Here is a 124345-nt window from a genome sequence, read left to right as displayed (position 1 = left end):
TGTTAATTAGAGGTTTAAAAAAAAAAAGTCTGTTTCACTATTAAAAGAAAATCTAAAAGACAACATTTTTAAAAGCAATCACTATCCAAACTATTTTATCTTCCACAACTCACTATAACAACACATTATATTTGACCATGAAGAAAAGTTTTTACCTATTGTGTCAAAATTAACCCTTAAATCCATAAAGTACTCCATGAAAATGACGTTTCCTCTAGTATGGACAACGGCAGAAGAACTTGAAAAGATGGATCACAACACCCATATCAGTGACTGGTCATGTAAATATAATTAAGATCACTATACTACCCAAAATGTCTGCATCTCTCTCTAACTCACATTCACCGCCATTACCATACCATCAAGATAAGCACTACTTTAAACATTTTCAACGAAGCCCTTTCATAACATCAAAGCGCAACAAAGTAATGTCTGAACGTTCACACTTAAAAGGAAGAGGACGAACATCATTTTTTACGACACTATGGTGTTCAACTGATTGACTAGAGAGATGGATATTAGACATGCAATACGAAACATGTATGTTTACATAAATGCTTGGTAAAAGTAACACATTCATTGAGGAAAACAATTTAACTCCAAGCCCCTGACCTCAAATAACCGCCCAGAAATTGAATTCAACAAAATCTATTTCCGCGTGGCTTACCTTTAATGTGACATCACAGAGCTCCCCTACTTCGTAGAAGTGCCGGAGGGAGTTGTGAAAGTCCTTCCACGCCTCGTGGGCCTCGAAGATGAACGAGCCATCGGGCTCACAATCTCCCTTTGAGGCCCGGGTCCCGCTACGCTTCTCCTTGGACTTCAGCTGCTTGACATGCTCTGGCACCACGTCCCCTGGTGCCATAATTGTCTACATGAACAGAGGCCTGGAAAAGAGGAGACGGTGATAGAGGAATGTAACACTACTGATGGAATACAGCGTGCACATTCTTTACCGTCATCCTCTTGCGAAAGGCACTTGAACAGTCAATGCGCGGAGATCTGTGCCGACGACGAGCTCAACTCTTTCACAGGGGAATTGGTGACTTCAGAAGGGGGATACGGCTTCACAGTTGAACGATTTTGGCCGGTATTCCACCCCCGAGTGTCACTTCCCTTTTCCCTCTCCCTCTCTCAGCACTGAATGTCAGAGAAATTAGGTCAGGCTCTCTCTCTCCAGCCACTGTCGCCCACTGCTAAACGAATGCGAAAACCCAAAAAAGATCCATTCTACCTACGCGCCAGTCGGACGGAGTCTCTCTTGCCGTTGAAACGTCTCTTCTGGAGAGCTGGGGACCACGCGGCGAGACGGCGCTAGAGGCCAAAAGCTCCACCCGAGCCTAAGACGATGCCTCTCGGCTGCGCCTAAATAGACACTGTGTCTCACCCCCTCATCGTGAGTCCAGTCAGACCCCATCACATACACGCTGGTGTTCAAAAGCTCTTTCATTGCGTTGCCCTTGCCAATTTATCAGCTTAAGGACTCATCTTTACCTTTAGAAGCCATTTTGGGATGCAAGATGAAAGCATCTCATACGATGCACTTCCATCAGAATCGTTTAAGATAATGACACAACCCTTTAATTTTAACAAAACTGTTGTTGAGATAATCTCTATAATAATAATAATAATAATAATAATAATAATAAAGGTGAGTGGGTATACATGATAAAGGCACTGCTGTGCACTCAACTGAGAGAAGTCAAAAGCTACAGTAAAATTTACTGAAATTCAGGCAAACGCAGGCAAATGGCGAGAAACAACTTGCCAATGTGTGGCTGTGTGTCACTGCTCGCCAACCATAGACTGAGGAATTCCACCAAGTCAGCAGCACAGCACATTACAGAGATTGGGCACACAGGCACTGCAACATACTATTGTTGTCATACTCATGTTTAATTACTCGTCTAAATGGTTTAGCTTTTATTTTATATAAAACACAATGACAGAATTAGTCCCCAGATTTTGGAGAGCAATCCTGGTGGCTTTTGAGACCACAATATTGAGGTAATGAAAGAAATGATCAGCTTAACCAGCCCAATGAATAATTGAAAACAACAGGGAACTTATTGTATTTGCTCGGATTTTTATTGTTTTTCGTGGCATCTTTCGGGCTAAGAGCGTATGGGAACGCGACGGCCGCTGAACTCACGGACATGGTTGAGGTCTCGTTAGAACCGGGAAGTTTATCGATCTACATTTGGAGCATGAATTAGTGAAAAAAATATATATATATTACCGGAAGTAGCAGAGATTCTACAACTTCAGGTCGGGTAGCGGAGCGAGACGAGTTTGTGGAGAGGGGCGCTTTGCGACATCATTATCCAATTTGCTATATATGAGCAGGTTACGGCTGGGGGGGGCATTCTCATTGTGCGAGATGCGTGGTGCAGACATCAGTCTAATGGTCATTTCGGCAGTATAGATTTCAATGCTACTTAAAAATGCCTGAGCTGTCGATTGAAAAATATGCCCTCAAATTGTAATTTCATCATCATCGTGATATGAACATGTGTGATAAACACATCGCAAAAGTCATTAAAAAAAATTATTTGAAGAATTCCTTTTGTATATCAAGAAAAATCTTTTTATTTACACTCACCGTGCATAGAACACTGCAGGAATTTTAAGGCTGACAGTCTTTACTCATCCCCGAGTCAGCCAGAACATATTCTGCGTTTGTATTCACACATGGAGTTTGCTTGCAGCTCCAGAGCAACGGGTCTGGATCGTGTCCGCTTTATTTTAGTCCTAAAGGTTTAAAATGTTGATGTCTCTGAGGGACATGCGGTGTTTTGTGTGTTGAGTGTAATTCTGCGTGTTGGGATGCACAAAGCCACTTTTAGACTTTTAGATATCCGAAACAACCACATTTAGTGTGCAAAACACTAGCCAAGCACGGTCACTTTTGAAATTAAATTGTATTTTGCATTATTTTAATCCCCACTACCAATCTTTGGTAAAGGAACTACTGTCAAGCCCATGTTATTAGATGAGGGTGAATGGTGTCCGCCTAAATTGATCGGTGAATCCAACAATCAGCACTGGTTAAATCAGGTAACATGCAGGCTGCCAAAAGAAAAGCCCACGCCTTGCTGCGGCTCTTCGTTTTAACTGCTGCTTCAGTGAGGTGTCGGTGCACTTACCAGTTCTCATTTTTTAACACTCATATCCCTTAGTACGCGACATCTTTGTCGCACCACGTCGGCTTGTCATTTACAGCAGCATTTGAAGAAACAACGTCTGTGACCCTTAGAGCTGATTTTGTTTACAAGTATTTGCAGGTAGAATTGTGACTTTTGGGAAAGGGTCCATGGAGAAAACGCAATGAGCATTGTCTCCCATGTATACATGCTCCATTTACATGTATGGCAAGTCATTTCCGCGAAACAGATGTTCAGGGGGATGAATAAAGCACTAGTATGTCATCTAACATTTTATAATCGATATGAAACTAGATGTAGAGAGTCTGAAATTGGGTGGGGAGCATCAGTGGAAACACCACGAGCAACAGCCGAGTCAACCACCACCCTGGGGCCCGGCCTTTGAACGACTGCTGTGTACAACACACAAGCGTCCGTCTCGGGCACTGTCATTTGAAAATGAGCTTTAAAAAGGTTTCGAATGTTGAGGTCTGCGCTTCCAGCAGCAGCCAGCTGGCAGCGTTAGCTTCCTGCGCTAAAGCTATCGTTAGCATGTACTTCCCACAAGGACTTCCACACAGAGAGAGAGAAAAGAAAAGAAAAGAAAAGAACACACGCAAATGCCCTGGAAAAGCTATTTCCAGCGGGATGGGAGCACTCGGACAGACAGGGCGCCGTTGGCGGAATTACCTCATGTCGCAGCGGGGGATATAAGGTCTGAAATTCATTCATATGGACCGGGGCAGACGGCAGCGGCGGCGGTGCTACGCCTGCTGTTATTTCGCAAGGCTTGTGGGTGTTGTAGTTCAGATATTAGCACCCTGGCCAATTTAAGGCGCAAACCCGCTAGTATGTTTACAAAGTTACGCACACATATAAATGTGTGTATATATAAACATTATACAAACATATATGTATATATATATTTTTTTAACAGCCGTCCAATGTATTTCCATTATGATTAAATAGAATTTGAAAAAAAGTCAAGGATTGAATGAACCGCTCGAGTATTTACAGATAGGACGCTGCTTTTTTTTATTATTATTATTATTATATTTTTTTAAATAGGATCAGTTGATGGAAACAAAATATTTGTCAGGAGGAACTACTTGTGTTTTAAATAATGGGGTTTTCTTTTTTTAACGGCCCGATATTAAATTATTTGAATTATTACAACTTATGGATTGGTACAATTTCTTGGTGATTGTAGACAAACGTTCAAAACTTTTATTTATTTGTTTGTTTATGTATTTATTTTCGAACTTTAAAATCGTCATTGCTCTCGGGACAACTTGTTCCGACAGTCCCGACAGGCTCATCAGAAATGACTCAAACATGGGATTAAACATCGTAGCTCAGCAGCGAGGATCAGCAAATTCTTGGCGCCCTCCGAAAATCCAACGACAAAGAAAGCATCCACAAAATATTCAGACAACGAAAGATAATGTGATTTAAAAAAATAAAAAATAAATAAAGAGTGAAATATAAAAATAATAGATTGCGTTTGAGCCACCTTGACCTCTCTGAAGTAACCTACTGTCCAAATCAGAGAAACCACAATACATCCAATTAAAACATATTTATTTAGAAGAGTTCCTCAACTAAGGTTCATGAGTCAATATTTTTGAATCGGTCGAAGAGCAAGTTGTACTCAGAATATTAAAGATTTCCAAATATATTTACGTTTACCAAATGAGCAGCTTCTATTTCGTGGGCCATTATTCAGTTTGAAGCAATGATATGATTCACACAGCAGGACGAGGAAAGTTGATAAAAACGTTCAGTGGTGTGTGTGTGTGTGTGATCAGCGTCCATGATGAAGGGTCACTGGGATGCAAAGTGGACGGATGCGGCGCAGAAAGCTGCAACCGGTGCGGCTTTATAATGACGTGAAGCTGTTTGGATATTGGGACAACGGCATCTTTTATTGAACTTTCACATCGGTGAGCAAAATGCAATCCAAATCTCTCGGTAAATGTAAATAAATAATATTTGGTCCAATGTCAAATGTTTGGTGCAGGAACACTAAAATAACTACTCAGATTTTTTTTCCCTTATTTCAATAACAGTATATAATAATAATAAGAATAAGAATAAGAATAAGAATAGTATAATAATAAGTAACTCACCTGGAACTACACATTTGGATGGCAACACAGGCACATTTTTCATCCAAATGCAATATCCACAGAATGCCAATGAGGTGAGTGCATTTATTCCACTCATGTGAGGTAAAAAAGTAAGTCGAAATCTAAGGAGAATGCACAAAGCAGAATATTACAATGGGTCAATTATCACACCTTTCCCGCCAAAGATATTCTAACGCAAATGGCTCGATGGCGTACACATACTGACTGTATTTATGACTTGCTGGAATCCAAGTGCGGGCCTTATCAAACTGCTTGCTCCTTAAAAAGGAAGTGTCCTTCTTCCAGGAGTTGTTTATGTATAAGATGGTGGTGTACGTGCATCCATAGAACAGTCCTGCAAGAAGTGCAAGTGAGCAGCCCCTTCCACCAAGAGTGGTGCACAGTTATGCATCATGGGCATCGTCAATGTAGTGAAAGGCATTCAAATTTCACTTTCCGGAGCACGCATCAGTGGGAGGCATCGACTTTTGTCAAGTCCCATAATGCAGTTTTAACGCGTGCTGCCATTGTCGGGCTTTGCTAAATTGTGTGAACATCTGATCACGCTCCATGCTGTCATGGATGGGGTGATCCCGCTGAAGAGAGATAGTACGGTCATGTATTATTATGTTGTTGTTGTTATTATTGTACCGCAGAACCTGAACCTGAACCTGTGAAACTGCTGTTGTTAATGTATAATAATATGATAAGCACCAAATCGTTAAAAATAATGGATAATATGAGACCAGGGCACAGTTGGAGCCTTGTTATAGATCAACCAAATATGGAAAGAATATTGAAATAAATCCCACCACATGTGAGGCCTCGCTGTGCCTCTCAAGAAGCCGCTTCCTCTGCTCCTCCATCTCCTCTTGTTTTATTACTTCCTCATCCTCTGTCTTTAGGGAGAATAACATCAAAGCACTACAGAAATAAGAGGAAAAATAAAATAAAAAATCAGTGCAACTTTATTTGATGACACTTTCACACAATTTCCAAGGCTTCATCTAAAATTATCGGAATACTCTACAAATTTATAAAGGAAGGAAATGTCTTAATACATAACCTCATTGCTGTGAGTGCGGTTACAATGTAATTGAGCGTCGGACTTGGCGCTTCTTGCTCATCGAGTCCAAACAAGCCAAATCTAGTGTGAGCAGAAGCTCAATGTGTCAGCAAGTTCCTCTCGGCGCAAAACAACACAGTATGGTTGCACACCTGGCGCTGGCCCAGGCCAACGGCAGAGAGGAAATGGACCGGATGAGGAATCCCATCCCGAGACCGATAGCTTCAGTGATTGGAACGGAGGTGAAATTCCCTGTTCAAAGAAATCAAAAGATTGAATTATAGTGACCTTTTAAACACAACACGACCATGCTGACACTCATGTGTTCGGTACCCAAGGCAAGGAGGAGGCCTCCCGCCAGGCTCGAGGCCCAGATGTCGGGGCATCCCCGGATCAGATCCAGAGCCAAGGCGCTGTGCAACACACAAACTGGAAGAACATTCCTGCGGGGGAGCGCCACACCTTCACACCTTTACCGCTTAGGGATACTGGAGACAGAGGGTTCGTTTTGATGAGCGATGCCTTATTCAGCCGGACATAGAAATATATGAAAATAACCGTGCGATTGTGATTTCTTTTTTTTTTACGATCAGTTTACCATCTCCGGTGTCCAGGCTTTTGACGGGGACGAGGGCGGAGCCGTATTACCACGACGAACAAGCCGGGGCAGCAGCAGAACCCCTCGAGGGGGATCCCCCACTGGGAGGTGTTGTTCTGGGATGCGGAGCGGTTGGAAGCCCCCAGCTCCCACCACCCGACGCTTACCACCGGGTAGTGGTAAGCACCATAACTTTATTATTGAAGGACAAGACGATGACTTGTAGTCACAAAAAAATCAAGTTCATATTAATACCAGTAAATATGTTAGATTTGTTTTTTGTAGGTCAGACAATCTGAGCGAGGGAGTGAGTCTGACTCGAAAACTGAAAACAATCATTGAGGATTCAATTAAAGTCAAAGGCAGGAAAAAAAGGGTACAGGCATTGAGGCTGGTTGACTCTTTGCGTTCCACCGGAACAAGTAATTTTGACAGAATTAAATGATAACCGTGAGAATTCCATTCACAACTCAGAGCCGATCGACCCTTCATCGACTCTAGTTCATGGTTCAGGAAGTCCTCCCTCGCTCACCGAGTGCTCATCAACCGGACGGACGAAACGAACCAGGACTCATCGAGAATCGGATCTTAAAAAAAGAGCCAGAACATTTCATCAATGTGTGGCAGGCTTACTGGTTATTGTAAACTAATTTCAAATCAATACTCCGTCTCAAGATAACATTTTATCATTTCATAGGTAGCCGTGCAATAAGCAGGATAATATTGCATATGTATAATTTTACACATACGTCCCAGGATCCTCTGGCATGGTGGGAGCTCAACTCCAGTCCAGGATCCAGTCCGTGTATCCACTCCAGCCCACCCCCGGCCCCGAATTGTGACACGGATCTCCCCACGAGAACCGTGTCACAAAATAAATTTAAAAAAGAGCAAAGCGATCCACAAGCGAATCGACCCTTTGCAAACGTGCGTAAGCCTTTGAAAAGCTGTAAGTGATAAAAAAAAAAAAGAAAAGAAAAAAAAAAAAGGTTCAATACATTTAATCACATACAAATGATGCCACGTTTATTCGTAAAAGGGTTTACGTAACAAACGGAAGGCATCCTTTACGGAGAGATGAATTCAAGCGTAACAAAACGTTGACTGGAAAGGTCATGTCGTGGATTTTAAGAACATGTATTTATATATAATATTCTCAACCTGCAGTGAACCCGGCCTTCATTTCATTCCTGTTGTACGAGTTCTGCAGTTAATGAGCAGTTATCGTAAAAAAAACGGCAATAAGGCAATAAACTGGACAGAAATGTGCAGCGTAGGCCGTTAAACCAGAAGTCGGCCTGCAATTGTCATATTATGACCACAATTCAGTTCAGTATATTGTCCAATAAAATCTGTCCAAATTACACATTAACAGCACATTCATTTCCAGCTATTAAAAAAAAAAAAAGTTTATCAACGTTGTATTTGCGTTTTGTTTTTGAATCGAAGAGCACACGTTAAAATAGATAAATGTACATTAAAACAGCAGAGAAGACACTGGAGAGAGAGGAGCGTGTGGTACTCACCCTCGTCAGAGAGCGTTAGCCCTGGGGCCTCTGGAGACATTCCCTGACACTAAGACCGCAACACACAGGAGGAAACGAGGACGCGCCTCAATTTCATTATTTGGTCCGGTGGCTTTTTGTCCATGTTTGGTGTCCGGACCCGTCGGAAAGCCCGGTGCAGGGACGGAGCGGGCACGCCCACCTCTGTGAGGTCTGGGGGGGGCGGCCTCTGCACCGTTGACCTTTCGGAGGTTTGTCGCATCCAAGGCTTCCCTCGATATCAACAAACGGTAGTAGAGGGGGGTGAGCTCGTAGTGACTGGAGGACGCGGAGTATTTGAGTCAATATGAGCTGATTGGATGTTATTCATGTGTTTTTATAATTCAAGCCCAAACAATGTGCCATCGACTCATTCACAAATAAATATTTTCAATCAATTTTTATTTTTCAGTTTGTTTTTATAATTACAGAAATTAATTTAAATATATAGTATATTTTCAGTGGCGAATTACAATTTGTGACCTAATGTATACCATGGATACTACTGTACAAATAAGATAGTAAGAAAAGTATGTGTATAGTAATAGACAGAACACATTAAATGTATATAGATAGCTGTCCAGGAGGAATCATACATAGATATATGTAGATATACTGTACATGCATATATCTATATAAATATTCGGTATACAGTATATATACACACACACATTATATATGTGCATATATAGTATATATATACTGTATACAGTATGTATACACAGTGTTTATATGTATAGTATATGTATATATATATTGTATACAGTATGTATATACAGTGTATATATGAATAGTATATCTATATATACATACTGTATACAGTATATATATACATATACTTTACATACACTGTATATAAATTGTATACAGTATGTATATACAGTGTATATACAGTATGTATAGTATATGTATATATACTACATATAGTATATGTATATATACTACTATATACTACTACTATACATGTATAGTATATGTATATATACTACAGTATATATACATATACTATACATATATACAGTGTATATACATATTGTATACAGTATATATATACACAGTGTATATATGTATAGTACATTGACATTTCACTGCATATATGTATGAAAGTATGTATATGTATGTGACGAATAAAACCTCTTGAATCTATAGAATATCTATATATACACAGTACATATATACAGTATAACTCACATTTATGCATGTTTCTGAAAATTTGATTTAAAGTTATTAAACAACATTGAAGATGCTATTGACAAAAAAGCTTTCACCCTCAGCCGATCCCTAGACAGCATTGTGCACCTCTATGTGCTGAAGAACAGCTTAAAAGACGCCCAAAATGGCTACTGGACTTTGGAGAAACAGAGTTCTTCTATTCCAGAGCCATGTTGGCTTGGCGCAGCCTGGACGTTGGCCGCGATCCGCGGTTGACGCGCCGACACATCGGCCGACCTCCAGAGGTGGACGTGCTTGTAAATCTGATAGGCTGGGACAAACAGAAATGAGATGGTTAATAACTGAATGAAGTACATGAGAATATGTAAGACGTTTCTTTTTGAACGTGATGCCAGACACATTAGACATCGTTTCCAACGACAGATTATCATCGTTTTTTTTTCTTCCTCTCTCACCCGCGACCAACAGGAGAGCGTTGAGCAGCTGGAAGGATCCGTAGATGAGGGGGAACGCGAACACGGCGCTCAGCTGCGCCGGCGGGAAGGAGAGCTGCAGCATGGTGGAGCAGATCTGAACGTTTTGGGCTCCCGTCTCCATGGCGATCGTTCGGCATCTGTAGCAAATCGGATGAAATATCAAAGTTATTTACGTGCGAAAAAAATAAAATAAATAAAAATCACAGGAATAAAGATGCTCTCTGCCCTGCAAGGAAAAACGTGGATTAACAATCCGACCCCCTTCACCTTTGCCAGGGCTGCCTGAGGATGACGGCGATGAGGAAGCCGGCGCCGTAGCCCACGAGGGGAAAGATGAAGCCGATGATGACGAGGGAAGAATCCGTTTGCCAGGAGCCTCCGTACAGCAGAGCACTGGCCAGACCCACCAGCAGCAGCATGAGACCCCCCACCGCGGAGCCCGCCTGGGGAAACGAACAAACAAACAAACAAACAAACAAACAAACAAACGAACAAGATGGAAGCGCTCTCACAGCACCTCATCTCTGCATCACTGTAATGGGTCACGTGCACTAGAAAGGTCAATACCCTCAGAATGCATTTCGCGGCTTTGGGCCATTTGTAGTTGACGGCCACACCGCAGGCGACGGGAATAACCAAGGCGATGAGAGCGATGCCTTCGATACAGAACACATCAGTCACACATTCGGGAAATTATGTTAAAACACAGACAATGGCAATGGCACACTGCGTCCGCGCCACCGCCCCCATTTTGTTATTTGTCGATAAAATGGCTGATTATTTATGATCCGCTACAAATCGAAGAATAAAAAATTGTTGCCCCGAAGCACGACTCAGCTTCCGTACCGATATTTAAATAAGGTATCTGGATGCGTCCCGCTTCCACCCAGACGTGAGCGTAGATGTAGACGCAGAGCGGCATCATGCCCATGCCGAGCACCGTGGAACAACTCGTCATGGTGATGCTGCGAAGGAAGGGAGAGAGCAGGGAGTAAAAAACTAAAAAATTGTCGAATATGTACAAATAGAAAACAGAAATGGTCTCACACACACATATATATATATATATACACATACACATAACCATATATATATATAAACACACACTCATACATATACATATATACATGTATAAATAGGTAAGTACTGGAGGTAAGTTGTGGTAAGTTTAATTTAGGAGAATTTAAATGTATATTTAATAAAACACAGACAATTCATTCAATTATAATTGTAGAACCGAGAATCGCAATTATGGTCGCCGCCCCTTGCGGCCGCCTGCGCGAGCACCTTGTGTCGACTACGCACATTTTAGTGTTTTTAGAGCTTATAGAGCTTATCGTGCGTAATCACCGGGTGTCATGACATTTCACTGCATATATGTATGACCCTATGTATATGCATGTGACAAATAACCTCTTGAATCTTGAACTTGAAATACCTGAGGTCCATGTCTCCATCCAGCCAGTATGTGATGATGTTGGAAATGACTCCCCCTGGACAGCTTCCCATGGTGATGATGGCCACCGCTTGGACGGGCTCGACAGCGAACCCGGACGCCAGCAGGTAAGCCGCGAGGGGCATGAGGCCAAACTGGCAGAGCAGGCCCACCAGGATGCCCCACGGCCGACGCAGGTGGCAGCACAGCCTGGGCACCTCCACCGTGCAGCCCAGGGAGAAGACCACCAGGGCCAGCATGAGGGCCAGCGACACGCTCATGACCGTGTGGAGGTCGTCCCCCAAAGCCCCCGGTACATCAGAAAGAGAACTATTCCCTACGGCGGTTACTCCGGTGGTATTGGTCGCCATCACGCATAACAGGCGTACTTATGATTTAGGAATAAAGATGTTAAGGTAAACACATTGTCCTTCACGCCTTCTTCCTCCAGCGCTGGACATTCCTCTGCCCCCACTCCCTTTTAGCACTTCACACTCTTTCTGGGTGGTTAAAAGTGGAATGCTCGTTGCCCCCGGAGACCAATCCGATTACCTCCTTCAGTATAATTATTTATTTTACTCTGGAGAAGTTTTAATAATAGGAACAACAAGCCTCGACAGGTGATGTTGGCATGTAAACCTTTATGCTCTTCTGATATTCTCGTCTGCTGATCAGCGGAAAATATGAATAAATAAAATAACCTCAACCTGGCTTGGAATCAATTTAGTCATTTGATGAGCATGTCATGAAAAAAATTCCCTGAGGAGATATTAACCCTTTAATGTAAATTTGACGAATATATTTATAAACCTTATAGGCCGTGTGGAAAAACAACTTTGTAGAAGATCATGTTCTTCAGAACTCGCACCCAACGTGGGAAAAGAAAGGACCCCTCGTGACTAAGAGAATCATCAAAATGTTTTTATTTTTATTTCAAGACAATTCCAACATCCGCAACCGAGCCAATGATAGAACGTTCAAAAATTCTACACAGGTTCACCCTTGGGGCGTGAAGGCAAATTGATACGGGCAGGATTAAAATACAACAACATCATCGCCGTCGCCAGCTGCTCACTTGTACTGCTTCTTCTTTTTCAGGAGCGAGTCTCGCAGCGCGATCTGGCGAAGAGAGGAATCACAAGGACACAAAATATGAACAAGACGCAACCCCCACGCCCTCCCACCGATGATATCTTTCAAAGCAAATTTGGGGAACTGACGGATCCGATGGCGTACCTGCTTCTCTCTGAAGGAGCGCTTGCCCTTGGTCCTGACGTTCTGACTGTGCCTCATCATCATGAAGTTCTTCTGCCTCTTCTTTTCTTTATTGCTCGTGCTGGCGTACGGGTTGAGCTTTGTCCGCTTCCTCACAAACTCCTTCCTGTCCGACCGTCCGGCCTGGTGGGAGTCAATACGCGCCATTGATCAGAGGTCGAACACTCACAATCAGAATCATTTTATCCCGCCAGGTACATTTACATTATACTCTTAATCATTATATACTTATTCTGGTGAGGTTTGGTGCGTTTCGCTGCAGACCATCAGCATTAAAAAAAGAAAGTCTGAAAAAATGTATAACTAAAAATAATAAAATTAAATATAACAAAAATTTGAAGTGAAATTAAAAAAAAATAATAATAATTGTCAAATATATACAAATAAGGAGCAAAATGAAGGGTTTACTTGCCAGTAGGGAGGGCGATAAATCAGACGTTCACGAATATACAGTAACACAGACGCAAATACCGTCCCTCTGCAAACCCAGGTTCTTACCAGGGCTGTTGCAAGTCGCGTTTCCTTGTCTGCTTTTGGTTTCTTGTGCAGTCTCTCAATATTTTTCAAACTCAATATCTCCCCGCTAAAAAACAAAACAACAAAAAAACCAACAAAAAGAAAAAACAGAGACAAGAGAGACGGGATTTATGGACCAACACACATTGCTTACCCGCATCAAGAGGTTAATATGATTGGTAATGCCGCCAGAAGATTCAAAGGCAACAATAGATATGAAATAAATGCATAACAACGCTCAGAGCTCCAGGGTCACCCGGCTCGCCCACCTGCCGGCTTCCTCGTCAATGTCCACGTTCTTCCTCTTCTGGCCCTTGCCTGGAGCAGCGCTGACCTCTTTGGACATCTGGACCAGACGGATCTTCTTGAAGTCGTCCTGCGTGAGGAGCCTGCTGGCGCTGACCACCGCGGCCTTCGCCTTCCTTTCCTCCGCCGGAATGCTCTGGAGCTTCTCCACCTACAGCACGAACCACACACACACACAACGCTTCAAGTACATACACTTAATATTTTCAATAATATTAATGCATTTGCAGATCACATCGTTCAGTTCAACAATCTCCATCCCAATGGCTCCTGTTCCCCCTGAAAAGTACCACCTCCCTAGCAGGAACTTTTTTTGGGGGGGCGGTGGGACAAGGAAATATCAGGAGCCGATATCCAAACTAAGATCCTCCTTTGGAAAAAGGCCTCAGTTCCTTGGCACCGGGATCTAAGTTCCTGGCTCTCTGTGGTAGGAAAAGGCGCTCATGCACTTTTCAGTCTCACCATTTCTCCCGTTTCTTCATCAGAGGAGTGGTGGACGTCCACCCAGTCACCATCTTCGTCATCATCACTGATACTGGCACTCTCCCAGCCATCTGAAGCAGGACAGCATAACGTCAATCTCATCTCCCCACCCCCCACCACTTCATCCATCCACTTCTCATCCATCCCAGCTCCTCACCTTCACCTTCTTCTCCCTCTCTCGCTTCTTCCTCCACCTCCAGGACCTCGGCTCCAGGAATGTAGTCTTTGGCCTCCAGCTCTCCATAGTCCCGAATCCTGGCCTCTGCAGACGCCTCTGTGGGCCTCCCCTGGACAAGAGGGATCCAGAAGTGGTTTATGGTAAAGGAACATAAATAGACAAGCTCCGAGCTGTAAGAGCACGTATTTTATTTTTTTAAATATATAGTACATTTGTTCTTCTCAAACATAAAGCCTATTGAGAATAGAATATTGCTCAATTCATTTAATTAAAAGTGGCAAAAATAAAAATAAAAAATGTATATGTGAAAATATTTGTATCACCCTACTGATATCCCAATCAAACCCATGTGCACAAGATTAAATGGTCAAGCTGGATACACCACAAAAAACAAACACGCAGATATTTAAGGAATTGAAGGTCCATGTGACACTTAGTTTGACTTCAATTTACCAATTTTACCTGCATTTAGATCTTATCAACTACATTTTTTTTTTTTCTCCCTTTAATTGAAAAGTCTGTGTTTCAGCCTCACCCGGTCTTTTTTGTGCAGCATCCGTGGACCAAGATTCCTGAACAGCTGGATCAGTCCTCTGGCAGACATCATCACATCTGCGACGAACGTGAAACAAAAACCGCGGAAACACACATTAATTCGGCCACCGAGCAGCATGGGCGGCTGCCAAAGAGAGATCACTGTTGGGAACTGACTCTTGTCCTTGTGCGTCTTGTACTGGGCCAGGTCCTGCAGCAGGTCTTCGGTGATGGCCAGGGGACAGCGGGCCGCCACCTCCTTGATGGCATTCAACCTGCAGGTCACGCACAACATTTTTACAGAGAAAAAGACGCTTTATGAGGTCCAAGATGAATCACCAAACATGTTTCTTTAAACAGTCGGTTTTAAAGCTCGTCGGCCACTTGCTCAGATGAAACAATGATTATCTCTAAAAGCAAGTAGCGCTGTGACAATTATTACATCATCGCCCCGATCAGATATTGGAGCAGATTGCAATCTTTTTGGGAAATCGGTTCCTCGAGTGTATGTTTGCGACGAAATTGAAGGGGAATTTTTAAACCAATGTTAGAAATGTCGCAATAAATAGAAAGTGAACTAGGTTACTTTCCATCAATTGAGTTGTAGAAAGTTAACAGTCTACCCAAATTGTCATTATTAATCACAATCTTCAATGCCAATAAATGGCTTGCAATAGGTAGACAGTCCAAAATATTGAAATCTCTCCAGTCATAATGTCCGGTGAAAATAATTTCCTCTAAGCACAATTTGAATTAGTGCTGGCCGATAAAATGACAATTATCGCTGTATTTCTTCCCTCTGTGTCAAAATAAAACAAGACTCGATTATTTTGGTAAAAAAATTCCCCGGATTGCAACGGAAAGCCAATCCGTTTGGACGATCTAAAGCTGACCACCCACCTCTAACCAATCAAGTTTGTCGATATAGAAATAAGCCATGCCCCCTCCCTCGTGGACTGGTTGTGCTCACTTTTTATTTATTTAGACATTATTTCCATATTTATTTTGTTTTTAATTTGATCAGATTTTTATTTTAGTGAAATGTTAATTAAAGCATCTGCACTTGTTACTTATTGATCACGAACGGAAATTATTTGATTTCAAGTAGTAATATGCGTAATATTTATTTATTTTTAAACAGCGTTTTATTTTAAACATTCAATAAAAAAAAATATTATAAAAATATTATCAATCTACATGCCTTCATGAATTTACTCCTTTTATAGCCTGCCGATCAATTGTTTTTAAGCTCAATAAATACAAATAATCTTCCGGGACAAGTGGACCGGCAGCAATTTTTTCGAAAGGAAACTCTGATGGTGGCAATTCAATTGTCTTTGTAATTGGATTACAATTAATCGTCAGCTCAAATGTAATGGTCATGACAGTCCTGTAAGCGAGTGTCTTAGGTCGGGTTGCGACCTACCCAACAGTCATCCCCTCCCCAGAGTTCCTGTCGGTCACAAAGTTGTTGGCAATGGTCATGATCACTGGTGTGATGACCTGGAAATATGAAAGGACATTAAAAACAGCCACATGGAAACACCTGTTCTTTGGCTGGCATTCGATTCTGATTGATTTGATTGTTTACTTAATACCATAGATATACCTCGGGTGGAACAAGTTGGTGGGAAGACTGGGCAGCGCAAAGGAGAATCTTGGTCACTTCTAGAAAGAGGAAGAGACGGTCAGAGGTTTTCTCAGCGCAAGAGGGGAAGACTCATCGTTGCTGAATATACCAATTTCACCTCTTTGATGCGGCTGCAGAAATCTCTGGATGAAAGGGTAGAAGTTGAACAGGAAGAGCTGTAGAGAAAAAAAGAAAGGCATATTTACTGTCTACTAGCGGAGGGATATCTATGGTTTAAAAAAACAAAACAAAAAAAAAAAAAAACAGTTTCTGCAAACTTTATTCAGATTTTCAGCCAAGGTTCCATTTCCTCGATGACCAAACCATCTATGATGATAATCTAATAATCTACAACCAACATAATATATTTATATTACAATACTATGAGTTAAATGTGGCGTGGGTAGACCACCAGATTAAATCGAAATCAGAATTTTCCACTGGAGAGAAATACCATAATTGCATTTCAGGGCAGTACTTTCTAGGGAGAGGGCTACATTTCATCATGTGCTGAAAGGAAGAGAGCACAGTCATTTTCAGTTTAGGAAGTGATTCCCTATGACCTGAGAACTGTGGGTTCTCAGAAACTATAAAAAAACGTAAGAATTTTCAGTTGATGTGGCAAAAATGAAAAGTTTGGAATTTGGCCAAAGGGTCAAATTTGAACGGTTAGCTCTACAGACCGAGTAGTGTCAAGTAAGCTAAAATCCCAAATCACTTGATATGCAGTGGTATTGCATTACCAACAACCAAACCCATTAGTAAATACAGCCCTGTGTGATTCGAGCGGAAAACGTCAGATAAAGTGTTGAATATTCTCCGCTTTGGATGTTGTAACTTACCTCATGAATTCCCACTAGTCTGGATATCAGATCCATCATCATAATCTTCACTTCGAAGCGCTCTTTCGAGTTTTCCAACTGCTTCAAGAGTTTCTCAGAGAAATCTACAGACAAAGAAAAACTCCATGTCGGTCCTAGTGAACATGGGGGCATCTTGTGTGACATCATCAGTTTGGTGGAAGGGGTTGACGGAGCATACCTTGGGGATCGTGAATGAGGTGAATTGCGGAGAAGTTGAACACCTCCACCTTTTTCTTTTTCTTGTGTTTCTGTAGATGGAGTGAATACATTTCAGGTCACTGCACTGCGGTAACAAGCGATCACTCAAGCCTGCGTGTGGTCTTTCAACGTGACTCGTGGTACCTTGAGGACTTTCATTGCCTTCTCAAGCTTTTTCTTGTTTTTGGAGGTCTTCTTGCCGGTCGAGTACCTCACCATCAGGTCTCGGGCAGACGGCCCCTCTTCCTGGAAAAATACATCAGATATAACATCCCTGACATCGCATCCCGACCCTATCTCCTCAACCCCTAATATTCAGTTCTAATAGTATCACAGCAGACTTGTCTTCACCTAATGACCCTTCACCCTGGCCTTGGTCTCTGGCCTTTTTTGGTTGGCGGGGTCTCTAAATTGTATGCAAATTCATAATCCAGAGAAACGATTTAATCCGTTTTGAAAAACCACTTATCTCAACGGCTAGTTAAGCAACTTCAAATCTTAATACAGCTCTTACAGTCTATTTTGGGGGTTTTAAGCTGCGAAAATCTTACCGATAAAACCCTTGAGGTCAGTTGAACATTTTTCCCCTCAAATAATTCTCAATACTGTACTTACCTCAGACTCTGACTCGCTCCCATTTTTCTCATCGTCATCCTTGCCCAGGAAAAACTTCAGAGCTGCCACAAGGATCTGTACAGGGACACGAACAATTTAGTCAATAAAGGCCATCGCACTTAGTAATTAAGAACAGATCCTGAGCTCCAATCCTGGAAACGCACCTTTGTCACTTTGGAGAAGCAGGCGGTTGTGATAACATTGACAGTTTTTGCATCATTCCTGTGACAGAGAAACAAAAAAAAAAAAAAAAAACCAACAACATCCAGGTCAATCGCTAGTCACCCTTTATTTATATTGATTATCAACATTACACAACAGACATGGAACTCACCATATGTTCCGTAGGTAGAGCTCCACCATCACATCCAAAGAGATCTTCGCTGCTATGGGATTACAATCTCTCAGCATGGTATACATGAAATTCTGTAAAGTCTGAAATACATACCATAATAACATATTGGTTTGGTATAACGCAATTCTTACCTTACGCGACAGTAAATTAACATTGAGTTGTGTGTCCTTGTTCACTTACTGTGTTGACCTTGTTGTTTTTATGTTTGGAGTTGATGTTTTTGATATCGGCTACAATGTGTGTGTATAGAGTCTGCAGAGAGAGACAGAAAAACAAATGCGTGTTAGGCTTTAATAAAAGGCAGATAAGGTGTTGACAATAAATGCATAATTGTTTAACGTTTTACCTTAAAAAAGTGCAAAGTTTTGCACTAGGCAACAACCTGGTTTGATATAAACTATTTAAAAATCCTCAAGGAATAGAAACCACCCATGTTGTTATTTTAGATTCAAGATTCAGGAGGTTTATTTGTCACGTACATATACACACTTCCATACATATATGCAGTGAAATGTCAACTGAATGTCAACTTTTTTCTACAACAAATTATGAATATGCATTGCACCGAGCAAGTCACAACAAACAGCAAGCAAAGGATGGATATCTACAGATATTTTAGGTGGGGTGGGTCTTCTCACCTTTCGGAGGAGTTTGTCGTGACAGCGCAGCAGCTCAAAGAAGAGCTCGAGGAGGCCGGTGGGGTCGATCAGATCCTTGTTCCTCAGAAGAATCAGCGCCTTACAGAACGTCTTACCGGAAAACACAATATCGGTTGACGTTAGTGAGTTTCAGGTTTCGTCAACCTGGACCGCAGCGTGAACAACAACCGTGATTGTGTTGTGGAAGGACGGGTTTCTCCTGACCATACGCAGGTCCGGCTCCAGGACGGTGTGATGGCCCAGGAGCAACTCTGTCAGTTCTTGAGCAAAGCCGGAGAGATGCTGCACGTAGCAGTGCCCAACCTTGGAAACGGAGAGAACCTCACTGCTTTTTGTTTTCGTCGCAGGCAAATTATAAGTGCTCAGCGGGTCGGGTGACAAGGACTCACCTGTGCAAGGAACATAACCAGGTCTGCGAGCTCTTTGTTGGCCTTGTCAGGTTGTAGTTTAAAGATTTGCACATTGGACTGGTAGTGCCGGTACTGCTGTAGGAACTGTCAGAGGGCAGATCTGGTTATTATTCACTACGATGACGGAACTTATTAGCTATTTAGTTATGACTCCGGTTAATAATAATAATATCTGCTCCGAGAAATCTTTCAGAATACGGTAAATTTGGAAAATAACGTTTGTATCATCACTTGTAATTATTATTATTATTATTATTATAATACGCTCTGTGGATAACACCGCTACCCAAATGTACATGAGCGCTAGCTTCGTGCCTTACCTCTTCTACGTACGACTCTGGGTCCCTTTTTATCAAGTTTTGCAACTGTGGTAAGTTGTTCGGCAGTTTGTTTCCTTGTCGCCCGGACATGGTTGCGTTTATTTTATTTTATTTTTTCCAACCTTATATCTGAGAAGCGAGACAGCATACACGTATTTTCTACGAGGGAAGCGTGGCGGACAGGCAGGCTGCCATGTTGTTTTGGCCAACACGGTCTACGGAAAGCGCAAAGGGACTACCTTGCACGGCCGTTTACGAACCGTCGCGCTAGAATGACGTGTAAGGTCTATACCGTTGTCCGCTGTTTTAGAACAACGTAAAAATTTTTACTTTCAATTAATTAAATACAGAATCCGAACCAAATGCCTCCACGAATCCTGAAAATGATGCCACAAATAATGACATTTTGAACAGGAGTGTCGATAAAGTTTGAACAAACACATTTAGTCTTCGTTGCCAAGTACGCGTACAAGGAATTTGTCTTGGCGTTGGGCGCATACATGGAACATAAATGTAAAACAATAATTAAAATACTGGTTAAATATATAAGCATGTGTAAACTAAGGCTGTTTTTTTTTTTTTTTTAATAAAGCTGTACAGTTTGTGCAGGAATGTGCAAATGTTCGGTATGAACGCGTGATTATTATACGTGTTATTATTATGATTAATTGCAAAAATAATAATTGTATATATATATTTTTTTGAATTACTTTTTTTTTTCCAATTCCTGCTTTACATTTCCGTTTGTTGACAGGGGTTTACTGGTTTATTTTTGGGTTATTGTTTATTCTCAATTTTATTGACATTACACAGCAAAAAATGCTCAAACACCGCTTCATTGGGGGGGAAAAAATATGGCATATATTGTTGCAAACACATGTATACTTCACTCCTTCACACTCACAAGCGTCTTTCTAGTGACGACGCTTTGAACAATAATAGTAGTAAAAATAATGTTATTTGACCGGTTATGTCAAATAGCGTTGGTGTGCAGGACACACTAGCACGGAACACACTTTGAAGTCATTGAATAGTGTTTCGTCAACCCTGTGCCGTCTCTTCGTACATGTGGGGGAATTACACACGGGAGCGGTCAGCGCTTTAAAACATATCCACAGTTTAATGTTTGTGAGATGAATATGTACACGTTTAATTTCATCAGTTACCGCAGGCAGTCAGCAATTACTGTATAATAAGATTTACAAAGCAAATACTGTCGTAGTATTCTGTCAAGGCAAATTCCAGCATCAAAATAAGATTAAAAATGCATAAAGTATAATTTTGTTCCACATAAAATATGAATTCATTCGTCGCTTTCATTATTACTTTATAATTTCCAAATATTCCGGGAAAAAAAAAAAAAAAGACATTGTGTTCTCATGTGGGGTGACAACAAAACATACAATCATCAGTTCTCACAAATGCATTGAGAAGAAAGTAGCAGCCAAGAAAAGGAGACCTCGAAGCAAACATAATAAAACATAATAAAAATATAGACTTTACTATAGGATACTCTAATTAGATTCAATGTTTGAAGGCATTTTAAAAACTTGGTGGTTTGGCAATAGTTGCCTTGTGAACAGTCCTCCATGTTTGTGTGCTGCTCTCAGGGAAGGAGTCAGGGTATGATGGGATATGCACTTTCTACTACCCTGAGATTTTCTCCTCCGCTTGAAGACATCTGAGCACGTACAGGATCACCTGATAGCAGAAAATATATTGTTCCTGCGAAGAGAGAGAGAGAGAGAGAGAGAACATGCATCAAATACCCTCACGTCTAGGTTCAGGACGCTTAATAAAATATACAAATGAATTAGAATCAAAATAAATTGTTTAAAAAATAAAAAATAAAAATCACCTCTGTTTGGACCATCCCCTGTCTTTGAAGCCTCATGTTCCTCACAACATCTGAAAGATCAAACTACATACCCACCGTTCATTAGTATTAGAGCTCAAGAGTGACTTGTGGAAAAAAATTAAAAATAAAATAAATGGCTCCCCGAGTTACACCCCGAAACGGGTGCGGCCGCACTTACGTCAGCATCCTTACTGATGAGCCCCAGGACCACGTCGATGCAAATGAGCGTTCCCGAGCGCCCGATGCCCGCGCTGCAGTGCGTGATGATGGGCCCCGACCGGTGAACGTGTCTCATGTAGGAAATGAAGGTGAGCAGCTGTTCCGGCTGCGACGGCGTCCCGTGGTCCGGCCACCCCGTGTAGTTCAGGTGAGTGACGCGCTGGGTTTCGTTCGTCTGCGGAGGGGGAAGCGACGGTTACGGTAATGGAACCCGGTTCAAACTAAAAGCGAGCCCGGGCGCGCGAAACTCACCGCGATGTCTTTGACCTCGATGAGCCGGATGACGAAGTTGTCCAGGTACTGGTCTTTGACCAGCGTGATCTGCAGCCGCTCGTCCACCATCTCCGCCGTCCTGGGGGTGTCCGGCCAGTAGCGCTGGCATTTGACTTTCCCCCCTTCTACTTCCTGCGTCATCATGGCAATCACGTTGGATTTCTGCTCCCAGACCATCTGCCAAAAGTCGGCCAGAGTGGTGGGCAGCGGTCCCTGGCAGGCGATGTAGGAGAAACTCTCGTCCTTCACCGGCATTTTGATGAAGTTGGCGTTGATGTAGCCTCCGTCCTGGCCCAGGGTCACTCTCGTCGTATCAACTGGGAAGAGGTTAGTGGGAGGATAGTAAGAAAAGAAAGTAAGAAAAAGTCATTATGATAATAATGATAATGACAATAACAATTTGTAAAAATGTTTTTTTTCCCCAGATATAATTCAACTCTTATTGTATGTATAAACTGGCTAGTTTGGTCAAATGTGACGCAACAGGCTTACAGGGAACGATGTTTTTGTAGCGATTCTTTCTCTTGTTCTCCTTTGTCTGCCCTATCAAACAGTCGTCCAGAGGCTGAAGATTTTGAAGGTTCTGTTATTCAACAGAAATACACAATTAAAAAGGTAAAAAAAAAAAGAAAAAAAAAAGACATCATATCCTTTTTTTTTTTCCCCCAATTGTTTTTATCCGGATCATAACGAGAGACACTCACCTCAAACTCCTGCAGCGGAACCTTCTGCTCCAGCAGGCCCCTCATCATGCGGACCACCGTGTTCAGCTTGTTCTCCGTGTACTGGCCGTCGGGAACCACCTTGACCAGGGGCAGGGAGGTCAACTCGTCCTCTCTGATGATGGGCCCGTCTGGCGGACGACACAACCACGTTTAAAACAAGACGTCAGATGAGTCGCAAAATATTTCAGAGGTTTAGTCAAAGCGCTGCAAAACTGCTTCTTGGCTCACTGTTTCGTACAGCGACGGGAATATGAACAATATTTCAGCAGGGATTCCCTCAAAAAATTTTTTTTTAAATAAATTCAGGCCTTCTTCGCGGACACTTTTTTGGCAGAGGGGTAGCCGCCTATTCGATAATAAAGCTCTGCCGGATCGTCTCACCATCTCTGTGTTTCATGTCCTCGATAGGAAGCTCGTCACTTCCCCATGTGATTTCATCCTCCTCTTGTTGCCCGGCACTCATTTGCAGATAGCTGTAATCCAAGGCAACATGTCGTGAACACGTGACCGCACGCGGAGCGGCAAATCTCTACGAGCGGAGCAAAGTGCGGTCCCTACTTTTCATTCATCAGGTCGTCCACCATCTCCTCCTTCCATTCCGCTTTGCGAGACGTCTGCAAACGACAGGTGGGCGGAGTCAGTTTCATCAACAACAACAACAACATGGAAGCGCACGGCAACGTCCCTTCTCAAGCACTCGCGGCATTTGCTTTCCTCGGGTATTCCGGTCGGACCCGTACCTCGGGGGAGTCCTCGGGTAACGACGAGCCGTCACAGTCCGTGTCTTCCGACAGCTCGGCGGTGGGCTCGGCCTCCCTCCCCGACTCCACGCACTCCACCTCATAGTCTGTTAGAAAGAAAAAGAAGACCGTTGCCGCGGAACCGGATTCCCCCCCCCCCTGCTTTGTCGTGTATTCTCGAATTCAGGTTTATTTTGTGGACCGGGAACGTCAAGAAAAGCGACAGTCGTTCGTCATCACAGTGACGCCCGTCAGAGTTGGTCTCCTGGGCTGGGTGTACCTATGGGTGGGATGGCCGGGAGGTTACCGGACTTGAGCCTATCGTGTGGAGCGCAGATCTTGGTCTTCACTCCACTGTCCTCACTCACGTCTAAAGAAAAAAACCCCCCAAAAAACAAAACACATTCATCAATGAATTGACCGATCAAAGGGTGGCCCAAAAGATTGATTCAGAGTAGCAACCTTCGAAGAGGCCGCGTCGGTCAGTTAGCACAGCGACGACAGCCGGTCTCTGCCTATTACCTGCGTTGCCGTTGCACTTGTCGGCGTGCACGGGCAGGTAGTGGAGGTACGTGCTGGGGGTCTGGTCTGGCGGTCTGGTCACAATGAGACGCACCAGACCTTTGGCTTTGCGGATGGTGGTGACAGCTTTGGTGTGGGACGCGCCTGCCATCACCTCTTCATTCACCTGGAGACATAAAATTATATTGAGAAGCAATGTAAACCGGGGGGAAAAAAAACAAAACAAAAACAAAACAAAACAAAAAAACGGACGATAGCCTCTCCGAACACAAATCTAGAATGCCAATGAAAAGTGGCGATAGAGGATGATCCAGAAGTCACACATGCTACACAACGAACCTTGAGCAGCCGGTCTCCCACTTGCAGTTTGCCAGAGTAGTCTGCCGCCCCCCCGGGTGTGACGGACTTGACGAAGATCCCCCTTTCCCCTCCAATGACAGAGAAACCCAGACCTCCAGCCGGGGGCTTCTCCAACTCCAGCTCAATGATCTCCTCCTGGTGATATGATACAAACAGTGAAATAAATGTCATGAAATAAAACTTAAATTCAACTTGAAACACTGCAATCGCTGCGATTTTCGCCATAAAAACTTGCAATGAAAACAGGGCTGAGGAAATTAGATTCACTTTAGATAGATATAAGTAAATATATTAAGAAGTAAGCACAGTCAATCCATTCACAATTATCACTCATTATTCCAAGGCAATAGTTATCAGAGCCGATTTCAACCAAGTTAATGTTTTGATAAGTAAGTAAATAAAGAAATAAGGTCACCATAAAATAAATTAAATTACCCAAGAACATCTACGTGATACAATGTTATTTAAATATTAGCACAGAACCTAGATTTGTATGCAAGATCATTTGTATCTAAATCTGTTTTTTTTTTATGTTGCTTTGCTTTTTATCATACTGTTTTCCGTGTCCAATTGAAATCAAATCAGAAGCCAGAATAACAATGGTTTATTGCATTCCACTCTTAGCCAGTAGGGGGAGCAAAAAAATAAATACAATAAAAAATAAAAAAAACAAGATGTGTTTAAACTAAATGGAAACCTAAACTTTGCACAGCTGAGAAGAAATGGAGCCGATCGGACTGTGTGCAAACCCCCCCCCCCCCCCCCCCAAAAAAAAGTTAATTAGATTCGCTTTAGTGTGTCTTTAAGACACCAAAAACCCCAAAGGACCCTTTACTCAAAACGTGCCGGTCATTCCAGGGGTCAGGAAATAAAAGCGAAGGAGAAAATCTGCACTGGAGGAGAACTTGATTCTGGGACGTTCTGTGTGGAGGTGTTGCTGGATTTGAGAGGATTAGGCAATGAGAAATAATCACCGGAGATCAAATTGCTCAACGATCCCTATTTGCTTTAGAGGCAGATTAAGAACAGGTTTGTCGAGATGACGTGACTCTACATTTTTAAAGACGCTGCAGCAGCAAGGCCAACTACACTTTGCGACGTTAAAAACAGCATTCATTTTTTTTTTTTTTTTTTAATTTATTTTATAGCATTTCACACACACACACACACACTGACTTAAGCTGATGTACATTTTGTTCCGACATATTATGCGACAGCTCCACAAAGATCACCTAAAGATGAAGCTGTTGAAAGATTGGTCGGATTGCCTAAGCGCACACAAATTTGCCTGGACGGAGGTCAATACTGCATTTCCAATTTAATCACGGTTGAATGGACAATAATTTGCAGGGTCATTATTTTACCATTTCGTTACACGGCGTTTAGTTACTTACCTCTGAAGGACAAAGTGTTGAAAGGCACTCGGCATCTCTTTGATCACTTCCTTTAAGGTACCCTTGAAATTAAACATACACAGTTATATATAAATGATGTTATGTAATTATGTAAATAAGTGTTAAAACTGTTAGAACAGTTAATGTGGCGCAGAAAAATGGGGCGGGGGAAAAAAAACAAAAACACTTAGCATGAGGATTAAAATATTGGAGTTCAATCAGTGTCTTTCAGAGGTGACACATACCGTTGATGCTGTTGGAGACCTTGGGGCCGACGTTGTTGTTCAGAAAGGAGACACTTTTCTCGCCGGGGGAAACAGGCTGACCATCCCTTGGATCCAGAAAATAAATAAATAAATGAATAAACAAGCAGTAAAATGACTCCGAATTCCATGCAAAACATTTTGAAGGGAAGGTGAACTCGGCGAGACGCAAACCGCGCGCGTGGCCCTTCGTGCCGCGAAGCCTTCGCACCTCGTGGCCTTGAGCGTGAGGTCGTTGAGGGACATCTCCAGCATCCTCCTGCTCTCGCTGAGCGTCAGGTCCTGCGTGGGAGCTCCGTTGATGTAGTGGACCAGGTCGAGCGGCCTCAGGCTTCCTTCCTCGGAGGCCAGAGACCCGGGCTGGATGTCTTTCACGAACAACACACCGTACGCACTATCACTGCCGCCATCTAGAAGCAGGCCTGGGAGGGTGGGGTTTGGGGGGAGAAAACCCCGTCAGTCCGACAGGTATTTTATTTTACTTAAATGAAATGGGTGACGGGATCTGTCGACATTTTCCTTTCCTTGAATTTGTGAAAAAATTATAATTAGAACACAGGACAGCAAAAATATTTTATATATATATATATATATACTTTTTTTTTTTTTGACACGATACCCTTGAGAAGTGAAACCTTAAACTCGCATAGGCATATTTCTAGAAACATCCCCACATTTTCCCATGTCGGTCTCTCGAGGTGGTGTTTGTTTACAGATAACCATCTCAGGAAAGTATGTGACAAACCGGCGATACCACTAAGAGAGAGAGAGAGACACACACACACACACACACACACACACACACACACACACACACACACACACACACACACACACACACACACACACACACACACACACACACACACACACACACACACACACACACACACACACACACTGCTTTCAGAATATTGTTCTGAAAGCAGGAACACAAGTAGTTTTCAGAAACAAAGAAAAAATGAATGTGTCCACTCTTGAAGAAGGTTGAGAAGAAGGCGATGTCTCACCCAGCATTCCTTGGTCACCCTTAAAGCAAATATCAGGTAGCAGGTGGGCTTCTATGGGGCACTTTGGGGCCTCCAAGACTCTCCCCACGACCAGATCCACTACGCGGGGAGCGGCGCGCACCAGATTGACCACCTCAGTGTGACCCATGTTGGACACATCTGTGTTGTTCACCTGGCGGTTGACAGCAGATGAAGAATTACTGAGGTTTACGATCATAATAGGATTAGACTTCTATCTTCGCCATGAGGAAATGTATCTGTTGCGGCAATAATTCATAATAGAATCCCACTACATTCAGATTACAAAACAAAAAAAAAAAATGTAGGAATAGCAGGGAATAGTAAAAAAAAAAAAAAAAAAAGGTCCAAGAACCAGCAATAAAAGCAATAGATGAGATTCAATAAGTAAAAGCAGTTAGTTTGAATAAGCCCCCAGTCTGACAGCACAAGACCAGTTTGCATTTCCGATCATAATCTATACGGAATAGATACTGTATAAATGGGCAGATACCTTATCAAAAAATAAAAAATAAAAAATAAAAATAAAAGACTCACAATAGAATCACACTACATTCCCTGTTCAGATATACATTTAAAAAAATTTAATCTGTATCCATTGGGGTGGGGGACAACAGTGAGCGGCCACTGGGAGTAACAAAAAATGATAAATCAAACAGTAAATTGATCACATAGCTATCAACTTGAATGTTGCATCAAAACAATGCCATCAAAGTAAAAGCTTCATTACACAAAACACAACTAAATTTAACGTTAACTTGTTAAGTCTATGAAATGATAAGAATACTTCCGTAAGGAAAAATATATTTGGAGATTATTTTCTTATTGTATATATTGAAATAAGATAAAAAAAAGTAGTTGTATTAACTGGGTGGGACTGAAAAGTTTGACTGACACAGTGATACTGCTATCGAGTCAAATGGAATAACTAATTTAAGGTGGTAGTTAAAGCTGCAATACATTTAAACAAGTGGTAGCAACTAAGCAACTAGAATTGCAGTTTCTTGCAATGTTTAAATAAATAAATAAATATCAAGATGATCAAATAGAACGATAAAATTATTTTTAAATAATACAATTTTACCACGAGACAATCATTTCATTTGGTTGAGGGTTTTAATTTCTTTTATTATTATTATTCTTATTATTATCATTATTATTATTATTATTATTATAATATATTTTTTCCACTTTTTAACTTATTTTATATATCTTTTCTGTCAAATGTTATCATTGATTCTACTGTTTTGATGCAACATTTAATATGATAGAACTTGATTGACTTTGATAGCTAGTTAATCAATTCAGTAATTCATTTATCTTCCCGGTACTTCCATTACTCATGGACGGGGGGGTGTACTGTATGTGCAAGGATTAGGAATAGTACCATGATCATCCTGTCTCCAGGCCTGAGTCTACCATCTCCTTCTGCTGGGTCTTGAATAATATCATGAATGTAACAGCCCTGATCATTGCCTTTGGTCAGGGTGAAGCCCAGGCTGCCTTTCTCTGACTTTATCAAAGATACTTTTAGCTCCACTTCCTAACAATCAGAAAGAGAAACGTAACAGATAAGAACATTAAAAGAGGAAAAGTGATGTCGTGGTAAGGGTTTGAGCAGATTTTGAAATGGAGGGCCACATTATCAACGTGTACTTTGATATCAAGTACACTGGAAATTGGCACGCAATGGTTGTTTTTGGAAGGCAGACATTCTAAACAGAGCCTCCTCTCCCTAATCCTTACCGGGACAAGTTCATCCATATCTTGTCCATTTCCGGACATGGTGAGGTTTAAGGGCAGGGGCAGAGGGGGAGGCAGAGGATCCGGGCTCGGTGCAGCGGGGGAGGAGACCATCGGATGTGGGGGAGACTCTCGCTCCGCTGTCAGGGGGGAGGGAAACCTATTTATAACACAAAAAAGAAGACGGAACGACCGGAATGTTATTTGTTCTCGGGAAATGTCTCAACCTTTATGTGCCAAGGTAAAAGTTGCTCATTCCTATCCTTGAGGAAAAACATTGACACCCCCCAAAGTGCACCTCCTTATGAAGGCAGTAAGCTAGACCTGGGTTTAAAACAAACAAAACTTAAAAACCCGAATAAAAAAAGTTTCCTCTTTCTTCGCCATCAACGGTAAAACACAGTAAACAAATGCTTGTATAATCAGTGGAGAAGCTTTTGTTTAATTAGTAATGAGTTTAAAGAGGATTTACCTTCTGCTGAGATCGGACCTGGTCATCGACAGGTTGGGGGAGTAGAAAGGAGAGCGAGCGGCGTCCTCCACTTGAGCTGGGCTACGGTGGCGCCCCGGCACCCCGGCGCCGGGCGTCTTGTAGATGCTCTGCTCCCAGTTCTGTCTGCTCTGCTCGAGGGCACTCGGGCTGAACGCCTCTTCCACTTCCTCGTCTCCCTCTGTGCTGTCACTGTAGCTGTTGCGGCGGCCGGGGCCCTTGAGCAGGAGCCTCTCCAGCGCCTCCTCCACAGGCCCCAGGCTCCTGTTGCCCTCACTGCTGGAAGGAGACGACGTTTTGGCCGCGCTCAAGCCGGGCTCGCTCTTGGTTGTCAGCATTTTACGGGGTGAAGGCTTAGGCGTCTTGGAAAGGAGAAATGAATCATGAAAAAGGGGGTTAACTATTATTATATATATTTTTTTTTGAACACCAACTAGTCAACGCATTAGCTGGTAGCTGGAGATTTGTACCAAGGCTGAAGTGTCCATCTCAGGTAATACATCTTTTTCAGGTCTACAGAGGAGCAAAGTCACCTCCTGGCCTGTTCCTCGCAGAGCCGATATGACCTCCTAGACGGAGAAAAGGTTCAAGCCCATAAATTGTATTGTTTATTTATTAATGTATAATTAAAAATGCAAAAAACAACAACTGTAAAACTATATCTCATGACCAGATACCGTGTGTATGTGTTCAACGACATATTCAAAATGTTTCCCACTGCACCCGCCGTGCAACAAGCGACGTACATGTTGAGAGAGCCGCTTCAGTGGGGTTTGATTGACGCGGAGGATGACATCACCAACGTTGATGCGACCGCTCTCCGCGGCCGGCTGGCCGGGGAACAGCTTTTTAACTCGCACCATGGAGCTGGAGCCAGGGGGCTCGTCGGGGATGTTCTCCTCTCGACTGAAGCTGAAACCCAATCCCGAGGAGTTCTTCAGCAGGCACACCTCAAACACATTGTCTGGAGACGGATAAACAGAAAACGTATTTTCCAATTTATGTCTTAATAGTGCCTTTGCAAATCATTTAGGGTGGACTCCCTTATTTTGGCGTCTCTCTGCCAAGAGCCCTCTGCCAACGCTGCAACTCCCACATTTCACGAGAGAAAAAAATTTAAAAAAAATTAAAAAAATACAGCCTCATCATCAGCTCCTAAAACTAATGTAAGAGCCTATTTCAAACACAATACGTCATACATTTTGCCACATTTTGTAATAACTTGTTAAAACATGTGATAATGTGGTGGTAACTACTTATTAAGAGGTTACAACTTTTTATGATATGTATGTAATAATGTATGAATATGTAATAATTTGATTCACTGTTATAAAATACAAAAAGTGCTTGATAACATTTCACTAGAAGGAACACACACACACACACACACACACACACACACACACACACACACACACACACACACACACACACACACACACACACACCTCTTAGTTTGTTTACACCACCAAGACTTGTTACCTATTGCGTTCCAAGATGTTTTACAAAATATGTCAAGTTAATACAAAGCGTTTATTTTTTAATAACATAATAAGGGTAAAATTTATGCAAGCAATCTTAGTAAGTTATTACATAATGCGTTTTTACAAGCCTTTTGACATTCTGTTTTACAGAACAGACAGTAAAGTTTGAGCTCTGTCTTGGTTACTTTCATTTGAACACAATCATTCCTATATTTAAAATGTAAAAAAAAAACAACCAACAACTTAAAAACCAATGACACCAACAGCTGAATTATCCAACACAGTGACCATCTCACCGTCTGTAACAAAGCTGTACTCTGGCTTGGCTTTTAGCTCCACAGGATTCTCTTTGTGCCTGGCCTTGTCAGGGCCAGTGCAGCTGGACACCGCCGTGCACTGGCGTGTGAGAGGAGCGTGCACGCTGTCTGCCGGCGGATGGCCCTTCTCAAGCAACAAGTGCACCGTCTGAGAGGAGCGGACAATCACGGCAAACAAGCGTCAATCTATTATTATTTCATTCAAGACACTTTTTGAATGGCGTTTGTGCTGGATGGCGCCTCTCTCACCTGTGTAGTGTCTCTGAGCGCCTCCACCGCTTGTTTGTGAGTCACTCCCTCCAAACTCTTTCCATTGACCGCAACAACACGATCACCTGGGCACAGGTGCGGTTCAGGTAAAAAACAAATCAATCGAATATAAATCAATTGTATAGAAAAGCACAGTATAGCATGACATTACATTATTTAAATAGTGAGAAAAATGTAAAGTGGTGAGAAAATGCTCATCATTATTGGTACCTTTGTGTATCCTCCCATCCAGCTCAGCAGCTCCTTTTGGTATGATTGCTTTGACATAGATGCCTCCATGTCGGACACTAGTGTTCACTCCCCCCTAGAAAGACACAAGTTCCGTTGAGGTAACCTCAGAAAAATTTAATGATGAGCTGAATCTTTTGGGGGGTAACGGCTGACTGCGATGTGTAACTGACAAGTGACTATGAGTTTTAGGTGAAACTACTGTATGAAAAAATACATATCAATTTAGTGCTTATTTGGTTGTGATTTTGTTAATAATTTGTAAATATAACTACCAAAAATCAAGTGATTACCTTATACTGTATATGGATTAATAAAAAAAAAAAATATATACATATACATAAAAGTATATGTAATCCCATGTAGGCCTCACACAAAGTGTGTTGTTATTATTATAACAAATTGAGCGTATTTGTTCCAAATGGTTAAGAGATCAAATGCCAATTCGTTTGGTTGTTAAATGTAGTTTGAGAGAACTACACTTGCGAATCACAATGGAGACATCAGCAAAGCCCAACCTACTTCATTTCTAAGTTCCTAACATTTCCCACTACAGTTTGGCATCAGAAACAGTGTGTGTTTTGAGCTCATTTGTTTTCAGAGACGCTCATCAACTGAAAAAAAACAGAACTCGTGGCATGCAAAGACAAAATGAATTTAAAGGTAGCACAGATAGAAAACAAAGACCGTAATTCCCAAGTGAAGCAGGGCTTAAAAATCAGAAAGCGCAAAGCCAAAAGCGGCAAAACATGCAAGCACACATAACAGTCATAAAATAAGAGGGGGAAAAAAGGGGGGGAAAAACAAAGAGGGTGAAAACCTTGCCGAACAGTACCGTGACACTTATGCCCAGGGTGCTGTCCTTTTTGGACAGCTCAACGTCAAATAGATCTCCTGGACGGAGACTATTGACCCCTGGGGCATTACCACTTAAATTTTCCGTGATGCATTCCTGCAACAGAAAATAGGCATTAAGTGGAATTACCACACGCTGGGACATGCAGAGTGCGAAAGAGGAGCGATTGAGTAATATAAAAAAAAAATAAAAAACAAGCACTGGGGAAATGCTACAACACGTTCAAGGGGTAACATGCAGCAAGCTGGTGATGTGCAGCCTGCAGCCTGGCATTAACATTTCAGATGCAATTACAAGGAGACGCTGCATGCAGCAGGAGGTTAGTCATGTCGAGCCACCGAAAGGGTAATTACTTGCAACATCATGATGATTTGGGGGCGGTAGAGACATAACGTCACTCGCGCCATACATTTGCGTTTTTCGACCCGTGAGATTCTCGAATGGACGACAGCAGCGTAAAGCCCGTCGCGAAGCAAAACAGCTGCGGATCATTCATTCGGAACAAAATCAATGATCCACTTTCAAAACACACCTTCTTTAGTTTGAGTTTCTCCTGACTACTAGAACCGGTGTCTTCGTCCATGTCCGAGTCTCCCCAGTCGGAGTGTTCGGTGACTTTGGACACCTCCGGGGCTTTCGCCTTCCTGGTTTTGGGGGGCAGAGCCGGCGGAGCGGCCTCGGGAGTCACATTGGGATGATAGACGACGGGCGCAGGGGGAGCCACGGCGGGGGCTTCTTCGTCCGGGTTCCGCTGGATTCCGTTCGCCGACGCTTTGGCGGTTTTGCCGGCGCCGCCCGCTCTAGAATCCTGCGAGTCGAGGCTGGAGTGCTGACGAAGCGGCGAGGAGGAGGACGGCGGGCTTTTGGCGCCGTGCCGCTGGAGGCCGGAGAGTCCCGCCGCGACCTGCTCCTCCGAGGAGGAATCAAAGTCTACTGTCTGTCTCTGATCAGAGGGAGGTACCTTGGCTGAGGGCATGGCCTTGAAAGGACCAGAGCCCAATGGAGACTCTGCCAAAAAGCACAAACCAGAACAAAAATATGAGTAACTGTATCCGTACCACATCTAATAAATATCTCCTGGAAGAAGAAAACTAAAAAAACCGAACAAACAACTTAGATTTAGTCCCCTCCTGTACCTTCATAGAGCCTCTCTTTTGGCTGCGACACCACCAGGGTGACATCATCGGGGGCGTTTTGGAGGACATCCACGGTGGTGGCGTAAGGGAGCCCCTCCAGTTGGACGTTGTTCACCCGGATCAATCGATCACCTGCACCAACGTGTCACACCGTCAAACACGCTGAAAACAACACCTCCGCAAAAGACTGGACTTCTATCGAGCGGCCGGCAAACGCAAGCCTGCATAACGGCGGATCGGGAACGACCGGTTAGAATTTGAGACTGCGGAACGCGGAGAAAGGATCTTTCTTCGGGAGCAAAAATGCACGTTTTTGTTTTTTTTAATGTGCCGTGGGTTCTTAATTACAAATACAGCTGAGATTCTTGCGGAGCCCCTGATCTAACGCTGTGAACGGCTGTCGGCGCTGGCTCACCGGGTTTGAGGCAGCCGTTGACGTCGGCCGGACCTCCCGGAGTGATTGAGCTGATGATGGTGCCGAGATCCATGCGACCAGAGTTCTCCCCTCCCACGATCTGGAACCCTACGGTGCAGACAAGTGCAGACACATTCAAACACAAAATTAAGCTTTAAAAAAAACAAACAAAAAAAACCAAAACAAAAACATGGCATTAAAAGTTGATTGAAACTGTTTGTTGACACTGTTTATTAGTGATGCACAATAACGCTGATAAGTATGAGTGCAATGTCAATACCTCAACAAAATTAAGTATTGACAATGATGAATATACCCAACGCAAAAATCCAATACCAATTTTGCATATCAAAGAAAAATTACCCTTGCGCTTTTTTATTTCCAGTTTTTTTATACCTAGCAGCAGGTCTATTGAATAAACTTATTGTCAATCATCATGTTCCATTGACCCCGAGCTTACCCCACGTCTATGCTGTTATGCGGAAGTAACACAACAAATTGGCACTCTATAGAGTACGATACTTAGTGTAAAAATTCAATCTAAATATCGTTGCCTTCATATTTGATATCTGATATAATATCAGTGCAGGTTGGGCATGCACTTACCCAGGCCATATTTAACATCCTTCTTCAGATTGACTGTTTTGATTTCTCTCTCCGGGGACGGCAGGGCAATAAGCCGCTTCTTGAGTGAGTCTGTGTGAATAAATGACAGAGGGCGTAGATAATATTTACCAAAGAACAAGCAATCATTCTCATTTCTAAAGCAGCACTGAGCAGAACACTGTCAGCTAAGCAGCCTCGAAGCGCAATTTTTCCCGACATTCCGACGAGGAATTCCCTGAAAATCCAACAAGGAATTAATTCTGAAAAGAACATAATTTTGGCACACTATCTGTCCAACACATCTGGCTTCTATAAAATAAAACCAATAAAACTCAAACTGTGACCTGGATGTGACACACCTCCTTCACTTTGAGGAATTTGAGAAAAACTTTCCTTTTTTTTTTTTTTTTTGTCGCATCAATAATAACCCAATCAACATTATTTCAATGTGGCATAGTGAGGTTGTGAACCATATGCGAGGAGGTGAAGCCTACAGAAGTTATAGCATAATTTGTATAAATATATAAAGCGAAAGCCAAAAAAATTTGCGATGAAGGAACAGAGTACCACCACATTTTCTTCCTCATCATATAATAATCCTTTTCGACACATTTCACAATGGTCAGTTCCCTCCTTTCAAGGCCATTTTGTTCGCCAACGGACCAACAGATGGTGAAAGCACAACCTCCTTGAGGGTAATTATGCACTACAACAGCCCACCCTGTATAACATGCAACGGTTAATCCCTTTCACCGGGGAAAAACCCCTGGGAACTTTAGCATAACCATATATTGCCGTCAATCAAGCGGGGGGCCAGCTTCAGTCCAAACAGAGCCCAGCAGTGTTAGCAGATAAGCCTGGACTTTAGCAGCACCGGCTAATGGATCTGGACACACAGCTTAAACTGAAATGAAAGGAAAGGTCATGAGTCCTGCGCTAAGCATGGAGCCCTTAAATGCGGCAGGGATTTAGTTTCCAGAGACAGCCATGCCGCGGTGGCTAACAGGCGGCCGATCAGGTCAAAACACAAGTTTCCTTGGTTTGCACATTGAGCTGTAGGTTATGGACAGTTTAACACCAAACTATGTCGGCTCCTGTGTTGCGCGTTCGAAAAAGGTGGCGGGGTCGCCCCGATCTCTTTGAACAACGACTTTAAGACATTTGAGGCTCTTGTTAGGCGGCCCTCAACACCACTGCCTATTTACCTAGCAGTGACCCTCCGCCCTCCTGGCCCCGACTCATGGTGATGCACGCAGATAATATATTTAATAATGAGTGAATTTAAAATCCATGTGAACTTTCCATCGGAAAAGACCTTAGCGGGGCGTTCCAGACAATAATATACACATTTGGCTTTATGCAGCTAATACATTAAGCGACCCGTAATTATGGGAGCACTATTGACCTGGTACTAAGCCGGGGTATTGATACCTCTTACGTAGTGGTTCTCCCCCTCCACCTCCGCTATGTCTGACCACTACTTCAGAAAATTACAAATCTTAATCCAGCGCCGGCGTTCCGAACATGACCAGAGCTATGGCAGCCATAAACATTAGCGCCTTAACTACGACCGCGCTTTTTGACGTTGCCCACCGCTGAGGCTTCCTTTCTATTGTTACGAAGGTCCCGTTGAAACTGATTTGACGCGGCCCTCCGTAATGCTTTAGACGCAGCGGCACCAGGAGGAATAATAAATAAATAAATAAAGAAATAAAAATGAAAACAAAAACACCTTGGTTTACGGATCAGGCCCGAGCGCTGGAGAAATCCTGCAGGAAACAACTTGCTGGAGCTGGAGGCGCTCCGTCAGGCGCAGGGCGAATGGTTTGCTGAACCACAAACGTTCTCTTTCGTGAGCCAAAACTTAAGTATTTCTCCAGGTTACTCTTGTCTTAATAAAATAATCCTAAAACTTTATTTGATACGATAGCTATGGTAACCCAACAACAGCCTATTCTCAACAGCTCCCCCTCTACAGCTAATGACTTCATGAGACTGTTGAGGCACTCGGCCTCAACCCCAATCTATTTCTTCCAATATCGAGACAGGAACAGGCACTAAAGCAGACGGTATAAATAACCTCCCACACCTTAATGCAATATCTGTAGAAATTCTATCACAGATGGTTAAGTGCAGCAAAACAGACAACTTGCTCGACCGACTCCCTGGGAAAACCTGTTCAAGAGCTGTTTCCAATTTTAGGAGCCTCTACTCTTAACGTTATTAATTCATCTCTCTCCTCTGGCGCTGTACCTGTGGCTTTTATGACAGCCGTGATTACACCCTTCATTAAAAACAACAACAACCTCGACCATGAGAGTCTTAGCAACTATAGGATAGTCTCAAATCTCCACTTCAACCCAAATTCTTGAAAAAAATTCTAAATTCTAAACTTGCCCTATGCTTCGATGGACTAAAAAGTGTTAGAAAATAGATAAGGAGATTTAATGCATGGGCATGGTATGTGAAGCGACGCAATAAACATGGAGGCACCAATGCAAGTCGTATACCTACCAATGACGGTGGAAGAGGCTGGGGTTGAGGGCTGCTCCGAGGAACCGTGCATGCTCACCCCTGGGAACACAGCAGAGCAGCTCATAAACACGTAAACACTCACTGTCCGTTTACACCCGCTGCTGTGCCGCACTGGTCTTCTACAGATAATTACTGTCAAAGTAATGCAAGTAATATGATAATAGCAATGACAACACTAATACCGCAAGAAATAATGACCCCTGCAGAGAGCAACTAAACAAATCAAAACATTTAAGCCAAACTGTTATAGAAAAGATTTTCCACCCTTATCAAATATAATGAATGAGACGAATGCGGTGAAAGTCAATAGGAATAAAAAGAACAATCTGAAACTGAGTTTCAGAACGAAGCACCCCAGGAGTCAAATATTCTGAGAAAATGTGTAAATAATGACCTTAACTTTAGTTTATGGGCATAAAAACATAGCCTGCTGTAGTTGTCAACTGCATAATCCCCTGCACTACTTAAATACTGGAAAGTATGCAAGATGGTAGATATTTGAGTCACTTCGCTTCGGGCTGGTTCCCTTCGCTAGTGGTGGGTGAGCGAAATGAACCGGGTTACTTAAAACAGGGGTCCCCAAAAGACTGCTCTGATCAGAGTGGCTTTATATAGTGTTAGGGGAGGGGTCATGAAAAGTAGGGCCACTGTGCTTCATTAAGCCCTGATTTAGGCCTGTCCGAAAAAATCCGGAACACAAAAATGATCAGGTGCAGTTTAACCGTCTAACTCCACAATTGAGTACTAGTTCACAGTCTCATAACATGTTTTCAGCAATGGTTTTCTAACATGTATAATGTGTTTAGAAACAAATCACTGAGATCACGTCACAGGGACTTTAACTGAAATTGACGTTCCTGAAGAAAACAAAACAAATCATGAATACATCAGATGAAACATTTTCTCGGCAAAAACATGCCAAAATGCACACAATATATTGCAGAGAGTGGACGAAAAAAATAAAAAGAAAGAGCAAAAAGAGCATCCTTACCTACAACGTAAGCTTGACTAGCGTCTTCTATGGAAGAAGAATCAGTTTCTCTCTTGAACCTACTGATACTCCAGGCTGGGCTGCTGTTCACCGCAGCACCAAATGCTCTGGAGAGGGGTGTCAAGAAAGAAAGTGGTTGGACTGGAACTGTAACTCAATGGAGCCTTGTTCCACTTAAATTGAATAAAAATACAAGTTGTACTGGCCTCCAGCAAATATCAAATAAGATTCTCCCACGCCTGTTTAATACCACTGTGCAGGTCTAATAGCATTCTATGCAGAGTTGCACTTAGTTTCGGGGGAGCTGGAAACAGAGGGGGTAACTGGTAAAGGCACACACACACACACACACACACACACACACACACACACACACACACACACACACACACACACACACACACACACACACACACACACACACACACACACACACACACACACCTCTCTTGAGGTCTAATTAGAATGTGCAGAGTTCTCTGGCAGCCCAGAGGGTAGTTACGGTCCTATTAATAGGCCCTTACTTAGTAACCCTTGAACACTGGTAAGAAGGCATTCTGAGTGGCACCCAACTCGTCTAATCTGACTGGTAAGAAAAGCGCTTTAAGACGCTACGTATACAATGTATGTCTGTGTTATCTTTTAGTTTTTTTTTTGTTTGTTTAAAAAGTTGTCTTTCACTCACTTATCTGGTTGGTGCGACAGCGAAAGAGAGTCTGTGTCCGAACGAGCGCGGTGATGCAGCGGATGGTGAGGCTGCATCTGGACCAGTCCACCGTGTGAGCGGCTACTGTAGGACTCCCCGATAGCCGAGGCCAGGGCTGCCCGGTGCTCAGGGGACTCCGGGACCTGGCCCAGGTTGTGGTGGGAGCGGCTCATCAGCTGGGGATTGGAGTGAACCAACGGTGCGGGTGTAAATCCTGGCAAGAACAGCTCTTCCTGGGATAGATGTCCGGATAGCGCCTTGTTGAGGGCCACCTCCGAGTAGGAAATCCTCTTCAGGTGTTCCGGGTTGGAGCGAGTCGAAGAGCTAGGGCCCAGACTGGTGGAGCTCACGGCTCTGTCTATTGACTCGTCACTGCGAGGGTCTAGAGAATACTGAAGACTGCTCAGAGGGCTGTTTTCTGTTGACCGAGAGTGAAGGAAAGAAATTATTTCCAGGCTTCTATAGGATAATACACAGAAACTAACGCTAGATTCCTTGGGCTGATACTCAGGGGGTTACACACAGAAGTCCACTCGAGCCAAACACCTTCACACATTAATAACGACCACCGGTACCATACAGGCCCGTCCACTGACTAAACCCCGGTTTCTCCTCCGCCGGGCCTCCTCAGTGGCTACCATCCCTCCTCAACTACCACTACCAGTACTGAACAGGACTGCCCAGTGGCTATTTCTACTGGCACTGTCCAATACAATGAAACCCCATTGCCACTAATATATGCCAGCACTACCCTACAATATGGAAACATTCCCTCTCAGAATTTTTCTCAAGAAAAAAAAAAAAAAATGCAGGGAACATTAGGCTACGGAGGGTGAAATCAGGCTAAAACAAGTCAAGATGTTTATAAACCATTTTGTGGTCGGTTGCCCGTCCCCTTCAGCCAAAACGTGTGAAGTCTTTGGCATATGAAACAAACCGGGTTGGTCTATTCAGCTGTACGAATAGATAGATTGAAACATATTTCATGTTTGAGCGGGCACTCGTTTCCCAGTGACTCAACAAATGCATTTCTCGCTGTGTTCTCTTCTACCGAGCTCCTGCAGCTCCTGGTTGTTCTGGCGGGCCTTCATCTGCAGGTGGAACTTGTGCTGATCGGAGCAGAGCTGCAGCAGGTACTGGCACGTCTTATTGCTGTCTGTCTGGAACAGGTGCTTGATCCCGTCTGATGTGTTCTGGAGACAAATCTTCTTTTTCTTTATAAAAAAAAAAAAAAACATAAAAAACCCCACGTCAGTTTATTTTGAAAGCAGACGGTGCTGCTGTGCACTGTGCATCAAGAAGCAGATACGCACCGTAAAGGATATCTTCTTGGTCTCCCTCCAGGGGAACCTCAGCACTGGAGTACGATTCCCGTTAAGGACCTCGAAGATATGCACCCCTTTGGAGTAGACGCCCAGCATGATGCCCGTCTGGGACCTCTTTTCAGGGAGCACGCGGTGGAAGTGGACACCGTACTCCGTCAGTCTTTGGCTCACCTTTGTGAGAAACGACACCTTGTGAGATCTTGCACTGCGAAAGGTTGTGCTGTGCTGGTTTAGAGGGCATCGGTGCATTACAACAGGACTGTTAGAGTCCGAGGTGAAGGGTCTAAGAAGGCTGCAGTATTAGTTGAGACTTGTGAGAATATGTACTAACATCGGAACTACTGCATTGAGCCTTTGCTAAATCAAGGAATCTGAATCAATTTCTTATAGTCTTTCTAAATGGCCACAGACAAAAATGAAGATGTGCACGTATAGATGCCTTGGTGGTAGACAGGGGTCTGCATAGGCACTGACCGGTCTGCGGCTACACAGCCCATACACAGCAAACTGTGATGCATTGTGTGTTCTGACACCTTTCTATCATAGCAGCATTAACTTTTCAGCAATTTGTGCTACAGTAGCTCTTCTGTGGGATCGAACCAGACGGGCTAAACTTCCCCACGTGCATCAATGAACCTTGGGCGTCCATGACCCTGTCGCTGGTTCACCGGTTGTGCTTCCTTGGACCACTTTTGGTAGGTACTAACCACCGCATACCGGGAACACCGCACAAGACCTGCTGTTTTGGAGATGCTCTGACCCAGTCGTCTCGCCATCACAATTTGCCCCTTGTCAAAGTCCCTCAGATCCTTACGCTTGACCATTTTTCCTGCTTCCAACACATAAACTTCAAGAACTGACCTGTGCTGCCTACAATATCCCACCCCTTGGCAGATGCCATTGGAACTAGAAGATCAATGTTATTCACTTCACCTGTCAGTGGTTTTAATGCTGTGGCTGATAGGTGAATATACCTTCCACACACTAATGCTGCCATATTGGTCACACTGTTAATTTAGTTCACATCTCATCTCAAGACACATTGATTAAATAAATAGTTTATCAATTCACACAAAAACAACAATTTGTTGAGCTAGCACTGAAGTGCTTCAAGTCTATTGAAGCACTGCAGCGTGATCTAACCATGCAGAGTCTCAACGAGGCCTAACTGACCTTGAGGAACTCCAACTCCGCCTCCGCCTCGGTGATGCCATAGTAGTTACTGTGGAGTTTGGGCAGCTTCTCCTTGATGGTCGACTGTTCCAGTTTATCCAGGACAGACACGGGCAGATAGTGCTCCAATCTGAAGTACGTCTTCCCGTGAAGCTGAAGCACAAACATCATGCCGAAGATTAATTGAAATACTTGTCAAGGCAAAGGTTCCTGCAGGCCGGTTGTACGGGTTCACTTAATTGTAACCAATGAGTCTTGCGAGGACCACATACCTCGGCTTGGTAATCGCTGAATTCAGCCTGCAGCGCCAGAGAAGCCAGGACCATCGCATTCTCTGTGTCGCAACGCACGCGCTCCTCCAAGATGTCTTTCCTCAGCTGTAGGTAGTACTGGTGTTTGGTCATGGCATGCCTTTTTGTCAGCAAAAAACAAAACACGTGCCATCTATTACAACAGGAGAACGCTGCCATTCAACGAACTGCGTTAAAAATGCACTGCACATGAATGTAAACCACTCTTCTAGGGCCCACACAACACCCACACTTATGTAGCTTATTGAAACCTGAGGAATAATAGTAAATTACAGCTACTGTCAAGCCATGCTACGCTACGGTTTGGTTAATTATAACCTATAGTCCTTACTGTATAAAGTTGACATCATCCAGGAAGAACTTGATGCGTAAGAACAAGTTGAAGGAAACATCTGCTTTCTTCTTCTTGGGATCCTCCTTCCATCCTTCTGGTGCCACTTTGGACAGTTTGGCGTCAGGATCGACGAAGAAAAACTCATTATCTGCGGAGGGCGGGTTAATTGGGGTGAGACGGGAGGCAAAGAAGCAGGGGGAATGGACTTGTTCAACTCAATGTCACATAAGTCGCTTCGCTGTGCTTTGAGGAGGATTGGCATTCCTCGATGCAATCAACAAAAACATTGATGCTATATAATAACTATATCAATACCAATAACTCTATGCTTGATTTGGTTTCTTAATGAGCTGCGAGGTGGTTTTGTCATTATTTATTTCAAATCTAAGCTTGCAAATCAATACCACAATGGCAAAAACCTTCTTTTCCTTAAATTACAAAATTAAAATGAAATTTGCAATATATAGTACAAGTATTGTATGTACTGTATGTTTTACCCTAACCCGTAAATAAAATGCTTATATGATTGATGATTTGTTTGATTTAATTCCTTGTTAGTAACACAAACATGGATAGTATCAGTAACTAAAGAAATCATTCAAGAGAGCTCATAACAAACGTAAACATAATGACGGTTAACCAAGCATAATAAAAACACCAGATGTAAATCCGGACACACACACACACACACACACACACACACACACACACACACACACACACACACACACACACACACACACACACACACACACACACACACACACACACACACACACACACACACACACACACACACCTTTGAGAAACGCCAGGCCGAAGAGATGGTGCTCCACCAGTCCGACGTGGGCCACCACCATGTCCAGAACATCTTTGCACACAGCCTTGATGTCACAGCTGACCTCCAGTCTTTGGCCGTTCAGTAGCACCACTCCCACCTTCCTCTGCACATCATCTTTGCCACGTTTCTTGAAGAGAGAAAGGGAGGAAGACAGAAGGGTACAAAATAAAAAAAAATTAAAAATTAAAATAAAAAAAAGCTAAATACAGGTAGCAATTTCCTGATTTTTTTTTCACTTCATGTTTAATAAGTATGATATAAAAATGATTAGTAGTTCATGGTTGTGGGCTTTGCAAATCCAAGAGTCCAAGAGACTCAAGATTGTAGGGACACTTTTGAATCTTTTACTCAATCAGTTTTATCTGTATGTGTACTAACATCATCATCAACATCATTAATAAATTAATTTCATTTCACACTCCCAATGCCCTGACTTCTCTTGCATTTTAAACCTTTATTAAAACGAATTAATGAGAATTATTCAGAGACGGGGCTTTTATAATTTTTTTATTATTTTATTATTTCATCTGATAATACAATCAATACACTATAAGTCACAATGACACCAGATAATTATTTGGGGTACTATATTTATACAGGCTAACTCTTCAACAAACACCTAACAATGAGTAGTGCGGGGTAGTTTACTTCAGCAAAATGCCTATTGCCTAATACTCACCATTATAGAAGAGGGGACAGCTAATGGAACACAGGACTCACTCGTCATCTTCACAAATTCAGGACCGTAGAAGGGCTGGTGATTTGAGAAGAGTGGAGAAATTATTACAACAGAAAAGAAAAGTGCTCTTCTTACTTGTTTTTTTTTTTTTGTTTGTTTTTCCCCAGTGACATAAAATCAACCTCACTCATCACTTCTCCCACGATTTTAAAGTTCGCAAGACACACGGCCTCATCTCACCTTGGGCTTGCGCTGTGGAAGCGGCAGCACGGCGTTGCTGAAGGGGTCCTGGGGGTCGACGAAGGAGGCGCGCGACGGCGGAGACGGCTCGTCGGCGGTGTAGAGGTTGGCCCTGGACAGCCTGTTGGCCAGGTGGGCCTGCAGGCGCTGGACCTCCTCCTCCTGCCTCTGCAGGAGGAGCTCGGCTCCGACCAGACCGTCGTCCGACGCCCCGTCGTACAGCCTGACGAGAACGGGGGAGAGGAGAGGGCTTACAGACACGGGACGTACTCATTTTATGGAAGCATAAATGTGTCAGTGATTTTTGGTCGGCCCGTTTTTGTGCATCATCATTTTGTGCATCTAACAGTCGATAGCTCCTGCCTGGAAACATGTTTTGTAATACAGCTTCGACACACAAAGAAACCTAATTGTTTCCTTGTTTTGACTTCAAGGGAAAATATTTCTCTGCGCTTTTTTCCTGTCACATCAGTAGGGCATATGGACTGAAAAAAAAGAGAAGGAAGACAGAGATTGATGAGTATGGTTTTTTAAACATTGGAACGGGCGCCTCGGGACTTTCTGCGGCTTGGCTCTGCGGCGTACAACCCAATCGCCACAAAGGGACACACAACACGCGCAATTAATCAATGGCAATGACGGATGGGGTTGCAGAGCCGCACCGGGAATTCAGGTGGATGCTCCCGACCCGCAGAGGTGCCCCGCGGCAACTTTTGTTAACTTACAAGGTCACAACAGAGGCTAAAGTACAAATTGAACCCCCGCCAAAAGGGGGTGCTGGAGTGCTACTTACCCCCCCCCCCAAAACACACAGAGAGAGAGAGAGAGAGAGAGAGAGAGAGAATATTAACAAGTGAGAAAGACAGGAGAAGATGTTTGAACTGTGCTTGTAGAAAATACATGGGTCTCTTGGGAGTCTCTGACATGGCTAAGAGGATAGGAATGTGCTTACACTATCCTACTGACGGTTGCGAGCAGGCCGCCTGGGCTGGACGTGTACCGCCGGGCAGATTTCGGCGATACAAAGTTTGCTTCTTTTTCCAGGGCTTCGCGACGGGAGGGCCCATCGGAACGTTTCGGCACATCGTCGGGGAGGGAATCGCGGTCCGGCGATGTTTTTCAAAACCCTAACGGGGCTTAATCGACTAATTCTAGAGTCGGCTCAGTCCTCTGATCTGAACCCAGTACAGTTAGCTGTATGCGGGATGAGCGTGCGCTGTGATCCCAATGGGAGTCAACTGGTTGAATCCACACCATGAGGATTTAGGCTATTCTAGGTTAAAAAAAAGAGTGGTCTTAGCTGGCTTATAATGAATTATAATAAATTTGCAGCATATAGTGTGTGTGTGTGTGTGTCTTACCTGTGCCTGTATGCATTGTGGCTGGTCATTGACAAGGCATCATGTTCCGATGAAAGGGCCACTTGGGAGCTATACCTTCTCGCCCCCTCTTCTGGTTTCTTAGCTGAGGGAGACATGAGGCACGTCATGTTATTTAATCACACACACACACACACACACACACACACACACACACACACACACACACACACACACACACACACACACACACACACACACACACACACACACACACACACACACACACACGTAAAAGTGGAAATAAAATCCACAACGACATAATGAGTACAGTTAGACAGTAAGAGCTAGTGGAGTAACATTGACAATTCTCCAAGGAGTCAGCAGTTACGGCCTAACTTCACTTTGCGTCGACATTATCCTAAAAATCGTACCCTCGCCGTACAGCAGCGTATCTAGGACGTGACAGGACTCGTGGTTGAAAAAGCATTCTGATTTTACTGACAGATACAAGATAATGGCCTTTCATGGAACATTTATCACGTTTTTCAACCACTAGTGCACGCCCGTTCAAAAATGAAAGACTTTCTAAGACATTTTAATGACCACGTTTTAAGAAAACGTTGACGATTGGGTCCTGTGAAGCTGCCGTTTAAAGGCATGCACTCTTTGTGACTCAGTCACGGAGCCCTGAAGCCCCTGCCAGCTCGCCGTGTATTGAACGTTTATTAATATTACATGTGTCACGTGACCAAATTGCACCAAATTTGACGCTGCACATCCTTGCGTCCCTGGCAATCCACCCTCCAAGTGTGATGTGTGGTCATTGGATGACCGGTTGTCAAGATAATCAAAGGACATGCATACATACATAAAGACATACAGAGATTATTATTATTATTATTATTATAATTATCATTTATATTAGATTAAAGATGAAATTGTGACCATGCCGAGCAAAGTTCCTGACCTCAGCAATTGTGTTGGTAGGTATTGTATTTTCTTGCTGATGTTATGAACTACAACACCGACTGTAAAAAACTACAGAAAATGTCTAAATTATGTGAAAGGATTTCTCAATTTATGATATTTTCTCTTGCGTATGGTCTTCTAAGCCTCATTACAAGCAATTATAAATGGCCAGTAAAGTCTCATTTACCAAATAGAACAAATACTAGTCACTATTTTTTTATTTTTTTTATATATGTATAAAAAGGTGTAGTAGTCACTACTTATTGGTGTTAATGCTTAAAGGGCCAAACAAGTTCGTAAGATTTGCACAATCTTTAATTACTCAAGTCTTTTAAATCTATATCCTCCATAACTGCATTATACAGTATGTCCCAGTTTGGTTTGGAATCAAATTTAGGGTTTTTAACCTACCGAACGTTTGTTTGTATTCTGCTTGTGAACAAAATAGAAAAAGTAGAGCAGAGATCAGAGTTTCTTTTGTTTAATCTTGATATATGGATTTATTTTCAAGTTCACTATTGTAGGTAGTCAGAGAATTTGTTTCAGAGGAGGTTGCGGTCCCTGCCGAATAAATCAAATCTATAAATCTATGTCTCGCCAGCGTTCTGCTTCAAACCTCAAAAATATAATACTGCTGTAACCTGCGTTTAGATGGTGACGCGCCATTCCAACACCATCCTATCAACAGACAACAACTGAGACACTCCCATGTGGAGCATTCATTTAGAATATATTTTAAGCACGTCGAGGAGATGAAACTGGAAAGGAAGCCTCTTTAGAGTCGAAAAAACGCAAGCATATAATTCGAGAGTCAACTTAAGTTTAGTTAGATATGAATCCCATATTTTAATTTTGGCGAGGTTATATGTGTGGTAGCATTTTTTGGGGGGTGGGCTGGGGTCAGCTTTTTATAAAAAGGAGGAGGGGAGGCTCCAAGGAAAAAACGCTGGGAACGTATACATTTCAGCTGATTAAAAAGCAATGAGCAAACAAGAAATGCAGAAAATGTGACAAATGTCATCACATGAGCAGACAGAATGCGTGTGCCTATCGAATGTGAGTTGATAAGATGGGAAACCATCATGAAATGCATTTCTTGGCAGCAGTTTACCTTGCCTGTAGTCGGGGTCTGAGGAGGTGACCGACGGACTCTCACTGGATGAGCTGTAATCACTGTGGTACCTCTGGTGAGTGTGGAGAGGATCTGCAGGAAAAAAATAAAATAAATAAATAAAAATCATACATGGACAGTTATGAAATAGTCAATGGAGGAAAATGAAGGAGAGACGTGTATCAATGAAGATCCTCATGCACCAGTTTCATCCTAAGATTTATTGCACATTCCGATTCATAATTAGAATTCTTTCTTTGCCATTGTTGTCTTGCGATTGGGCCATGGCTTGTCCAGGGGTTCCTAAACAGCTAAGTATGCTTTATTTGAGTGGCTTTGGGCCAGCCAACATGAATTTTACGACAATAATTGAAGAAAGAAACGCATTAACCATGGTGAAAGGCTTCTACCTCTCCATGTTTAACTTTGTTTTGAAACATTACTGAACCCAGAAGACCAAGCTTGACCAGTCAATCATTAAGCCATATCGTAAGCTCAATATCAAACGCTATTTGTTATGTCCATTTCTCTGTGAGTTCACTTTTAACTTTAACTCATGTTTAGGAAGGCGAACGGAATGGCACGGCACAACTCTACCGTGAGACAAGGCCGCGGCGTTAACATTTGTCTGAAGCGAGTTCAGAGACCGCTCTTCTCTAGTTTTTGCGAAACTCTCCCTTGTCGAAGAACTTGAAAGTCCTGCTTCTGGGTTTCAACCACCTAACTCCAGCTCGTACTCTCGACATTCCTCGGAGCTTAATAGAATCGGAAACATTCTGTTTATCCCCTTTATCTCGCGTTTCTCTGTGTAAACAGCTTAGGTCAGTGGAGGTGGTGGCAGGACTGGTCTTCTGAGGGTAGAATAGCTTCCTTTTTCCAAAGGGGAGCTCGTATTTTTCAAGTGTCACGTGTAAGTCATGTGAAAGGGCAGCCCCCGATCGTTGCGCGGTGATTTCTGATGCATCTTGAAAAGCACACTCCTCTGCATACACACAGTGCACAAAATGCACAAACAGTTACACGGACACAGAAACATGCTCATACATCATACACGTTTTTGGACTCATGCTTGTGGTAGCTCAGCTGCCCCGCACGGGATGAAACGCTGTTGTATGCTGCGTTCGTGGACGAGCGCCGTCCGGCACGTAAACAGCTCGGCTTATCCAGGAGCGCTGTTTAAGATGTAAGCGCGTGACTTTTTGACGCGCAAAGTTGTTTTCTAGTTGTCCCTTGGTTCTCTTTAACAGTCCAGTTAATCGAGATTGCGTGGTGATAAATTGGTTAGAATGGATTCGTTTCATAAATTGATTCATTTCTAATTTAATTTATATAAGAATAGCTGTAAAAAGTTCTAAAATACAATAAAATTAATTTGAAAAAATCACATGCTGCAACAAGGTTATTGGCATTTCCTCATAGTGTCATTCAAATAAGAATAAAAAAAAAGAAAAACAGATTAACAGGCAGTCTTCGCGCTATGAGGCTTACTCTCTGACATTCACAGTCGATTACTTCAGTTCTTGGGTGGATTTCAGACTGAGCGGACAGTGTTAACACTTCACTCAAAACATAGAAGGATAGAGATCTGACGAGTGGAGTCGGAGTGTTAACCAATGTGAGAAAACAAACGAATACACGGCGGACCAACTTAAATCAAGGAGACAATTAGGTACTGGTCTGAGGGCACGAGCGGCGTTGACCAATCAGCGTTACCCTTGATATTGAGACCGACCATGTCAACAACATTTGCCATTACCACATCATCATGAACACACAGTTAACCCTAGGAAGTAGGGGCACATGCAAAGGAAAGGAGAGATCCTGGTCACGATATTGAAGGAGAAAGATAAGGAATATCTAGAGCAGGGGTCCTCAAACAACTACTGGTGAGTCACAGTGTGGGGCCAGGTGGTATTCTGTCGTATAGGTCTACAGAAATGAAGCAGGACAATTTACAATATCACAAAATATCTACATATTTATTCCTTTTAACATTTTAATTACGTTTGGTTGTGGGTCTTTGTATTAAAACAACTGAGAACCTCTAATAAATAGGATTATTTCGATAAATGTGCTCTGCAGTGCTCCTCTGGGGTTCGCTATCATTATCGTAGTTTATCAAATGACCAAATAAAAACAACAATGTGAACATTTTATTTTGAAAGGGAACTACATGGAGCCACTGAGCTGATTCACTTGGCACATTGAGAGCTCCTCCAAACACTTTCCTCTGTTTCTTTCAGCATTTTTTTTTCTCCACAGGCTATTGCCCTTTTGTGCTCATATTCAGGAGAGACACAAACCCAGACGTTGAGGTTATTTACAGTCTGGTGGTCTCCAGGAGAAAAAGAAACTCCCACCGAAATGGATAATGATAGCTTAGTGCAACTCAGCATTTTCCAACGTTTACTTGAGTCAGCATGAACCAGACAGCGTAGGCCTTCCTATATTACTTGTTTATGGGCTGAAATATACAAAAATGCCACAGCGAGAAAACTCATACATACAAATGTCGACACCGTTATCTTAAAAATGTGGGGGGGGGATAAAAAGTTTTATATGTTTGATCGAAAGGCCAATGGTGTAAACCAAATGTGCAAACACTTTGCACAAAGTTCACCCGCTAATCACAGCTCCATGTGAAGTCCGTAAAGTTGTTGAAACCAAACAGCAATACGATTATGAACATTTCCGTGCTGCGCTCATGCAGTCACCTCCCCTTCCCCGAGGACTGCAGTATACTGGAACGTTTCCGTTGCCTGACCCGGCCCAGCCCGGAGACACATGACCCGCTGCCAAGCCCCGGAAAGTCCAATAACGTTTGGAATTCCCTCATCCGCTACACATGACTCCAATTACAGACTTCTAGCCCTGTTAGGAAACTTTCTACTGATTGAAGCACCTTGGCACTACAAATGGCGGGGGGTTGGGGGGGTGGGGGAGGCAGCGGGTGAGAAATGGGGGTTCAAGTATAAACATGCACATGCACACACACAGGGCGAGGAAAAAGGAGCAGAAGTGAATAGACTCTTAGCGCACTGTGCAACTGGATGAAACCTGAGAGCATTGACCACTGCTGCGCCATCGTTTTCCTGCACAAAAAAAGAACAGAAAGAGAAAGAAAGAAAGAAAGAAGGTTTCTGCCAAGTAAAACATATACGAGGCCCTGAAAATCCTGTGCGCTCAATTAGGCCTCATTCATACTGAAGAAAATAAAAAAAAATTCTTGGAAAGAATACAAAAATATTTTGGTTATGGGATTATACTCAACCCACGATTATAATGCACACACACACACACACACACACACACACACACACACACACACACACACACACACACACACACACACACACACACACACACACACACACACACACACACACACACACACACTTAATTGACCATTATGATTTCTGAACCAGGGAGGGCTGCCGCTGAGGGCTCCCATTTCACCTCAATTTTACATCAAAGAGTCTGAGTCCCTCCGACTGGGGAGAAAAGGCAACACTGTCAAACGGAAATAATTCCTTTGGCTGGTGGCTCAGTTAAAATTAAAAATAGCACCCAGAAGAGAAAGATGAGTATAGTCAGGAGTTTTGGGCTGGGCAGAAACAAGCAAGAGCGGGGGGACGACGACTCAAGGAAGCAGGATGATAATATATTTTCATAAGAAGCCGTTCTTCCATTAAATGCCCATCCCTCTACACTGTCACCAGACGGATGGCAGGCAGCCATGGCATTTTTCAAAGAAGTAAACATTATGTGTGACATGTGACTCACTCCATACAATAAACTGGCCTCAGAAGACTTTTCGGAGAACTCATTAAGCGTCCCCCAGAGTCGCTTATAGATTTCGGATCTGACTGCGGGGGGGGGGGGGGGGGTTAAAACTATTGTATTGTGGGTGTGCTAGAATCAAGTATGTGACTGTGCTGTGCATTTATGACCGTTTGGTTCTATGCTAAAAATGGGACTATTTCAATGTGCATTCCTACAGAGACAGAGACAGAGACACACACACACACAGAGAGAGAGAGAGAGGAGAGAGAGAGAGAGAGAGAGAGAGAGAGAGAGAGAGGAGAGAGAGAGAGAGAGAGAGAGAGAGAGAGAGGAGAGAGAGAGAGAGAGAGAGAGAGAGAGAGAGAGAGAGAGAGAGAGAGAGAGAGAGAGAGAGAGAGAGAGAGAGAGAGAGAGAGAGAGGAGAGAGAGAGAGAGAGAGAGAGAGAGAGAGAGAGAGAGAGAGAGAGAGAGAATATAGTATATAGGCAATACAGTACGTGTGACAGTTAGCAGCAAGCTAGAATTAAGCTGGCCTGTAATTATAATCTGCCATTTAGGGACCTCTGTACTTGTGAGTCATTCTGTCTAAACACTGCTGCACCGCCAATGGTTCTCCATTCATGCCAGGATCTAGCTTCCATTCTACATAGTACTTACAGATGGACACACAGCCTATAACTAGCTAGTGTATCTGTCTGCCTACATCATCCAGTCCGTTTGCTCTCCGGTCAACTTCCTGTCCTGAATTCATGTTGAGTACACACACAAATTCCAAAATAACCATATACCATAACACTGTGTTCCAGGTGGAATCCATCATAGGTCTCGGTTATAGAACAAGCCCAACTGGGCAAGTTCTGTTCAGAGTAGCGCACTATGGGCATGATCTCACCCAAAAGCTTCTCGAGGAATTTAACTTGGCACTGAAACACAAACACTTGAAGGTGCAAGCGCAGCAGAAAATGTGTAGGAGGAACATATCCTGAAACAGAGTCAACGGCGTACAAAGTGTAGCATTCATCCACAGCTGTCTTTGGTAAGACGGTTTACTCACCATCTATCGCCTGTCTCAGCACTTGCAGTTTCCTCTGTCTCTCCTTGATCCTGTCGTAGGCACCGGTCAAGGCTGAGCTGACCGACAAGGCCGAGTGGTGGTGGGGCTTCCTGCTCCGCATCCCTCCAAACTCTGAGTAACGTGAATCCCTATCCCGGGACGCCCTTGAGGGGGACTTGCGCCGGCCGACTGAGTGGGTACTGAGGGCGCTACTCCCCCGCCGCGCATCCTCCAAGGCCCCGAAGCGGAGTGCGTCTGGGTCAATACAGGCCAAGTCCACAGACGAGGCCCAAGTCTTCCTTGTCTGACCGAGGCCCAGGTCTCCACTGCGATATGTTAGAGACCTCTGATCAAGTTCCACAGGCCGTCCCCTCTGCTGCTGGGCGTGAAAAGAGTGCAGATGGGGATGGGAGTTCTGGTGCTGGAGCACGTGCGGTCTGGAGTAGAGGTCCGTAGTGGATTCAGAGCCGGGGTGGTAGTCGGCTGGGGTATGCTCTAGGGTTGCCGCATCATCCGCCTTCATTACATCCTGGATAGGCAGAGAGCCCATGGAGCGGCTGAGGCCGCGGTTCAGAGAGGACTGCTCGTGAGTTCGGGACCGGTAGCGCTCTAGCACTCTGGGGGCAGCACTTCTCCCTGAGAAGAGACAGAATATAAGAATTAAACCAGGGAAATAAATACTGCTTTTCCAGGGAGTACGTTTAAAACCAAACGCCTCACTAACATTCCTGACCAACTTTCAATAAAGGACATGCTAAATCTAATCAGGCCAAACAGAGACTAAACTGAAATTGATGGTGAACTCTGCATTTTCTAAAATTCTCCAACAATTACAGAAATCCTGATGAATTAATTTGCCATTTTTATTTAAAAGAAAGCACTGGGAAGTTACACTCTCCCTTTCTGCATGATTCTGGGTTTTTGTGGCCTTTCTAATTTTCAGCGTATAATTCAGTTTTCCGCAAACAATTCCTCTTTCAAGAAATTGCCCCATTTCTGGGCGGCCCGATTAATAGAATGCATGAAAGTGATCGATGACATGGATGAAAATAACCCGAAAACTACCCAGGTATAGTCGGGGCAGGACTGGGACGCAAAATTGGGCCTCGCATTTCATGAGATTTCACACGAACCGGGGGGGGCGCCATGAGGCCGTCAGCCACATGATGCCATAATGCCGAACCTTCTCCGCAGTCTACATTACCGAGGAACGAAATGCCATCTGATTTTCAGCTCAATCATTACATAATATTAGCAACAGTGGCCAGCTACAGCCACTCTGTGCAAGATGCTGCCTCGTGAAAGAAACAACAAAATGTCAAATAAAACAACAAAGTTTATAGTACAACAAAAAAGTCCTTCGAGTGAGGACATTTAGGCTGAACCAAAAGCTTCCCCTGCCGCACAACAGCTCCCTGTTGCTCTACCTGGCTTCCTCATCCATCAAATATTGCAGTCCCAGTACAGGCCGTATGGATGGGCTTTTGTGAATATCTTTACAGAGGAGGAGATATCAAAAGCCCTCCCGAAGGTAGAACTCCGACATTCGTTGGGACGGGAGTATGCCAGTCAATTTGCACGGTACGTTCACATGGTCTTTACACTAAAAATGTGTAACTTGATTGAAAAGGGAGAACGAATAAATCAATGCTGTGTAAACAGACTACTGGGCAAGGACACACGTTTACTTTCTCTTGAAACTTTTAAGCTCCATTGGTCTTAATTGAAAATACCCTTGTTTCACAAGGTATATGATCCATGCAACTTATAAAGTATTTAATTTCTTTATTTAAAAAAAAATACATTCCTGTTCAGTAATAAATGTAATAACTTTCAAATTCAAAATACTTATTTAATCATCCATTAACTGTCTACATACACATTCACAATTTAAAGCTTGCAGAAAATGATTGAAAAAGAAAAATAATGTAGTCGTTATATAAGTTGAAGTATCAGTCGATAGAAATGCACGTGCGCTACATTAATCTAAATAAGCAAAAAAATGACTATATACGTAAAAGGAAATGAAAAACATCCAGACAGTATTATAGGAACCAAAGCAGATCACATCAGGATAAGGATACAAACATTTTAATGAGGTCATTCTATTACACAGTGCTTTGATCCCCCACCCCTCACACAAGTCATTTGTTGCCACAAGTTTTTTAAGTAATGTTTCAGCTTTGCTGCGCCAAGGACCATGGCGATACAGTAACGGCAACAAACATGAAAAAAGCAACAACACGCGGGCACGAAAACGAAACAATGACCGAATTCTCCCAGCAATTTTAAACCTCCCTGCTACCGAAATATAAGAGAAAGCCACTCCTTTGGGAGGAAAAAAAGAAAGAAAAAAGATGCTTCGGGACTGAGTAATACTCTTTGGATGTACTTTTCCCTAGGGCTGGCTAGGTCTCAACCGGGGAAACAAAGCAGTGATACAAACAGCAGACCAGCAGTTTCACTGCTGACTCCAAAATATGTATCTGTAATCAATGCCATGCCGTGCTTACATAACCAGGACGGTAGCCATGCTTTTGCTCTGCTCTCCCTTCCATGGCCTGGAAGAGATGCCAAAATTCTCTCAGAAACCACTGGGAAGACTTTGTCATATTTTCCTGAATTAAATCTCATCCCGGGTTGCAGAGTGGTGGTTCTCGTCTACTTTTAGTTGTCTTTTTGATGTTAAAGACTGACGAGAATGTTTTCTCCGAGCCTTCCCTCCCCTTCGGCTGGCTGCTCCTCTTTCTGGGTGAACGGACGCTTGACAGCCCGGTAAGTTACTCTTAGAGGAACAAAAGACAAACCGTAAGCAGTCATAACACCTGGAGGTTGTTTTTTTAGATACATTTATTTAATCCAGGTTTAACTGTAGATATCTGCACAAAGATTGAGGAAACCTTTAATGGACTACATCGCCTTCCAGCTCAATTTGTAATTCAAAAAGGCAGCATAACCGATGGCAGCAATTTCTGTGTCTGCACTCACAATATCTTTGGTTTTAATAGAACAGAACGCAGTTGACCTTATTTTCATTAAAGCATAGCACTATCTTCATAACATGCTCTACATGCCGTCTCAACCTGTCCGTTTTAACTTGCTACGCTTCCTTAAAAGACGGCAACAGAAACATGGTAAGTACCTGCATATACAGAATTCACATCCACCATTTAAAAATGAATGATTCGAACCCGAAAATCAACCGAGACGAGCGTTCGATTTCCAAGTTCGATATCTCAAGATTTTCCCCATATTTTTGTGGGATATTTGTGGGATAGTCCGACATGGTTGCCATATTGGGCCGTTAAAAAAAAAAAAAAAAAGGGGGAAAAAATTGCAGTGTGCGCTGGGGTACCCGCAGGCCCCTCCTTGAAACACTGCACCCACCCATCAGTGGATCTCCTATGCTCCAACATGGCGGACGCGCAGACCCATAGGCGAGAGTTGACGACCGTTTAGTACGACACAAGACACAGGTAGTAATTTGCATTTTACCCGCGTTCCCCTCAGGCAAAAATAGCATCTGTTTTTCGGCACTTACTTTGGTGGGTAACTTGAAAGTAGTGTAATAAGTAATAAGTAATTTAGTGTTTATTATTCCAATGTCTCGTTTTGATCAAGCTCTTAAAATCAGAACCTTAAAATCAAAAGTTAAATTGCGTGCTTATACATCACCAACGTCGGTGCTCAATTCCATAACAAAACCTCATCTTACCTGAAGGGAGGCCTTTGCCCCTCAGCCTCTCACGAATTTCTTTACTCCGCTCCGGAAGAGACTCCCGATCCGTCAGTAGACCGTCCAACTAGTGAGAGGGCGAAAGAGAGCGAGAGTGGGACTATGAGCGAAAGTTAGGAAAAAGAAAGGAAGAAGAAGAAGAAGAAGACGACGACGAGACAGAAAAGGAAGCTGGTCTTTAGGAGAATACCGAAGCACGGAACAGAGATGGATAAAGTAAGAGCAGACATGACTGAAGCAGGATACTGCAGACATGACGTGAAAAAGAAAAGTATTGGAGTACCATATATTTGGTGCAGAGTAGAGGCAATAATCATTTTGAGAAAAATATATATGGATAAACGTGGCAATATTTTATTATTATTATTATTATTATTATTCATAACGCTATTGATATATTATTCATACTGAAATAAACACCATCAATTCTAATTTAAGACATTTTCAAAAGTGGGGCCTGCAGTTGCGGTGTTAGTATTACCATCGGTTCAAAAATGGCTCTATACATTTGAAAATATTGACTGGTACAAACTAGCACAATCACAGGCTTTTAAAGTTTCTTTCCCACAAATTGTGCACTCAAGATTGTGCCAGAAGGAATGTTTTCTTAACAGCACCACATCTCCAAACGACATTGCAACAAAGAAATGTTAAACATGTCATGTGTCACAGGTAAGTTTTTGTGCATGGATGTACCTGGGAGAGGCTGCCGAGCACCAAACGGACCAGTTTTCTGACGTAGGAGAAGGGTGGTTCACAACTGGAGTTCCTTATGTGTTTGCTGCAGATATCCAGCACGGTGCGCACCGACATGCGACTCAACGTGATGTCATCGCACATATTGAGAAGCAGGCTGTTTAGGTGCTCCCCCAGTTTCATAGGCTGCATGGCAAAGAAAAAAATAATGATAGAGTGTATATATGATCTGTGCATCATGATATTATGTTTTATTACAAAAATAAAAAATAAATAAAATCACAACAGTAACAGTGTATGGACCCAATACTAACAATATAATTATGTTCAGTTATATTCAAAAAAATCTGTACCGATTGTCCATGTTCCCATTGTCAATAAAACCCTTTTTTTGTTTTATTCCTAAAACCAATATATGTTGGTAACGTTTATCATTATGAATATATCCATTCCGAAAAACAAAGAAAAATAAGTGTATCCATGCTTGTGGTTTTACCTGACTTTGAGGGATCTCATAGTCAGCCCCCCAGAACAGGGTCATCCCCAGAGAGTACATGTGCATCTGTGAAAAATAAACAGCAGTTCTGCTGTTAGTGGGGTTACATAAACAGCAGCTTAACTCCGTCCACAATCCACATGAGAAATAGATGCTGGAATTTCACCAGAAAAATACAAGCAGCAAATTGAACTGCCAAATTGAATTTGCATTCTATGGATTCAAGGAATTTGACTCCGGATTAGTTCCAAAGAGGTCATTGTACTAATAAGCAGAGTAAAGTCTACTAATATTTACAAAAGCAATGGGTCATAGATGTTTATATACAGATACAGTTATTGAAATGTGTAGTCGTCATAAAAATATTTGCACGCACATACTTATTATGTACTGTATATCTATTCCACTACAGCAAAATCGACAGCGCTTCTGTACTTCACATCAACCAAAACGAAGATCATTTTAAAATAGCCATGCCTCATGTCTCAGTAACCAGTGCTGCCCTGAGAAGGAAACTAGGGAGGACCTTTCAATAATGCAGAGCCGTCCTCAGTCTGTGTTCTATTCTGAATACCCTTAAGGTATGTCACACAAATCACCCGGAGAAAAAGAAACGGACTGCACCTCAATAACCGAGAGCAATAAAAGTTCATATCAGTCTTCTTTTAGAAGGGACAAGGAAGAAGAAGTCCACTGCGTACGGTCATCCCCCCCCCCCCCGCTTTTCTTTCTTTACTACTCTGCAATCGCTGCCTGAGAGAAAAGTTGCTTCCCCCTAATGTTGAGAGCTTGGTAGGGAAAAATAATGATTCCAGCGCTGCCAAAGAATGCAACCGTGCCGTCAAGGTCTTTCAGGAACATAGTCTGCCCCAAAATTTAAAGGAATACTCTCACTTTTGAAGGGTGTGGATGTTAAAAATACATCTTAGAATTTCCACAACATCATACCAGCTGTGAAGACAATATGCATTTGCATTGACCACAGCTGTGACATACAGTACATGTTTTAAAAACATCTACGATAATGACAAGCCAGTGATGGGGTGCCCGCGATCGGCAAGCCAGAACAGTGTGTTGTCATTTTATTTTATGTGTTCTTATGATGAAACAAGTGCGTACAGAACGGTATGGAACAAACCCATGCGTAATGGGGACACTCTCTCCGTGACTCTCTCCCTGATCCGCCCCTCTCAATGCGTTACGCGCAGAAAATAATCTTAACCAGGCTATGAGTCGTGTCCCGTCCCCGCACTGTTTTTAGTTGTTTAATTTGGAGGAACGGGGGAACGGCTCTCTATCATTGGGGCGAATAAATCCAGATTTAAATATTATCCCTGTGCTTTGTGTAAGCTTCGATCTGTTTTAGCCTGTTCTTGAAATGGACTCTAACTGGAAAACCCCCCCCCCCCAAAAAACACTGCTCAACTTGAAGAATTCTGATGATGATTCGACTTTCAGAGGGCGGCTTGACTCAGCACAATGTTGTTTTTTTGGATTTATAGAACCATGGCAGTGAGAGGAAGCCAATCATACAAGCTGTAAGCCATATTATTAAAGTGGCATATAAAAGGAAACTCAGGGATTTGGGTAGATGATGTGGTAACTGTCTCATGTTTAGATAAGCTTATAAAAGACATATTATATAATTAACAGAACATCCAAAAGTCTGTTGTAGAAACACTCTTTCACCATTGCATTTAACAAATGCTCGTTTTGACCAGAAATGGAATATTCCCAGTAAACTCAGTCATCAAATAAAACCTTTGATTTTACTAACGTAAACATTTGGGGGGGTATTTATCAGCGGCTTATCCCTTAAAACACAGTTTGGTGCATGTCCAGCTTATGGCGATCTGGGGACCTCCAGAATAGAGAACGGGGCAAATCTGAGACTCATAACCCCCCTCTGGCTCACACCATCAGGCTCAGTTTCAGACCTGTCCTGGCTATTGGTATGCAGGCTTCGGATACTGTGCCAATGATATTTCACCACAATTTCACAACTTTTTATTAAATTACACTACTATTTTCACTGCATATATGTATGAAAGTATGAATATGTATGTGACGAATACACCTCTTGAATCTTGAATCTTGAATTAACTTCTAATAGATTAAAACGCTTGTGTCAGGAAACGGCACATATTTTTCCTGGTTATGAAATGTACAACAGGGCTAACGAGCTATGCATGCAGTAGTGGGGGTGGAAGCTATTATCGGGCTTGGGTGTTCTGCGTTATTTCTGGCGGGGAAAATAGTTTTCTACCTTCTCTATGTCAGACACGGAGGCCAAGGCAATCCCCTCCAGGACCTCAGGGGCTGTGAAGGCCCTCAGATCTTGTTGGGTGACGTTCTCGTCTGTGAAGGAGATGTTGCCGGAGGGCATGAGCAGCAGGGACCAGGGGGAGATGATGAAGCCCATAGCCGAGGGATCTGGAGACACAGGGAGATTAAGGAATGGTTTTGTCCAAGTATTAGTGTGAAAATGTGTTAAAAACAGCCCATGGCCATCGCGATTGCACATGCATGGAGATGTGCAGATTGACACCTCCATACATACATTTGTACATTTAATAGTACTATTACTATTACTTAATATCATGGAATGTCAGACACCGTTACTGCAAGAAATTCGAAAGGCTAGATTCATAGCATGAAACCTTGGTGGATGGCCAAAACATTGGAATGCAATTATTTTAATGGTGTCAAAAATCAGCTCAAGACCAACATAAAATTGTGCCCAGGTAAAACTAGAGGAAATTAAGACATATCCAGCGACCCGATCAATACCTTGTTAGGTCCTGATTGAGGTTAGTGAAAATTGTGGTTTCCTGGCAAAAAAACAAACAAAAAAAACAAAAAAAAAAAAAACAGGCAAGGAAGCAACGTGGGCAAGCACGGTGGTTAGCACTGTTGCCTGCAGCAAGAAGGTCCTGGGTTCTTTTCTATGTGGAATTTGTGTGTTCTCGCCGTGTTTGTCTGTGGTTTCCTCCGGGTGCGCTGGTTTCCTCCCACCGTCAAAATACATGTATATGGGGGGTTAATACTCCTGTCGGTGTCCCCTGACCAAGGCACCAGCAAAAAAGCTGGGAGTTGGTCCCCGGGCGTTGCACTACGGCTTCCCACTGCTCCTAGGTATAGGATGGGTCAAATGCAGAAGGTTCCTGATTTCGCCCAGAGGGATTAATAAATAAAATTCATTATTTTTCAATGACCACCAAACACACCACTATGTGGATTATCCCTTGTGTAAATGCTATTATTGTTGTAAATTCACGTGGCTTATACTATAAAGATACCGATATTTGTGGATTGTGTGACCATTTTCAATTGCTAAAAACTCCACACCTACATGCTTTGGTGTACAAATGTGTGATATCCTAGCTCACCAAAATATATATATGTATTTTTGTCATTTCTAGAATTCTGAGAGTTATTTACAGTAGGTTCACATTTTAACGGGACACCAAATATAATATACCTGTTGGAATTAGTTTTTTTCCCCCTCATACCCCTATTAATCCAAAGCTTTTGTGCACACAGTGATGAGAGGGGAACAGGTAATGACAAGTACTTGTATGACTCTCTTAAAGAATGATTTTTCCTAAAATGTAAAGAAGTGATGGTAAGCGTCCCAAAATTCTACATACAGTTGAACACTGACTTCAGCCTTTTCGTATTGGACTGCATTCATCATCCACAACTGCATACATTGGAGCTGATAATCCCGTTTATACAATGATCATTTGGCAAAGATTAGAAGGTTCAGCCATGTTCATGTATATGCTGAGCCATTCAGAGCCATTAGAAATGGGGTAAAAAAATAAAAATAAAAATAAAATAAGAAAAATAAACTGCGGTAAAACGCAAACGCTACCGCCATCCATGCGGTTATATGAAAATAATCAACACCCCTGCAGCCAATCAGAATCAATCACCTAGGCTGTGGTATAATTCGCCCTGAGAGATCGAGACGTTTTGCAGCCCTGCATGTCCGTTTCAAATGCTGGAATAAGTTACAATAAGTACATTCCTGTTTCCTGTTTAAAAGTTGAGCAACCGTTTTGAGGGAGGAAACAGTTGTGGCCATAACACACAGTACATTAAGTGAGTAGGTTACACCGTTTATGATTCATTTTAGCTTAAGTGGTCAATTAACCTGCCAAATTTAAATTACAGTTAGCCTGCAAAGTTCCACAAAAACAAATGGGTCTTATCAGGATTTTGGCTGCTGACTTCACCAGGCAGTAGACCAACTGTACTATGGTAGTGTGTGTATATTGACATCTTAGAGAGGCAAACAGACACACAGCCATGCCCAGTGAATTCCTATTCGGTAGGCCCAACCCAGTGTTGGTTTTACCTGTCACATTTTATTGCCACCTTTGTATACTGGGAATGTCTGGGAATGTCTGGGAACGTCGTCATTTCCTAATTTCTGAGAGCTGCTCTCAGCAAATCAGAATTTCAGGTCAAGCCTGCCTGAGAGCGCCATGTCATGTATATGATGTCATACACAAGAGTGAAAGTATAACGGGATGTCATCCAATCTGAAACCTTAAAAGTTGATATGATTTAACTGGGCCACTGAACTGCTGGGAAAGGCAAATAAAATAACTGCAAGTGTGCAGTTTTGTAGCAACCGTTAAAAGCATAAAGACCTGGGAAGCCATGATGGGACAGAAATGCAGAAACATACCCAAAATCATTTTGGATGCATTGGGTTCCAATTTAGCCCCCACCTGACTGCAGCTGGGCAGTAAACAGGAATCGTGCTTCTAAAGCTGAAAATTCTGAGCACATTTCTTCATCAAACAAATCGTTCTTGAACCGACATAGTAGTTGACCACTGATGTTTACACACGCAGAGTGACCCTCCCAGAGGCGGCGCAGTTGTTTGAACAGTGTGACTCTAACACTGTCACAATGTGGTATCTCGAGAACAACAACTACACAGGCAAACCGAAAAGGTCAGGGTTGCTCACTGCATTGCATGAAGAGGATACTATGTTTATTTTTCTTTAAAAATTTTTAAATCATCCCAGTGCATGAAACAATACTCTACATGTACAAGCCTCAGACATCTGCTCCGTACATTCATACCCCAACATACCGCATATTGTGCCCATGCGGCGCAGTCTATTTATTTGGACTAATTACATAAATATGTAACTTGCTGACATTTGTTACCACTGTAACACAAAGCCGTGTGGCGTGTAAAAATAAGCGCAATGTCCTCACAAGTCTCTACTTGAAAAAAAAGTGTTCCAAGGTAATTGAGATATGTAATGCTATGCTTCACAAATAGACTCGAGGAGTGTGAAAATATAAAGCTCATGCCTTTTTTTGCTGTATTTGTAACTTTTTCCAAAACCACACCTAAAATCCATCCAGGACCACCCGTTTTGAAATCTCGCAAGTTCACACATCAAGTTAGAGTAACAATGATTTGCATAAAAAGCCGCCCAGATGCATGAAGCACCACGCACGGCGCAGCCTTTAAGCCAGATGTCAACAGTAGAACAGTAGAGAGAGAGAGAGAGAGAAAGAAAAGTCTCTTCTAGTGACCGTTCTTTTTTTGGATGCAATTAAGACAAACTACAACCATTAGAATGGGCATATATGTCCATCTAGTTTTGAATGGATTTCCAATGTGGTAGAATTCAAATCAAATAAGATCACTGTGCATCTCACTGGTGTCAAAATCAAACAACACAGCTACTTTGCACTTGAAAGTTCCCCAGTGTGCTATGCACGTTGTTCCTTGGTTATTTGGTTGGCTTTTCACTTTCTCACTAGGTGTTTGTTATATACAAATTGTAGGCTTCATGCAGTAACACAAAAAGGTGATTTCAAGGAAGGTACCATAGGCACATTTGTGTAAATATCGAATACAGCTGAGCCGTATTTTACACATTTTATCTTGTTCCTTGAATACCCCAGTATTTCTAAATTCTTGTGAAAGCAGTAAAGCTCAATCAAAAGACAGCACATATTTAACCAAGGCAATACTAAATCTCTCCCTAATGCCAGATTTGTGGAATATCTAAATTGGGCTTGGGCAATCGTGCAAAATTCCACAATTGAGGATTTTAATCGGGGAAAGGTGGGGGTAGAACGTAATGTAATGTGGCAAATGCGGTCTCCCTGTTACAGAAGTGCAGGATTTATTATTTACAAGTAAAGTATTTCCACAAAAACATCGAGTTTTTACTTTTAAGTCCCATAGCAACGGATCGCAATGGGAAGACGCATGGGTTTTTTTTGGAATGGGACGGAACGGAACAGTCCCTCAACTCGGTTGTGTTTAAAAATTTGGTTTCATACAAGTAGGAAACAAACGAAAATAAATAGATCTAAAGTAAAAAGACAGGCAGAGGACCCGGGAGCCGGCACGGCGGACCGCTGTCTGGAGGAGAAATAATAAAAATGTAAAAAAACTCCACTCCAACTCTCTGAGTTAGGTTTACGTTTTTCCATTTCCCATATAAGTAAGAAACTAAGGAAACAAAATAAATCTAAATCTTTCTCTATGAGATTATATTATATAATGCTATATTATAATCACAAGTTTTCAAGCATTTTATTTTTTTTATTATTATCATTTTTTTTTATCATTTCGGGTTGTCTGGGCAAGATATGCATATTCATGAGGAAGGTGTAATTGGCACACCCGCAATGTGTGCACATTGGAGCGCAGATCCCACCTGCCCCTCTTAACGTCTCTGCACAGGCCTGTAGAGCGAGGAAGTGAGATCCGATCACCAGCGGTTACTCAACAGCTCTGAGCGGAGAGGGTGCGAGCCTCCGCCCCCTCTACCCCTCTCTGCTCCAGTTTCAGAACGGGGTGAACTGCACTTACACCGTTTCAATGCGCGGATTTCTCCTGGCGGATTATTCCTGTCGCCGGTGTCAATCGGTGATCGTGGAGTCGATCGCAGATTAACGATTAAATCGAAAATTCTGCCCAAGCCTAACCGAAATTGCTGGCCTTATCTAGACTTCCATATTTTCCCACCGCCCATCTGCTACTTCTCACGTTTTTCATTTTTCTGTGTGCTTTAAGATATAAAGCAGATCCCCCAATATAACTCCGCATCAGACACTGCCTTAAGGAATCATTTCACTTGTATGGGTAAGCCAAGCTCTTGAATTCCGAGCTATACCAGGAGAGGTAACGTACTAACTCTATATTTCAGTATAACATTTCCCAAAGTGCAACTGGGAGTGGAATGAATAATATCATGGTGTGTGTGTGTGTGTGTGTGTGTGTGTGTGTGTGTGTGTGTGTCTGGAAGGGCTACTCTTCAAAGATTATAAACTTAAAAGGGTACGGGGCTGAGGCTTTTTGAACCTCTTCCATGAGAATCCTGTTGGCCTGCATGCAATAAAGAAGCTTTTGTCTTTAGGCTAGCACGCTAACTCAAGAAAAACTTCCATTATAGGCTTATCTGGGTACACTACGAACATTGGGTCGTCTTGTAGAGCTGGTCAAAGTACATAATAGGAACATGCTTCATTTCCTGCTTGTGCTCAGTCATCAGCTATACTCCAATATTACTTAACAATGTGGTTTCACAAACGCAATGAATGTATTACAACAACATGACAATGACTCAACTTCTTTATCAACAGAAATAATTTTGTCCTTATGCAATTTAGTATGCAAAACACCTTATTATTGGTGGTTAGTTGGCCTGCATGGCTGTGGTGTACAGCTACGAATTTGTGATTGCCATGGCACATTCACTGAAAACATAAAGAAAAATCTATTCCTGATCAGAAAAGAAAAAAAGACAAAACACAAACACAAACACTGGTGCCCAGTTTCCACAAATAATGGGAAGGGAAACTTTTCCCTGGAACGTATAAACACCCTTTGATAGAAGGACTGCGCTGGATTCTATAACTGGCATTTTCAGAATGCTTAGATCGATCAATCTTTTCGATTTACACTTTGCACCCATTTAGGCTGAAGAAAAATTCGAATAAAAAATGAAACATTAAGTGCAAGTGGCAGCTGACGTTTAAGAAAAAAAAAAAAAAAAAAAAATCCGGAAGGGGTAGATAGCTCAAAAAACACACAACAATACAATACACTTGAAAAAGACATAACCAAAACAACCGAGAACAGAAAGGCTGAATCATATCTGCCCAAACTAGAAAGCCGAACAAGAGCAAGTAATCCACGCCGCTGTCATGAACAATATCCATTTCTGTAAAGCTTTTGAATCTCAAGATCAAGAACTTCTTTAGTTCTTGACTGCCCTCAGTGCCGTCACTGACTGCACTGAAATGAATTACATTGAGTTGAATTATGTATGACAGAGCTGAATGCTTTAAAACAGGTTTTTCAGAGTTTCCGCATTGATTAAAGCAACACTATGTAACTTTTTTTTTTAACTTTAAAATAACAACTTCAAAACCATTGTGATGGTACACTGACTCGTAATATGGAGAATGGCACCTCTTTCATTCCCACCCACCCCGACAGAACGCCTGTTCTTGCACTACGTGACTTCTGTGTTGGTGTACAAAACCGTGGGAAAAGTGCCTTACACTTTACGGTACGACGTCACGTGCTTGATGTTTGGCTCTGGTAATTACAGTTTTTTTGCCTGGTAAAATTTATATATTTAAGAAAAAAATAAAAACTAAAACCACGATAAGCTATAAACCTGCCGGTCAAAATGTCCGGGAATTACGCTCATACGAAACGTAGGCGTCTACGGCACAGATGAGACGGGCCAGTGGCGTGCCTGGGACCCGCAGGCCCAGGATCACATCTTACCCAACTCGGCGCGCCCCGGCCCTCACTTTCATTGCGCCACGGGGTTTGTATCACCCTCCCACGCGTGAGCTGATCTTACAGGCCAAGCCCATTTGGTACCTACACCAGTATTAGGGAGTCGATCCCCACGCCCGCTCTACCCGCGACTCCGGGAAGCGGCCAGGTCCGTGCAATGGGTGCTGTAATCTAGGTGTACATTAGATTCGCGTGCAAGCCCGTACAGAGACATTAAGAGGGGCAGGTGCTCAAAAAATATATATAATAATCATAAAAATAAAATAAAAAATGTAAAAAATAAAAAAATAAAAAGGCCCAAGCTGCGGTTCGTTCCATAAGGAAATGGAGTGGCATGGGGGTGCACAGCGGAGCGCAGATCACGGGCGCCCGCGATGGCACGCCCGACATCTGCCCTCCTCTGTGCACACATCCCCGGTGCGCCGAGGACACATTCCTCAGGAATATGCATATCTAGCCAAGACAATCCACTACCTCGATGCCCATTCAGGCCTAAAAAACAGACAAAAAAAACAACACGTCTGATAAAAAGGGCACCATGGGGGCCATCGGGCAAAGGGGCAGGTGCTCGGGGGGCACCCTCCTCCCCGCGTACAAAAAAAAAAAAAACACATACAAATCACCGACATGTCTGTGCAGGAAAAACAGACGTGTTTTCAAAGACTCTGCTTTGCTGTCGACTGGATGTACACGTACCTTTGTGAAACAGTTCCTGGAGGCTCTCCGCACTCTGGCTGAGTACGGCCCATACTTCCTCTTCCTGAAGAGGACCCCCTCGAACCTCCAGGGCTTCAGCAAGGGAAACATGCATCTTCCCTGGAAGGGGAGCCAAAAGACACCTCATGACAAACCATTCACCACAGAAAGTCATACAAACATTAAATGATAGGGATGAGTATTGAACAGGTTCTCATAATTCGATTCTGACACAAATGATTCCATTAACTTTCGATTCAGCCCGATATTGATAAGATGGCTCACGATACACTGTATTGGTATATTGACATTTTATACATAAAGATAATAGCTAACAACTTTTAAGTATACCATCTGATGTGCATGGCAAAAACTTTTCTGGGGTGAAAAATTTCAGTGTAATACAGAAATTGAATATTTCAATTAATTTGTGACTATGGCAATATTCCTTTTAAGCGGAAAAGGGTTGCATAACTTCCAAACAAATCCAATCAGAAATTGAAACAATAGAGTTGTTAAGGTTAGATTATTTATTAAACCCAAACCTATTAAAGGGTATCCATAATTTCAAACAAGAACAGTGTCATGCCTTATACAACCCTTCCTACCATTTTTGTGTGCTACAAAGCCAGTGGCGCAAGAAAAACAACTTCCAGAACTGTCCAGTTTTGGTGAGCCGGTGCCCACTGCAGCCTCAGCTTTCTGTTCTTGTCTGACAGAAGTGGAACCCGACGTGGTCTTCTGCTGTTGTAGCTCATCCGCCTCGAGGTTTCGACATGTTGTGCATTCTGAGATGTTTTTCTTCTCGCCACAATTGTACAGAGCGGTTATCTGAGTGACCGTAGCCTTTCTGTCAGCTCCTACCAGTCTGGTCATGTTGACAAGGCTGAACTGCCGCTCACTGGATGTGTTTTGTTTTTCGCACCGTTCTGAGTAAACTCTAGAAGGTGTTGCGTGTGAAAATCCCAGGAGATCAGCGGTTACAGAAATACTCAAACCAGCTGGTCTGGCACCATCTATGCCACGGTCGAAGACACTGAGATCACATTTTTTCCCCCTTTCTGATCCTTCATGTGAACATTTACTGAAGCTGCTGACCCGTATATTTGAATGCATTGCACATAAATAAGTAGGTGTACGGGTGTTCCTAATAAAGTTCTCAGTGAGTTTATAGCGCCTGTCTGCCATGACACCTTCGTCGGGAATGTAGGTGGCATCAGTGCATTGTCTTCATCATCTCAAGAAATCTGCCATCAGCAAAACCATTTAGAGCATCTAAGAAATGTATGAAGCATGCAGAAAACTCAACTGATAGCAGTCTTCCTTGTTCTCAAGAAAGATACCACAATATTCATCCCTACCAGACAAGGGGAAAGTTAAACTACCGCCGTTAAAGGAACACTGCATACAGTACATTTGTCACCGCTTGTCGTTGTGACTAACAATTCAAATAATGGGAAACATCATAAACTAGAAAACTAGTGGTAACCCCATTTCAAAAAGCTGTTTCGTCATTTATTGATTTTAGCCAGCTGCGGCAACACCCCCCACAAACAAGCCGTCTCGGTTGCACCACCTTAAGCGCTCTGCACTTAACTGGGTGCGAGCACATGATTAATGAATAAACACACATACACTCATACAGAAAGCCATTTTGTGTCTTCCTGCTTGAGTTACCTATTATTTTGAGACTCCACTCGCATCTGTTGGGTAGCAGCTCCTAGTGGTTATAATAGTACTTATAGACTTAACTGGGAAACATTCAGACAGCCCCGATAGACACACAGTGTATGGAAATTTAACACCAAACAGCAATAACTAAAACTAACCAGACACCCACCTAGGTATGGGCTTACCAGGTAAAACACCTGCTTGCCACGGTACAAAATAAATGCTTCAGATACCTGTCTAGGGTTTATTTTAATAATGTCAATATCAACCTAGACAGCCTGTTCCAGCATAGTATTTTTTTTTTTCTTTAAACAATTTTAGACTATAGACATGCAACAACTAGATTTAAGTTTAATTGCACACACACCCACACCCACACACACACACACACCTTGTTGAACAATACATATAAGTTCACTTGCATTAAAAAATATTTCAAATTAAATGCAATAATTCAATAAAATAATCAGATACCGAGAGCCAAATCTGAAAAGAAATGCAACTTAATTTTCTGAGTTTGTGACACATAGAAACAGGTTCCATTTATCTAATGGAGAGAAAGGGCTTGATGTTTAAACTGTTCAGTAAAAGAATTTACCGGATCGTCACTCTGTATCTGCTGATGCTCAAAGTTTTTGGATTCAAAATGTATTATTCCCCTTCCACCCAAAATTGAACATAGAATTTACATAGAAGGTTTCACCCCACCTTGTCTAGTTTGACCCTCGGTTTCAAATTGTGGGGCATTTTTGTCTTTGGATTTCAAGTGGAACGACATTCTTCGAATTGATTGTTGTTTCAAAGTTGGGAGAGACGTTAATGAGTAAGCACGTCATACATGTTTATGCAGGAATGCATGTTAACTATTCTGGTTGATGGGAGGTGCACGAAGTAAAGGAAAGTGGGTTAACTTACTACCCATTCTGCTCATTATTCATGAGAACCGGGAGAGTGGGTGCTGAGAAGGCTGATTGTTTGGCACCCCTTGTTATTTCAGCAGAGACCTACAGTGGAATGTTTTTATCCACAGTGATGCTGCAGCGGAGGCCAGCCCCTCTCCCATTGGCACTGGGTCTTGTTCATTATTAAGGGGGCTTAGGAGGCAGTGGCCCAAAACAGTGAGACCAGACAGCCCTCACCACTTCCAACACCTCTTTTTTTAGGAAATAGTGGAAATGTTTGTTTCAAGGTATAACTAATATTCACACGCCATACAGACAGACGAAAACATAAATAAAGCCTACACCACTGCTTTTCAGCATTCCCAGTCACAAGGATTTTAAAGAAAATAATCCAGGCAACGTGATAGTGTAGATTTTACCCTGTGGTGTCGTATTTTCCTTCCCTTAGTGCCTAAGACAAAGCTATAAGTCAAGGAATGGTTTGGGAAAACAGGCCCCGGAGAAAATGTTGCTTAGCCGAACGACTCCAAAAATACCAAAGTTGGGTTCTGTAGCCTTGTTTTGGTGCCAATGTCTCTAGATTCTCCAGTGATTAAGAGATTAGAAAATATAAGCATTACTTAGGAAAAAAATTTTTTTTTTCCCCCTTCATAACTTCAGGAGAAATTACTTGTGAAACAATCAACTACGTATTTTTAGGTAGATTTCCATGTGAATATTCCTACAATAAACAGAGTTGGTTAAATTTGCTTCCTTCCACTCGGTCTGGTATAAACTGGCATTCTGACTAAGAGCCAGTGGGAAAGTGAGGTAGTCTACGCCATAGCAGAGGTTCCCAAAAAAAAAAAAAAAAAATAAAAAATCTTTCTTGAGTCATTCATGCCAGGAAAACTAGGCAACAAAACTCGGAGCAAACATCTATTCTCAGACTCCTATCAGGGCACCCTCAGATTCCAATTCAAAACACACGCGGGTTAGAGTCTCGGTCCACGCAGACCTAAATCATGGTTTGTTTTGAACTGCGATGACTGATGATGTAAGAGCTGGGGCTTAATCCATTGTTAGACTGGACTGTTTCAATGGATCCCCCGTTACAAATCTATCTGAAGCATTCTTCCTCGCAGAACGACATTAGTCTGAATAACGTAGACAAGTACAGACATGTGCCATAAAGCCGAGGTGAGCTGAGCCAATACTACGGACACTTTTAAGGCAACAATGAGTATTAAATGGGTCCTTCAGATAAAAATGATACTCACAATTTACTTTGTGAAGCCCCTGCCTTCAGCGTTTGACATCTCCCCGACTTATAATAGGTGACCAGGCGTGCTGCAGTTGAATTGGAACACTGTTTATTGCGTTATTGTGTTTATACTGAAGTCTTTCAGCTTCAATAGAGTTCCTACACCATAAGCAAGCTGCTCTGCCCATTAATGTTTTCCAGGGCAGCAAGGGTCAGGACGGTGATTATCATCTCCTCTCTGGACGGAAGGCGCTCCGTTCTCATTTTGGTCTCAACCTCATCCGTCCCATTCCTGCTAATCACAGGGTTGCTATGGGTACCGTGACATGCAGAGCATGGTTTAACTAAACCACACTCTTCCCCCACCCCCATCAACCTCAAATCAACCTCACATCCAGCCCAGTCTCACACACACACACACACACACACACACACACACACACACACACACACACACACACACACACACACACACACACACACACACACACACACACAGTTTTTGGTCCTCACTGATGCCATTTCCATCACATTATCCAAAAGAAGCGTTGAGCTGGCTTTTAACTCCCAGTAACAAGTAACATACATGCCTGTATAGGTTGGCGTGGAGGATACAAGCTGTCTACCTACACGATCATCTTGCCCACTAATATCCTCTCCCTCAACATAAGTTTTTTATTATTTAAAAACCGGATTGGCCTTTGAAAGCCACTAACTTTACAACATGTCTATTATAATGGAGGGTGGGGGGTGTGTTGCCTTCTTGCAACGCCAATAAACCCTTCAATGGGGACCGGCACATATTATATTGCAAACAGGCCTTGGATGTGCCGGGCTTTAAAAAGCAACGCGCCGTTATTCAACCCATTCCACTTTTATTGTGGCATCGTTTTAAAGTCCCACCAGGGCTGAAGGCGGTTGAACGCACAGGGCACCGCGGGGTTGTTTTTGCACTGATCATACGTCAACCTTTCGCACTGTTACTACGCACAGGGCGTCCGCGGGTACCAGAGAGTCTAATTTAATACTTTTTGAGATGTTTTTTTTTTTTTTTTAAGACAAACGTGTAATGGAATTAAAGGGCGGCTTTCTGACAAATCATCTATCTTATTCGACAAACAGAGCACTGCAGTTTGGGCGCTGCAGGTAGGTGCTATGGCTCAGGGCAGAGGGGAGTATGGGTTCGGGATAGGATTGGGGAGTGTATTATCAACTGTTTCCTTTGGCCCAGACAGAATGATGCAGAAGAAACTTGAACGATGTTGACCCAAAATAAATGCCTGTCTGCCTGCCTGCCTGTCTGTCTGTCTGTCTGTGGTACATTTCGTCCCCCCCCCACCCCCACGTGAAGTCGAGGGAACACCTCTCGGTCGAGTCCACGCAGAGTCATGTTTTTGGGTCCCGCACACACACATTTAAGCAGCGTTTAAAGTTTGAACGCCCTTCGCACGTCCTCTTTGTTGCGGGCAGAGCGGGGTCGGTAGCGACGCCGCGGAGCTTCCCTGTGAGGTGGCAGGCTGAGACTCGTCGGCATCACCGTCAAGGAAAACTTTTTTGTTGTTGTTGTTGTTGTTGTTGTTGTTTGCCCCCCCCCTTCAGACATAAGGCAACGCAAACTCGTTCTACTAAACGAAAAACGGGGGTCGAAACAAACTCACCGCGCAGGTTATGTTGAAGAAGCGGCTCGGGGGCGGAGAGTTTTTAGGAGCGGGCGGCCGGACGAGCCCCGACGCCATCCCATCCGCAGCGGACCATCTTGGAGTTGGGGACTTTACGGAGTCGGGCGAGGCAACCGGGCTTTACCTTCCCCCGGGGCGCGTCCCACCGTGGAACCCGCGTATCCCCTCACTTGTCTCCCGCGGAGTCGTAGGGAGCCGTGGGCGCGACCGCGACGGACGGTTTTGCTTTCAGGAATACGCGCCTAGCGCCGTGCTCGCCTTCCCTCCCGGAGCGGCCGCAGTGACCATTTTGCGGAGGAGCCGTTTGACCCCTCCCTCCGCCCGCGTAGCGTGGGCCGAGGGGGCGGGGCCCGACGCCAGACTCCCATCGCTGATTGGCTGTCCGCCCGGGGGAGCGTCACGCGGACGGGAGGTGTCACTATAGTAACCCGCGACCGGGAGGAAAATATTCAGACCCCTGGTCCCTTTATTTACCGTAATGATCTGAAACTTTACGTGCACTCCCTGCGCGTCACGATATGTGTGTGTGTGTGTGTGTGTGTGTGTGTGCGTGGGTGTGTGTGCGTGCGTGTTTGTGTGTGAGAGAGAGAGAGAGAGAGAGAAAGAGAGAGAGAGTGTGTGTGTGTGTGTGAGAGACAGAGAGAGAGAGAGAGAAAGAGAGAGTGTGTGTGTGTGAGACAGAGAGAGAAAGAGAGAGAGAGTGTGTGTGTGTGTGTGAGACAGAGAGAGAGAGAGAGAGAGAAAGAGAGAGTGTGTGTGTGTGTGTGAGAGAGAGAGAGAGAGAGAGACTAAGAGAGAGAAAGAGAGAGAGAGAGTGTGTGTGTGAGACAGAGAGGGAGAGAGAGAGAGAGAGAGAGAGAGAGAAAGAGAGAGAGAGTGTGTGTGTGTGTGTGAGAGAGAGAGAGAGACTAAGACAGAGAGAGAGAGTGTGTGTGTGTGTGTGTGAGACAGAGAGGGAGAGAGAGAGAGAGAGAAAGAGAGAGAGTGTGTGTGTGTGTTTCCCCCCCTTTTTAATTATTATTATGCTTTTACTTGATTATTTATTATTTGTTGTTGTTTTATTTTCAAGTCGCGTTGACAGTATTGTTCTTAAGCACTTTGAATAAATAGAGATAGAATATATATATATATATATATATATATATATATATATATATATATATAATGTACGTATAAGTTGCTCTTAAATGTACTTAAAGTATTAAACGTACTTTTCATATAAGCCTATAATATGACATTTAGCGCCTACTGTGACTTTTTTTCCCCTGTGGATGATGCTCATGCCCTATCCCGATTGCAATTGACAAAAACGAATGTAGAGGTGGTGTCATAGTCAACTGCATATATAAACATAGAAAAATGTAAATCCAGATTATTTTAAACGAAATAAATACAACTCTGGTAGAAATTAAGTACAGCGAGGTCGATCGAGAAAGATATATGCTTTGAAATGTAAATGGTGAAGGTCAAAAGTCTCTGAAACCTGAATATACATAATTGAAGTAAATGTACTTAAGTACTTGAAAATGTCAGTTACTTGATCTAACCTTGTTACTGTACTTAAGTGAATCTTTCACTTTTTTCACAAGTAGTCTACACAAGTCTTATATATATATATCAACGATGAAACCGATATGTAGATGTAGATAGATCGTATATATGTATATAGATGTACGCCTGTTCGTAACAACTTTTTTTTTTTTGCACTTTTTCGGTAAAATAGTTGACACTGCATCGATTCACGTTTCCTTCCTTTTTCTTTTTTCTTTCAACATATTTTTGTTGCGAGAGGAGTAACACAATCATGACGATGACATGCTGACTGAAAACAAGTTCATGTCGAATATCGCGTGTATTTAAAAAAAAACAAACAAACAAACAAACAAACAAAACAAAAAACCTCGTGTCCCAAACGGAACAGAAAGCAGATCTGCCGAAGTCATAAGTTTGACACGTCCAGGCTCTTGTGCTGTTTTTTTAAGGAGGCAGGCTGATCTCCCGAGGCCCCCGCCAGGAAGCAATTCACCGCCGAGTACTTCCTTCCGCATGGCACGCACCCATTTCTTACTGGTTCTTTGCCATCTAGCGGCCATAGGGCCCAGTTACACGCGGTCGTCTTTAGTGACTTGGTTCAGTGACCACCGGTTTCCAGTCCACATTTTGCGTGACAAGAGGGAACGAAATGGGAACAAATTAACACGACCACCGCACAGTAGTCAAAATAACTATTACACCTCCTGATGTCAATAAAGGCAATACAATTATAAGACACATTATGGAGTTTTTTTTTTTTTTTTTTATGTATTTTTATCAAGTGTTGCTGAGTACTGTACATACTACATGTGCATTTTTTTTTATATCGTCCAGCTATACTTTAAGAATGTGAGATCAGCTGAGATCAGGGTTAGAGACGACTTAATACCCACTGATAACTACCGTTTACAAACAGGTGTCTACATCGGGGCAGGTAGGACGCCGAGGATGGAGCGTCCGGCAGGATCAGGACCAGATGAGAAAAAGAAGTGTTGTATCCGAATTCTTAGGTTGATCAAATAATCAAGCAACCACGTTGGACACAACAGAAACGAGACTTTGAGGCGAAGACCAGAATTCGGGAGTATGCTGTGGGGATTCTGTGCACAAAGTCAGAATTCGGAGTTGTGATGATTAAACTCTGAGACGAATGTCTCGACCCCAAATCGTGTTTTTTTTTTGTTTTTTTTCCCACGTGGTAATAATAATAATAATAATAATTATAATAATCCCTTTCCGCGCAAAATATAATAAAGTAAGTACATAAACACAACAAGAATAATCTGCCCAGCACTTCCCTTCCTCCCTCCCTCCCTCCCAAAGCAGAAGGTCCCGGCCCCCCCCCCCCCCCACACCTCCACCTCCACCTCCACCTCCTCCTCCTCCTCGGAGCTCTGACGTCAGATCTGCTCAGTTTCGGCTGCCATGGCGACATGCCTCCCTCCCCCTCCCCTCTCCTCTCTCCTCCATCCATCCATCCATCCCTCCCTCTCCCTCCCTCCCTCCCTCCCTCCCTCCCTCCCTCCCTCCCTCTCTCTCTCCCTCCACCATGGTACAGGCAGCATCCTGCAGCACGATGCTCGCGAGGCGGTGAAACACCATCAGCGCAGCCTTCCCGTCTTGCAGTTATTTGGGCTTTTTTTTTTTTTTTTTTTTTTTTTTTTGTTTTAAATTTAAAAGAGGGGGGGCTTCATTTTTTTCCATCCCAGCACCGAGCGAGGACACCGACATGCACCCCGTCGGGCTGTTTTGAGCGGTGGCTGTTCGCGGATCGGCGTCAGTTGGCACGGAATGGTAGGTCCGTGGGTCCGCGGGGGTCGCCGGGACGCGGGGCTGTGTGGATGCGGGAGGCCGGCGGAGGGTGGGGTGGTGCATGTTGATCGCGAAGGTTAATGGAGTCGACGGCGACGCAAGATGCGGGGGGATGGAGGGCGACGTTAACACGGGTCCGAATGGACACGTCAGATGTCTTATTGTTTACTACATGGCGGTGGAAGGTTTCGTAATGGCGTGCGGGGTGCAGTTTGTGCGCGTTGTGCGTCGGCCCACCCTCTGCATTATCCCCAAAATAAAATAAAATAATTATTATTGCTATTATCATTATGAGTATCATCATAATTATCAATATAACCATTATGATGATCTATTAATTAATTAATGTATTTATTTATTTAATTTTTTGTTTATTTATTTATTATTATTATTATTATTATTATTATTATTATTATTATTATTATTATTATTATTATTATTATTATTACTTTTCTTATTATTATTTGTATATATTTATATTTATTTTTATCATTTTGTTATTATTATATTATTATTATTATTATTATTATTATTATTATTATTATTATTTTGTTTTTTATTGCAGAGGATAAATAAAGTATCTATCTATCTATCTATCTATCTATCTATCTATCTATCTATCTATCTATCTATCTATCTATCTATCTATCTATCTATCTATCTATCTATCTATCTATCTATCTATCTATCTATCTATCTATCTATCTATCTGTCTGTCTGTCTGTCTGTCTGTCTGTCTGTCTGTCTGTCTGTCTGTCTGTCTATCTTTAAAAAAATGTCCTACTAGGACATTTTGATGTTCTGTTATACTTGATTGTCAATTACTAATTCATATTTCACCTTCAGACCTTCAGAAAGTGTGTCTACCTTTTTGTTATTGTTGTTATTTTACAAGGTTTCGTGTTTTTACTGACGGGGTAAAAGAGTACAGAGTACTTTGGTGCTTATGGTGTAGTGATGCCTGACGTTTTGAGTAGGAGTGGTGCAAATGGATGCCCGACGTTCAAAACACAAGTCAGATAAATAGTCCTTTAGCGTGTGTGCCGGGACGGCGCTTCACAGCCTTCGTCGTATCAAAGATCTTCAGTTTGATGCCGTAGCATTAATGCACGGACCCGTTTGATTAGAATTCACACACACCCAATCTTCCATACCTGCCTATATCATAGCAAGGGTGAAACTAGGATCATATTAGTCGTTATTGCACGCTCTGTAATGGTGCTGACGTCTTGTCAATTCCATAACTGTGACGTTAAACTATTCATCATTTGGCTGGGGACCCCCTGGAACATCCAGAAGGACTTCTTAGGGGTCCCCGGACCCCACGTTGAGAACCACTGTGCTAGGCTAAGCATCACCATTTATATTTTGCTTGAATTGCTCCACCAGCCACCCTCCCCCTCACAAGTCAGCTGCGCACCTTGTGCATTATGCAGTTTGCTCTACATGTCGTACTTAAACTAGGGAGGCACTTTAGACTCTTTAGACTAGATAGACAGGGTGAAATCATCCCTTTTTCTTTTTTAAAGCTATTGCGCTGTAAATCTAAAGAAAGTTTTCGTGGCGGTCAAGGTAAAAAAAAAAAAAAAAGGATATTTGTGCATCCTAAAAGCTTTCGGGAAGGAAGCTGCATGTAGGAAAGCACGGCCTGTTCCCAAGCAGTCCCTCTTCTACTGCAGATGGGATGAGGCAGAATACGTAAACATGCATTCCGGTGTGTGTGTGTGTGTGTGTGTGTGTGAATCAGGATAGAGGTGCATACTTTCTCAGGACACCTTGGTATGCTGCTGTGGAGAGTAATAGGCCATAGCTGCAATATTTCTCTTCCACACGTCTCTCTTCCTCACATTGCTTGCTTCAATTTCGACAAATTACAGCATCATTTTATATAACATTGAACATTTAGCAGCACTATGTATGAGTATTAATATTTAGTAGGTTAGGTTTAAAAAAGAAAATCGTTGTTATTTCATTTGGAGTTTAGTTGCTATGGTAACCATTTTCCCTGTTAATTTAAGCCTTGGGCATCTCACGTCATTGCCATCATATCTCTGTCTATATCGTGTTGTTAATTAAATATAAGCTATATGTGGTTTGTGTATTTTGACTAGAGAGAGCTTAATGCCTTCTTAGAACACTTTTGGAATGTAATCTACAGCCTTATTTTGGAGATTTCAACGGTCTCCTGCTGAAACCTTCAACAAGGGCTTCAACTCTCGTCCCGATACAGACAAAGGAGATCCAAATGGATATGATCACAAGATAAAAGTTGTACTCGTGGAAAAATCGCTCTGCCACGTTTTTTCGTCTTCAGTTAAACAGGAAAAGAAAGTGGGAGTGGAAGGGGCTGTATTTAAGCAGTGGTTCCTTCACGTGACTGAGGTGAATATAGACTACAGTCTAGAGATGTGGGGTGCAAGGGTATTTGGAAGACAACTTCTGGATCACATGTCAGTGACTTTAAAGATTAATAACTGATTACTGATTGATAACAGTATTTCCTGCATTTTTCCAACAATTGAACTACTAATACTATACAACACACTGAGTCATTATGTCACGTGAGTCGTGTTGTCATAAAAACGTGCATTCCTTAAGATGAAAACTGTGGCAGCATCACAATCAGGTCAGAAAGAATGTGAGGCGCTGATTGCGATGGAGAAAGTTAAAGAGCATGAGGGGGCAAAAAAGGAGTTTGGAGTTGAACCAAGTACTGTGTAGATATTTAACCTGTGAAAAGATTCAATAAAGGGAGGTATCCATATGTGTAACTGTGTCCATATGCAGGTAGTGGATGGTTTGTTTTTGAGCAGGTAAATATAAGTGTTGTTTCTTTGTACACTGACACAGTGTTCCGCCCCTCGTAATAACTTTCAATTCAATCAATTCAGGCCCGCCCCGAGATCGAGGAAGTGTTTATATCAAATGCTGCTACGACGGTGGTTGGTTATCTCTGCCGTGCAACATTTGAATCAGAGGGCACGATCATGCAAAAGGCCTCTTCTGGCTGCGATGTCGGCCTGGACTTTGGCACCGCGGGAGGGGAAACGTTGTGCCGGATGCAGGTTTCGCCCTCCGAAAGGCGACAACCGCAGCAATACGCCTCGCAGGGCGAGACCCGGCGCGTTCATTTCATCCGAGAGCCCGTGTCATCGGATCGGCGGCTCGTCTGCGAAGGGAACCGCTCAAGGTCAAATGCCGCAGCCATTCATAATTGAAGAGGGAATAATATTCAGATTGATGACAGTGGTTTAAAATGGCTGCTTTGTTAATATATTCGGTTGAGATGAGTCAATGGATCTTCACGTCATCGTGCAAAAGCAGGCGATTGCGCCGCTGGAAACGAGCGTTTGCCACGCTGCTCTGGGTTGCGGGTTTAGAGGTGAACACACAGAGACTCGTGTTGGGGTGTCTGGAGTCAGGGATGGGATAGGGCAATGTGCAAGAACATCATGTAATCAATGTAGTAATCATAAGCAAAATGACATTATATGGATAGATTTCCATATATGGTATTTCCCGTGGTAAATATTCTAGCCCTGCTTCTTTAAATTATCTCTGGTATCAGACTTTATTCCAAGGGAAAATGAAACTCTTTCTAAGGTTTCAGAAATCTTATCGTTAGACATTTTAGAGCCATATTTGGCAAGCACCGAAAACAAAAACGGTGAAATGTGACAAAAATGAAAATGTCCTAAATTCACAAGACACACCGCTGAAGGAATGCTGAGTGATTACGGGAAATGAGCACCCAGAAATGCGTTTTCAACTTCGGATCTGTCCTTTTAAAATGAACCAACCCGTCTCGATCTCCCCTTTATGACAATTCAATTGAAAATCCGGGACCGCTTTAGTCACGCAGGCCTTTTTTTTTTTTTTTTCTTTTCCTTTCGCATCAGCTTTGCATCCGGATCGACCAAAACATAGCGTCAGCAGATTTTTGCCTCACGTTTCAACTGTTTACCTCCGCCTGATGCGGGACGGGAGGGGGGAGAAAGGCGTCCTCAAAAGCAGACATCATCGCCGTCTTTGTACGTATTAAGACGCGGTCGAAGCGCGGCGGAGGATTTTCTCAGGCTGTCGGCGAGGTGTGGACTCGTCTTGTTTTTTCCTCGTGTGGGCCTGCGGCTCGAAAAAAAAAGCCCTTCCCCTCTCCCTCCCCCCTTCCCTCTCCCTCTCCCTCTCTTTCTCCCTCCCCTGAGCATAGATGGGAGGCTGAGCTTGGCTCGGGCTGCGTACTGCAGGAGAGGCCGCTGAAGCAAGCAATCACAATGCAACACGGGGGACGGGGGAGGACGGGGGCGGAGGGGGTGGTGCAGCCAGCGAGGGGCAGGCTGGGAACAGGAGGGAGGGAGGGAGGGAGGGACAAAGAGGAAGCCGAGAACTACCGGCTCTCCACGGCGTCACAGACGGGAGGGGGGGTGAATGGGTGGATGGATGCACGGACGAGAACTGTGTCGGGAAAAGAGGCGAGAGAAAAAGGACGTGGACGAGACCAGGGGAGCTGTCAGCCGCGCACAAAGCGTCCTTGTGGATTGACTCACTGTGTGCCTCAACCCTTCTGTGTGAAATGAGTGCGTTAACTACACTTACAAACATTTTTATCGTGCCAAGCCGGGGCCAGGGGACGCGTCATCTTTATCCCTTCCTCTGCCGTAGTTTGGATGAACTCGTTTTTGCGATTCATCATACACGTGGAAGTTAACGTCTATGTTTTAAGTGCGTTATTAAGCAGCTAGCAAACTTCATCATCCTCCTCCTCCTTCTCCTAATCATCATCATCATCATCATCATCACTATACTTCTACCAGGGCTTAGGTGTAGGGCATTTTCATGTTCAGGGTGGCGGTGTCACTCAGGGTCCTGTTCCCATGCCCCCTGCGGTTCCTCTAGAGGGCCAGGAAGAGCAGGCACTGAATATTAAGGGCCGGCAAAAATGGTTCAGAACCACACATGACACGCGCACGCACACACGCACGCAAGCACGTACACACACACACACAACACACACACACACACACACACACACACACACACACACACACACACACACACACACACACACACACACACACACACACACTCAGCAGCGTTGGCAAGAACAACGATGGGAGCTTGATGGTCTCTCTATTACTAATGGGCTAAGGCTAATTCCGGGGCAATTTAAAAGTCCCTTTTCTGTTTTTGTTTCTCCATTCCCTCATTCTCATTCACTCTTTCCAGAGTTTATTTTAGCCTCTTTACTCGAGCGGTGTCCAATCAGTGATGTTTGTTCTCTGTGTGTGTACAGATACTATCTGTATCTTGTTCCCATGTGTGTGAGAGAGATTGAAGCAAACTGTATATAGCTACAGTAACAGTGTGAGCTATGAAATAATTGGTATTGCAAGTGCTTTACTTATTCTATAATGTTAAAAAAACAACCTTCCCACCTATTCATTTGTAGAGTAATATCGTTTTTTCCATAATCAGGTCAGACTATGAACCTCTTTCCTGGAATCAGTTATAAGTACATCTAATACATTTAAACAATATATTTCTATATTTGAATGTCCACATTTTTCAATTGGAGTTTTTAGTATTACATTTTTTTTTTTTTTTTCAAAATATTATTCATTATTATTAATTTTTATTTGTCATCATCCTTTCATAATGGTGGGTTTTTACAAACTTTATTTGCACACATTTTTCTGAATTTCTGTTTACCTACCATGACACAACAGTTACTGATATTTGTTACCGAGCATTATACAGCTGTTATTTAGAATATTGTGATTGCTATCATTATACAGCTGTTACACACACTATGGTAATGATATTAATTAACTGACAGTTTAGTGTTTGAAATGTGGTCCAAACACTTTTTTTCCTTCTTCTAATTTTTTTAATGACCAGTGTATCCAAACATATCACGTTTCTACATTTTTACATTTGGCCTTGAGTATGTTGAAAATCTGAATTATGAGAATTGAACAGCACGGTGCCATTAGCCAACCTGGACTCACGCTTTTTCGTGCTCATAGTCATGAAAATGTTTGTATTGAACCATGTCCCGGAGCACGATTGTCTGCCTTTTTTCGTGCTATAAATAATGAAATTTAAACCAATATGTTTGAAACGCAAGATAAAAAAAAAAAAAACAGATTTTATTCCATTTAGAATGAGAATGGTCTTGGAATCCACACTTGGACCCCACTGCCATGTCGGGGTTGGATTCTTTTGTGCTTTGCTATAGAACAAACCAAACACGTTTTTGGAAATGTCTCATATTGTAGGTTAACATGTGTAAGTTTGAGAGATTTCAGTGGACCCTAAACTGAAATATTGACCTTTGAACCCCGACCAGAGGTCACCTTTGAAGCCCTATATCTCAGTAATTTAAAGAGCTACCAAAATAAAGGTGGTAATGGTAGGGGTAGGGGTGGTAGTATCAATAGGAGGTGCCAATTAAAATGGCCTAACATATAATTCAGGACTTTGCAAATGACATATGTAAATTCTGACAATGCAGGTATATTCCCCGACCAAATGAACCTCTAGTAACACATGCATGTCGTTTTTCACTCATAAATCTGTTTCCTTTTCCGGTTTATCATAGTAGAACTACTTAACCCATGAGGCAATTGCATCAAGATGCATAACAAAATGGCTCAGAATTGTAGTTTTTGTAGTTTCTAGGATTAGGATTACCATTAAGGTTTGAAACCTTTTTAAATAATTGTGTAAATATTATGCAATATATATAATATTTAGTTTTTGCTCCTGTAGAAGCCACAAGACTGTACGATATCAACCTTGTTTTCAGAAAAACGTGTTTAATTTGCAATGTCATGGATACTACACTACCCATAATCCTAAGTGTAACAATGACGTCTCTAATTGGTGGAGCCCGCTGTTACCATGGAAATGTTTACCGCACTGGCTGATGGGCACACAGCCACGCAAACGCTGATTTGTATATCCAGTTAAGTTGTATCTATGAATTTAATTAATACTGGGATTATCACCGTATATCCCTGATCTCGCCCAATGTTGAATTGAATAGACCATTCAATTGTGAAAAAGTGAAACCAGTATCCCACTATTATTTTGTGACAGAACGAAATTTAAACCCATGCATTTTAAACTTTAATATATTCATGGTCCCCCCACCTCCCTACGGTGGCGCACTTTTGTCAGGTTCGTTTTACCGTAGTTTAGTGTACATATCTGCCCTAAATGCGTCCACACAGAATGTAGCCCCGGCAAAGGTGGAAAGATTGGGTGAATTAAATAGAGCACTTAGATTTCAGAGTAAGACGATGTTCTAAAAGTAGTAGAGCAGATTAGGGATGTCGCAAGAGGTACCAAATCAATGCAGTGGCTTGAGTGGTTTAACTGCAGCATTACTGAGCACCAAGTAGGTACAGTACCACACACTGCTTTCTGACTGAATACAAGCAGTGGCATCAGGGAAACCTGAAGAACTGCACAACCAGCATCTCCAACGGACGTGGAAACGGAAACAAACTGCCTAGCAACATGAGGAAAACAGTGCTTTAAGATATCAAAATGTGGTACAACTCTAAAAGCACTTTTAGGCAGAGGATCAAAGGATAATCATATACTAAGAAAACAGTCTGCAAACTGTGCCATGGAGCGGTTCAATAAGGAGAACTAAGGAGAACCTAGCACATGAAAGACCAACATATTGTTTATTATTGAATATTTATGCCACTGTTTTGAGCCACTTTGTTGTCATGTTTATGCAAGATTTTTTCAGAGGGGACTAGTATCTTTTTATCTTTTGCCCTGGGTATTAAAAAATATGGAATTTTACTGGTCGACCACCAAGTGTTTCTGGTGCATTATGCATTACATTATGCATTATGCATGAGTAGAATTACAAACTTAATGATACAGACAAATCTGTAGGCTAGATGGTAATATACTGAATGTATTACACCACAATAAAATTTAAAGAAACTATCCATATTCCATATCTATTCACATTCAGAATTAATAGTATGAATATATAATATTAATATGAATATTCTACATTCTAACATAACTGATAATCACAGTAATCACTGTCGTGAAATTAATCACGGCAATCTAATTGTTCAACTGCGGCACTGCAGTTAAATACAACTACCATAATGTTTAGTGAAGCATATTTTGTGTCAGCCTCAGCCCATATAATTATTACCACGCACGGCTCGGTGAAATGTGTTTGTGACGTGTACAAAGGTCATTTTGATATAAAACAGGTTAAAAGCACAAAAACCGGCCACCGCTGGACCTATACAGGCATAAAGCTGGCCCCCGTAGTTATTATTAAAATGAATTATTATCCCTTATATCACTGTTTATGTGTCAGTATTTTTTTATTTGTACATTAACTATCCTACATGACCATAAGAGGCAACATTGTGAGACCGTTTTGGTTGTAATAACAGTGAATACTGCAGGCTGGGTGTTATTTTTACACACTTCAACTATAAATAACTACTCCCCCCTGCTCTACACCATCTTCAACAGCAATAACATGACCGTTTTTCATTCTGCTTTATTTTATTTATTTTGTCAGGCAGATGTAGAACGTTCAGCAAGTTTTCTACACATTTTTTTTATTTTTTATTTTTTTTTGGTCTGTCAAGAAACACTGTTGCTCCGGAGGTTCCTGCCCCCACAATTTGACCCCGTTATGTAATTGGAACGACGATCCACGTTCATACTGGGTGCTCTTTCGGAATAAATAATTAATCCAATATTACTCGACGGCAAACATTTTGGCCGTGCGCGCGTTTTGTCGTGTTATGCACACAGATGGCTCGCACAGCTGCAGACGTGAGTGAGGTGGACGCTGTTGACCGGGTGGATTAATCACAAACACCCCGCCCCGCGCGGACGTGGTGGCATCCACTCGGGTTAAAGCGCAAAGCTGTGGCTTCGCGTTGCAAAATCAAACAGACACAAAAAAATAATAAAAATAAAATCACAAAATCATAAATAAAGAAAAGCAAACGTACATCATAGATCTGCAGGGAAACAGCTTGGTCATGGTCATTACATCTAAATCCTCCATTTTCCACCGTAGCTCCACATGTGTCTGTGTGTGTTTTATAGCGGTTCTTTTATCAGCTGGAGGTACCGTTTGCCTTTATTTCTCTGTGTTCCCTTGCACAATCTTTGATGATAACGTTGTGATATCAGTGATGATTTCAGTGATTACTGACCCCCCCAGCGGATTAAAAACCGTGTTATCTAAATCTTATCTAATAAGGACAGCTGGCCCTGTTCCATCCTCCTCACACTCCTCTCTCCCCTTCTCTCGTTCCGTATCATCTTCTCCATGACCGTCCACAATGCGTGCATTGCTGCGGACCTTTTTGATCCTTCACGGAATTCGACGTACTAATTGCGTGATAGCAGACGGACTTAATAATGAATTGCAACTTTCCCTTTTGCGCTGTGACTCTGCGCGAATAGATGACCTAAATAGGACAAACTCCAATTCTCCCAGTCAGAGTCCTACATTTCTATCTAAAAAAAAAAAACCATCCAGCTCCCATTGGATTTCACCAAGACAATGTATGTGAAAAATTATTAGCCGGTAGGTTGAAGTCATTAAGTGCTAGATTTATATATTGAGTAGATACAACAAAAATAATGACGTATTATTGTATTTGTATTCTTTAAATTCATCCTCTGCTCTGTGTTTTTGTCATTTTGTGAGAGTGTTTTGCTCGTTCGGTGACAACAATGAGATTGTGTGAAATATTGTGTGAAAATGCTGTTGAATCATTCGTGGCGCCCTGGAGTGAATGACTTAGGAGAGAAAATCTGCTTTTAGCATTTTTCCCCCCGGGGGACTGGCAGGGTTCCTGGCACTGCCGGCATCTGATCCGCTGCTCTCTCCTCTGCTTGTGTCTTCCAGGTCTTTATGAGCAGACATTTCTTATATAACTGCAGCCAACCGATCCTGGATGTGAAGATAGCCTTTTGTCAGGTGTGTGTTCTTTACAGGTAAAAAAGGTACAGTATGCATTCCCTTCCATTTCCCCTTCACTGATCTGTCTTACACTGTACATGTGTTTTGAGGCATACAGCGAGTTATTATTATTTTAATTGTTATACAGATTGAACTCATTTAGTTAGAACCGAATTTATAATAGAAATACATATATATTATATTATTTGTATATTGTTATATACAGTATATATAATGACATATACTATATACAGTATATCATAAATAACCATAACTTACACAATCACTGCCAATATTAGCTAATGGGGTTGAAATTCGGCATGTCACTTCAAATTTCAAATGGGGTATTTGAAAATAAATTCAAATAGTGAGGACAATGTATGTTAAACAATCTTCTAACAAGATTTCTCTTGTTTAGATTTCTTTTATACAGGCTTGTTTTGAGGTCAATATCTTGAGGTAATATCTTGACAATATTAGGTTTATATGACCTGTATCTGTGTAAACGTGCCATAATAACTTCCGTTCCTTATGTTGATATACCCTTTTTTTGTCAAACTACTCTCCTGCAATTCTTTTACCACAGACCTATCTGTGCCGTGAGTAATTGTTGTAGTTACCCAGCGTTAATTACCTAGAATATAATAATTATTATAATTGTATTTATTTATGAGACCGGTGTACTTGGATGTTGTTTTCTAAGTAGTTATATTATTAAAAGAGTTAATCACATCATAACGTTGTATGCATATAAACAATGTACACGTTCTGAACCTGTGTCCCATTCTGTCAGCTCCATGTCTCCGGAACTGTAGCCATACTCCATTCCAGCCGCGTTCCCTCGGAAAAGCAACGTCATTATAAATGTTAGCATCACAGTAGTATTTACAAGCGGTTATGCCAATTATACCCGGCATTATAAATGCGTACGTACAGATAACAGACAGAAACTGCATAAATCAACTAACTTTTTGCGGAACTTTTCTCGTGTACTTAACATTGATTTTAATATGCCCTGCAGGCAAAATTTTGAGGTAAATGCAAATGCATGAGTTCCACTAATGGAGGTCCTCCATTGCGCTTTCTTCCCACAGGGTTTTGGGAAACAAGTGGATGTGTCATATATCGCCCAGCATTACAACATGAGCAAAAGCAAAGTCGACAACCAGTTCTACAGTGTGGAAGTGGGAGATTCTACCTTCACGGTCCTAAAACGCTACCAGAATCTAAAGCCCATTGGTTCAGGGGCTCAGGGAATTGTCTGGTAAGCGCTTAACGTTTTTGATATGTTTTTTTAAACTGCATTTTGATTGCAAGTTATGTGCTCGGCCACGAAATGAATGAGTTGTCAAAGCTCCCATTCCATGCGAAATCCACGACATCGTCCGTGTTGGGTGGATGACAGCGCGTAGGAATTTCCCAGAATTCCGACTTTTATTTTTTCCAACTTCCAGGGATTTGCAGCTACACACCCCCGAAAAAAACCAACCAACCAAACAAACAAACAAACAAACAAGCCGCGGGAACACATCTCCCGTGAATATGATGTAAATACGCTCCACGGCAGTGCATCTTGGAGATTTGGAGAAGAGAGAGAAGAACAGAATCGAAACAGAATAATAAATATATTTTAAAAAAAACAGCTCCCGAACCCTTTACCACTGATTTCCATGGCAATTTCGTCCTGCCACCGTTCCTTTATCGTTCCCGGCCCTGCCCCAAAGCCTTTCTCCGGTACTTTGTCCGAACCGATTGTGTACATTTTGCAAAGGGGCTCCGGTCGGCCGCGACTGCTAATGCAGCTGTTTTGGCCTGTTTGCACGGTGTTGTGGCGGTGGATGGCGGGGAGAAGGGGAGAATCTAATTTGGCTGCTGCACTGTGCCGGGCTCTGCTCCGGCCCCGCCCTTCTGCCCTGCAAAGCCGTCACGTGGTGTCGGACGGTGACGGCATTACCACAACATTAAACCGCATAAACCCCACGGATTGAAATAATAGCCCCGCCGCTCACACAGATCAGAAAGGATACACTCTGACCCTGCTCGGAGCAAAGTATCTGCCAATGCATTCTGGGCGTTGCAGCTATTCAGAAACACACAAATCATTACGTCAGAGTAAGCTATCGAAGCTCATATTTGCTTGATTGCATTTTCACGACTCTTGCCAAGCCGGTCACCCTGCAAGGCCTCCATCTTCCAGTGGCGCTGAGCTGTCACTTTGTGGAGGGCTGTGGCCTTTACACCAAATGCGTCCACCGTGCATGGCTGATCGGCGACGGGGTATCGAACATTACAACTACAATCTTTCACCAGGAGGAATCCCCAACGAGTCTGTCAGGTCTCCAAACAACGTTTTGTCACGAAAGCACACGTGGGAAGTGACGCCGGAAATTATTATTTATATAGGATTATTTATTTTTTATTATATTCTTGATCACTGTAAAAAAAATTAAAATAAATAAAAGCAGAATTTAAATAAGAAATATATTAAAAAACCTAGAGAAGAAAAGTAAAATAGGTATGTTGTGTGCTTCTGGCTGCTGCTCCAGCGCACCCCGGTCTGCCCTCCCCCCTTCACCCCGTGTCTGCTCTGATCGGCTGTAGCACGTCGCTGATCCCGACACGCCCAGATAATAAACCTGCTTGATGTCTTGCCGGCGCCTGCGAGCCACTGACGAGCGCTCGGCGAGCGGTCGGATTGTATTGTGAGCGGTTCACACCGCACGCTCGTTGCTCACGGGAGCGCACTATGATCTTCCTCCAATCCGGGGCTTTGATCGGCGAGCTCCAAAAATCTGTCGGCGGGCGGAAAAATCAGGGCAGAATCACGTAGTGTGCATGGTTAGAAATTGGAATGTAGGGGTATTCGGCAAAAGATGGTTAGGTTTCTGTATATGGTTATAATAATAAATTTTTAAGTAGTGGGCCTTGTACAGGCGGCTATCTGGCAACAAGTCTGCATTTTCAGCAGTGCCGCAAAATGCCCATGGCCAAAAAAAACGTTCTTTTACGACTCCGCTCCACGTTGTGTTTGTTAAGCATATGCATTAGCTCCCGGCTTACCCTGCAAATTAGGCACCTCTATAAAGTATTAAAATGATGTTCACATTTATATTTAATGAACCAAATGACACTAAATGTTGTAGTCATGACTTAGCATTTGCTGCTAAATGACTTTGGAAATGGGTTTACAGCTAGTATCGTACTTTTTCAATGTACGCTAAATGGCATCTGTCTTACGATCACCTCCCCTGCAGACTCCTGATGCGCTAAAGGAAAACATATCAAAACGGCGGAAACAGTCTCAAGAACATCATCAGAATAGCAGCGCTAACATACAGTAGATGCGAAAGTTAACCTTCCCTCCGTGAAAGGAAACCCTTCATGCTTACACGTATTTATTCTTCCACGGGGGCGGTGGATGATGGAGAACACAGTTGGATTATTTTCCGTCACTCTCGACTATCGGAATACGTCGGAATACGCATCAGTGGGGTCATGCGGGATGAAAACCCACCGTCCCGGTCACCATCACATCCGCGCTCGCAGGTTCACACCTCCCCTCAGGCTACGCCGCGGCATTCGTTTATTAATACGTCTCTCAGCCGGAAGGTTATGAGCGGCGGAGTATTTTGTCATGAGATGATGGATGAATAGTCTGATCGGTGAATGGTCCCAGCGATGAGATAAGTAAAAAAAAAAACAAAAACCCAAACAGATCAAAGAGTTACATAAACATCTGTCCGGTTTTGTTGGAAGCCACGTTGACGCCGGTTCCCTCTCGCATAATGCGTAAACATCCCAGCGCATCCATCTGCACGCGAACGCGTCTGGGTTGGTGCGGAGATGAAACAGCAGCCTGCAGCTGATGCGATAAGCGTATCATCATAATGCTTTCAGTCTCTTATGTGATCCAGGGGCGAGGAGCCACCGAAACAGGGAAGATTTGCCGTGACCGTATGTATATGTATGTGACAAATAATCTCTTGAACTTGAACTTGAACTTGCTTCTCGATGGAACCCAAGCCGAGCATGTTCCTGAATAGTGTGTGGTCGCTCAGACTTCTGAGGGGCGGGGGTATTAACTCGTCCCCATGTTGTAACGAAGGCTCCGCTGTTACCATGGCCACGCAACGTCCCTGACCTGCACGCTCCACCGAGAGATGATGAGCCGTGCCCGAACAGCCTCCCCCGCACACACACACACACACACACACACACACAGGCACGCACACACACACACACACACACACACACACACGCACGCACACACACACGCACATACACACGCACACATGATCCATTTAGTGTATTTGTGTATCATGCGACCAGGCAGGCTGGCGGCAAAGTCCCCGCAAAGGCTCCTCAGCTCCCATCTTGAAAGACGTTGCGAATAATTGAAGAGGAAAGGCGGCAAAGTGTTTCGCGCCGGAAGGTTATGTGCATTATGCATCTCACCATAAACACCTGTGATGCCGTATTGACATAATGAACTAAATCTGTTTCGATGTACGGTATATTCCCGCCTGCTGCCGCTAAGCACCTCAGTTCTAAACTCTTCCGACGTTCCTGAAAACCCGTGTGGGTCAGGACTGATGCGGTGGCAGTGGTGATGTCTTCGTGGTAGCCCGTAGACTTTAAATCACTCCATTTATTATTATTACATGTAGAATATTATTCTAATTATTATTATGACACCCCTCATCCGACTCAATACACTGAACTGACAACTGGGCCGTGTTGGTCCAGCGCATTAACCCCCAACGTTAAACCAAAATCAAACTATTATGTCCAGCATCCCAGCCTCATGAAGGTCTGCCTCCGTGGCCGTGGATCCGAAGGTGTTTGGTGCCTTATGCTTGTGCGTCTGTTGCAGCGTTCTTCCTGAAGGTCAATGCAACAACCTACGAGACACGCACAAACAGTACACCATATTTAATCAAAGTAAAAAACAATAGTGCATGGGAATAGATGGAAGAAATGGAATGGCAGTTGAGATTAGATAATGTAGTTATTGTTTCCTTGATTTTTGTGGGGGGGTGAACGGATACTTCACCGACGAGCCCCTGGCGAGGCCAAAACGCTTGTTTTTTTCAATGTGACACATGGTATCGTGCCGGAAATCGATAGAAGTCTTCTCACTGAGTAGCACCATCTGGCTTCTGTTTCCTTCAGAGTTTTCTGACATTGATCACAAAACAAAGAAGAACTAAGCCTCTTGTTGACACATGTGATGATTTTAGATTTTTGACAGGCGATTGATGCTTTTCCCTGTGATTCAGCGTCGTTGGTGAATCAAAACTCCTCAGTGCAGCCATGCGATGAAGAGTGATTACAACCGCTGACCGCCACACACCTTCACACCTTTGAGCACAGTGATTCACTCAGCTATTAATTTTGGTCCTATAATCAAGATTGATCATCACCTCCTCGTAATCCATCATCATTTTACTGTTTCGTCGGGAACAGCGCCCGCCGGTGGATTGAGCGCTTGAAGCAGCGTGCGGTCATCTTTTCAGTATTATCTCAGATTGGAAACGTTGCTTCACATGTACCTTAATTCTCACCTCGCTCCGTCGTCATCGGCATTCCTTGTTTTTCGGCTGTTTCGTGCTCACTTTCTATTTTCTCTTACTTTGTGCGTAGCGCCGGCTATGACGCCGTCCTGGACAGAAATGTGGCCATCAAGAAGCTGAGCAGACCTTTCCAGAACCAGACGCACGCCAAGCGGGCTTACCGGGAGCTGGTGCTCATGAAATGTGTCAATCACAAAAACGTGAGTAACCGAGGAGACTCACCCATCAGCTAAGACAAAGGCAGAGGGAATATAAAATATATATATGCAAAACAACACACAATATTTTTACTCTGATCCGCCGTTGGTCAATTGACTCAACTCCCTTTTTGTTTCTTGTTTTTCAGATAATCAGCTTATTAAACGTCTTCACGCAACAGAAATCTTTAGAGGAGTTCCAAGATGTGTGAGTACGGCGACCTCTCCACCTCAAATGGAGATCATCAGACCGCGCTTATAGAACCCCCCCCCCCCCCCCCCGTGGAGATTTCATTAGCGCTTTTTGAAGAGCGTCACCCGAGACCCCTCCGGAGGTTTTTCTTTTCTTCCCCCCCCCCCCCCCCCCCGGCGACGAACGGAGAATGAGGTTGTCATAACGATCCCTTTCCGCCCTCCCCCACCCAGGTACCTGGTGATGGAGCTGATGGATGCCAATCTGTGCCAGGTCATCCAGATGGAGCTCGACCACGAACGAATGTCGTACCTGCTCTACCAGATGCTGTGCGGCATCAAACACCTCCACTCAGCCGGCATCATTCACAGGGTAGACGGCTCTCTCCGTCTTTATTCATTGGCGTTTTAGCCCTCAAATCTGAGCGGGGGCAGCAATTAAACTATTTTTATTTAGTTGCGGTGTGATGGGCACAAAGCCAAGCCCTTAATTCTGACTGGCGGAGCTCTGGCATGAGATTGTCGAGCGGTACGGTTTCAAACGTTTCAAAAGTTTTTTAATTATCACGTTGCCTCCCCCACCCAGATAAACAATTTTCCCACCTCGGTTTCACCCCCTCTCGCCCGATGAAATGAAAGAACCAGCGGCAAGTTGTTAACGCCACCTCCACGTCTGAGCTGGGGTTTAGGCTTAAATTAACTTTGTCGAAGCCAAAGGTGGCGTCGATGCACGTTTACTCTTTCGAAGTGTTCGAATGACGAGCTCCATGACGGGCTCGGCTGACATCTTAGCATACACAGAATTTTTGGAAGTGAGGTTGTGCATTTGGGACCTGCTCCTCCCCCAGGACCTGAAACCAAGCAATATAGTGGTGAAGTCGGACTGCACCCTGAAGATCCTGGACTTCGGCCTGGCTCGGACGGCAGGCACCAGCTTCATGATGACACCGTACGTGGTGACCAGGTACTACAGAGCCCCAGAGGTCATCCTGGGCATGGGCTACAAGGAGAATGGTGAGACCCGGTCGGACTGAGTGCGTGGATGTGCATGCGGTGTGCTTGAAAAAAAAACAGAAAAAAAAAAAAAAAAGCCTAAAACAGGGTCACATAAAGGGTGAAAAACAGATTTAAAAACTTGTACTGTGCTGCTGCCGGAGCGTCTCACTTTGATGATGAATAGATTAAACATCAATTATTCAGGTGTTGGAAATAGGGTTCAGGCCAGCAAAGCAGCTCATAGAAGTAAAAATTGTTTTTTCACGGCCTATAAAACTGAGTGACTATTCACATTATACAGCTTGGAGGCCATAGATTTACTCCTACTAGTTCAGTGGTATTCAAACTGTGGGGTAGGCCCCCTAGTGGAATAAGGGTGGGGCGGGTGGGGGTAGGCCTTTAATATTAAGGCCCTAAAAGTAGGTCGTCAATATATATTTTCAGAACTAACTTGACATAACGAATTACATTTCATGTAACATGTACTGTATATTTAAAGTTTGTAAATCGAATAAGGTAATCGTTTATGTTTAAAATAATATTTTATAAGAATAATATTAATAATATATATGTTAATTATTATTATTATTATTATTATTATTATTATTATTATTATTATTATATTTTTTTCATAAATGCTGCACCTTTTTGCCCCTGTTAGCCTTTAAGAGCCTCGAAAAGTGACTGCTCCACCTGTTTTACTATAAACTATGTTCGTTTGCGTACGACACATTTTTAAAGTCAAATCCTTGAAATCCTGGAAGGGGGAGGGGGGTTGGGGGGGGTTGGAAAAAAAAAGCACCACAGCACTAGTTGTTGCTTCTGCTACTCACTGTCCTGTATTTCGGTATCTTTTCCTGTGTTTTCTCTCTTTCCTTAAGGGAAATATTAAAATTCCCCTTCGACCCCTCTCACTAATCTTGACTCTGCGTGGAATAACAGCCGTGTTCTAATTGATCTGCCACTTGTCGAACACTAACAGTTGCTTTCCTGTCTTCTCTCTTCTCCGTCGCCGTCACCTCTGTACACGCAGTGGATATATGGTCGGTGGGGTGCATTATGGGAGAAATGGTGCGCCACAAAATCCTCTTCCCTGGGCGGGACTGTATCCTTGTTAAGACGGAGAAGTTGTCCTTGGTGTTGCTTTTATTCATTTTTTCTTGGAATTTAAAAAAAACAACAAAAAAACATATATATATATAAATATTTACAGTATTTTCAATAGACGTAATGACACAGTGGTCATGTTTTTGCTCTTAAAATACAGGATTTGTAATTCTGAATCGTCCCATTTTCAAAATGGTACTGTTTTTAAGTCATTTATGAATATGACCAAGCACGTTGGGACGGTTTGGGAGTGATTTCCATATATATCTCAGAGGTGGCTTCCCCCCTCACAACACTTTCAACTTCGATGTTCGATGTTGATGCCATCGGCACATTCATGACACACTTCATCCCCGGGTGTAAATGATATGGTTACCAGCACGGCACCGTGGTGTGGCACGCTGATCAGAATCCGGCAAAAAAAAAAAGGTGGTTTACAGTCGAGGTTTTAGTCTGAAAACCAGCCCATAATATCCTATGACGTGGCTCCACCATTTCAATTCATTCCTGCAGTGTTTAGGATCGGGAATCATAGATCGCGATCTTCTCCGTGTCGCACTAAGCCGTCGTCGTAGTGATTCTAACCACCCCCCCCCCCCTCCCCCCCAAAATGAGCTTTGTAACCCACACTGTGCGTCCGCGTGTATCTAAGCTTTTTAATAGATCATGCACCATAACAATAACCTGTCAAAAAATAATCTCTCGGAATTCAGAAGCAATATTAATCCCTCTAATCGACTCCTTCCTTTCTCTTATCCTGTCTTTTGTTCCGTCTTGCTTCTCCGCCTCCTCTCTCTCTCTCTCTCTCTCTCTCTCCCTGGGTCTATTAAAGGGCGTTTCCATTGGAGTATATCTGGAGTGTTGCCCGCTCTAAAGTTCAGCTGTCGGGGATCGGAGTCTTCATCCTCAGTCGCTCAAGGGCAATGCATTGACTTGACGACGATAGGAGTATTATTGTTTTAATTTTTTTTTTTTTATGATTTTCTATTGAAATCGAGACAAAAATAACATTTTAAGTCACGGAGGGAACGCTCACGCAGCAGTATGACGGATGATCATTTATTTGTCTTTTGTCATTGTACTCGCCCTCAAACGCGCTGGACGCGAGAAGAGGGAAATGCGCAGGGCTGTTGTGCGGGCGCGGCGCCGTTGAAGAGCCTGATATCTATGGCCCTTGTTTCGGCCGCCGTTTGCACGCAACCTGGCACTGCAGCGGCGCACCCCGCGGTCTAGCTTAATGCACCGATTTCCACTTGAAGCACTCGACATGGGGCATTGACCCGGACAACGTCGTTCGTGACGTGTTTCGAGTGCAGCGTTATGTTGGCAAGGTGTGTGGCACAGGTGTTTTATGTTGCAGGACCCATCCAGAGTTCGTGCGCTCTTATATTTTAATATTTTGACACGGGGTGCCCTACCTTTGTCTTATCCTAATGGTTATCCATCGCGTTTGCTAATGTGTTGCCATGAGAACGTGTTAAAAAGCAATTCAGCAAAGTCATACCTGCAGTGATGATGCGGATTCCACTGTGTGCGTGCCAGCACCCGTGTGTGTGTCTGTTTTTTTTTATATGTGTGTTTGTGTCTATGAATGCATGTGTGTGTGTGTGTGTGTGTGTGTGTGTGTGTGTGACGACAGTGGACATGTGGTCAGTGGGCTGCATCTTTGGAGAGGTGATAAGAGGGACAGTGCTGTTCCCTGGGACTGATCGTATCCTTCCTCCACATTACACCTCCACCCCCACCCCCCCGCACCGCGTTGCCTCGGGGTCCTGGAATCCAATTTTAAAGTCTTCTATCCCCCCCCCACCCACCACATTCGAGGGAGCAGAAACCCTCGGCGGTCGAACCGATACACAGCCGCTGCCCGTGGATAAAGAATTGAGCGTCCATGAAAAGAGCCCTGTTGTCTCTGAGGGAAATGCATGAATGGTCAAAGAATAAAGAAGACAAAAGAAGAGGTGGAAGTGTGGCGTTCCAGCGGGGTGATGTAATGGGGGTTCTGCGGCGGCCCCTGGCAGCGGGTGGACTGCGCTGGCAGCCGCTTGTGAGAACTGGAGACGAAGAGATGGGACGTGGGAGTAGCAACAGGAAGCGGGACGAGAGAGAGGGGGGGGGGGGGTGTTTGTGTTTTAGAGGAGAATAAGAGAATTTAGAGGAGTGCAAAAGTACCCATGAACCCAATCAGACTTATAATAGCTCTCTCTCTCTCTCTCTCTCTCTCTCTCTCTGCTTCTCTCTCTCTCGCTCGCTCATCAGGTTCTTTATTAAAGGCGACTTGACTTGTAAAATTATCTTTGATCTGATGATGATGCATATGCGTCAAGAAGGAATACAACAATAACAACAATACAATCATTCGAGTTATTTTTTTGATAGATTGGAGGGAACTACACAGTATCCAGTGTTTTCTAGTTGTTGATAGCAAGAGAAAGATCCCTCATCATTCCCTATAGCAGGTTTATACTGCTAAGCCCCTTTTTTTTTTTTTTTTTTTTTTTCAACAAATCCCCCACAATACAAAAGGAGACACTTCAGTTAAGCATGCAAATTAATCCATTTTTATTTTAATCCACGTATTGCCAATTTCATAATCTCGTTCAGCGTTCCCCTTATATCTATCTGGAGCCTTTTTCTGCGTCTGTTGATCGATGATGATCATCTCTGTGCCAATGAAAGAGATGTGTCGTGAACGTGGCGTTGAACGGAACCGGGGGCCAGAGCCAGAAAAAGCGGCGTCCTGCTTTTTCCTTTAACTCGGCCCCTCAAACCTCAGACATCGACCAGTGGAACAAGGTGATTGAGCAACTGGGAACGCCGTTGCCCGAATTCATGAAGAAGCTGCAACCCACCGTGAGGAACTACGTGGAGAACAGGCCAAAGTACACCGGCCTCACCTTCCCCAAGCTCTTCCCGGATTGCCTTTTCCCCGCCGACTCCGAACACAACAAACTGAAGGGTAAGGCATCGCTATTCCATGTAGGATATAGACGCATACTGTATATCATAAACTTTAATTCTACTAACTATGTATATCAGTAACACTTGCCTGCAATACCTGCAAGCCTCCTGTGGGTGTGGGAGGGAGGGTTCTTCAATTTATGATTCATGACGGAATGAATGCAGATTCAATTCTTGTGAAATTCTGGGATATATTATTCAATTACTCTGATTCTTACATGATGCTTGCATTTTATTTAAATATATATTTATAATATATAATTATTATTATATTATAATATATATATTAATATATATTTTTTCCATTAATTTTATTTTGTTACATATTTTTCTTGTCGATTTTTATTATTGTCTGTTTCACCATTCATTCAGATTATTATTATTATTTTTGTTGTTATTACTATTGTTATTATTTAATCACTTCATCACTGTCTTTATGTCTTTACTTATATGTTGTGTTACATTATAATTGTTATATACGTGTCTTGCTTTGCTGCTGCAATGTAGGAATTCTTGTCATGCCGATACAGAAAATTTGAATTGACATTGAATTGAGAAAGATGGAAGGTAAGAAAGAGTGTGTTTAAACTGGGAGACGGACATGGATAGAGAAATACATAAAAAGAAAAGAGGGATTGTATTCTCGGTCTGGTGACAATGAGATGGCGTCCAGCTCGTCTGCCCTTCTGCCACTGCAGCTGAGGAGCTATTGATAGCAGTGTATGTGTGTGTGTGTGTGTGTGTGTGTGTGTGTGTGTGTGTGTGTGTGTGTGTGTGTGTGTGTGCGCGTGTGTGTGTGTGAAAATAAAAGTCCATTGTCATCTCCAGTTAGTTACACATTCTAATTATAATCTCTTCAAATCATAAAATGCACCATAATAAGGGCTTTGGTTTTGCAGTCTGGCTGTTCATGTAAAATAGCATTTAGAAAGGTGCTGATATGCATGTGCAATTTATTTATTGCAAACAATAAGAAATATGGCTGTAAAAAATGTCTTTCTTTCTTTCTTTCTTTCTTTCTTTCTTTCTTTCTTTCTTTCTTTCTTTCTTTCTTTTTTCTCTCTCTCAATTCACTTCAATTTAATTCAATTTAAAGGGTGTTATCGGCATGGGAAACATACGTTTATATCATAAAATGTATATTAAAATGAAAACAGAAAAATCTAAAAATTGCAGTAAAAATTCCTATCTACAGATAACTTCATTTAAACTCAAATAATTAAAACAGATGAATGTAAATGTGTGTTGCAGTATATAAATATAATATATAAATAATTTCTAAAATGAGAAAATCTCTCTCTCTCGCGCTCTCTCTCTCTCTCTCTCTCTCTCTCTCTCTCTCTCTCTCTCTCTCTCTCGGTTTATAAACCAGTGTTTCCTTTCCCCCCCCCCGCAGCGAGCCAGGCCAGAGACCTTCTCTCTAAGATGCTGATCATCGACCCCGCCAAGCGGATATCGGTGGACGAGGCCTTACAACACCCCTACATCAACGTGTGGTACGACCCGGCCGAGGTGGAGGCGGTGAGTTGCGGCGCTGCCTACGTCCCCATCGTCCCGACATCCCAAATCTCCACCCCTGTCCGATTAACACTGTTTACTCACTGGGAGTCAGCGTGTCATTTCCTGTTAATGAAGAGAATGGCGGCGGTGACTGTAGTTCCCGGCTTTAATTCCGGGCGACTTTGTAGCAACGATGGTATTTGCATGTGTATTTCCCTCTCTCTAGAGTTGGGTTTTATGGCGACTGGTTACTCAAGCAGTGTATGTGTAAATGTTTTCCGTTTTCTTTTAGCTCACATCTCATGTTTTGATCACTTCTTCATGTCATCATGATTTTATCACACACACAAAAAAAAAAAAAAAAAAAAAGGCTTTTTTTGGTTTTCGCAAAAAACATCGATTGTACACATGGTTAGAAATGACCTCAGTGTTTTGAACATCCTGTGACGGCACCCGTGAGTAATCCTATTCAAAGAGATGGTCGTTGATTAGTGGGGGTTTTTTTACCGGCGTTTCCCTCAGAAGAGTACTCGCACCTCATACTCCCTCAGAGTATGAGGTGACAGTGAGCTTGGGAAAAAGCCACGTGCAGCCGGCGCCCGTCTCGTCTCGATAAAATTTTAGGATATTTCATGACTGTGTTGTTTCATTTTTTGGCATGTCTGAAATTTTTGTGAACACATGTATGAAGTTGGTGACAAATGTGACCCGCGGTGTGGATTTCTAACCTGTAGCTGATGATGTTGGTGATGGTGAATGATTACACTTGCTCGCCGTGATGTTGTCTATTCATGGCCGTCATTGGCATTTCTCTGCTGTTTTCCCTCCTCTCTAATGTCATTTCATGCTGATGAAGGCCAGAGATCTCGTCCAAATATCAATGGTAAATAACAACCGCCCTACATCCTAGAAATGTCTCACCCTGCGGCCCGTGCTAAGCGCAACACATCGTGAAAATGAAGAGACACAACTGGTTACAAACTAACATTATATATATATATATATATATATAAAATATATATATATAAAAAATATATATGCACCGATCAGCCAAAACATTAAAACCACCCCTAATAACCACTAATATCATGTAGCTCCCCCTTGTGCCACCAAAACAGCTCTGACCCGTGGAGGCATGGACCCCACAAGACCTCTGAAGGTGTCCTGTGCTATCTGCACCAAGACGTTAGCAGCAGATCCTTTAAGTCCTGGAAGTTGTGAGGTGGGGCCTCCATGGATCAGGCTTGTTGTTCCAGCACATCCCACAGATGCTCGAAAGGATCGGACCCTAACCCCGCCCGGCCACATGATGTAGAAGAAAACATGATTCATCAGAGCAGGCCACCTTCTTCCATTGCTCCATGCTCCGGTTCTGACGCTCACGTGCCCATCGTAGGTGTTTTTGGTGGTGGACAGGGGTCAGCATGGACACTCTGAGTGGTCTGCAGCTACACAGCCCCACACACAGCAAGCTGTGACGCACTGTGTGTTCTGACACCTTTCCGTCATAGCAGCATTCACTTTTCTTTTCGCAATTCGTGCTTCAGGAGCTCTTCTGTGGGATCAGACCAGATGGGTTAGCCTTCGCTCCCCACATGCATCAGTGAGCCCATGGGCACCCATGACCCTGTCGCCGGTTCACCGGTTGTCCTTCCTTGGATCACATTTGGTAGGTACGAACCACTGCATACCGGGAACACCCCACAAGACCTGCTGTTTTGGAGATGCTCTGACCCAGTTGTGTAGCCATCACAATTTGGTTCTTGTCAAAGTCACTCAGATCCTTACACTTGTCCATTTTTCCTGCTTCCAACACATCAACTCCAAGAACTGACTGTTCACTTGCTGCCTAATACATCCCACCCCTTCACAGGTGCCACTGGAATGAGATGATCAATGTATTCACTTCACTTGTCACTGGTTTTAATGTAGCGGCTGATCGCTGTATATATATATATCTATATATAAAAATATATAGATATGTATATATAGAAAGAGAGAGAGAGAGAGAGAGAAAGATTACACCGCAAACTGTGCAGTACATCTACATGTGATATGGTTGGACTGTGGAGTCGCTGGGGAGAAGTCCACCTCTGTGTGTGCATGTCTTCCTGCTCAAATTGTTTCAAACTGCATGAAGATCACGTCCCGTCGGAGAACTTCCGCTCTGCGTGGCCGGGGAGATTCAATCTTTGCCATCAGAAACAGACTGCCAGCTTCGTTCACGAAAATGTATTTTGCAAATTAGGAGAGAAAAACAATGAAGCACACACGCCTCAAGGCAGCGTTGCCGTCTCTCTCAGACAGACTGCTCGAATGGCTCATTTTATTAGGAAAAGAGCCCCACCTTGTTTCCTGAAACGAGTTTAACGCCACACAAACTAGGAGGTTGTTAAAAATGTTCTGGAAGTTATGAAGGACGTTGTGTTCTGCAAATTCCTCAGAACATCGCGGACATCTGCACGTATTCTCAGAATATCAGTCTTGTGATGTTGCGCAAGCTGAAGCCTATGAAGCTATAGAAATATCACACATTGAATCTCTGTTCCGATGAAGTATCAATTCTTACATTTTCTATCACGAGTATCGGTTATTGTATTTTCTGTCACACTCCTCTGTTTTTTTGTCCCACCAAACCAGAAAATCGCATATATATTGAGTACGATGTCCTACGAGTCCTGTCTAATTGGGAAGCACATCAAAATGCTTGTGCCATGAAAAAAACAAGCCCAGACAGAGGTCTCAGAACATCTTTACTTCAGACTGGCTAAAACTCTTTTCACACAACTGACTCGGGGAAAGTAAAAGACCACCCAAGGTTCCCTACACCACCCTAGGACAACACACTACGGGAAAAGCCCAAGTTGCGCTGAGGGGAAAATCCTATGTGAAGGCAAAAAACACTTTTCAGTAGTGTGTGTGTGTGTGTGTGTGTGTGTGTGTGTGTGTGTGTGTGTGTGTGTGTGTGTGTGTGTGTGTGTGTGTGTGTGTGTGTGGCATATTTGGATGAAGGTAAATAAATAAAATATTGATGACTAATTTTCCCCTCTTTACCATTGTCACATCTCTTTCTCTCTCTCTCTCTCTCTCTCTCCCTCTCCCTTTCTTCTTCCACTTGCTCCTCTGTTTGTCGTGCACCGATCCAAAGATATCCACATCCCCTAAATTCCCCTCATTTCTGTTCAATGTTTAATGAAATGGTACCTACTGCATGCAATACTCATCCAATTTTTTTTTTATCACTATATAAATGACCTTGTGGACAATTCCGAGGCTGGTTTCTGAAAATATGCTAAATGAAACTTCCAAAATTTTTAATTTTGACCTAATTTGACCACTGGAAAGCTGTGAGAAAGAAAGAGGATTTCCTTTAAGTGAAGTTTGTTTTAAAAGTTAGTCTGAACGCTTTTGTCCATTCTATTTGGAACTATTTGAACACCCAGCGGTGTCATTCAAAAAAAATAAAAAAAATAAAATACAGTTCCATTTAAATTTCCAAAACCGGTTTGAAATAAATGTGCGTCCTGTGTCTCCACCTTCAGCCTCCACCTCAGATCTACGACAAGCAGCTGGATGAGAGAGAACACTCCATTGATGAATGGAAAGGTAACACATTGTATATATTGGAACATATATATTACATTTTTATATGAGATATATATATGTGTAATATAATCTCGTCATTCCTTGACATTGCCGATTTCAAATCAGTCCTATACTGAATACATGAATTGATCATGAAGGAATTACTGCTCGTACCGTGTCCATCGTGTTGTCAGTAAAATACCATACTGGCATAGATTATTTTAGTTTTAGCCATTTACTAGTCACCACACTCATTTTACTTTACCCCGCCACCATGTTCCTGACGATGGATAACATTGTAATGTTTCGATTTAGACTTTCGGTTTCTTAATTTTTGTAACTGCTGTTTATTGGCTTTTTTGTACACAAAATATCAATGGACAGACACCAACAACTGTAACAGACGTCAACAAAAAAAAAAAAAAAAAAAAAAGGGACATAAACATGACATGACAGAAACAATACATGTGTTGATTTCTTATATTCCCTATTGTGGGTTTTGGAGAATTATAACAATGCGGTGAGAAATCTACCTTGAAACGATCTGCTGGTGCCGCTACCACATATGTTATGTCAAAGGTGCTTTTACGTCTTGCCGTATTTTGTATTTGTTAATTCAATTGGACAAGCTGGAGTTGGAGTTAACATATAAAAAACACGGAAAAAAAAATCTATTGACTTCTTTGACAAACATATGTTGCGAAAAAAGGGGAAATAGACACTTTAAAATAAAAAAAAATAAAAAAAAAAAGTGAGCTACCGCCAGGAGAGTGGTCAGGGGTATTGTAATATGTGTGTGCATACTTATAACAAATAGGCTCAAACCGGATTCGACACTTATGTCGTTCTTGGAATCAAGGCTGTTTCCTTTTTTTTTTTGACGCTGTGCTTGGCAGAACTCATCTACAAAGAGGTGATGAACTTTGAGGAGAGAATGAAGAATGGCGTAGTGAAGGGACAGCCTTCACCTTCAGGTACTCTCAGTGCATAACCCTAATCGCTCTGTAAGTGAATTTACTAAAACCTTTGTGGAGTTGTTGTTTTTTTTACTCAGAGAATCCATTGTGCTGTTCCCCATGTGTCTCCGTCCCTGCCATCCTGTCCGCCAGACTATTACTGTGGTGTATGTTTTTCGTTGAGTAATTGTGACGTACATACGGTAAATACTAAACAGTAATCGATATGAGCACTGCTTGTCATTATTATGCACTAAATGCAGAAAATGTATAATATTATAACTATTGATGTACTGTATGTTGTGTTTTGGCATGTCATTGTTTAAGGTTGGGGTCCGTGTATGTTCCTTAACAGAACTTTTAATTCCCCATTTAAACCCTGCTCTTTAAAGTCCACTATCACTGAACTACATGACTAAGTATTTTTTAAATATGTATAGGGTACGAATAGGGCTGGGGGAAAAAAATAATCGAAGATTTAGATCGAACATTTCATTTCGCTGTTTTCACCGGAAGGTGTAGGCGGAAGGCCTGTCAAAAAGCCAGTACATTCCAAAAAAATCTGCGACGCCCACCCAAACAGCCTGTTGCGCTGGAAGGGAGGTGTTATTTTGGCAGAGGAAAAAATAAATAAATAAATAATAATAATAACACTCCCACTGATGTCTTTATTAGAATTTGCGGATTATATAAAATTGCCTCAATTGAAAAACATGTGTGGCCTTTAAGGTCTCCTATACCGTTTTTTGTTTTTTGTTTTTTCACAGTAAGAGCAATGACCAGAGTCGACCACGCGGCGGCGGTGTGGAGTCGTGTTGGTATCAGTGTTAGTTATAGCTCAGCGCTGCTCAAAAAATAATAACGGCACCGCGGGCGCCACACGGTAATGGGGAGTATTTCAACAACGGTGACTTGGAGAATGTTTTTGTTTTTTCCCTGCCATCCTCCAGTGCCGTATCTCTCGTCTTTTTCGGCTTCTCTGCCGCCGCTGTGCTGCGGTTTCCGTCCCTCTGCGGGCAATTAAGCAGACGGGCCGGTCAACCTCGGTCAAAGAAAGATTTATATCGATTTCAAAAAGTAAAATAGTCTGATAGACAGAAATACGAGGGGTCAGAGCCTCCGCACGTTTGCGTAGCCATTTTTAAAATTGGATCTTCAATGTTTTAAGGTGCAGGACTTGTCTCCGGGCCGCGTGGTGTGGGCACCATAACCGTCCCCGTCTGGAAAAGTATGTTCGACTCATAATTGGGTTGTTTATCACAGAGTGAGATGAGGGTCGGACAATACAACGATCGTGGTAATAATTCAACAATATGAGATACGCAATATCATTTGATCAGCTTTTCTTGAATATTTTGACTCTGGGCGCTGTTTTTCCCGCGGGGGGGAAAAAAAAAAATAGAATTTCTTAATTAATACGCATTTTATCAAACATTTTTATAGACAACATTAGCGTTGTTTACGAGGAGAGCCCCTGGGACTTGCTGTAGAACACACTTCCCGTTATTTTTTTAACCTGCGAGTGTCGGCCGCCGCAGCTTCCCCCGACGCAGGCCATGAATCATCCCTTTTCGGCCTGGTGTTTTTTTTTGGGGGGGGGGGTCAGCTGGAAATGGCCGCCGGGCGTCCTCGGAGTAATCTGCTCTCCCTGCAACAGACGCATAAACAGCAGATTTATGGGCGAGCGGCGGGGCGTCGTGAAACTCAGCGTGATTATTTCGGTAAACGGATCCGACGTCGGCGGCCCCGTGTGCGGCGAGGTGGAGCCGGGGGGGGGAGGCTTCCTGGTCAACAACATTTAGGGAAGCTCGTGTCCGTCCATCAGGGCTGATGTGGAGCGGCGACATGACGGTGACAGTCGCGGCGATGCAGGCAGAACTTGAGAGACATTCTCAACCTTAAAATATAAACATGAAAAAGTTTTGAAATAGGTTTGAAGTTAGGGCTGGGTACTGGTGCTCTCTACCTTTGAGGTATCAATTGTAATAACCCGACGCCAAGTAGTATGGAAACTTCTCCAGTCAAACGATACTCGGTATTCGATCCTTTTCGTACCAGATCTAGAGGAAAAAGTCTGTTTGAATGGTTTTGCTCGCAGCCAATCACAGCAAGCGTTCTTCCATTGAACGTGTCGTGTGATTGGTTGATTCCAGCAGCAGCAGCAGCAGCTACAACAGTCTGTTCCAGGACAGGTTCACAACAGGCTTCCTCCATGTAATCATTCCTCCTGTAGCGGCTATTTGTTTAAAATGACACCCGCCCAAATACTTCACTGTACAGTTTTGTACGGTTATTTGATAAATATCTCAGTCATTTCAACCCCCGCTCAAAATGTATTTGCGTAAAAATAATTTGGATGGGGAGAAGTGGTGGCATTTTACGCAACTGCTCCTTCACATAATAGTAAAAAGAAAAAAAAGAAAGGTAACGAATGAAGTACTCTGTTGGTATCGGTATCACTTTAAGGGTACTGGTATGGTCATTTTTTCAAACAGTACCCAGCCCTATTTGAAATATTTGTACTTTTTACTTTGTCATAACCGGTTTGGAGCGCCCTCCGTGATTGATAATATACTACAATTCACATGAAACTCACATCATATGCAAAGTGGGATAATCGCAATTTGACCAGTAATGTACTGTCAGTACAGTGAGAAAGATTCTTATTCATTACCAATCTGTTGTTTATTGGCCTAAATGCCACTTCGTAAAACTAAGTGCTGGTTCCAAAATAATAATAATAAAAGAGTCAAACATGAGTTGCTCTCTAACAGACTTCATGGGCCAATAACTCCCGGTCGTGGTTCCTCCGGAACGCTTTGGTTGAGCCTGGGAAGTATGTGGATCCCCCGGACAACCATCTCTCAAACGATGACGCCGTCCCGTAAACAAGCGTGAGACCCAAACAGCCGCCGGACTTCCGCCGCTCGAACGCTGAAGACGCGCTCCGTCTCTGCGCGGCGGCGGCGGACTCCCCGGACCCCGACCGTCACGCCCTCCGTCCCATCACAGACGTTCTGTGGCCGTGCTTGTCCCCTCGACGGGCAACTGCAATGCCCGTCGAGGGGACAGCGCGACCACGGACAGCAGAGATGCAAGTGTGTTCGATTTTGTGTTTTTCAAATGTGACGGCGGCCTGTAACCACGTTTTTTTTGGGGTTGGGTGCCAGCACAGAAAGCGTCTTCCCGCTGTGGACTTCTTGTACATTGTAACCCGCTGCTGCCGTTGATTCCCTCAGCGCAGGTGCAGCCGTGAACAGCAGCGAGAGCCTCCCCCCCTCATCCTCCGTCAACGACATCTCCTCCATGTCCACCGACCAGACGCTGGCCTCAGACACTGACAGCAGCCTGGAGACCTCCGCAGGGCCCCTGGGGTGCTGCAGGTGACTAGCCGCCTGCCTGCGCAACCCCGTCTTCTTCCGGCGGTAAAGAAAGCCGCTCTTAAGAAAAACAACTTCCCGACCCCCCCCCCCCCCCCCCCCCCCGACTGAAAATGTACGACGGATCGAAATTAATATATATATATAAAAAAAAAAAAAAAAAAAAAAATCTTAAAAAAAGAAAGAGTAACTAAAATCGGAAATGTCGAAAAAAAAAAAAAATCGTAAGCCTGCGTATTTTCATTGAAGAAAAAAAAAAGAGAGAGAAATAATAAACGACAATATTTACAGGTGAATTAAACGAGCTGGGATGTATGTTTATGGAATTCTAGTTGCTTTTGCTTATATCCCGCCCCCGCCCCATCTCTCTTGTATATGGCGTAATCAAATGCTTGGACTGGCAGCCCTCTCGCAAAGTGCACATCCGACAGCTGCGGGTCTCCGCGCCCCTCCCGTGGGCATCGACGCTCCCAAAACCCATCAGCGCGGCGAGGCAAGGCGGCCCATTTCGCTCCATCACAATTGCATAATTAACGACAAATATATTGAACTTTACCGCACCCGCCCTCCATGCGCACCCCCACCCACCCACCCCCTACGTGATGAACCCGCTGTAAATTTGACCTCCTGTCCGTCAACCCCCCGCCCGCCACCACCACCACCTCCTCCTCCACCACCCCCCCCCCCCCCCCCCACCCCAAAAAACCGCGAGGTCGCCAGACGTGTGTGTTTGTGTGTGGTCGTCCTGCAGCGGGGGGTGCGTGCACGCTGCGCGCTCACCGTCCTCTTTGTAAATAATGTAATTCTGTACAGTCGAGAGGCGCACGGGAGTGGGACTGACGGCCAGTAGTGCACTGGGAGTTTTCTCTGAGGAGCGCGCCACCTTTTTTTTTTCTTTTTTTTAATTTATTTTTATTTTTTTTAATTATTATTATGGTTGTTTTTTTTTTGCCACACCGCCGCTCTCCATCTTAGTTAACCCCACCTTCCCTCCCCCAGCCCCCCAGCCCCGCCCGCCCGTAGCTCTCGTCCTGCATGGTTAGAAGAAACTACGCTAATCTCACTGTATGCTGAAACGAGTCTGTATAGGGACTCCTGTTGATATACCATGTAAACTAACTGAGGGGTTCTGCTCAGATGATAGCGTGTGTGTGTGCGTGCGTGTGTGTGCGTGTGTGTGTGCGTGTGTGTGTGTGCGTGTGTGTGTGTGTGCGTGCGCGTGTCTTGCGCGTGCGAGTGGATGAACGAACCACACAGGCAAGGGCTCACAGGGGGAGTCCGGTGGCTTCGGGGTCTGGACTGGACTCTGGACGTGATGGGTCTGAACATTTCCAAAATATGTTTCTTCTTCTTCTTCTTCTTCTTCTTCTTCTTCTTCTTCTTCTTCTTCTTCTTCTTCTTCTTCTTCTCTTCCGGTAACATCCCGTATCGATGAGGTCTCGAAAAGACTTGAATTGCGCGTGACGTCCCTTTCATCCACCCCGGGTGTGCGTGCGTGTGTGTGTGTGTGTGTGCGTGCCTCCCCAATCCACAGCACCGCAGCATGTTGGTCTGAATCGTCACCACCACCACCACCTCCACCACCACCACCACCACCACCACCACCACCGAGTCCCCTTTGTGGTGTTAATGGAAAAAAAATAAAAAATAAAAAAAAAGGAGGAGGTTTTTACGCTTCTATATGATTGTCTAAAAATAATAAAACAGAGGGATGTTAGGACGACAGGGGGGGGGGTTGGACATACTTCCGCCTGGAGGTCCCCGTGGTGTGAAACGGATGAGTCCCTCCCGCGGGGCGCATCTGTTTATTTATGGATTTATTTATTTGTTGATGCACTGAAACTGGATACGGCAAGTGCCTTTTGGGAACGATGCGGTTGTTTTTTTTTTCCTCAATGTAAAACAGAACGAATCGCTTTTTTTTTTTAAATTTAATTAAATTTTTTCCGCGTGGAGCGCCCGGTGTTTCCGCCGGTTTGACAGGATTGATGGTGTGGTGTGGGGTCACAATGCAATAATGATACCGTCCCTATTTTCGTTTTTTATTTTTTCACATTTTTTTTTTGTTGTTCTTCTCCACTCCGCCCTTTTTATATTTTCTATTTTTAATTTTTATTGAGTTGTACAAATCGCCTCTCGCCACTAGAAGCGTAACGTCCGGTCCCTACAAGTACGAAGAATGAACCTCCGGGAAACTCCACCAGCCTCAGGACGTAGCACCCTCACCTCGTCAAACCCCTCCCTGACGTCACACGATCGTTCCGCCCTTTCGATAATAAGTCGTTTGAAAAGTGTCATGACAACCTCCTCTATACACGCAAGTCAAGGCTCCCACCACCTCACCACCGAACTTATCTATCGAATCGCGTGTCGTTCCGGGGTTCTTTCGGTGTATTTTCGCCGAGTGGGCATCTCGTTCGTTCCATTCCCCCTTTGCACCACTTAACCAAATAGGATAAAGGGATTTTTAGGTTTGCACCACTCTATGTCACGCTCATACTCAGGTTTAGCGAAAAATACGCTTGTCGAACGGGCGCGGAATTGAACGGGGAACGTCTCGGTTTGGATCCGCTTAACCGGGCTGCGTTCAGGACAAGGACGATTCACCGCCCACGAGCGGCGGTGAATCGCCAGCATCTATGGGTGAGCGAGGGCGGGGTCTCCAGGGCGGGCCGCGGTCAGCCGGGCTTCAGGGGAGCGGTCGAGGCTCGTTTAAAACAGGGTGGAACTGCGACTTATTCATATTGTTTTTGAAAACGACGGACCACATTTCGACCACTAAGTTGAACCCTCGTGCGCTGTCGTAACACCGCCCAATTGATTTTTATTTCCACCCTTGGATCAAAAGGTGCAGTGTGTAGAATTTAGCGGCATCTGGCGGTGGGGTGCGCACCACGGCGGCCCGCGTGGAAGCTCGCAAAAAAGGGGGCGAAAGGCCCTCTCGAGAGCCGGTGTTTGGTTTGTCCGTTCTGGGCTTCTGTAGAACGATGGCGGTGCAACACGGCGGCCTCCGTGAAGCGTACCCGCTCCCTACGTAAATAAAAACGGCTCATTCTAAGGCAACGCAAACGCAACGATTCTCATTTTCATGGGATTATACACAAATTAAAACATACTTATATAACGTTCTATTTCGGCCAAGTCCCGTCCCCTAAATTCTACTAACTGCACTTAAGGAACTGTTAGTGTGTTCTGGTCACGATTACACAAGTTGAAGCATGTTCTTTGTTTTTGTTTGTTTGTTTGTTGTTTGTTTTTTCCGAATGTGAACATTTTTATTTTTAATTTTTTTGCGACAGAAAATCCACTGAGACCATTGTGTCTTTCGAAAAAGGTGCTTTTGATGGCAAAACAAAGTCCAGATATTTATCTTTTCTGCAGACAATGGGGGAAGTGAGCGCTGAATGTAAAGGTTTTCTATGATGCACATCAATGCTGATCTGCCCTGTCGTCAGTGCGTGCGTGCGTGCGTGCGTGCGTGTGAAACAAACCAAACTCAAGTCTTGAGTCTGAATGGGATCGGAGGCGCTGACTTGACCAGACAAGTCCTCGGTTTGTCGTGGAAAAAAAAAGCCTCCGTTCACTCATAACACTGCATCTGTTGGGAAATAACTCCCTCGTCCACCTTCACTCACGTTCACTGTAGACGTAGGAAGTTGAGGAATGTCATTTGATTAAAAAAATAATAATTGGTCGTTCAGTCTCCTGCAAAAGTTGAGTCATCGTTATAATATTATAATTTAAATTTTTATCTCTTTAAAAGCTTCCAGTAAATATTTTGCTCCGATTTGTTTTGAGGGGCCTGAATTAAAGATTCAATATACAAATGTTCATTCTCAGCGATTCATGAGTAAACTGAGTGCTGTCCGTGTGGTCCGGCTGCTGTCACAAAATAAGAAAAACATAATAAATGCTGAGGTGGTGGGATCATCACAAGCAGAAATCCCCATCAAATGATAAAAGTGAAATGACATCAATGATCAGCGACACACACACTGAAGGGGGCGGCGGGTTATGTCATGCAATGACAGTGCTTATACATGTTTAAGAGAATTTAATGTGAAAAATGTAACTTTAAATGAAACCCCGTAAATGCCCAATCAGGCGGCGAGTTTCTTTAATATTTTCTTTTTAAAAAAAAATGTATTTTCCTTTGTATTGATTCGATAAAGGCCGCGTCACGGTTTAGGAGATGTGTGTGTACGTTTCACGCCCATGATCTCGAAGCTTGGGGGGGGGGGGGGGGGACGCGTTCCGAACGCAAGTCAAGAATGAATCAAGTGCAAAAAGAAAAAGAAGTGGTTAAAAAAAAAAAAGAAAAGAAAAAGACTGAAAGCTGTAACTGTAAACACTCAACATTTTAAAGGAACTGTGTATGTAAAAATAGTATATGTATGTGATTGAAAATAAACAAAACCTTTGACCTTGGAAAGCGGTGTTCGTTTGTTTTCTTTATTTCCAGCGGTTAATGCTATTTGTAGTTATTAACATAACTATGACTCCATTCGCCCTGCTGGGAACAAAATGAACTTATTTTACGTTGCAATCACTGGTGGCTGTCTTTTTCTGGCCTACATATAATTCATATATATATATATATTTATATATATATTCATATAACACCTTCTCTTGTAAAAAAAAAAAAAAATGAATCCGGTCATTTCTCATATAAGAACATAACTTCTTCCAGACCGAACTCAGGCGCTCGTTTCTTCCACTTGCCTCAAGTCTCAACCCCAAAACGCCCGCGGCGGAAGAGGCGCGCGCTGGAAGCCGCGTGTTTATTCGCAGCGATTCGTTTGAACTCGACGCGTTGGGCCACTTTACACGCCGAGTATCACGTCACGGAAAAGGCTCCAACCGCCCCGCGGCCCTCTCCTCTTCCCTCCTCTGATCTGTGTTCTCTCCGTAATCCGCTTCTCCGCCTGGAAACCCACGGAAGGTGTCGACACTGTCGGCTCGGTTTAAGCCTGTCATCTCCTGCTGAAGGGCCCGAAACCCGGTCGTGGTCTGCGCATTCCAGAGTTCCCTTAGAACACTGGCAAAAGGAGGATCTACGCCAATCATAGTTATGTGAAGTGTGTGTGTGTGTGTAGAACTGGGCCACATCTACCACATCTGTGACCCGTCCTCCATTCGACCCGTTAACACGCCACATGTGGATACGTGAATATACTTACATCGTCATTTTGCACACAGCGTATCCTATATCGCAGCCGCCTTTGAAACTGAAAAAATACTAAAATAATACGTAAAAACAATCCCCGCAAACCGCTGAGATTCCGAGCTCGTCCCTCGCCCTCGGTTTACGGCCTGGGGTCCACGGCGGCGCTGCACGCGCGGGACGACACCTCCGGCGACAGCAACGCAAAGTCCAAGTCTCCCGCCATCAGCGGTCGAACCGCCATCCCAGCACAACTTTGAGACATTGTTTAATTCATGTTTTTAAATATACAAATACCAACGCTCTGGACAAAAAATAAAATGTTACAACTGAGAGCATTCACAGAATGAAACGACATGGCTCTTTACAGGGACAATGTGAGCTGTTATTACAAAACGGTATTAGATTCGTGACGTAAGTCAATAACTTATAGGGAATTCCACCCGGCGACCCGATCTGGAAGTCTCGGGAATTCATTTTCACGAGCTGCAGAGCGCCCTCCGCCGTCGGCGTTCCCGCGGCCCGGGCGGGCGCCGCCCCCCGACGCGCTTAAAGCCACAGCCCAGACTGAGAAGCAGAAGTTATCTACAGAATATTTACAGTTACAGACGCTTTCCTTTTTGGTCACGGGGAGAATGTAGCGGCACAGAAGCACAGACACATTGACAGAATATCGATCGACTGACAACAGGGACGATGACAGTTCAGTACCACCTCTTAAAATATACACGTAAGTGCGAGGGAAAGCCTTGTTTAAAAACGACAACAAAAAAAATATGTATCACGCGTCCGTCGCTCTGCTTAAATATCAGGTAAACATTAAAATATGACTTCACATACGCACTGTATACATGTCGCCCGGTTTGCTCGCAACTGTATCTCCTTATATACACAGTCACTGAATGAGAACGCAGAACAGTACATTGTTTATTATTTGGTTGGATCACAAAGGGGAGTATGGGGGAGTCGTCACGTGGTCACTCGGTGTTTCCGAGTGGAGAGTCTCGGTTCGATATTTGTTTTAACGAAACCCTGTCTAATCGAGTCCAATTTGAATAGCGGAGATTTTTCCAAGTCCCAGGAAGGGGCACCACCGGGCGAGTCAGAGGGCGCATGCAGCGGTAGTCGACCGGCTCAGACGGGCTTAAACCGTTTTTTAGTCGGCATCGTCGTCTTCGTGCAGGTTTTTTTTTGGGGGATCCCATTTTCCTGCTAAGCCGCTCTCGAAGCGTCAGGACATAAAAAACCTTCCTCTCCCACTCTCAATAATTCACATTATAACCGTCGCAGGGTTTTCCCTCTCGATCGGAACGCCGCGGACCCCTGACGGTGTCGTCACTGGATCCAGATGCTGTTGGCGCGGTCGGGCAGACGGGGGTCGGTGGCCGGCGCGCCGCCGCCCGCCGTGAGGTCCCCGAAGGTGGAGAAGAACTGCTCCATTTCCTTCTGCAGCATCTGGTTCCGCCGCTCGGCATCGTCCTTGGCGCGCTCCGCGTTGCGCAGTTTGATCTCCGCCATGGTGTACTTCTTCCGCTCCTGGTCCAGCTCTTCGTGGAGGCTCACCATTTCCGTCTCCAGCTCCAGGTTACGCTGTTCCAAGCTGCGGCGAGGGATCAGAGGAGGAAAATACGCTAGAATAAATAATCACCTCGTCACGATATGCCTGCCTTAGGGAAAAAAAAACCCAAAACTGGAAATCTGTTCTTCTCAAGCACCCTCGAGATCCTATTCATGAGATATGTGGCACTCATTATATGCACAAGTCCTGCAATAGGTTCTCCTTCTAGGTGTGTGCAATGAAGAAGGCCAATCAGTATTAAATTGGACGCATATTCTCAGGACCCTGGCACAAGGTATAACATCCCCCCCCCCCCCCCCCCCCCCCACTTTAAGATAAGCCAGCTGTGCAGCGGTAGACATTCAACGTTTAGAAACTTCTTCTCAGTATTTTGAAATTTGCAATTTCTCTGCATTTTACCCATCCAATTAGCTGACGTGTCTAGGAGCAGTGGGCTGCCATATAGAGGCGCCCGGGGAAAAGTGTCTTGCTCAAGGACACATCAGCACGCTACCAGGAGGAGCCGGGGATCAAACCGGCAACCTTCCGCTTACTAGACGACCCGCCCGTATATGTACCGGTGAACACTGCTCCGTGATCTGTGCTCTATCAAACGCTTTCTGATATATTGATATTATAAACCTGACGGGCGGGAACCCTACCTCTTTATCCTGGCCTCATACTCGTTCTTCTGCTTGTGCATCTCTTGTTTGAGGCTGGTCACCAGGCTGTGGAGCGCGCTGTGGCCGCTGGTCCCGTTGTTGAGTGGGAAGCCATCGCTGTTGTCGCTGCTGCCGGTTCCCCGGCGGCTCCGCCCTCCTCCGTCTCCGCCCCCGCCTCCCCTGCCGTCCCGCCCCTCCGCCTCGCCGCCTCCGGCGACCAGGGAGGCGTTGCTGTCCTGAGCCGGGCCGTCCAGGTCCTCGAAGTGGCCCCCGTACGCGTCCTGTTCGGGGCAGGTGGTGGTGGAGGAGCGGCAGGAGGTGGAGTTGTCGGGGAGGGAGATCTCGCAGGACGACGTGGACCACGTGGCGCTGTCCACGCTCTGCTTGTCCTCGCAGCCGCTGCTCAGGCAGTTGGCGCTCGTCTGGCTCTGGTGCTGGAGGTTCTGGTGGTTCAGCTGCACGTTGTCGTACGTCGACAGGCGGTTCTGGCTGGGGGCCTGTTCCCCGCCGTGGCAGTCCCGCATCTTGTTGTTGTCCCGCAACGTGACGTGGCCGTTCGGCGCCCAGAGCCCGTTGCGGCCGTTCTGGCTCCCGTTGACCGCGTCGGTACCGGAGACCCCCATGCGCGCGAGGGTGTTCCCGTTTCCCCCCAAACTGCCTCCGCCGGCGACCCCGCTGGTTCCCATTTTTGTCCCCGAGCCTTTGAGCGGCCCGTTGCGCCGCGCCGGTAAGCCGCCTCCGGGAAGCGTCTGGCTCTTCTCTAGGGTGGGGTCGGCGGAGGGCGAGGAGGAGCTGAAGGAGCCGTTCGTCACGATGCCGCTGCCCTTGCTGAACGCCGGGTTTTTCTTGACTATCAGCGGCGGACTGCGGGTCAGGTCGAACCGTCCCACGAGGCTGTTCCTGGGACTGGCGGAGCGCGGGGAGCCGCCGCTGTTCGCGTGCGGCTGGTGCGAGGGGGACTCGGGTGATTCCCAGACGCACTGCCGAAATGTCTTTGTGTTGTTGTTCTCGGCGTTTTGGTTTTGGCCCGCCGCCGCGGCGGCGATGGCGTGCTTCGTGGAGGTCGGTTGTTGCCGCGGTAATTCGTTATTGTTGTTGTTCGCCAGTTCCAGCGCCATGGAGATGTCCTGGTCGCAGGGGAACAGCACATCGTGGCAGCCAATCAGAACCGCCATCAACTGCTGGACCAGGACTGTACCTGACAACCAGAACACCACCTATGAATAAGCAGCTGAGCTCTGTCTGGGATGATGATATCATCCATAAACAGAGAATTACAAGAATAGGGGAATTTTTGTGACCATCTGGGATGTACACACTGACCTTCTATAATTGCTACCGGATCCTCAATCTTTGGCCTCAGGATATTCGGCCCAAAGACGGTGGCCAGGTTCTGGACACTCATTTTATTAACTCCTGAATACGACTGGACTTCATCTAGAAACCTGTGATGAAGAAAACAATTTCCGCTTAGTTCATCACCGCGACGATAAAAATTCCAACACCATCTCAAAATTGTATTGTTAATAGTGTGAGAATGCGAGCCCGTGGTTGTACCTGCAAATGTACTTGAGAAGATTGTAGTTGACAGGTGGGAGGCTCTCCACTAGTTTCCTCAATTCAGCAACGCCCTAGAAATCAGGTACAAACATTTAAGCACATCGGCACACGGATTATTAATAATATAAAAACATATTACAGATTACAATACAGAAACATATTTTTCTGTATTGTTAATACTATCTAAGTATCAAAGTTTGAAACGATATATTTCGAACCCCAACGTGCTTATGTTGACGCATTGTTAATATGCAAATGTAATGAAAGCATAAGTTATGGGATATTTAATTTGCAGCCAAGAGAATTGTCAAATTCCTAGAAAAAAAAAAAAAAAAAAAAAAAAAAAAGTTTAATCCACAGTCGAGGTGGACACAATATTAAAATTAAAAGCGCGACAAAATATCCCAGGAAAGGAATATAAGGAAAATTCCGCCGCACGTCAAAATCGCATCGTATTTTTCAGACAAAGTCAGGTTGGCGGCTCACGAGATGCAACGCGTATCCCTAACATTTTGGGGCGATAATGACGCCGAGAGACCCCTCCCCGTTGAAGTGCCGAGCTCTCACCGCCGCGTCGTCCGTGCCGAGGATCTTGGTGCAGCTCAGGAAGTCCTCATACTTGGAGAAGGGCACCACCGGCTCGGGCAGCTCCCTCAGATACAGCTTGAGTAACGACGCCACCGTGTGGACATCTGTGTCGCTGCAAAGGCGACACGCAGACAGAGCCGTGACGAGGACGGAGTTCACCAGGCAAACACCACACATCCGAGCGTCAAAATAAATAGATAAACAAATAAATCGGTGACCGGGGCTTGGAAAGAGCAGAAAATAAAAGGAGAAGGGAAGTTGTGCAAACATGAGCGGCGGCACGGCGTGGGTGTGTCATAATAACAGCCGAAACATTAGCGAAGCACCTATAGGGAATCGTCCTCTGTTTTATTAAGAAGGCCCGATGGATGATGTATCGGCGCTGTCCCCGGCAATCCAATCCGGGTTTTATTTATAGGTGTCAGAGGTGAGATTGTTAGAGGTGCGGTATGCGGCGCGGGGTTGGAGCAGGACGGGAATTGAAGGGCGGGGAGGGGAGGAGGTCGGAGGTGGCGGGGGGGCCGGGATTCCATCACTCAAGCGCCACGTCTGTCATCCTGAGTTATAGATGAAGATATCACATCGCAGCAGCAGCTTTGCCATTTAAAGCCGTCACTGGCACCGGCGCCCTCAACACATAAAATTAAACGCGCTGTCATGTCATTCAGTTCGGCTGTCGGCGTTTTATAAGGCCCGGCCTTGAGATCTCTTTTTCATTTCCGTGCAAGTTATGAGTTGTTTTGCAATTGGCTATGATAATATTCCGAAATGCTTTCGATGGAGGTCCAGAGCCACTTTCAATGTTTGCACCGACAAACAATATTAGGATTACAATGCAAAGGAATGTAAGTAAAAACACGAGCACCTTTTCAGGCAATGAAAGAGGAAATGTCGAATCCACACCACAAAAAAATAAGCTTAATTTGCCCTATTCTCCCTTTTAATTCTCTTAATAAGGCAGGATTATTATGGCTCTTCCCTGCAGATCGGCTCTATGGTACCTGCATTTCTGTCAGGAATGACTCATATAATCACCTTCTGTTTTCGCTTCCCGACACCTCTGCTTTGTGACTTAAAAAATTCATTGACGTCTGGCACTTGTGAAGGTTTTTGTCTTTATATAGTCAACAATTCTAGCACTGTTTAATTCAAAGAGCGACACAATAAAATGTCACTGAAAAATGAAGGCGCCAAATACTTCCTATGTGTGTGTGTGTGTGTGTGTGTGTGTGTGTGTGTGTGTGTGTGTGTGTGTGTGTGTGTGTGTGAGAGAGGGAGAGCTACGGAACAAATTTGTTGAATCTTCGTCACTGCCTGCACATGTTTTGTTACAGCTACAGTATAAACGACCTCTCTAAATGGTAAATCAGAGGGTTGACTCAGTGGGTGTATGTTAATAATGCTTTAAAATAGTCTTTCATCTGCTTTAACATATGCCTCGTTTGAGAGGCCCGGTGGAAATGTATAAAGTAAGGCAAGCAGAAAGTATTGTTTGAAGTATTTTTATATAAATATTTCTGTCGAGGGTCTCTTATGTGCCTTACAATGAAAGCTCAAGAACAGACCATATCCTCACTTTCCTGATTGTAACTTGTGTTCATTTTAATTCTTTCAACTCATAGGAGATATAAATAGAGAGGAATTATAACTATCTGTATTGATATGAAATTGAATATTTCTGACTGCGTTTGCTTCACTTGCCACTGACTAAACCAAATTCATCTCGCAACTGGAGAAACCAATAAATACGATGCGACTGTTGACATCTCTTTTTCCAATGTTCATTGTGCAATAATAGTTCTTTGTCTACCCCGGTATGTTGAAACTGTTCAAATTAGTAAAAAATACATAAAAAATAAAAAAATCTAATTATTTTTATATAGTACGTATATGTATGTGCTGCTTTACCTTGCAGCCATCTGTCTTTCTACCATCTGGTGAGCAGCATCAATAGCCCATTAAGATCTAGCGCCATCAAGTGTTGTATATGACACGTAGCTGAATCAAATGTTTCAAGTTCAACACAACTACTACCACCTTTTTTTCTAAACTCAACAAACTCTCTTGAAATAAAGAAACCTGGCGGGAAAAACAGCACAGTTATCCGAGTTCCCCTGAACGCAGCATTTACGTCCAAGCTTTCCCGGGTTCCCGTGAACGCAGCATTTACGTCCAAGTTTCCCCGGGTTCCCCTGAACGCAGCATCGCTTCCTGTTTCAGGGGAGCTTTCCGGCGTGTGCGACTTACCAGTCAAAGGAGGGTTTCTCTCCGCAGTCGAACGCGTCCTGCAGCTCCTTGACGAGGTTCGCCTGCCCCGGGAGCCGGAACAGGCCCTCCTCCTGCAAGCCCCACTGTCGGATGAAATCCACGCACTGCTCCACCAGCATGGGGGCCAGCTTGTTCCCGAACCGCCGCTCGTACCGCACCGTCTCCTCTAACTTCTGTCCGAAGATGCCTGAAACACAAGCCGCGTCGGGGGGTTGTTGTTTTTTTTGTCGACGTCATTGCGCTTCTCAACGCGCTCAAAGAGGGTCGTGCGTTGGGCGCTCGAGCACGTTTCGCGAGTGCAGCGAAACGTCAAATGCTTCCCAAAGACTTTTGAATTGATGACCTTGACGCCGAAGCCGGGCGGACGGTCTCGATCGAGCGCCGGGGTCCTTAGCGCGACGATTAGATCCCTCGCTTCGGAGAAAAGGCCGAATTTCCCCCATTTTTCGGGATTAAGGCCGGCCTCCCTGGGAGGTTTTGAGTCCACATGGTTTCTCGCTCTCCAGACACAGAAAGAGGTACGCACAGGTGGTGCGACGCGGCGCCTCGAAGCGGCTGACTTACGCTAAGCCTGCCGCGCCCCTCCCGCTTCCGACAACCTTTGACCACATTTTCCCCGGTGGAAATTATTTGTAGGTTTTGCGGGACACACTGCACGTGAGACCATGCTGTTTTTTCCACGCACGCTAATACGGCGCTCATGCTGTATGTGGGGCAGTGCCTGTATTAAAATGCTGCTTCCCATAATTTATTAACGTTCGAAAATATTTTAAGGGACAGTGATACGAAATGTTATTTAAAACGACAGTACATCCAGAGCCTACGGCAACGCATGGCAGGTTCCCGGTAGGAAGCAACGCACCTTCCTGTTTCTAGTCTCTGTGGTTAGCGCGGATGGAAGCAAAAGATTGATTTGTAACAAAAAGATTGATTTGAGGAGGCACAAAAGAGTGAATAAAACCCTGAAAAAAAACAAAAAAAAAAAACCCCAAAACGGATTAAATGAGCGGTTTGTGACCATTTTCTTTCCCCGCATAGCAACGGTATAAACATAAAGAGCGTGTAATTATTTTTGGGCACCTCGTTTTTGAAAGGAGATTTGCCCAGAATCCATTTAACAGTGAAAAGTGAAAAGTGCAGCTGAGCGATAAGTTCCTCGGTAATAAAGCGCTCAATGAGTTCGTGCCATGAAGGGTTGTACATGATAAAGGCCTGGGTTTCAAAAACGGCAAACTTGTCCTTGAACACTGACTTGGCAAAAAATTACATTTATTGTGTCCCTGATATTGATAGATGTAGCCATTCCACGATTAAGAAATTCACGTGCTTTTAGTGATATATGACTTCACTCGCTGGTGCCCTAGTGGTCATGGGGTGGTGCACTCACCCACCCTGAAACCCTCACACACAGTTCATTGATTAGTGTGGTGGGGGTTTCCCAGCATGGCAACAGCCTACAGATGCAACATTTTAAATAAATAAAAAAATAATAATAATAAAATAAAAAAAAAATATATATATATGTTTTTGACATGCAAATCTGACATTCGTGGCAAAACGTCGGAGGAAATTTAAAAATTTAATTTAAAAAAAATTAAAATAATAATCTAGAAACATTCCCGGAGAAAATAAAGCGGCTGCCAGCCTTGCAAAGATGGCGGGAGCTTTTAACCAACAGCCAGGAAATGATTGAGTCGTTCCTGTACGTCCGGGGGTTCATCGAGTGCCACTCCGCCTCAGTGAGTGTCAAGTGGCTGTAAATACTATATCAACGGCTCGACACCAAATACATACGGTACGTCTAACACACACACACAAATATGGGCATCGTTAAAGTAGCCCGCATGCCCATTTGAAAGACAAATATTACAATTTTCCTTTAATACCGACAGGATAGCATGTGTGGGGTAAACATTTGAACCTTAATATAGCAAATGCTTTACACACACACACACACACACACACACACACACACACACACACACACACACACACACACACACACACACACACACACACACACACACACACACACACACACACACACACACACACACGGCGAAAGATTAAATAAATTTGAATTCGCCCGTCAAGTTTTTTTCATGAATTGATTCGATAGAGAGGAGTCAACTACCAAAAAAAGGATCTTTTTTTTTCTTTGAATTAAAGATACTGCCACATGTGCAAAGGCAAAATTAAAATTCAGAAAGTACCGCGTCGACATAAAAATCCTACTTGCGTACGAATTATTAACGACACAAATATATAAAAGGTTCTAGCCGCATGTACTGGCAGCACGAAAAGCTGAATATATACACTATCTAATCTCAGATATATATATATTTTAAGGAGGGTTGCAGATTTCCTTTTCATTATCCAATCCAAAATGCGAATTAAACCGTCAGACTCATCACTTTAAAAATGTCCAAAAATGGCAGGCTTCAAATGCACCATTTGAGGTTACCATCAGTAATATCTCTGGACATCCAGATGGAGAGGCCACAGCTGCACATCTTGCAGAGCGTCGGGCTTCAAGCCGCCGAGACGTTAGTCCAAGGGGGTCAAGAGCTAATTCCACTTCATAAAGAGAGCGTTCAGCAGAAACGTGACGGCGAGAAACAAGCGCGGCCCCCGGCCCCGATGATGTTCTAGGTCGAGCACAGAGGCTCATTATCGGGAGCTTCCCCCTTCTGCCCATCGGTCCGCGGCAAGTGGGAAAGGGCCCCTAGATTTTAATCGCACCTCAGGGGCGTCGACCGGCCAATGGGCTCTCCGGAAAAGGAGCCGGAGCCCCGGAGCTTTATGTGTGAGCCTACGCGTGCTTTGACAGAGTGACGGATGGGGGGGGGGGGGGGGGGGGGGGCTTCGCTCCACTTCGGCCCGGGCCCCGTTCGCCGCGATGGCATCTTTTGACGAGCGGCCCCGTCCTTTTGAAGGGCAGTCAACTGCGATGGACATCGAGCTCGGCGCGCTGAAAAAACAGAGGGGGCGGGGGGTGGGGGGGGGCTCATCTTCCCGTCCGTTCACAGCGCCGCCCCCGCACCGCCCGCGGGGGAGGCTGGAGCGCTGCCTCGTTCGCACACAATAAGGCCAATGTTAGCCCCCCGGTGCCACCAATAACACGCCGCCGGAGCCCAGCAGGAAGCGCGGCAATCAGCACATTGGTGCCACATAAGTCAATAGGAACTCAACGGGAACAATTAGACCAGCGCCGACCAACGGCATGTAATGTGATGTTTTCCACGATTTCCCGGCCGGTTCATAAGCTACGGTGGGGTTTTTTTTTTTTTGGTTGTTTTTTTTTTTTTTACTGACCTCCGCCAAAAGGTGCCCATATCACCCTGCGGATGGTTTTCACCCAATCCTCCATGTCATTCTGGGTGTTGGCCATAAGCAGGTAGGTCTCATGGTTTGAGGTCATCCGCTCCTTGTCTCCTCCTGTTGGGAAAATAAAACATACACGTTAAATTCAATTAGATGCTTTTTTTTTTTTTTTTACTCAATTTCCAAGCACCCTCGGAGTGCCATTTTTCGTTTCTCGGGGAAAGTCCACACGCGATAGCGAGTGATATTTTGGATTAAATAGATAGATAGACTGCATTTTGCACCCAAACACACGGAGACGTTTTAACGCGTTATTATAACAATAATCCAAGCAAAATTCGTGGGAGTACAAAACTGCAGTTTTTCAAGGAAAATTTATCTGGAGGATTTAAAGTGGTCTTCTTGCACACAGATGATGTCATCAAAGAGTGTGATGGCATCTCTTGACCCGGGGTTAATCCTTCATCAGGCCCCGGTCCTGCTGTCTTGGCCGCGGGCACTCAGCTGATACTGGATACCTGCTGGTCCCGGAGGGGGGGTTGAGTCCGACTCACAAAACCAATTTGCGTTCAAGCTCATTACTGTGATTACCACGACGACAACGACGACGACAACAACAACAACAGCTGTTTCATTCCGGAACAAAACAACAGCTTGTCAAAAAAAAAAAAAAAAAAAAAGTTTTAAAACTTTTGTTAAATAACTGTTTACAGAAAAAAAAACGTGAAACACTATGGATCAATTATTCACGACTCCTTCCACAGGGATCTTTTATACAACCCTTTTATTCATTGTAATACAATAGGAGCTCGACTCCTCGGCTGTAGTAGATTTATTTATGGAGCAAAGCGCTATTTAGTTTCTACAGAGCGAGGGTTAAAGCTTTTTTCACTCAGGTTTAAAGATCAGGGGGAGGAAAACAATTAGGCCAAGGCCCTGTTTGTTAGACGGCCATCTGTTGCAACACACACACACACACACACACACACACACACACACACACACACACACACACACACACACACACACACACACACACACACACACACACACACACACACAGAGAGAGAGAGAACAGAAGACTTCAATGACTGAGGCAGCTGTGGTTGCACCTTGGCCGGTCGGATTGATGGATCTTGTCGGCCCCCGTCACGCAGCGTCTGCCGGCGTCCGCCCGGCGCCGCCAGTCGGGGGGACGCCTCGCGTTCGATCGGAATCTCCCGTAAGCCAACGGCTTAAACCCCGAGGTCGCGAGGAACCTCCGAGTCCGTTTCCCTGCCAAGATGGCAGCGGGGCGTCAGCGCGGACCCGCTTCAAATCCTCCCTTCGGAAACCGATGGGTGACAGCACGGACGCCGTATATCGTTTTCTTTTTGGGCGTAGTTTATGGATGGAACGCCGTCAGCGGCTGGAGCAGATGGCTGGCTAAATATTATGTGAAACAATCACACTGTGAAGTCATTTAGCTTTCCCTCAGCCAGAAACATGCACGGTATATTGAATCATACATTTTTTAAAAGAGTGAAAGACAAATACAAATCGTATCACTACTTTTACATTGAAATTACAAACTAAAGTGTATATTGTAATAAATGCTGTCACAAGCAAGGGTGATTGTGACAAAATATTTAATGTCAATATACAATGATCACACCTCCATGATAATACCTTGCCCCGGGTTAATACCTAGGCTACATAAATCCGCCTGGTTAGGTTTGCTTTATAAGTACTTGTCGCTGATCCAACAGAGAATATCCATCAAGATATTAAATTCATGACCTATATCCGGATCTGTGTTCTGGGGTCATCATTACATTTGGAGATGGCCTTGTCCTCAGGGTGCCATTCGTCTTGAACTGATGTTGTGATCTGTCTCTGATATGTTCATTATGAGCCACACAGCCCCCACCCACAACCCCCCAGCGGCTATTGACTTGCACTTACGGAGGACACATTGATTACACCCTGCACGCAATACACCCAGAGCACTACACCCTGCACGCAATACACCCTGCACACACTACACCCTGCACGCACTACGCTCCGCACGCACTACGCTCCGCACGCACTACACGCCGCACGCACTACACCCCGCACGCACTACTCCCCACAAGCACTACACTCTGCATGCACTACACTCTGCATGCACTACACTCTGCATGCACTACACTTTACGCGCACTACGCCCCGCACACACTACACCCCGCACACACTACACTTCGCATGCATTACACCCAACATGCACATCACCCAACATGCACATCACCCCGCACGCACTACTCCCCACAAGCACTACACCCCACACCCACTACATTTGATATACACTACACTTCACATACATTACACCTCACTTGCACTACACCTCACTTGCACTACACTTCAGATGCATTACAGCTCATGTGCACTAAACCTCACATGCACTACACAACACACTGCACCTAACACACACTACATTTCACACGCACTACACTTCACACGCACTACACTTCACAGGCACTACACATAATTGATTTGACTTGACTGATTGATTTGACTTTTCCAATTCCTACTGAAAGTCAACTGAACAAATGCAGTCCACTGAAAAAGTGGACTGCACTTGTTTAAAAATGTGTCCAGATAATTTCAAAAACTGTTATTAATAGCATTTGGTGGCTGTGATGAGACGGTGACTATATTTTGGCGACTTCAACAGCATTGTGAGAAAATGACACAACGTGCATTAGTCCTGCATTCGCCATGTGTAAAGCGCCACACAGTGGGTTTACAACGTTTCACAATCGCGACACATTTAGCGCCTAATATTCTGATTCTAAAACCAACTCCCCACTGGTTTTAAGCAGACATAAAGCCTCTGATCCGCCACAGAGCGTGCGTGCCACAAATTCCTCTCCGACATTGGAACATTTGGACGAGACAGTTGGCTCGGCAGGCACGTGAGAAACACCCCCGTTTGGGGTTATTGCGTCGCCGAGCGTGGACGCGAGACGGCTTCACGGGAAAAGACCGGAAAGAGAGAACCCCCGCTGCCACTTTCCCTCGTGACGAAAGCAGTGCGCTGGCAGAACCGAACTCCTCAATCGGAGCTCCGTCGTGAGCCACGGAGCGCCGACACCTTAAGTTTTTGTCGCCGCTTTCACGCTGGTCGTCTTTCCCCGTCGACGTTTGCAATCGTCGTTCATGATCTGAGAACAAGCGAGGGTGACCTGCCTGGTGCCGGTGCCGGTGCCGGTGCCGGTGCCGGTGCCGGTTACCGTCCCGCTGCCATCCGGCGCGTCGCTGATTGATCCCGCGTGGGGCGCGCTCGCGAGACGGGAGGCGGATCAA

The 124345-nt window shown here is 43.8% G+C and overlaps 6 protein-coding genes across 18 annotated transcripts in view; 1 reads left to right on the top strand and 5 right to left on the bottom strand.

Moving 5' to 3' along the window:
- klhl8 (kelch-like family member 8) overlaps nucleotides 1-865 on the bottom strand; it is a gene marked incomplete at its 5' end in the record, with an annotated part of 11717 nt that extends 10852 nt beyond the window's left edge. For all 3 annotated transcript variants that reach the window (XM_080017337.1, XM_080017338.1, XM_080017339.1), the window contains one exon: nucleotides 668-865. In XM_080017337.1, coding sequence (XP_079873463.1) covers nucleotides 668-865 — 198 coding nt within the window. The remainder of the gene's footprint in view (nucleotides 1-667) is intronic.
- An 8955-nt stretch (nucleotides 866-9820) lies between these two features.
- LOC307242986 (sodium-dependent organic anion transporter-like) lies at nucleotides 9821-11827 on the bottom strand (the record flags this gene model as incomplete). The annotated part of the gene is made up of 6 exons (XM_080017635.1): nucleotides 11568-11827; nucleotides 10976-11094; nucleotides 10697-10785; nucleotides 10397-10572; nucleotides 10109-10266; nucleotides 9821-9963 (listed from the first exon to the last, which is right to left on the bottom strand). The coding sequence occupies exons 1-6, from the start codon at nucleotides 11822-11824 to the stop codon at nucleotides 9821-9823; spliced, it is 942 nt and encodes a 313-aa protein (XP_079873761.1). The 5' UTR covers nucleotides 11825-11827.
- A 644-nt stretch (nucleotides 11828-12471) lies between these two features.
- Nucleotides 12472-20094, bottom strand: sdad1 (SDA1 domain containing 1). Of its 2 annotated transcripts, none has more exons than XM_080017994.1 (22): nucleotides 19907-20094; nucleotides 19566-19670; nucleotides 19381-19479; nucleotides 19156-19266; nucleotides 18698-18769; nucleotides 18497-18597; nucleotides 18327-18384; nucleotides 18163-18237; nucleotides 17692-17793; nucleotides 17528-17597; nucleotides 17329-17432; nucleotides 16605-16662; nucleotides 16466-16524; nucleotides 16283-16359; nucleotides 15034-15131; nucleotides 14858-14934; nucleotides 14302-14431; nucleotides 14124-14215; nucleotides 13625-13812; nucleotides 13338-13422; nucleotides 12801-12962; nucleotides 12472-12683 (listed from the first exon to the last, which is right to left on the bottom strand). In XM_080017994.1, exons 1-22 carry the CDS (start codon nucleotides 19994-19996, stop codon nucleotides 12636-12638), a joined length of 2061 nt encoding a protein of 686 aa, XP_079874120.1. In that variant the 5' UTR covers nucleotides 19997-20094; the 3' UTR covers nucleotides 12472-12635. The 2 variants fall into 2 exon arrangements, with proteins under 2 accessions (XP_079874120.1, XP_079874121.1); XM_080017995.1 differs by having other exon boundaries at nucleotides 14308-14431.
- Nucleotides 20095-21005: 911 nt separating this feature from the next.
- On the bottom strand, nucleotides 21006-72317 carry ptpn13 (protein tyrosine phosphatase non-receptor type 13). 3 transcript variants are annotated; one of them, XM_080018405.1, is made up of 48 exons: nucleotides 72112-72317; nucleotides 66638-66757; nucleotides 59402-59568; nucleotides 57136-57201; nucleotides 56640-56825; nucleotides 55923-56010; nucleotides 52208-52843; nucleotides 47371-47463; nucleotides 45330-45432; nucleotides 43969-44191; nucleotides 43729-43803; nucleotides 43008-43176; nucleotides 42206-42356; nucleotides 41836-41974; nucleotides 41564-41716; nucleotides 40379-40561; nucleotides 40117-40279; nucleotides 39045-39483; nucleotides 38360-38466; nucleotides 37348-37407; nucleotides 34834-34923; nucleotides 34228-34335; nucleotides 33813-33944; nucleotides 33209-33684; nucleotides 31803-31896; nucleotides 31572-31657; nucleotides 31302-31470; nucleotides 30268-30485; nucleotides 29992-30090; nucleotides 29504-29883; nucleotides 29035-29191; nucleotides 28676-28831; nucleotides 27271-27442; nucleotides 26472-26682; nucleotides 26243-26328; nucleotides 25998-26059; nucleotides 24583-24738; nucleotides 24244-24409; nucleotides 24002-24091; nucleotides 23722-23828; nucleotides 23540-23595; nucleotides 23363-23454; nucleotides 22961-23109; nucleotides 22749-22839; nucleotides 22236-22573; nucleotides 21943-22158; nucleotides 21765-21827; nucleotides 21006-21631 (listed from the first exon to the last, which is right to left on the bottom strand). In XM_080018405.1, the coding sequence occupies exons 2-48, from the start codon at nucleotides 66750-66752 to the stop codon at nucleotides 21554-21556; spliced, it is 7614 nt and encodes a 2537-aa protein (XP_079874531.1). In that variant the 5' UTR covers nucleotides 66753-66757; nucleotides 72112-72317; the 3' UTR covers nucleotides 21006-21553. The 3 variants fall into 3 exon arrangements, with proteins under 3 accessions (XP_079874531.1, XP_079874532.1, XP_079874533.1); XM_080018406.1 differs by lacking the exon at nucleotides 28676-28831; XM_080018407.1 differs by lacking the exons at nucleotides 52208-52843; nucleotides 55923-56010; nucleotides 56640-56825; ... (2 more) ...; nucleotides 66638-66757; nucleotides 72112-72317 and adding an exon at nucleotides 50410-50456.
- Nucleotides 72318-85396: 13079 nt separating this feature from the next.
- On the top strand, nucleotides 85397-105904 carry mapk10 (mitogen-activated protein kinase 10; the record flags this gene model as incomplete). 5 transcript variants are annotated; one of them, XM_080017455.1, is made up of 13 exons in its annotated part: nucleotides 85397-85468; nucleotides 86545-86714; nucleotides 91094-91223; nucleotides 91370-91428; nucleotides 91647-91785; nucleotides 92261-92426; nucleotides 93442-93513; nucleotides 96292-96474; nucleotides 97873-97997; nucleotides 98833-98859; nucleotides 101519-101582; nucleotides 102458-102535; nucleotides 105762-105904. In XM_080017455.1, 13 exons carry the CDS (start codon nucleotides 85403-85405, stop codon nucleotides 105902-105904), a joined length of 1422 nt encoding a protein of 473 aa, XP_079873581.1. The 5 variants fall into 5 exon arrangements, with proteins under 5 accessions (XP_079873581.1, XP_079873583.1, XP_079873582.1 ...); XM_080017456.1 differs by lacking the exon at nucleotides 93442-93513 and adding an exon at nucleotides 95155-95226 and having other exon boundaries at nucleotides 85403-85468; XM_080017457.1 differs by lacking the exon at nucleotides 98833-98859 and having other exon boundaries at nucleotides 85400-85468.
- Nucleotides 105905-110207: 4303 nt separating this feature from the next.
- The window catches only part of arhgap24 (Rho GTPase activating protein 24), a 57843-nt gene continuing 43705 nt past the window's right edge, over nucleotides 110208-124345 (bottom strand). For all 4 annotated transcript variants that reach the window (XM_080018474.1, XM_080018475.1, XM_080018477.1 and 1 more), the window contains 7 exons: nucleotides 121013-121135; nucleotides 117677-117884; nucleotides 115409-115541; nucleotides 114839-114912; nucleotides 114605-114726; nucleotides 113282-114479; nucleotides 110208-112661 (listed from right to left, as the gene is read on the bottom strand). In XM_080018474.1, coding sequence (XP_079874600.1) covers nucleotides 112397-112661; nucleotides 113282-114479; nucleotides 114605-114726; nucleotides 114839-114912; nucleotides 115409-115541; nucleotides 117677-117884; nucleotides 121013-121135 — 2123 coding nt within the window. In that variant the 3' untranslated portion in view covers nucleotides 110208-112396. The remainder of the gene's footprint in view (nucleotides 112662-113281; nucleotides 114480-114604; nucleotides 114727-114838; nucleotides 114913-115408; nucleotides 115542-117676; nucleotides 117885-121012; nucleotides 121136-124345) is intronic.

Source organism: Zeus faber (assembly GCF_960531495.2).
Source record: "Zeus faber genome assembly, chromosome: 17".
Classification (NCBI taxonomy): domain Eukaryota; kingdom Metazoa; phylum Chordata; class Actinopteri; order Zeiformes; family Zeidae; genus Zeus; species Zeus faber.
The sequence above is the reverse complement of the archived record's forward strand: the minus strand, read 5'-3'. Positions and strand labels throughout refer to the sequence as shown.

Excerpts from the sequence above, each read along its gene's own strand:
- sdad1 (XM_080017994.1), bottom strand. The coding sequence starts at position 19,996 with ATGTCCGGGCGACAAGGAAACAAACTGCCGAACAACTTACCACAGTTG. Across the intron at positions 17,433-17,527 it reads CCTCATTCACGATCCCCAAG|ATTTCTCTGAGAAACTCTTG; the intron begins GTATGCTCCGTC and ends CTTTGTCTGTAG. Across the intron at positions 14,935-15,033 it reads CAAGACGCACAAGGACAAGA|ATGTGATGATGTCTGCCAGA; the intron begins GTCAGTTCCCAA and ends CGTTCGTCGCAG.
- ptpn13 (XM_080018405.1), bottom strand. The coding sequence starts at position 66,752 with ATGCATGTTTCCCTTGCTGAAGCCCTGGAGGTTCGAGGGGGTCCTCTT. Across the intron at positions 59,569-66,637 it reads CCAGGAACTGTTTCACAAAG|ATCCCTCGGCTATGGGCTTC; the intron begins GTACGTGTACAT and ends CTGTGTCTCCAG. Across the intron at positions 27,443-28,675 it reads CTGGAGACAGGATGATCATG|GTGAACAACACAGATGTGTC; the intron begins GTACTATTCCTA and ends GTCAACCGCCAG.